General features: G+C 42.1%; 2 protein-coding genes across 2 annotated transcripts; both read right to left on the reverse strand.

Annotated features, from left to right (window-relative positions):
• Nucleotides 1-55762: 55762 nt before the first annotated feature.
• foxq2 (forkhead box Q2) lies at nt 55763-72758 on the reverse strand. Its single transcript, XM_039767728.1, has 2 exons — nt 72453-72758; nt 55763-56116 (listed from the first exon to the last, which is right to left on the reverse strand). Exons 1-2 carry the CDS (start codon nt 72756-72758, stop codon nt 55763-55765), a joined length of 660 nt encoding a protein of 219 aa, XP_039623662.1.
• An 8330-nt stretch (nt 72759-81088) lies between these two features.
• pias4a (protein inhibitor of activated STAT, 4a) lies at nt 81089-121158 on the reverse strand. Its single transcript, XM_039766929.1, has 11 exons — nt 121066-121158; nt 116999-117509; nt 108231-108315; nt 107394-107435; nt 96618-96708; nt 96392-96520; nt 96190-96295; nt 95888-95961; nt 95625-95785; nt 82808-82956; nt 81089-82712 (listed from the first exon to the last, which is right to left on the reverse strand). Exons 1-11 carry the CDS (start codon nt 121141-121143, stop codon nt 82498-82500), a joined length of 1641 nt encoding a protein of 546 aa, XP_039622863.1. The 5' UTR covers nt 121144-121158; the 3' UTR covers nt 81089-82497.
• Nucleotides 121159-127999: the final 6841 nt, after the last annotated feature.

The raw sequence follows: 127999 nt of genomic DNA on the forward strand, positions 1-127999 counted from the left end.
GAAGGCAGTGGGCCGGACAGTAAGAAAGCCAACTGTGTGGGCCCAACAAGTGACCAGTTAGGCTGTTTACCCCACACTCACACTGCCATCACTCTCTGAAATGCCCATACAGCATCAAACCCTGAATGGCACCTCAGACCCAGACACTGTTATATGGAGTGGGTGAGCCAACCCCCATATGCTACAGCTTTTGTGGTCGACAATTGTAATTTCATGCCTCTGGCGATTTACCTGGTTTGGTTTACATGTTGGTATTCTACCCACTGTATGTGCCAGTGGGTCCTGCACCCACCTGCCTTTTCCAGTTGATGTACTGTACTTCTTACTCTCATGCTTTTGATTTAAAGTTAACATTTTTAGAACTGTAAACTCTCGCAAAAAAGAGCAGCAACTCCATAAATCCACAGATGTTCTATGGGATTAAAGTCTGGGCTTTGGATGGGCCACTGAAGGACACCCAGAGACCTGTCCTAAAGCCCACTCCAGCTTTGTCTTGGTAGTATACTTTAGGTCATCATCAGGCTGAAAGAACGTCTACCCCAGTTTGAGGTTGCATGCACCCTGGTGCAGATTTTCTTCAAGGACCTCTGTATATTTGGTTCCTACCCTCAATTCTGACTGGTCTTCCTGTCACTGAGAAACACCACCATAGCATCATACTACCACCAGCATGCTTCACCATAAGGATGGTATTGAACAGCTGATGAGGAGTGCCTGGTCTTCACCAGACATAGTGCTTGGTGTTCTGTCCAAAGAGTTTAAATTTTGCCTGATCACACCAGACAACCTTTTTTGTTTTGCTTTCCTAGTGCTTTAAACTGTCATATATGTTTTACTCAAGAGTGGCCTGCCACACTACCCTAAACACCTGATTGATGGAGTGCCGCTGAGATGGTTGTCCTTCCAAGAGGTTCTTCCAACTCAGCAGAGGACATCTAAAGCTCTTTTAGAGTAACCATTGGGTTCTTGGTCATCTCCCTGATCAGACCCCTTCTTGCCCGGTTACTCAATTTGGCCAGATGGTCAATTCTAGGATGAGCCTTGGAGGTTCCAAACTTCTTCCAGTTCACAATTATTCAGGTCACTTTGCTGTTGTGAAATTTCTAAGCCTTACACATGGTGTTATCCCCTTGTCCTGATCTATGAATCACCACAATTTGATTGTGGAAGCCTACAGAAAGGTACTTGGATTGTCCTGAGATGCAATGTGAATTGTAGGACCTTCTATACCCAGGTACATGTGTGTCTTTCTAAATTATGTCCAATCGATTCAGTTTGCCACAAGGTGACCTCCAATCAAGTTCTAGAAACATCTCAAGGAGAATTAAACTAAATGAATTGTTCTGAGCACAATCTGGAGTGCTGCAGCAAAGGGTCTTAATACTTCTAGGAAACGTGAGGATTTCTGTTTTTGATTTTTAATCCATTTGACAACACCATCTGAAAACACGTCTTCACTTTACCATTATGGGTTATTACTGAGTGCAGATTGAGGGGAAAAATGGAAAATTTATCCATTTAAAATTAAATCTGCAACACAAACTGTGCAGAACGTGAAGGGGTCTCAATACTTGTACTAAAGTATGTGTATGTGTGTAAAAATTTAGAACGTCTACTTTTTTAGCATGCAATTAAACTGATCATGGCACTGGAGAGCAGCATATGTTACATGTGAAGAATTTCACTGTTCTCTGTACTATAAGGACCCCCTAAACTTATTGTATTGGGGTTAAAATAAACATACATTATGCGGTAGTAAGTAATATTTAATTTACGTCCTGCTTTAATAAAGGATTATAGGAATGCGTAGATAAGAAACATATGAGCTCAAATGGATGAGTAAATGCTTTCCAAGAAGAAAGAGGATAAGTAGGTTGATGAGATGTATGTACAGTAGATATGCTGATGGATATTGGGATATATGCAAATACCCAAAAGCATCCTCAAGCATCTACTGTATTATATCTTTTCTATTAGACTGTACAAGCACTAAGCTCAAATAAAATAACCTGTAAGTGCACTTGTAAGAAGAAATGAAATACTAGTAGCTTCACTGACAAGTAACAAGACCATTATCAGCTGTCTGATTTTAGCTGAAGCAACGGTTGGTTTGTTTTTCTAATTCTTGCATTTTTACATCATTTTCAGGCTAGCCACCTGCTATGGCTTTCCAACACTCTCAGTCATCACAACTGACCTACAATAAGAGGGAAAGGTTATGCAATGGCTTGAAGTTTTAAAGAACACCTCAGGTGGATTAAGAAGATAGGGCACTCAGTGCACACGGACATCTCCATTGGCTTATGAAATGACTGCTCAAGGTGATGGAACTGATTCGAAGCTTGCTGCATGGACTTCTATTTAAAAGTGTTCTAATATGGAGGCTCTGAGCAGGGCTCTCAAGAGACTGAGTGAGTAGTCTGAGAAATGGGGCTCGCGTGTGTCCTGATAAAAATGAAGATCTTCTTGGGCACAGCCGTCAGCAGTGTGTCTGTCTGTGGAGAGAGTGTCGACCTCATCGAGAGGTTTACTTAATTCAACAGCGACATTCATGTGTCTGGTGAATTTTGATATGAAGTCAGTAGATGGATTGGGAGAGCATGGGGGGTCATGAGGTCACTGGAAAGGGGTGTGTGGCGCTCCCAATATCTTTGCAAAAGGATGAAGGTCCAAGTCTTGGTGCTTCCTGTTTTCCTATATGACTGAGAGACATGGACACTATCCAGTGCCCTGAGATGAAGACTGGACTCTTTCAGTACTCTGTCTCTTCAGAGAATCCTCGGGACCACTGGTTTGACTTTGTGCCCAATAAGCGGTTGCTCTCAAATGAGGGACATTACCTGCATGGTGAGGGAGCATCAGTTATTGGCGCTAGGATTATATGGCGCGATTCCCCGAGGGTGATCCGACTTACAGGATCCTCAATGCTGAGGACCAGTGTGGCTGGACCAGGCCAAGAGGATGCTCATGTAACACCTGGCTGTGGCAGATAGATGGTCATTTGTGAAAGGTAGAACTGGACCTTGTGTCTGCCGGGAGGCGGTCAACTGGGTTCCCAAGCTGTTTCGTCATGTGGTAGGTGTGGCAACACACTGTAACAGTGCATGCTCCCCAACCTGACCTGACCTGCCCTGATATGTCTGTTTCTTGTTTAGAGGTCAGCAGAGTCGGTTGTTATGTGTTTAATGACATTGGCAATCACTGAGGGGTTCAGGGAGATGAGATGGCTTCCTGACTAACCCAGATAGTATGGGAGAATCTAACCCAGGGCTAGGAAGATAATGGGTACATTTTTACTCAGTCCTTGTAATGGTTATAAACTGGGAGCAGGCACTGATCTATATTTCTGGCAGAGAGACGGTTTCCCATTGTGAAGATATCTGGAGGTCAGTATGCCTCACGCTTTGGATGGTGTGTTTGTGATAATGTGCAGTATTCAAACATGGACTTTAGTCTGATGGCCATAGAATCTTCTTCCAGCCAACTTCAGAGTCTACCACGTGCCTTCTTTCAAGACGTCCTGTGTGTTTTTTCTCTTTGCTGCTGCCCCATGAAGCTGTAACTGGTGAAGCACCCGGACACAGTTGTTCTCTGCACAGTCTCTCCAACCTTAGCCAGCGTAGCCAGTAAATCTTTTAGAGTTCTCAGAGATCTTCTGGTGGCCACCCTCACAGGACTTCTTCTTGCACAATGAGTCACTTTCTGTGGACAGCCTTCTCAAGCAGATATACAGACATGCCATACTCATTCTGTTCTTTTATGAATGACAAGAACACAATACTTAAGAAAACCGAGATGTATTTTGTTTATTTGCCTTATGCGTATTTACATTTACTGTATACTCTCTGTCATCTGCACCTCTGCCCACGTAGTAGTGAAAGAGGACAAACTCAATTTAAAAACTTTAAAAAATGTAATTCTGGCGAATCATAAGGTAGGTACGCTCCAACATCAAATGTTGGCACTGTATCTGATCGTGTTCATGTCTGACGGGAGAGCGTCCCTCGCGTGGGGTGAAAAGCACATGACCGTGATATCTCTGCCAATCAGCACCTACCCTCTAAAACACACGCAGCTCTGATCTCTCTCTCAAAAAGGTGAAACATTACTCCTTATCAATCTGTAGGTCATAATGTCTGCTGAACAAACAGGTATCGTTAGGTAAGCGGAGGCAAGGTATGGTCCTACACGGGTTTAGAGGCAGACCGACCCGAACAGAGGCTGATGCGTCAGTAAACCCGCAGCCGCTCTCTCGGATTCGAGCAAATAAATCACTCCTGCAAGCAAACTATGATACTTGTGAGAGAAGTCGCAAAATCAACCAGAATGTTCCAGCAAATTATAGAAAAAAACCAGATCCAAATCCATTAAGTAGTTCTCTCGTGAAAAGCAGACAGACATACAGACAGACAGACAAACGTTGGATTTTATCTACTCTCTATATATAAAATCCTAAGCCTAAAAGTGCAACAATTTTGTGCAATGATTTTATGTGACATTTTTATGTGATGATTTTTGCCATGCTTTAAATCGGGCATATTTTAAAACCTACATATATATATTTTTGGTATCATTCTTTTCAAAATTTGTCGAACTTTAATGTGATGTTGTTAGATTTTCAGATTCTTATTCTGTTTTTAAATTATAAACTATTAAATATCAAGAACTCACGTCCCCCGAGACGAAGTGTTGTACCAAGACATTTAACCACAACTGGGGCCGGAAATAAAAGACAAAGAGTAGACGACAAAGACAGCTGCAGTACGGGCTTTTAAATGTTCGAAGCGCCGTGTGAGATGCAGATCACGTGGCACGGCAGCAGTAGCAAGCCAGCAGCTGTTCAAGCAAAGAGGAGATAAAAAATAAAACTGTATTTGTTCCCCATTGTATCACTGTTTAAGTGGGGGTTTCGGAGGAGAGGCCGCGTCTCCTTGGGGTGCGTTCAGCCCCCCTCTTTACAACACAAGTGGCAGCCACGCGAAGTGGCTGGTGTGCAGTCCAGGCCAGGGGGGTTGATGAGCGAAGTGAGCAGGGGGTAACCCCCTAATATATATAAATATGTAGATAGATAGATAGATAGATATGAAAGGCATTATATAATAGATAGATTAGATAGGTAGATAGATAGATAGATGCATATTCAGTGGCTTGGATATTTTCTTGTCTGCAGACCCTGACTTATCATGGAGCTGCTTGGAGTGGTCTTCTGTCTTCATTGTATAGGACAGCCCATCATATTGACACCCCACAAGTTGGCCCTTCCACATTCAGGTGCATTTAGAGGGCAATCAAGTGAAACCCCAGACAGGTGACTTCCATTGAACTAATTCTGTGACATCCAAAACCACTGAGTTGCACCAATGAGGATTTAGGGATGTCGTATTAAAGGGGGTGAATACTTATGAGATCATAAATTGGAAGAAACCTCGGGAAAGGCAGTTCAAAGAGAGACCCCTTTCCAGGTAGGTTGGGCGTGCAGTGGGTGTCAAAAAGAAGGGGGTCAATACAATACAAGAAGGGGGTCAAAACGATACCACTTTGGAGAGATCTGTTTCACTTTGACATTAAAGAGTCTGTTCAGCCTTGTATAACAAGAAAATGGGACAACTTCCAAGGGGGTGAATACTTTATATTGGCACTGTATATACAGTACAAGATGAAATACACTAACACCTGTACATCTGTATTATGTCAATTTTAATTGATTGATTGATTGATTATTTTGTTAATTAATTGCCTTGCATTTTCTTTTATTATTCATATTTCATAATTAACTTAGACTCCGTTTTGAAGCCAGTCCCAAGTCGAATAAATAGGGGTAGTTGCAGTGGTGGACTGGCCATTAGGTCATTTGGGCAATGCCCTGTGGGCCACGGACTCTGGTCTGATCATGGGCCGGCCGTTTCATGAAATACATTTTATGTACTGGTTACTGTTTGACATTAAAATTAATTTTCTAAACATTGTCTGTCCAGTACTGTGATTTCTATAGTCCTATATAATATACTGTATTACGTCATCAAGTTCTTTTAGTTGTCAGTACACAACGTTGCAACAAAAAATTTGGTCCAAACTGTCTCTTGTCAATTTGTCTTTTGATACCGCTACATTTCAGGTAGCATATACATTATTGCAATTTGTTTTATCTCATATCCATCCACTTAGTAACTCGCTGAATCCAAACACAGGGTCACAGGGGTCTGCTGGAGCCAATCCAAGCCCGCAAGGCAGGAAACAAACCTCAGGCAGGGCACCAGCCCGCAATTTAGGATCGCCAAGGCACCTAACCTGCATGTCTTTGGACTGTGGGAGGAAACCCACGCAGACACGGGGAGGACATGCAAACTCCACACAGGAAGGACTCGAGAAGCGAACCCGGATCTCCTGACTGTGAGGCAGCAGCGCTACCACTGCGCCACCCTATCTCATATCTAGTATTTAAATTCTTTGGTACTAATAATTAGTTTAGATTATGTATTATGCATTTTATTGTTCTCTGGTCGTCGGCATGAGCAATAATTAGTGGTTTTCAGCTGCGATTATTAGTATGATGAAATAAAGTTATAAAGCACATTATAGGAATTTTTCATATTAGAACAGAACATTTATAGATTATCGTTAAGTTAATGGAGCATTTCAGTCATGTGAGGTTTTCATTCTAACCTCGGCTATCATTTCTTCCATTGTAAATGAGCAGCTACTAGCCTACTAGGGTACTGGCACTTGGACATGGCATTGACAGTTGACATGTACTCTAACAGCGAGTAAGTCGTGTTACTAAATTTTTATTTTTCATTAAATTGAAAATTTTAAGTATGTTGTAAAATTTTAAGTTGTATCTAAACAACAGTGTACCGATTAAGTTTGGCCACAGTTTAGACAGAGTTCATATCATAGGCTCATAGCAAGTAGCGAGCCGTGTACTCATCACAAATTTTAAGAATATTACAATGAACATAATTGACGGTCGAGGGTCGACCTCATCTCCTCATTTGTTGAAGGAGACCCAGGCCAGTTTGGAGACCCTAGGTAGTTGGCATCAAGTCATGCCGAAACCACTAATGGAGAGATCTAGTCAAAAAGAAACAGTGACCCCATATAAAAATGGGAATAGCTTTGGAAGAAGAAGGATAACAAGAACAAGAAGAAGATCTGTATTTCGTTAATTATAATTTTTGTTTCTTAACTTCTTGTTAATAGCTATAGAAATAAATGGTGTTGTTTTAGTTTGTCTAACCTCATCTAATATTAGCACACCTCTACCATTTTCTAAGCCTGCTTAATCCTGAGCAGGGCCATGAGGGGCTGGAGCCTATCCCAGCAGGCACAAGGGCATAAGGCAGGAACAGCACCTGAACAGGATGCCAGTCCAAGGCACACAGACGGGTGCCAATTCACCTAACTTGCATGTCTGTGGAGACACGGGGAGAACATGAAAACTCTACACAGGCAGGACTGAGGATGGGAACCCTACTGTGAGGCAGGCACGCTATCACTGTGCCACCATGCCGCCCTATATTAGTATACTAGTCTATATACGTATATAAATATATAAATATATATCTATGTATATGTGTGTATGAAAGCAGTAAATAGACTAGTATCGATATTTTAGTATGTGTGTAGTGAATGAGCGAATGAATATATGTGATTTCTGTGATTCCTTTCATGTACATATGAGCATTTACATGCACAGTTCTATATGTCTATATTGACATGTGACTTATGTGTGACTTCACAGCGGTTTGTGCTCCTACTTGTACTGTGCATCCACTCAACCTTTCCTTTCCCTGCATATGGCTGTCTGTGTTCTGCCGTGTCCTTTTGTCTCCTGCACTTCAACGCCCACCGTGCCCAATGCCCCCCCCCACCAACCTCCTGCTCTCTAACTTTGCCATCTCCGACTCTCTGATGAAAGGTTACACGGAGGACCAGGCGCTTTATTAATGTCTGCTAACGATGCTCCTCTCACTCTCCTACGCTCTTTACTTGTAATTAAAAGATTACACAAAGCGCCGAGTGCTCGAGTCGGGAGACGGGTCTTCAGCTCTCATCTGCAATTATGCAAGCGGCCCATCATCTCACACAAGTGGTGATCTTCACTTCTCTTCAAATGACCCCACACTCAGCCATCGATCCAAGCAGCTCCCAGTCACATGCTGCGCACCCCCCTAACTCACCCTCGCCTCGGGAAAAAGCAAATGTAAAATGGAGCGGCCGTCAGGAACCACGGAGTCGGAATCCCTGTGTGCCACTCAGGCTGTGACTAGGAAACAAGTGGACAACCTGAGTGGTGGAATAGCACCTTCATGTGTTTGTCAGGGTGAGTCTATCATCCATTCTACTGATCAAGCTGTGATATGAAAGCCCCCAAGGTACCATTCAGTGTGGACTGACTTCAACCAGCTCTGCCATTGAATCAGTTGAGTCAGCGCCCTGGCACACATCAGCCAGTAAGAGACTTGGTGAAGAGCAAATGGCCTTCACCAGTACACCAGTCAGGATGCGACATTAAATGAACTGGAATAGTGGTCAAGACCAAACAGTGCTGGACATACTGAGACAAGATGACCAAAGGCCACCTTCCATAGGTTTTAATTTGAACATGAGCCTGTATTCAAATGCACTGGTCAATCTGAGGTGAAAAACTTGGACAACTGGAGTGGACAATCTCCAGAGTGCTATGCCAGCCTGGTCAGTAAAATGCATAGGGACATCAGGGTCCAACTGCACTGGTCAGACTGAGATAAGTGGACCAGTAAGCCAGTATCATCACAGTATTTTTTATTTCCTTTGACAAAGAGGCAACTGGGGTAACATTGTACTAGTCATCTGAGACAACGGACAAGTGGGTCAGAATCCTACAGCACTGGTCAGTTAGAGACAAATTAATGAGAGGACAAACGTCCCAGATTAGGGGTCAATCTGAAAAAAAGTGACACGGCAGGGCCAGGAGAAAGAGGACCAATGGATCAAAATCCTGGAACACTGGTCAGCCAAAAGCAAGGAACCATTAGGTAAATATTTTAATTCACCGATCAACAACACCAGGTAATGAACTCTTTGGTCAGCATTGCGAACTGATCAGCAAAAAGAAAGCAATTAATGGCCAATATTCTGGTGTATTGGTTAATTCAAAACAGGGGACCACCTGGCCAACATCCTTGTGAACTGGTCAGTTCAACTCAAGGGACAAGTTATTCAGCATGTCCACTAGCCACCCCGAAGTTAAAGTGAAGTGATTCTCTGGATTGGTAAACTGGGATGGTGTACCCAGCAGGGGGCGCCAACTCCCCTATTGGGATAAGTTCTTTTGTAATTGCGGCATGTTGCATAACCCGAAACTATATAGATATATTATAAAAAAACGGTGATACCCCCCCTTAGTGATACAGCGGTAAGAAATCACATAGGTGAATCAACATAGCTTCCTTTAATGACGATTTATGCGGCATAATAGACGAGGAAGCCATGACAAGAACTTCGGGTAGTGTGTATAGAGTCTGCCATTTTTGTCACTGCACTGGAAGGATTTTCCGGATCAGATGACATTATCTTCCATCCGTCTGTTGGCTTCAAAGGTGTGCCGGGCAATGTTCCAAGGTTTTATACTTTTTTTTTCATGTGCAAGCCCCCACTTAGGTGAATCATGCCATTCCAAACAAGGAAAAGAAGATCCAATGTCATGCTGACTCTGACACACAGAAATAGTACAATGCCCATTTCGCAGTTTGTCCCTGTCTTGTTTTCTAATGCTTACCTAGCAGTTCTAAATGACGACCCCCTATGTGCTAAATCTGGCTTTGTGTTAGATGTACATGTGAGTAGCAAGAAAAGTAGACAAAATATTTGCACAGAGCACAGTGACATATTAAACTTATATTCTGATTACAGATGGTAGTCCCGATCTTTAAGAGATGGTGTGTTCCAACTTTAGGGGGAATCACACTCCTCAGCCTCCCTTGGAACGCCTATGCCAGGGTTCTGGAAAGGAGGGTCTGGCTGTTGGTTAAACCTCAGATCCAGGAGGGACAATGCAGATTTCATCCTAGTGGAGGAACACTGGACCAGCTTTTTATCCTCACAAGATTTTTGGAGGGCTCATGGGAGTTTGCCCAACCAGTCTACATGCATTTTGTGAGTTTGGAAAAGGCATATTTCTCGGAGTACTTCAGAAATATGGGGTATTCGGTCCCTCTGCAAATGGAATAAATGCTTGGCTTGCATTGCAGGCAGTAAAACAGACTAATTTCTGGTGGGTGTGGGACTCTGCCAGGGCTGCCCACTGTCACAGGTTCTGAATTTCTAGGCACAGCCAAGGATTGAAGGGTGTCCGGTTTGGTGACCTCAGGATTGAGTATCTGCTTTTCTTTGATCTTGTGGTCATGTTGGCTTCATCAGGGTCTGACCTCCGACGTACACTGGGGAAGTTTGCAGTAAATATGAAGGGGCCAGGATGAGGATTGTCATGTATTTGCGATGCAGTACACTATCGTAACCTTTTCCTTTGATAAGAACGGACAACCAGACAGTGTGCACCTTTTTCTTACGTGTCTTTATTGAACAACAACAACTAACAAAATGTGCAAGGCATTACCAATCATATCACTAGGTGTCAAGCCACAATCAGACATCAATAGCTGAACTGAAATGTACACTTATACTGATATATAACAATGATCAGCACCATCATGACCGCGGTCATAGTTCTCAGCTGGTAAAAAGTGGGGATGAGGTGCTACCTCAAGCGTAGGAGTTTAAGTACAGTATATCAGGGTCTTGTTCACAAATGAGGGAACAAAGAGGTGGTAGATCCACAGGAGGATCAGAGCAGCATCCACAGGGTTTGTGGACATTATACTTGTCAGTTGTGATGAAGAAGGAGCTGAGCCAAAAGGCACAGTTCTCGTTTTACCAGTCAAAATGCGCTCCTGCCCTCACCTGTGGTCACAAGCTTTGGGTAGAGACTGAAAGAACTTGATCATGGATACAACTGACAGAAGTGAGCTTCCTTTCCTCAGCATGGGCTCGATCTCAGAGATAATGTGAGGAGCAGAAACATTTGCTGCTCCTTCACATCGAAAGGTGCCAAATGAGATGGCTTGGGAATCTAATTAGGATGCCTCTCTCAAGAGGTATTTCAGACACGTCCAGCCAGGAGGAGACCTCAAGGCAGATTCTGGACATGCTCTTAGCTGGCCAGGGAATGCTTTAGTATCCCCTTCCTGGAGGAGTTGGAAGAGGTGGCAGGGAAAACGGACATCTGGGTATCTTTTCTCAGACTGCATTCCCTGTGTCCCGAACCCAGATAAGCAGTAGAAAATGGATGGACTGATGGATGATCCTGGCCAGCCTGAAAAAAGGGTCTGGTGGGTCAGCATTGTGGCACATTAGGGTACTAGTAACAATTAAGGTATACCTATAGTGACCTAAAGATTAACCCAAAACGAGGTCTCTAGTAAGCCAGATTCACACTGGGAGACTACAGTAGATGACCAAGACACAGGCATCCTGGTCATCTCAGCAAATGAGACCATTGAGTCTTCATCTTTTTGTATCTTTCAGTCCAAGACCAGTGAACCAGTTGGCAAATATCTCAGAGGAGCAGTCAGTTATAAACTCTACAGTAAGAAAACATTCTGGTCAATCTGAGACAAGGGAACCACTGAGCCAAACCTTCTACTGGACAGCTTGTGATGATAGGAGCAGGAGGCTAAAACTGGTCAGTCTGACAAAAGAGCTAAGGATTCATCATACTGGTGTACTGGTATAGCTGGACATCAAATTTCAGTGTATTAACCAAGCTGAAAAGCCCTGAGTATTTGACTACTGGTGGCCATTTTAAGGGCACTTCACCTCATCTTTCTTTGCTGAAGGTGCCAATCACTCAGTCGGTTGCTTGCACCCTGTGCCTTTGAAGCCAGCTCACTGACTTGGATTAATTAACCAGCGTGAGGTCACTAATGATCATGTGATGCATAGAGTGACCACTGACGGGCAATTCATCCCAGAACCCCCCATCCCCCCCCACCAATCTCCACAGCTACACTGAAAGCTCGTCAATAATTATTTATTTATTTAAAACTCCAGCTGCTGTGATTAAAGGACGCCATGGAGAAAGAGGCTGAGCAAAGGTCAAAGGCCAGCCAAGGAAATGGACAGCTGCCAGCTAGGGAGGCAGCAACTCCTGGCTTCTCCTTGGATTCTGTTTTCGTAATCTGTACGTGAGGAGCAGGCCATACCAGCATTCCTCACAGAGATGTTTTGGGTTTTTACTTCTTAGTGATAGAAAGGCACTGTATAATACCTACTTAGTACAAGAGACGTCAGCACGGCAACTGATGTGGTGTTATCAAAAATGATGACCACCTACATTCTATTCTTACTTGCTTTGTAAAGCGCTTTGTAAAGGGGTTCATGCTAAAAGTCAAGTCAAGTCAAGTTTTAGAGCCTGCACTGGTACACTGCGTTACCGCACCCACCACACGACGAAACAACTTGGGATCCCGGTTGGCAACCCCCCAAGCAGACACGCAGTCCAGTCCCACCCTCCGGAAATGACCCTCTATCTGCCGCAGCCAAGTGTTACGTGGGCAACCCCTTCGCCTGGTCCAGCCACTCGGGTCCCAAACAATGAAGATCTTACGAGTCGGAACACCCTCAGGTAATTGCCGTAGTGCTGTAACTGATGCTCCCTCACAATGCTGGCAATGTGCCTCATTCAGGACTCCATGAGCAACACAAAGTCACACCAGCGGTACCCAAGGATTTTCCAGAGAGACACAGTACCAAAGGAGTCCAGTCTTCATCTCAGGTCACTGGATAGCGTCCATGTCTCACAACCATATAGCAAGACAGGAAGCACCAGGACTCTAAAGACTTGGACCTTCGTCCTTTTTAAGAGATATCAGGAGTGCCACACACCCCTTTCTGGCGACCTCATGACATCCCATGCTCTCCCAATCCGTCTACTGACTTCATAGGAAGAATCACCAGAGACCTGAATGTCACTGCTGAGGTAAGTAAACCTCTCGATGAGGTCAACACTCTCTCCTCAAACAGGCACACTGATGGCCGTGCCCAAGAGGTCATTAAAGGTCCGGCTCTTGGTTTTTATCAGGACACACACAAGCCCAGACACTCAGACCCCTCACTCAGTCTCTCGAGCGCCCCAATCAGAGCCTCCATTGACTCTGCGAAGATCACAGCATCATCAGCAAAGTCAACAACAACAACAACATTTATTTATATAGCACATTTTCATACAAGAAAAAATGTAGCTCAAAGTCAAGATCTTTCTTCACCAATAGATACCCCACAGCCGCTGGACTCCACGACCTTACCCAACACCCTGTCCATACAAGCATTGAACAGAGTAGGAGCAGAACACACCGCTGACGAACCCCAGAATCAACTGGGAAAAAGAACAGAGGTCCTGCCTCCGCTCCATAATATCCAGCAACCTCGAGGGGATCCCGTGAACCGTCAGGATGTCCCACAAGGCAGCTCGATCAAATGAGTGCTAAAAGGCACTATACAAATTCATGATTGATTGGCTGGTCACTTGAATAGTGAGGAAACAGGAGGAGGGAGTGCAGCTGGCACAGCAGAGACTTTCTTCTCTGTTACTCCCATTGCAACATCAATTGTATGCCCTCTTTCACCATCCCTTTCCCTACAAATGGACGGCACAGTCATCCTTCACTATTGCCTTCATTTTAATTGTAAAGTTCTGGTAGTTTTGGAGGGGACGGTGCTGTAAGTTCAGTTTTGTGAAGGACATCAGGGAGGCAGGTTTTTTTTTCCACCCATCCAGGGATTGGCAGAGACCACTACCTGGACGGGATGCCAAGAAGCCATTTCGGTTGTTGACATGGACTGCTGTCTGGATGGGATGCCAAGTGTTCATCTGGGAGTTGGTCAAAACATTGTGCATGTTTGTATTGTATGGGCTTTAGTAGTCCTGATTTCTGATGCCTTGTGTTTGTTTCCTTATAACGATTCATTGATTATCGACTATAAACAGGACTGATCTCTGGTTTCGACTTTGACTCTCGTTAATGTTTCCTCTCCATGTCATCCCCATTTCCCAATCCGCCTTTCGTTGTGCAAGACAAGCTGAAAGCAGAGGATGGAGAACAGGGTGAAGTGGATAGATCAGTGGTTCCCAAACTGTGTTTCAATATTAGACATCTTTTGCAACCATAAAACATCCAAAAATAATTTAAACTATATGGAGATAATAATACCACTGTTATAATAACAATATCCAACCCTTTTTCTAAGTTAAGTGTTTCTCTGGTGGTATGATTTTATTCATTTTTTTATTCATAATAAATGAAGTTCCACTGACGAGACCAAATAGTATCGTTTTGAGAACAGACCCGAATGAACTCATCCAGACATCAGGCAACAATCGTAGATGCGTATGGATCACAAATTTACTTCTGCAGGACAAGACAATCTTATTGAACTGTCTTGCAACAATACACTCAAGGTAAAGTTTGGCAGCATGGATCTTACTGACTTTTGCCGATCAGTAAAAGATGAATATCCACTGCTAAGTAGTAGACACTGCAATGATGGAAGGGCGGCATCAGAGCAAAGGGTAACTCTATCAATGCTGGCCGGCTACTGTTGGGTCCTGAAACGAGAAGAATCAGACGTGGAGTACAAAATGAAGATCAGCAGCAAAAACATTTTTAGCTCAGTTGAATGAAGGCAATATGTCTGCATCATTAGGCAAGTAAACTCACTAAATTCAATGAAAGGTCATTTCATGTTTCTCCATTTTCCTACAGTCGGCCTAACATTATACACTGCTCAAAAAAATGAAGGGAATGCTTAAGCATCCCAGTCTAACACTAAGTCAATGAAGCTTCAGGGATATCAGTCTGTCCAGTTAGGAAGCACAACGGATTGTGAGTCAACTTTACCTGCTTTGGTGCAAATGAAAAGTGACAACAGGTGACCTGGAGGGACAACAGCAAGACAGCCCTCAAACAGGGAATGGTTTTGAAGGCGGTGGCCACAGATGGTTGCTCTCTCCTTATCCTTTCTGACTGATTCTTCTCTAGTTTTGTGTTTTGCTAGTGAGGGGGCGACCACCCTGGTGGCTTTGGGGACCACTGGAGTGTTTCTGGGTGCGCAGCTGGTACTTCCGCCACACTGGGGAGTGCCGGCGGAAGCTAATCGGGTGGCACCTGAAGCACATCTGGGTGTATATAAAGGGGTCCGCCTCCCTCCATTCAGGGGCTGGAGTCGGGTGAGGAGAGGCATTGGAAGGAAGGCCTGGACTTTGGGGGAGTTTTGGGGCTGTGTGCACCTTTGTAAATATTAGGACTTATAAATAAACGTGTGGTGGTGCTTAAACCATGTCTACCTGTCTGTGTCCGGGCCGGCTTCCACAATTTGTAATATAATAAATAAATAATAGATATAGATAATACAGAAATTATCAGTATATGACGATAGTTGTTTAAGACATGTAAACAATGACAGGTCAGAATGTTTCATAAAATGTCAAAGTGCAGTGTGCAAAATCCTTAAAGGTCAGTGTGAGATTTTCAGTTCTTTTCTACACGCACACTCGTCTTTACAGGAAAGTGGCCTGCATGTATAAAAGTTCTGTTTTTAGAGCTGGTTGAGGCCATGTGGAAGTGTCCCAGGGGGCAGCATGGCATTAAGGAGTCAGCTTGAGGGTAAAAACTATCTTGCAGCCTGGCAGATCTGGCTCTGATGCTGCAGTATCTTCTCTTGGATGGCAGAAGTGTGAAGAGTCCGTGTGAGGGGTGTAAGGGGTCCTGCTCAATGCTGCAGGCCTTGCGGACACTGCATTTGTAAAATATGTCCTGTAGTGAAGGGAGAGGCACCCTAATAATGTTCTCTGCTGCCTTCACTATCCTTTGCAGGCGCTTGTGGTCGGATATGTTGCAGTTTCCATACCAGACAGTGATGCAGCTGGTCAGAACACTCTCAGTGGTGCCTCTGTAGAACATGGCGAGGATGGAAGGGGGAAGACTTACTCGCTTCAGCCGCCTCAGGAAGTGTAGTCTCTGCTGGGTTTTCTTGATTAGTGATGAGGTGTTATGAGTCCACGTAAGTTCCTCAGTGCACAACCGAGGAACTTGGTACTCCTAACAGTCTCCACATCTAAACCTTTGATGCTGAGTCGAATGTGGGCAGGATGTGATTTTCTGAAGTCCACAATTATCTCTTTTGTCTTGTCGACACTGAGAGATATTGAGAGATAGATTGTTGTCTTCACACCATGCGGACAGCCGTTCCACCTCATCTCTGAATGTTGTTTCATCATCCCTGCTCGTCATCCCAGTATCGTCGTATCATCTGCAAACTTGATGCTGTGGTTGGTGTTGTGCGCGGCTGTGCAGTCGTGAGTCAGCAGGGTGAAGAGCAGTGGACTAAGCACATAGCCCTGCGGTGATCCAGTGCTCAGTGTGATGATGCTGGAAGTGAAGCAGGCCATCCAAACTGACTGGGGCCTCTCTGTCAAGGAGTCCAGGATCCAATTTGCAGAGGGTGGTGTTCAGGCCCAACCTGCTTAGTTTTGCAACCAGCTTTTGAGGGTGACATGTGGCATTGTTGATTAGCACATGCAAGTAAGAATTTCACTGTACTTTGTCCACGTGAGGGTAGCATGACGCAGTTTTAGACTCCTTCTCTCTTTTACCTGTAGAAAGGAAGAAAACTTACGGGGGACCTCTGGCCCCTTCAACTTTGCCAGGTGTATAAAGCTACATCCACACTACTGTGTTTTCATTTAAGAATGGCACTTTTAAATGATAAAGTTCTCGGTCCACACTAGCGTTTTACACATCTTTACCCAGAGTGTCTGCGCCAAAACGAAAAGAACCGAAAACGCAGATGAAACAGGAAGCGGGAGTGTCCTTCGCACTACATTCATTGGCTGCTTTTGTTTACAAGCAAATAACAGCAAAACAAAAACAAAGCAGATTGTTTTGTTTGGACTGACAATGAGGTGGGGAAGATATTGAGTGTAACACACAGCTGAGAGCATATAATGAGCAGGAGCCAATCAGGGAAGGGCCACAGAATAAGCACAAACCAATCAAATTTGTGGTTTTAATACTCTTGGTTTTCACCCATCCACACTGCAGAATGGAGTCAGTATTTTCAGAAGTATACAGCTTGTTGGAGGAGAATGGGCAATCCCGGCCGGACCAGAGGATGTATCATTACCCAGACCCCAGTATGAGGACACAAGCGAATTGGGTGGCAGAACGAGGGAATAAATTTGTACCTGGCTGGTAGAATTTATTGGACGGACTGAGAAAAGCAGAGGATCGGGAGTCATTCCATTCCCCATACAATAGGTGGCAGTGGTCATCATATGGTAACCCGGTCGGGACACCCACAGGAGTGCTTGGGAGTTGGAGTCCAGAAGTGCAGCACTGTCAGGGTCCCAGGGTATTAGCCCTTCTTTTTCTAGTTGCATTCCCGGGCCCAATTTAAAAGGAGTCTGCTGCCTCACTTCATTCGAGTCAGAGTCAGGAGGCAGCGGGCAACACCCAGCAGAGGTAGAGGGGAGGAAGAATTGTTTGGGTTTTGAATAATTGCTGGATTTATTAAGATTGTGAAGAAGTGGTTTGGGAGAATAAAAAATCCTTTATTTTATTCCAATAACCTATGGTGTGTTACTGTGTCTTGGGTTTGGGGCTCAGTGGCGCCCCCTTGTGCTTACAGGCTTTGGAGAGAGTTTCCAAAAAGTCTCCATTTTCAGGGATTAAAAATTGCAGGGCAATGTGGACAAACGGCAAAACTGGAGGCTAATGTCTTCGTTTTTAGATGTAAGTGTAGAAGTGTGGACCATGGACCACGAGTCAGTCATCATTATCAAACTATCGACAACCCTCCCTCCATCTTGTCCTTTTGTGTTCTGGGATGGAGTAACAATAATGATATGGGGGTGTAACGTTGAGATGGGAAAATGGGGGCACTGCAGGCCAACCGAGTAAAAAATCACTCTTGACGGTGATCTCATCAGACCTTCTTCTGATGCAAGGAATCTGGGTGTCATTTTTGATTCCTCCCTTTCTTATTCTGCCCACATAAACCAAATTAAGAAACTTTCTTACTTTCACCTCCATAACATATCCCATGTTCGCTCCTTCCTCTCCTTTTCTAACACTGAGAAACTTGTCCCTGCTTTTATCACATCCCACATCGATTATTGTAACTCGCTGCTGGCTGGTGCCCCTTCTAATCTTATATCACAGCTCCAGTTGATTCAAAACTCTGCTGCAAGAGTCCTTACTCGAACCAGCAGCAGCGAGCACATCACACCCATCCTACTTCACCTTCACTGACTCCCCGTGTCTTACAGGATGAAATATAAAATTCTATTAATGACCTACAAAGCTTTAAATGGCCTCGCACGGGATTACATCAGTGACCTTCTCCATCACTAGGCTCCTGTTCGCCCACTAAGGTCCTCTGATTCTGGTAATCTTGTTGTGCCCCACACTAACCTGCACTCTATGGGTGACAGCAGGGCCTTCAGCTCCATAGCACCCAGACTTTGGAATGAGATCCCGAAATTAATGAGATCAGCTGACTCCATTCATTCTTTAAAAAACACAACTTAGAACTCATCTGCTCAGGAAGGCTTTCAACTTAACTTAACATTCTGCCCTTTCTTTCAGTTGACCCCTCTGTCCAGGTGCTCAGGGTAATTTGTGTGTCTGTTTATATCACAAATTAGGTTATTTGTTAGGTTTTTCTTATAGTATTGAATTTAGTATTGTCCTTTATTCTATTTAATGCTTTGTTATCTGTTTCATTGTTCTATTCAGGATAATATTTGTATCCAATGTTATATGTACCCTGCTGTTTGTTCTAAGACTCTGTAAAGCGCCTTGAGCATTGGAAAGGCGCTATATAAATAAAATGTATTATTATTATTATTACTATTAATAACAGATAACAACATGAGATTGATTGATGAACGGAGCACAATGTACAGTGAAGGGTAATAGTGCAGGAATAACCAGGCTGGCCAGAGGAGAGAAACATGGAGGTGGGTAAGGCAGAGTGGCAATGGCACAGTGGTGATAGGGGGCACTCTAATCATACTGTACTTTGAGCTGTGACATGTCCTCCTTTTTATGTTACCCCCATGCTATCACAAAAGACACAGACAATGCATTTGTTTTTTCATTATCATTTCCATACCACCAGCACTTCAGAACAGGCCATCCACCTGGGAGACCATCTAGGGAAAGCTTGAGTTTCATTTTTTAATGTTATTGATTTTATTAAAATCAAATAACATTCCATACACATAACTCTAATATTACAAAAGAAAAAATAAAACAAAGGGTTCTAAACAAATTGACCCCACCGAGAAAGAGAGCTAGGCCAGCAGTGTAAAACTTTATGCTAGTAAAGATAAATGAATAGACAAATTAATAAATGAATAAAGATAAATGGAGTAAAAGAGGGGAGAGAAGCTTGGGTTTCTACCAGGAGGAGAAGGAGTTGGTGAGGACATCGGGTTACCCCACCCTGTGGTCTGTGTTAGGATCCCAATGCCCCAGTGCAATGACACTGTGCTGTTAAAATGGCACCATCCTTCAGATGAGATGTAAAACCAACACCCTGACTCTCTGTGGTCATTAAAGATCCCTGGGAATGTTTTGAAAAGAATAGGATGTACTTGATGTCCTGGCTAAACTGCCAACCATTACCTTGTCCATTCTGTCCCTCTAATCATCCCCTGTCCCTTACGTGCTAACCTTCTCTATCACCTGGTCACCACCCATGGGCTAATGTGTGGTGAGTGTCCCAGTGCAAGAATGGCTGCTGTTGCTTCATCTAGGTGGATGTTACATATTGGTGATGGTTAAAGTGGATCTTCAGTGTTTATGTAAAGCACTTTGAGTTGGTTAGAACAGCACTATATAAATGTAATTAATTATTAATTATCCACCTTAATAAAAGGACAAGTGTCTGTGTGTCCGTCCCATTGCTGCATCTATATGGTACATTACAAACATTTTTCTACTAAAATGCATTGCATTTGTCATTCCAACAGATGGCACATCACAAAATTAACACTGCTTTTAGAAATCCCATAGCAAATGGCCCATAACAGAGTTACATGAATTGCTTTTGCCATTCCAACAGATGGCACATCACAAATATTAACACTGCTTTGACAAATCCTATAGCAAATGGCAACATAATAGAGGTGTATGCATTGCATTTGTCTTTCCAACAGATGGCACGTCACTAACATTAACACTGCTTTTAGAAATCCCATAGCAAATGGCTCATAACAGAGTTACATGGATTGCTTTTGTCATTCCAACAGATGGCGCATCACAAACATTAACACAGCATATACAATTCCCATAACAGAGGTGTATGCATTGCATTTGTCACTCCAACAGATGGCACATCACAAACATTAACACAGCTTTTATGAATGCTTTAGAAAATGGGGCATTTGCCATTCCAACAGATGGCACATCACAAATACTAACACTGCTTTGACAAATCCTATAGCAAATGGCAACATAATAGAGGTGTATGCATTGCATTTGTCTTTCCAACAGATGGCACGTCACTAACATTAACACTGCTTTAATGAATCCCATAGCAAATAGCATATAACAGATACACAAGCATTGCATAATGTACTGCAAGTGCTGAGGACTATGTTGATTATTTAGATTTCAACCCAGCTTAGACAGGTAGCACAACTAGTTATAATTATCATTTTTTCGTTAATTAACATTTACATAATGGTGACCCCCATCTAACATTCTTCCTAAAAGGGTGCCTCTAATGTCCTTTGTCTTCTGTATGTATTTACTTGCCCTGCCTGTCCAGCTGAGCCTTCTGTCACTTCTGTCCACAGATGGCCAAGCGCTGGCAGCCTCAGAGTCCCTAACAGGAAGGAAGAGAACACCATTGACCTGCTGACCTCTCCCTGCTTTCTTACTAATCGTGCGGTAATAAAAATTGTGTTAGGGAATGTGTAGCCAACCCCCCCCCAACACCTCCCACCACCATCGGTACAAATCAGGCCGCAGCTAAAGACAGCTTTTATGACAAGTGCTGCCCCCTGACCTCTAGCCTCTGTCACTCAGCTTAAGGGTGGGCAACGACACATTTCATTTCATTTTATTTGGGCTTGCCGGCTATTGTAGGAGCTTTACTATGTGCTGGACAGTTGTCCACTCCAGGCTTGGCTCCAGCTACACATTGGTTCACTTTCTAAATATAGGACCCCCTTATAAAGCACCTCATATTCTGAAAGTGACCAGGCACACAAGCCTGGACTGACAAACAGAGGTTCCCAATGGCCAACAACAGGCAGTGTGACATAGCGATAAAGACTTTGAGGAAGCAAACCCTGAAGATGTGGGTTCAGATACCACTATGGACACTGTGTGATGCCGAGCATGGCACTAAACCTGCTTGTGCCACCATTTGGAAAAACAAAAGAAATGGAAGCAACTGTATCTCAAATATTGTAAGTCACCTTGGATAAAGATGTCAGCCTATTAAGTAAAATGTAAATGTGGTAGATATTGACTCCAAAAGGGTCATTGGCCATCATACTGGACTGGACAGCACCTCTGCGTCCATCCCAAATCCAACATCACTGGTCTGAATCAAACCTAGAAGCACTTGAAAATGGCCTTCCTTCTGGTCTGTAAAAGAAACCAGCATCCTGCACTGGTCAGAAGGCTTTAATCCCAGACTGGTCAGTCTGTTCCCCAGTGCTTTATCCTGGACTGGTCAGCCGCTGAAGCTCCTCTGGACATCTTAGTTTGTCCACTATAACTGTCAGAACTGGCCACTTTCATGACTTTAACTCAGTAGCAGAAAATAAATCAGAGCCTTCACATGGTCAGTGTTAAACTTTACTACCGTGTAATCTATTAAAAAGTCAGAAACCAAGAGGAATGGCTCCAGACCTCGTCCCAAACTCCCCCAAACCAGGGATTAGCACATCTGTGGACCACTCACTTCCATGTCAGATTGAAGAGGTGCAGCAGGTAGTGCATGACTAGCTAGTGTGTGACCAAAGACTTGTGCCCATGCAGTGGTCAGTGGAAAGTGGACCCTTGTATCCTCCTGTACTAGTCAACAAAGTGCCCATCCAAAACTGACTGGAAAAAAGGTCACTATCCGTGAGTGGTCAGTGACAGAGCGTTCACTTTCTTTCTGGCTTTAATCAGATAAAGGGACTCATTTCCGCTGAAAACCCATTAATGGGTCAGTAAAAGCTTCCCAGATAACAATGGGAATGGATGACCTATATAACCCTGACAGTGGCCAAAAGGTCAGTAAGTACAAGGGGGGTCACTCTGGCCTCAGCCAAAAAGGAGTTGCCAAGGCAACTAGGATGCCTCTTGGGACGGGATGTTAGTTAAAGATGAGAAGCGCAGCTGTTTGTTTCCATTCTGATTAAGGCTGGTAAAAGGCGACACCTTGTGGCCTCGTCTGGGAGTGCAGCCTGGGAATAAAGCGGAGCGAGGGGAGGACCCGCTGAAGACAAGAGGGGAGCACCTCGACGTATCCGACTGAGAGTAAGAATGAATTCCAAAATAGATTAAAATTACCGACCGGAGCAAAATAACTTGGCACGGGAAACCCACTTAGCAGTGTGACACTGAACAGCAGCCGAGAGATAAGGACGAAAAGACGAGCAGGCATAGGGGTCAGCCCACTAGAAAAACCGCTGTAACCTGAAGGCCCTGCAATGGAGTCAGCATACTGACTGCAAAGAGAAATCACACTGCGTCTGGAAGGAATTGCATTTCTTTGTGTACTCCGTTATACATGACGGGAGTGTGGATGAAGAGGGAAAGACAGGACGAAGTCTGCTTGTCCATCTGTCTGTCGCTACATCCACCCAGAGTAATCCGTTATATGCACCAAACCGTCATGTCTAGTTATCTAGCTGTTATGTTGCAGACTTCCAATCCATTTACCTCTAATAGTGCGCCTTTCATATCTATTTGTCTATATTTCTATTATGCCTTAAGATATCTAGATATTTATCTGCTTTAATAAAGCTCTCTATCTATCTATCTATCTATCTATCTATCTATCTATCTATCTATCATATAGTGCCTTTAATATCTATCTATTAATTATATAATGCCTTTCACATCTATCTATCTATCTATCTATTATATAGTACCTTTCATATCTATCTATCTATCTATCAATTAATTATATAGTGCCTTTCATATCTATCTATCTATTTATTATATAGTGTATTTAATATCTATCTATCTATCTATCTATCTATCTATCTATTATATAGTGTTTTTAATATCTATCTATCTATCTGTGTATCTATCTATCTAATAATGCCTTTCACATCTATCTATCTATCTATCTATCTATCTATCTATCTATCTATCTATCTATCTATTATATAGTGCCTTTCACATCTATCTATCTTATCTATCTTAGAGGTTTACATGTTCCTCTCTGCTGCAACTTCCGCTTCCTTTCACCAACAAATCCAGTGTTCGCTGTGGTGCTCTGCTTCCCTCTTGTGGTCATACATGGTAGTGCATCACATATCCTAATTTCCTCCTTCTATAGCACTGGTTGATTCTGACTTTTGGTGCCTGGGAATACTGTATGCATTAATCGGTCAGTTCCTATTTTATATAACATCATTCACAGTGAGCCCTATAAGAAGGTGCTTTAAAAAATAAGTAACTAATAAAAATTAGCAAAAGACAATACTATAGATTCAAAAATCAGCAAGAAAGGAAAGTGCCACACCATGAAGGCATTACTGTACAGAACTTCCACCAATGCATACGGCGTCTTTGTTAAGGGTTAATTAAGGGTTCAATGCAATATCCACAGCGGTGGCCAGGTCATGGCATATGTTACAGTGAAGTACTTGCCACTGATTAAATCCTTACTTGAGTCTTACATCACACATCATGTTGTTTCAAATCCCATTCCTAAACATTGGCATTATTATGGAAGTGAGCCCCCTTGTAGTTATAACAGCCTCCTTTTTTCTTCACACCTGGACCACCTGAGGATGGGGAAAGGTGCAAACAGGGAAAATCAACTTGCACAACATTTGGTGTCACTAGAATGGACATTTAGTGTCATTTGTGTAGCTGTCAGTTCCAAGTTTCCCGAATACTGCACTGGCATGTAGGGTGGCAGTGGCAGGACTCATTTCTGTGTTGGGTGACATCAGGTCCACTGAATGCCTGGTGGATGTGATCGTGCATATATGATTATTGAAAGCCACGTGTCACCAACCCCTGACATCGCAGTATGGGGAGATGTAGCGCATGACAACAAATGCCAGTTGGTTATTATTGTGGATGCCATGTCTGATTATTGAACACACTGTCTCTGGCAATAGGACAGCTGTTTGAAAAGTCATAACTGCTGAGTGGACATCATTCGGAGTCCGTAGGGGATATTTATAGAAGATGCACATATGGCTCATTTGACCAAGAATACCAAACAGGCACAGCATGTCATCTGACATGAAATCACCTAGACGCTCATTTTATTGTGCCATTGACTTTAGGATGGACTTGCTGCCTGATCACTTGATGCATCTGGTGGTCCCATACACATAATACATTTAGTATATTGGTGGTAGCATTTGTACCGATTGTGGTGGCAGCAAGCTGTCACTTTCATGTACAAATGTATTGTAGTTTTCATTGTTGTCAATTTAAACAAAAGACAATGATTTTAAAATTGCAGATCTTCCTGACATACTGGGTAGTGCCTGCAGATGCCCTGGCATGACATTAAAAATAAAAAAACAATAAACTGAAGGCAAGTGATGGAGAATGAGTTTGGGTCATCATCAAAGTGATTCTGGCAAACCGTTAGGTGACTCAGGAGGGGACAGCAGAACTTCGCCCAACATGTGCATAGCAGGGATGAAGTGCTCATGAATCAGATGGCACTTCAAGGACCTCCTCAGTCAGGGGCCTCAGAGGGGTACTCACCCATCCCTGGAGCTGAGTTAAAAAAAAACTCCCGTGGTAAATAAACAAGCATTGCCACAACAAAAAAGGTTTGGGGCAGCCTCCCTCCCATATAAGCTGGAAGTTGAGAAAAATGGTCTTTACAGAGAGAAAACAGAACTGAACAGGTTAGGAAACATGGCGGACAATAGCTGAAAAACAGGAAGAGGAGAGATCTTGGGACTGGAACTAGAAATAAGGTCATCAGGCTGTGACTTCTTGGGATGTGGAAATGACGTCATTGAAAGGTGGGCTCTTCTGCTGGTCTGGAAGTGACGTCTTCTGGGGCGGAACCGGAAGTGACGTCATAGGAGTCGTAGGCAGAATTTCCCACATTTGGTCAGTGAGGACATACGAGAAAGGATTAGTGCACTCTGCCACCCCCTGGTCTGACTGGGAATGACCTTCTTTTGAGCTCTTTAGCTGCCACCCATGCACACATGTGTGCCACTCCTTTGTGGCAAAGCTCTGTGGGTGGATGATATTGCCCAGAGTTCCTGAAGTCCATTTTCCAGGGAGGCTGACTGCTATGCTTCATTAAGTTTATAGTGTGTTTTATCTTGGTAGAGTAATATATATATTGCTCTACTTTCCCCTATTGTATTATTAATATGTAGCCTTAGAATACCTAATCTCACAGATTTACCACTGTTTATAAGATATTATTCTATATAACTTATCCCCACCTTCCCTTCTATATCTATAACCTCAGGTAATTAGATGTAGTAAATAGACAAGCAGGAGTTAAGTTACACATAAAATAATGTATCACTGATAATATTCATAAATAATAACAAAATGCAAAGTACATTTGAATATTGGCAACCATACAACCTGAGAAAATGGTGATGTGTAACTCGGGTGGCACACAGACTTGTAGTTACTTAAAATGTCTCTAGTTAAAGCATGGTTGGTGCTCAGCTTTCAGCCACTTGTCCGTTCAATATGGCTGCCAAGCTGTGCTCTCCATTGTGTTGTCGTCTTCATCAGATGTTAGTAACAGAGATACTTCTTCATCATATGTTGGTTAGCAAGGAAGAGAGACAGAGTGAGATAAAGCAAGCAAATTTATGGCTTTTCTGTCCAACCCCTACAGCCAATACGACATCATGGCACTTAAAGGCCTCTGAGACAAGCCAATTCCAAACAGCCATATCTCAGACCAATGGGGGAAATTGAACATCTTAACACCTGCCCCCCAAACCATATGTTAAACTTCCTGGCTTCCTTGCGGGGGGTTTGAAAGACTTTAGCAGAGAAATACTCGCCAAACTGGTTTAAGGCACATCCTCTCCCAGCTCTGTTGTAAAATTCAAAAAGACTCAGTTGTAAATGGAGGGGTGGGGGGGTAAACACTAAATTACATTGCTTTGCCTATATTACAAATAAAGACGTACAAAACACTCATCAAGTTATATGCAAAATCTTACATCACAACATAGTGAAAATTGTACTGAAGATTGCAGGTCAACCCCAAACTGCCTTCAGCCCCTTCCCACAGCGCAGAAAGATGACTTCCATCCATCCATCCATTTTCCAACCCGCCGAATCCGAATACAGGGTCACGGGGGTCTGCTAGAGCCAATCCCAGCCAACACAGGGCACAAGGCAGGAACCAATCCCGGGCAGGGTGCCAACCCACCGCAGGAAAGATGACTTACAATAATAAAAGTGATTTTTACAAAACAACTCAGAGAAAAGATGCAACAAACAAAATGTAATTAATACCTTTTCTATAATCCCCCAAAATCCCCCTCTTCCAATATAAACAGTAAACAAAAGGCATAAAATTATGTACCTAAGAATATCCCCCCAATCCATTCGATTTAGTCCATTGTATCCAATTATCCAAATCTCCCAGAGTTCAGTTTCTTAGACATGCCAATCCCAGGTAAAGTTCACTTCCCTCAGCGTATCCACAATCTTCAAGGTGTCCACCCAAGAAAGCGTTGAACTTGTGGTGCTCTCCGAAAACAATCGTTCTCCTGAACTCAGATGGGTCACGTCTTTTTCCACCACCATAAAATCTCAGGCTGTCTTTTCTTCCTTCTCTTCCTGCCATTTCGAGCTCCTATTTAAATAGTGTGTTCGTTTCCATGGCACTCCCGGAAATCGTAATGACAGCCCCGTACCTCCCAAAAGGTCCTCCCTATCCAACCCGCCCATCTTATGCTACAGAATTCTCAAACAGCCACGGGAATTTACATATAGAGACAAAAAAAAAACAAAACCATATACATATTTATGTGGCAATGCTATAATGCTGCTGGGCTGTCTTGCCTGACACACTTCTTTAGAGCTACATGGAGGTTTGAGGACAGTGCATTCTCACCCTCCTTAGGAAGGTCCATGCCAGAGTGCTAGAAAGAAGGGTCCATCTGTTGGTGGAACCTCAGATTCAGGAGGAACCCTACTGATTTGATCTGAGGTGCAGAACCCTGGACCAGCTTTTTACTCTCATGAGAATTCTTCAAGGTTCATGAGAGTTGATCTATTTTTTACACCTATTTCTAACCTACCTTTTTAAATAAAATTTCAGAAAAAGTATTTTTGAGCAATTAAATGAATATTGAAATAAACATCCTGTTCTATATAAACATCTGTTCTCTGCATTTATTTCTAGTAGGATTGACTACTGCAATGCGGTGTTCACTGGCTGTCCAAACTGTTCTTTATACAGCCTCCAGTTAATCCAAAATGCTGCTGCAAGAAATATTACAAGAACAAGAAAATATGAACACATAACTCCAGTTCTTAAATCTTTACACTCGCCCCCGGTTAAGTTTAGGGCCAATTTCAAAATCCACCTTTTTAACATATAAAGCCTTAAATCGCCAAGGTCCGGCTTACTTACCTACCTTACTTACCTAACTTACTTACGAGAAAGTTATCATGACTTACAAACCTGAGCGCACATTAAGATCTCAAGATGCCAGTGTGCTTATGATTCCAAGGATTAATAAAATAACAGTGGGAGGTTACAGGACCCTGTAAGAAGAGGAGACCAGAGACGTAGAAAGGTTTGGGGCAGCCACCCGTTTAATGCGGTTTCCCGGCTGCAAAAGTCTTTGAGGCATAATTAAACAGTTGTTACACAACAGAGTCCAAAACAGAACTGCCTGCCTAAGCAAAGGCAGTGAGCTTTATAGCACAGAGGGCGGAAATGATGTCGTCCTCTGGGCCGGAACTGGAAGTGACATCATCCTTGGGGCCGGAACCGGAAGTGACCTCATTCTTGGGGCCGGAACCGGAAGTGATGTGTCCTTCCTGGAAATGGCGGCTCCTGGTGGGATTTCCGGTAAGACCTGCAGAGAACTCAGAAAGAGCGTCAGTGCACCCCCCCTGGGCAGATGTATAAACAGTATTTCCTAAGCCCTTCAGCTGCTTCCCATGCACACGTGTGTGACAAGACTCCCCCCTCAGCCCAGACCCGCCGGGTCGGGCGACCTGCACCGAGAGGTCGTGGGCCCGGAGAGGGCATCGGCGTTGGCATGAAGAGACCCCTGTCGATGAACGAGCGTATACTTGTACTGCTGCAGGTCAAGAAACCACCTCGTGACCCGTGGATTCGACTCCCTGTGAAGGGCCATCCACTTCAGAGGTGCATGATCCGTCACCAGAGTGAACACGCGACCCAAGAGGTAGTACCGCAGCTGAGTTACCACCCATTTGATCGCCAGAGCCTCTTTCTCCACCGCGCACCTGGTCTCCCTGTCCAACAGTTTCCGCTCAGGTACATAACGGGTGTTCAACACCGTCGACGCTTTGGCTCAACACGGCACCAAGCCTGTGTCCGGCGTCCGCCTGGAGGATAAAAGGGAGAGAGAAGTTAGGGGAGATCAAGATAGGTGCTGAAGTCAGAGCCCTTTTTAAGTCACTGAATGCAGCCCCCGCTTTATCAGACCATACCACCGTATTAGGAGCTCTTTTCTTTGTCAAATCGGTCAAGGGGCGCTCTCGGAGAAGCGAGGCACAAACCGGCGGTAGTACCCGCCAAACCGAGAAAGGATTGGACTTGCCGCTTGGTTTGGACGGGCCAGGCCATTATGGCTTGCAACTTGGAACACTGTGGCCTCACAGTACCCCGCCCACTAGGTAGCCCAAATATTTGGCTTCCTCAATCCAAAGAAACATTTCTTGGGGTTGATTCGAGCCCGCCTCTCCCATGTCCGTAATACTGCTGTGACCTGCTGTATGTGTTCCTTCCAGGTGCTGGAATAGATGACACGCCATCCAGATAGGCAGCACAGAACGAGTTATGGGGCCGGAGCACTTTGTCCACCAGACGCTGAAAAGTCGCAGGGCGTGTAACCCGAATGGAAGGACACGATACTGCCAGTGTCCGCTAGGAGTGCTAAACGCGTTTTTTTCCTTCGCGGACTCCGTTAAAGGAACCTGCCAGTACCCCTTTGTCATGTCAAGTGTAGTCAAGAATTTGGCTGGTCCCAGTCTCGAGGAGGTCATCCACGCGAGGCATGGGATAAGCATCAAATGGAAACTTGGTTAAGCCGACGGAAGTCATTGCAAAACCTCCAACTGCCGTCAGGCTTAGCAATCAAGACGATGGGACTGGACCAGGGACTACTACTTTCCTCGATTACTCCTAGTGCCAGCATTCGCTTGATTTCCAGTTCCACTTCTACTTTCTTTGCCTCCGGAGTCTGTAGGGTCGCCACGGACGATCACCCCGGTCAGTCAATATGTCATGCGCAATCAGAGAGGTCCGACCGGTTTTCACTTACCACCTCGGGGACAGAGCGGATAGCTGCTTCGAGCTCTTGTTTCTGCCTGGGGATAGCTGCTCGCCGAAATTAAGGGAACTTACTTCAGCGAAGAGAGAGCAGGGCTGTCCGGAGGAGGGATCGGGATCCCTCTCCTTCCACGGTTTCAGCAGGTTTACATGATATATTCGCCAGCTGGTCGGCGATTGGGCTGTTTCACCAAATAGTCAACCAATCCCTTCCTTTCCTTAATTTCGTAGGGGCCTAGCCAATGGGCGAGCAGTTTAGAGTGAAGTTGGTACCAATACCATGACGCGATCCCGGTTGGAACTCCCGGAGAGTCGTGCCACGGTCATAAAGGCGGGCCTGTGCTGATTGCGCCTCCTCTATATGACTTTTTAGAATCGGTCTTATTGCATCAAATCTACCGCGCAATTGGGCGATATATTCCAAAATATTAGTGGAGGGCTGTGCCTCCCCTTCCCAGCCCTCTTTTAAAATATCCAATAAACCCCGGGGTTGTCTTCCGTACAGTAATTCAAATGGAGAGAACCCCGTAGAGGCTTGAGGAACTTCCGATATGCAAAGAGGACAAGGGGAGGAGTTGGTCCCAATCCCTCCCATCCTTGCTGACTACCTTACGTAGCATTTGCTTGAGAGTTTGATTAAATCTCTCCACTAGGCCATCGGTTTGAGGATGATACACGAGGTCTTTAAATGCTTTATTTTCAGTAACTTGGCAGTCTCCTTGAACGTTTCCGAGGTAAAAGGCGTTCCTTGGTCCGTCAGGACTTCTCTAGGAATGCCTACTCGCGAAAAGACTCCTACTAGTTCCCGTGCAATATTTTTTGTGGTAGCCCGCAAGCGGAACGGCTTCAGGGAATCGGGTAGCATAATCCACGAGGACGAGTATATATTTATATCCTCGGGCTGAGGGTTCTAGGGGTCCTACTATGTCAACCCCAATCCTATCAAAGGGAACGCCAATAAGGGGAAGGGGAACCAGAGGAGCACGGTCCTCCTAGGAATTTGCCGCAGTTGACATTCCGGACAGGAAATGCAAAAGCGCGAACCTCCTCATTAATCCCCGGCCAGAAAAACGGAGCTTAATTCGCTCTAATGTTTTATCGGAGCCGAGATGGCCTCCAAGAAGGTGGGAGTGTGCTAACTCGCAAACCTGCCGCCGTAGGTCCGCGGGATTAGCAACAACTTCCGGACCTTCCCCTCATGTTCAGCGACCCGATACAACAAATCATTATCAACGACAAAGTGAGGTCCCTGTGGCATGGGCAAATCGTCGCGTTGGCGTTAACGAGAACCACTGCATTCTTTATGTGTTTCAGAGAGTCGCCATTCCACTGTTCTCTTGAAAGAAGCCGGGTCGCTCTAAACTGAAAGTGCAACTCAGAGAGCGGGTCGGTCTGACCTCAAGGGGCGGAGATTCCTCCCTCGCTGCCGGGGCGCTAGTGGATGACGTAGTAGCCCGCGACGGTCCGGGAGTGTCTTCGTCACTCTCTTGGCCTACCGCCCCACTCCCTGTCGGCTGATTACACGGTGTGGAAGCAACTTGAGATGAATCGTTGTCATCTATAACGAGGCCATAAGTTTTTCGGGGAATGCTTTCTAAACTATCGCCGTTACTATCAGACCAGTCTCGCCCGAGGATTACGGGAAACGGAGGATCCGGATGCACCGCCACGGTAAGCTGTCGAAGGGTTCCTCCGAGACATACGTAACACCGGGCGGTATTGTATGTGCGGATATCTCCGTGTATACATTTTAGACTGGTCTTCTTTTTAATCCACTGTTGCGGTAGAATAAAACGGCGAGCAACGACAGACACGTACTGCCGGAATCGAACAGCGCTGTTATTTATGTCCATTAATAAGAAGCTCCCCCGTATGTCTATCCGCCAGGGGATTGCTAAGGGCACACAAACAACCCCGCCATTGTCCCCTACGGTCCGCCTTGTTCCCCGACAGGTCGCAAGCCAGACGGCCCGGCGACTTCGGAACAGGCTCTGGATTGCGTGGAAGGGACTGCTTTAGTAGGACATAGCTCCCGGGTAGTCCACAGAGCGGCTGTTCTGCCTCCCAGGTTTCACAGCCGGCCTCTGGGTTTGCAAGAGCTGTAGCAGCTCGTCCATAGAATGGAATTCGCCCCAGGCCGGCTGGGCAAAATCCTGGGGTAGCTTTTTTAGCAGCAAAAAACAGGCCACTTGCTGCACTATCTGTAGGGGGGTCAACTCAATGGCCGTAGCCACTCACCCACCTGTTGCCAGAGAGCCATAGCCTGCTCTGACAGCCCTTTGTTTGGGTTAAACTCCCAGTTTATTATTTCCTTCACCTGCCAGCCTGGGGACAACCCATCGTTAACAGGGACCTTGGTCCCGATGGGCAGCTCGGCTTTCCTGCCAAGGAGAGCATACTGAGCCACTCGAGTGTGTTCCCCAGAAGCCAGCCCACGCCTGTGGGTCCCCTCTACCTTCTCCACGAGATGGGTGGTCAACCCCGGGTTATGCTCATGGAGCAGAGCCTGCACGCGCCCTTCCTGACCCTCCGCGCACTCCCGCCCTGAAACTCGGCCCCGTACTCACCCACCTGGTTCCATGAAAGTTCGTGTCCCGGGTTCATCGGGGACACCATCCTGCCGACTACGCCACTGTAAGAAGAGGAGACCAGAGACGAAAGGTTTGGGGCAGCCACCCGCTTAATGCGGTTTACCGCTGCAAAAGTCTTTGAGGCATAATTAAACAGTTGTTACACAACAGAGTCCAAAACAGAACTGCCTGCCTAAGCAAAGGCAGTGAGCTTTATAGCACAGAGGGCGGAAATGATGTCGTCCTCTGGGCCGGAACTGGAAGTGACATCATCCTTGGGGCCGGAACCGGAAGTGACCTCATTCTTGGGGCCGGAACCGGAAGTGATGTGTCCTTCCTGGAAATGGCGGCTCCTGGTGGGATTTCCCGGTAAGACCTGCAGAGAACTCAGAAAGAGCGTCAGTGCACCCCGCCCCCCCCGGGCAGATGTATAAACAGTATTTCCTAAGCCCTTCAGCTGCTTCCCATGCACACGTGTGTGACAACCCCTAAACTGTGGAGTGGTCTGCCTGCTACTATAAGAGATGCCCCTTCAGTCTCAGCTTTCAAATCCCGGCTGAAGACTCACGACTTCAGTTTAGCACACCCTGACTAGAGCTGCTGATTAACTGTACAGGCTGCATTTCTGTTGTCAGTCATTAGCACTAAAACACAAGTAACAAAATTGTTATCATTTGTTACTAACCCTCACCTATTCTGTTTCTCTTCTCGGTACTCAAATGTAGCACTTGGTGCCACTGCCCAAATGCCAGGTTGTTTTGCCTGCCTAAGGTAAAGTCATCCCTGATGGAGGATCGCAGGAATCGTTGAGTAGAGGGGTCCTTTCATCGGATTGGCTGGCCCAGCGCTGATTCCACTGTGGAATGGCCAATAGGGGAGGCAGCTTGATGGCCGAGGATTCCAGGACTCTAAACAAATCCAAATCATATTATGGGATATCATCTACTGTTAAATTCTGGTCCGTACTTGTAACATTTTATTTTTATACTGTATTGAGGATTACTTGTGTTCTGTTCTGTGTATTGTATTGTATTGACCCCCTTCTTTTTGACACCTTGTGCACGCCCAACCTACCTGGTAAGGGGTCTCTCTTTGAACTGACTTTCCTGAGGTTTCTTCCATTTTTTCCCTACTGGGGTTTTTTTGGGATTCTTCTTAGAGGGTCAAGGCTGGGAGGCTGTCACGAGGCAGGGTCTGTTAAAGCCCATTGCAGCACTTGTTGTGTGATTTGGGCTATACAAACATAAATTGTATTGTATTGTATTGTATTGTATTGTATTGTATTGTATTGTATTGTATTCTTGATACGTTTCAGTCAGGTTTTAGAAAAAAAAATCATAGTACAGAAGCTGCACTGCTGAAAGTAGACAATGACTTGCGGGTTATTGCGGACAAAGGCCACATACTGTATCTGTTCTTCTTCTGTTAGACCTGGGAGCAGCATTTGACATCATAGACCACAGTATTTGTGAAAACCGCCTTAGTCAATGGCTGGGACTCTTGGGTAGTTTCTTAAATTGGTTTCTGTCTTATTTAAACCCACATATACTTGGGGGGCTTAATGCACCCCCAGATGCCAAATACTTTTTTTTTTTTGCTGCACTTTTTAAGGAAACATCACAATTCACCAAGAAAAAGTGAAATTTTAATGGAACACATTTTTTTTCATGCCAAGAGCATCACAATTACTGCAACACTTATCATTTTACACATCGCCAATGAACTGCAAAAACTTAAAAAAAAACTACAATCTGCAACAATGCCTAGTTGGGTTAAACCTACACTAAGCAAAAATGGGCTTCTCTCTCAAAGATTAAAAGTATATTCTGTAAAGTCACAAACTACATTCAAACAGAGGATCACAGTTAACCCCTGGCTTTTATACTGCAAGGCCCAATTTTTATAAAAAAGAATTTATTGAAAGTAATGGAAAAATACAGCGCAAGGTTAAAAAATTAAGCAAGTTCCCAATTGAAATCCAAAAAAATAATCCGAGACCGTAACAAAAAATAGAGAATCAGAGCAAATATACAAAGAAGAAGGCAATATTCACAAGAACCATTAAAATGCACCACAGCACGTTCAAAATGAACTGCGCCAGACTTCACTTTATGGGCTAGGGGGGTGGTCCCTTAATGGTGATGGGCGAGTGGCCCCGCCTCTTGGGGATCCACCCACAAAATATAAACAACAAGGGAGAATTGGAGACATTACATAAATAGGGGAATTGGAATAGACGAGTTGTGCTGTCCCAGTGTCTCAAAAGCCATCTACGGCAGACTCCCGGGCCTTTTCGCTCCTTCATTGCCATAATGACCCGCACACTTACATCCCTTCCTGTTCTACCTTCAATCTCAGTCCATTGCTGATGAATGACTGCCATCATGGGCTGAAGAGGCCCTGGTAAAATGTAACACACTTCCTGAGCTTACTGAGCTCATCTGTTTACGTGTTTAATGCCTTTGGCTGGTGGCTGCTGATCACCTAATGTCTTTGTGTATGTTTACTGGCTTCTTACTGCCACACAGGGATGCTCATTAATATGTTTGTCTTGGCAATTTTATTTATTTATTTATTTGTGTTGGAGTGGTCCGGGCTGGGGGGGTAGTACAGTAATCAGCTCAGGAAGAGGCAGGAGGTGGGGGGATTAAAAGCAGTGATCGCACCTGATTAGCTCGGAGAGACCGAGGGTAATCTTCCTTGAAGGAAGCTTAAACTGCGGCTTCATCACTGATGCAGCTCTGCCAAGCCTGAAAATCTGATTGGCACAACACCGATTAGGCCGGTAAAGCTCTGCACTGGCATATGGCACATGAGCATGGGTAGCAGAGCTGAACCTAACTAACTTAACCAGGGCCAAGCCATAGGAATGAGTCCAGGCACCAGAGCACTCAGTACCTCACAGTTAAATAAAAGGGGTGTGGCACCCAAGGGCACACCTGGTCACCAGGCTGTCAGGGCCCAGGAAAGCTAGAGGGATGTTTAACAAAAGGGACTGCTGGAGTAATAATAATAAATATTATGATAAATAATATTTATATATTAATAATATAATATAAATAATATATTATAATAAATAAATAATAAAAAAAGAAGAATACATTTTGTTTATATAGCACCTAGAGTTCATATATCAATCTATCTATGAAATGCTGCTTATCAGCAAGTGTATAGAGTAGGGTGACAACAGGCAACACATCACTAGTCACTGGCATCACAGTCAGCAGGTCTGAAGGAAATGTATGATGCCTCAAGTTGGCATGGCCCAAATTCCTTAAGGAGATTTTCCAGTACTTTGTCCAACCCATTCATCAAAGAGTTCTGACTGGATGTTTACAGATATTTTCATACTTGGAGTCCATGTGGCTTTTGTGACTTAGGGTCAGAGAATGGGCAGTAAGCTAACATAAAAGGTGTAGCCTTGTGATTTGGAGCCCAGCTCTTAATGACACTGTGCCACAATGAATCCAGTAGAAACAATGGCACTGGGCTTCTTCAGGGAACATAAATGAGCAAGGATGTGATGTGTGGGGGGCATCCTTTTATAGTGCCCTTCATATCTATCTATCTATCTATCTATCTATCTATCTATCTATCTATCTATCTATCTATCTATCTATCTATCTATCTATCTATCTATCATATAGTGCCTTCCACACCTATCTGTTATAAAGATCATTCCTATTTATCTATCTACCTACTAATCTATTACATGGTGCCTTATACATCTATCTATTGTACAGTTGTTTCATATCTATGTATCTGTTATATAGTGTCTCTCACACCTATCTATCTATCATACAGTTGTTTCCTATCTGTTATTTACTGCCTTTCATACCTATCTGTTATATACAGTGCATTCAGAAAGTATTCAGACCTCTTCATTTTTTATACATTTGTTTATGTTGCAGTCTTGTGCTAAAAATTATTTAAATTTATTTTTTCCCTCATCAACCAACACTCAATATCTCAGAATGACAGAATGACATTCAGCACTTGATTACACAGCTCCTTTAAAGCTTATAGAGGTTTCATTTAAGCGTTCAGCTCCATGATACAATTCAGAGTTATGGTCTATGAAAGCAGCTGGCCGACGCCTGGAGAATGTCAGGTAAGGCTGGCCTCACTGTACACATCCAGCCGGCCAAGAACGCATGTATTTAATGTATTTAATAAACTACTTCAACCTGCACCTGGCCCAATTACCTCCTCTGCTGAAGTCTGTGAAAAAATCCCTAACTTTTTCTGCAACAAAATTAAAGATCTAAATAATTCAACTAACATAAATCCATTATACATGTATGTCTTTCCCTATCTTCCCACTCTTTCCAGCTCTTTTTCTAAATGTTCACCAGTCACATTGGGATTTGTCAATGACCTGCTTTGTAAGATGAGGCCCACTACCTCTGCACTGGACCCCATCCCCACCACACTTCTTAAATCCTGCCTTCATGTCATAATCCCGACAGTTACAACGATAATAAATACATCCCTTGACACTGACCTTGTGCCAGCCAGTTTTAAAATTGCTTCTGTAACCCCACTGTTAAGTAAGTCAGGTCTTGGTGCTGACAATCTTAACAATTTTCGGCCTTTTTCTGACTGAGCTTTTCTGTCAAAACTTCTTGAGTGTGTTGTATCCTCCCAACTCACCAATTAGTTCACTTCTAATAATTTGATGGAAACCCTTTCAGTCTGGTTTCAGGGCACAGCATAGCTGTAAAAACTGATCTACTTTGGGTAACTAATAATTTCCTTATAGCGGCAGACTCTGGACAAACCAGCATATTAATTCTGTTAGATCTTAGTACAGCATTTGACACTCAGGTCAGACATGACATTCTACTTTCCAGAATGAAGAACATGCTGGGTATCTCCAGTGGTTTAAGTCCTATCTGTCTGACTGATAGGCAAGAGTTTACTAGTCTTGGCAACAGCAGGTCCACGGGGCCCTGTCCTCGGCCCTCTGCTCTTCTGTATTTATATGCATCCCCTTGGCCATACTGTTCATAGCTTTGGACTGGGTTATCATTTTTGGGCAGATGATGCTCAACTGTATGTCAATGTTAAAAGTGAAACTTCATCAGAGCCTTCTCAGCTCACAACCTGCCTCAGTGAAAATGAAAACCTGGATGGAGCAGAACTCTTTAAAATTAAATTGCAACAAAACGGAACTCCTGAAAACTGGCTCTAAAGTGCAACTTAAAAAAATGAGCTCCTTCTCAAGTCACTCGTGATGGAGATCTCATCAGATCTTCTACTAATGCAAGGAATCTTGGTGTCATTTTTGATTCCTCCCTTTCCTATTCCACCCACATAAGCCACATTATTAAACTTTCCTACTTTCGCCTCCATAACATATCCTGTGCGCGCTCATTCGTCTCCTTTTCTAATGCTGAGAAACTTCTCCCAGTTTTTATCACATCCTGCATTGATTATTGTAACTCCCTACTGGCAGGCGCTCACATCTCTAGCTGATTCAAAACTCTGCTGCAAGAGTCCTTACACAAGACAGCAACAGCAATCACATCACACCCATCCTGCTTCGCCTCCACTGGCTCCCTGTGTCTTACAGGATCAAATATAAAATTCTTTAATTAACCTACAAAGTTTTCAATGGCCTCACATCGGACTACATTAGTGACCTTCTCCATTACTCTTCTCCTGTTCACCCACTAAGGAGCCACTGTTGTGCCCCACACTAACCTGAACTGTGTGGGTGATAGCAGGGCCTTCAGCTGTATGGCGCCCAGACTTTGGAATGAACTCCTGAAATTAATGAGATCTGCCAGCTTCGTTCATTCTTTCAAAAAACAACTGAAAACTCATCTGTTCAAGAAGGCTTGTAACTTAACCTGCTTAACATTCTGCCTCCTTTTTCAATCTGCCTCTCTGTCCAGATGAATTAGTGTGTATGTGTGTGTGTGTGTGTCATATCACTGTGGTGTTATGGGTCCACAGCTCGCTGAGCAAAGGCCATTTCTTTTTAAATAAATAATCACCGCATTCGAGGCGGCTTCATGAGGGGGCGTAGTAGCCATAGCAAGCCACGGGGCGATCTGCGGTGTGGGCGTTTCTCACAGAGTGCACAGGTGAGGGACTGCCCACATCCGTGATTGTTCCCGTGGCTAATGTGCTGCAGCTGCTCAGGCCCCTCGCTGTTTAAAAGAAGCGCGAGTCGTTTGGGAGAAAAAACAGATCGGAAAAGAGAGAAAGAAAAGGACGGAGGTTACAGGGAGCGAGAAAGCAAGTCGGTGAGAGAGAGAGACACACAAGGAACGTGAGGTCGAGCGAACGAGCGCTCGTGGGCAGCCACGAGGAAGCTGGGTGTTAGGCCGATGCCCAGGAGTTGTAGTTGACGTCGCTCCCACTGAGCGAACAGCAACAACAATAACAAACATTTATTTCTATAGCACATTTACATACAAACAGTAGCTCAAAGTGCTTTACATAATAAAAGAATAGAAAAATAAAAGACACAATAAGAAAAACAAAATAAATCAACATTAATTAACATCGAATAAGAGTAAGGTCCAATGGCCAGGGTGGACAGAAAAAAAAAATAAAAACTCCAGACGGCTGGAGAACAAAATAAAATCTGTAGGGATTCCAGACCATGAGACTGCCCAGTCCCCTCTGGACAATCTACCTAACATAAATGAAACAGTCCTCTTTGGATTTAGGGTTCTCACAGAAGGACTTGATGATGATGGTCACGTAGACTTCTGGCTTTTAATCCATCCATCATTGTTGAAGCATCATGAAGCTTTGAGTAGGTGGAGGTGGCGCAGGCCGCCACCATAAAGAAACCGGAAAAAGAAACAGAAAAAGAGAGTAGGGGTCAGTACAGATTTTAGAGCCACCATGAGTAATTATTATGAGGAAATTGAACATATAGAGTATCAGGGTTAAGTTAAATTAAGTTAAAGTGAAGTTATGAGAAGGCCATGTTAAAGTAATGTGTTTTCAGCAGTGTTTTAAAGTGCTCTACTGTATCAGCCTGGTGAATTCCTATTGGCAGGCTATTCCAGATTTTAGGTGCATAGCAGCAGAAGGCCGCCCGCCTCACCACTTCTTTTAAGTTTTGTTCTTGGAATTCTAAGGAGACACTCATTTGAGGATCTGAGGTTACAATTTGGAATATAAGGTGTCAGGAATTCCGATATATAAGATGGAGCGAGATTATTTAAGGCTTTATAAACCATAAGCAGTATTTTAAAGTCAATCCTGAATGACACAGGTAACCAGTGTAGTGACATCAAAACTGTAGTAATGTGTTCAGATTTTCTTTTCCCAGTTAGGATTCTAGCAGCTCCATTCTGCACTCGTTGCAAGTGATTTATGTCTTTTTTGGGTAGTCCTGAGAGGAGTGCGTTACAGTAATCTAGTCGACTGAAAACAAACGCGTGAACTAATTTCTCAGCATCTTTCAGTGATATAAGAGGTCTAACTTTACTTATGTGTCTTAAGTGAAAAAATGCTGTCCTAGTGACCTGATGAATATGCGATTTAGGCCTGAGATAATCTGACCTAGGGTAGTGGGAGTGACCAGGGAAAGGCGACTGGCCGCGGAAGGCCGGAAAAAAGGCAGCGGGAGTCGGGAGGCTTGGTGGTGGAGTCCCCAACGTGAGCGACCTGGCTGTTGGTGGGAACCAAGTCTCGGGACTGGGATGAGTGCCAGACCGAAGCCAGAGATCGGGAGGTCTCCAGTCTCGTGTAGACGTGATACGAAAAGGGGCAGCTGCACAGAGCGTCTCACCTGCTGCAAAGCCCAACTGGGAGAAGCAGGTGAGACGCTAGCATAGAAGAAGCACCGGGCTTGTTGTTGCTGTTTTTAAAGACTGCTTCCTGTTGAACATTTTAACCTCTGGTTTTAAAGGATTGTTTTTGTGTATTTTTAACCTCCACGTTTTTTTCTTTTAAGGGATTATTTATTTAATGACTCTTGTTTTTAAAAGAATTTTGAACCACTGCACTTTATTGAACACTGTTGACTCTTTTAATAAAAGCACTTTGCACATTTATACCATCCCCTTGCTCAATTGTTATTGCCTCAACTGTCTAGCTCATCGGTGACATTACCGACGGTGTTGGGTTCAAGGGCTTCCAAACAGTGATGGGAGCGTGGAGCCGAACACAATCGTCACAATCACAAATGATGATATTAGAAAGGCTTTCTTTTAGTGTTGAATTTAACATTTTACTCTGGTTTACTGTCTTTATTCTATTTAATGCTTTTGTATATCATGTATCTATTTGTTTTAATGTTTTATTCAGAAAACAACTGTATCCAATGTTATATATAACTTGCTGTTATTTTATGAGACTCTGTGAAGCACCTTAAGCATGGGAACTGCACTGTATAAATAAAATGTATTATTATTATTATTATCTCTCTATTATAAAAAAAAATCCTGGAAAGGAAAAGCAGGGCGACGAGACGTGATCTTCTCGGAAGACACTTAAAAGACCTGCAAGACGCAAACAATATCAAATAAGAGCACTCAGTCGTGTAAAGGCACGTAGCACACACACGTCCTGTGCTCTCAGCACATATAAAGCGTATAAGGACAATACGTTGTGGATGAAACGTCAACGACTCAGCAAAGAAGAAAGAGCAGCGCGGAGAAAAGAGACCCAAAAGCAGAGGATAGAAAAAAAGGCAGATAAGAGATTATGAGAGCAGTGGAATTCGAAAGGCTCAAACAAACGATGGCGCGATACGCATGCAGAGAAAGGTAAAGAGTATGAAAGCAGTAAAATTCAAAAGTATTGTAGCGTCCCAGCCAGGTTGAAGCCTTTTTTGTTTTAAGTGACTGTTAGGTCCGATTGAGGGAGGGCGGAGTACAGCATGGAAGACTGACAGCGGGGTATTGATTGATGCGGTAAGGGGGACGAGGGGCTGGAGAAGGTGCTAGAAAGTTGTGTTTGGGGTTACGAAGTCGGCGATTGTTCAAGTAAAACTTCTGTGACACTTTATTACATCACTCACTACAATCTCAAAAAAAAAAGATGGTTAAGATCACATTAGCGCAAACAAAAGGAAATTAATCATCAGGACCAGGTGTAACTGAAAAAAGAGCAGGACAAAGCGAGGTCAGAGATAAAAGGCAAAGAGCAGAAAACAATGACTTTTCACCTTAGCATAATTCAATGCACAAAACGTAGATTTACACAATACTGGACCATACACTATGAGAATCTGTGGTCCCGCAACAGTTGAAGCAACGACAAGTTTAATTCCAAAGAAAACACAATTCGGTCAGTTGTATATTTATGATCACAGAGAATCAATCACAACGCAAGCAGCAGAGACACGAAATGGCAAAAAGGACAGCGGCTGTACAGGCTTTAAAATGATCGATGCTGCCCCCCTTCACAACACGAGCAGCATTGTATGCCCTGCGAGAAAGGCATTTAACCACGCCCGGGGCCGGAAATAAAGGACAAGTATTGTTTTTACAACGTCACGCGAGACAAGGCAGTGAGCCATCATTTAAAGCAAGTCCACAGACATCTAACCTAGCAGTTGTTGGATTGCTTTTGACAGACGCGCATCATGTGCTCCCAGCTCTTAAAACAACGACATGCGACAAGCAGAACAGGCAACTCACCAGCAGCAGAAAGACAGCAGATGATCCGACGGCATCTCCTTAGCGCATGCTCAGCCGCCCCTTCACAACGCGAGCAGCGTTATACGTCCTGCGAGAAAGAGATGTTACCACGCGCGGGGCCGGAAATAAAGGACAAGTATTGTTTTTACAAAAGTTTTTAAAGTAAAAGTGAAAATAATGCATACGTAACAATTCCCATGAAAATAACAATCTCTTTAAATTGTGTATCCGGTGGTGGGCGAGCCCCTTAGTTATTATTATTATTAGTAGTACTCAGTACTTAATTAAAGCCCTTTGATAGTGATTTCCAACCTGGAGTTTTCTTGGGGTTTAATGTGACCAGCTTTACACACCTGGATTTGAGGATTCTACCTTTCTTCTCTGCAGGCCTTCTTAAATTTTGGACAGATATTTTCAGGTATCTCCATTGATGTTCAGTTTGGTTCAGGTCTGGGCTCTGGCTGGGCCACTCAAGGACATCCACAGAGTTGTCCCTAAGCCACTCCTAGGTTGTCTTTGCTTTGCCCTGTTGGAATGTGAGCCTTTCAATTACCTGACATCTCTACATTTCAGTTTTTTTCTGACAATTTCAATAGTTTCAAGGACCCCAGGCTTTTTACACTGCGGGCTTACACAGCTAGTTTACATCTAATCACTACAAAGCATTTTAAACACACCAATCAGCATACAGATAAATGGTATAAATGGCACAGTCCAGAAACCTACTACTGTTTAAAGCATCATGTAAACTCCCAAAATAGTTAAACATATTAAGAGTTATGGATGGATACTTTGTTAAAAGAAATAATACTTGTTATACATAAACAGTTATCAGAGAGCAAAATGTTATATACTGTAGCATCTCATTTTCTAATTTGAATGTGCTGGTACAAATGTCAGGATGTCCTACTTAAACAGGCTGGCAGTTTCAAGGACATTATTCTCTTACAGTAGTTTCTTCAGGGTCCCACATCTCTAAAGAAGTGCTGATAGGTGGCGTTCTTATCCGAAATGTGGTCATCAGAACATATACACCAATCAGCCTCCACATTCAGACCACTCACAAGTGACATGAATACCATTGGTTATCTTGTTACAATGGTTCCCTGTCAAGATTTGGGACATATTAAGCGGCAAGTGAACAGTCAGGTCTTGAAGGTGAGGTGAGATCTGAGCGACTTTGACAAAGGCCAAAATGTGATAGCTAGGAGACTGGGTCAGACCTTCTCCAAAATAGCAGGTCTTATGGGGTGTTCTCGGTATGCAGTGGTTGGTACCTACCAAACGTGGTCCAAGGAAAGACAGCAGTTGAACAGGCGACAGGGTCACCTGTGCCCAAGGCTGATTGATGTGTGTTTGGAACGAAGGATAGCCCGTCTGATCTAATTCCACAAAAAACCTACTGCACCTCAAATTGATCGAAAACGTATGCCATGAGGCAAAGATGTCATAACACACAGGGCATCATAGCTTGCTGCATATGGGGGTTGCAAAGCTTCAGACCATTCAGAGTGCTGATGCTGACTTGGGTCCACCACTGGAAGCACCTACAATAGACAATTGAGCATCACAACTGGACCATGAAACAATGGAATAAAGGGGCCTGGTCTGATATATCACATTTTTTTTTTAGATCTTGTGGACAGCCAGGTGCATGTATGTTGTTTACCTGGGGGCGAGATGGCAGCAGGATGGAGGAGACAGCATGATACTATGGGCAGTGTTTTGCTGGGAAATCTTGGATCCTTGCATTCATGTGGATGTTACTTTGACATGTACCACTTACCAAAAATATTGTTGCAGACCACATACACTCTTTATGGCAACAGCACTACGTGATGACAGTGGCCTCTGTCAGCAGGATAATGTGCTCTGCCTCAATGCAAAAAATGTTCAGAAATGGTCTGAGGAACATGGGTAAAAAAGTTGAAAGTATTGACTTGGCCTCCAATTTCCCATTGAGCATCTGTGAGATATGCTGGAAAAATAAGTCTGATCAATGGAGGCCCCACCTCACAGCTTACGGGACTTAAAGCATCTTTCGCTAATGATTTGGTGCCAGATACCACAGGACATCTTCAGGGGTCTTTTGGAGTCCATGCCCCTCGTGGAGTTCATGCCTCAGAGCTGCTTTGGCAGTACAAGAGAGACCTGCACCATATTAGGAAGGAGATTTTAATGTTGTGGCTGATCAGTGTAAGAAAATAACAAGTTTGACAAGCAAGAGGAGATCATTCACTCCATCAAGCCCTTTTGTAATAATAATAACTAAGCGGTCCCAATATCTCATACAGTTCTTTCTTAAAGCTTGTCAAGGTTTCTAATTAATTTCATGTCTCTGTGGTATGTTTCAGATTCCCACAATGCTTTGTGTAAAGAAGTGTATCCTGACTTCAGTCCCCTGATGTCCTCAAGTTTGTGATTCACCATTAAGTTGAATAAATTCTGCTGGATCTACTTTATCAATGCAATTGAGGATTGTAAATACCTGGATTAGGTCCCCAAGCAGTCTCCTCAGCTCGAGACTAAACAGGTTGAATTCTCAGAATTTGTCACAGTAGGACATGTCCCCAAGTCCTGGGATGCACCTGGTTGGTCTCCTCTTCACAGCTCCAAGTGCCGCTCTGCCGTTTTTGTTAAGTGTTGACCGTACCTACACACAGTACAAGGTGTATCATATTTGACCTCTTCTTCTTCTTCTTCATCCTAGCGTTTATCCCGCTTGGCAGGGTCCGCTTTTCTGCAAATCCGTCTCCATTTGGCACGATCGAGGGCATTTTCTGGGGCGGCATTGACGATCTTCATGTCTTCCTTTATTCTGTCCATCCACCTCTTCTTCGGACTGCCACGTGGGCGCTGACCACCAGGATCAAGCCTCATAGCCGTTTTTGCTACCAAGTTGTCGTCTGCGCGCACAACGTGTCCATACCACCGTATCCGTGGCTTGTGCCCTTTCTCCGTGATTGGTGCGATGCCGAGGCGCTTTCTGACGTCTTAATTCATGACTTGGTCCCAGCACGTGAGGCCTAGGCACCACCTCAGCATTCGCATTTCCATCGTGTGTAGGGCCTGCTCGCGCTTGGCGGTGGCTGGGCAACACTCCGATCCATACAGGGCGACTGGGCGGACTACAGTCTTGTAAATCTTGGCCTTGAGGTGGTCAGGCATTTGGCGGTCACACAGCACGCCCAATACTTGACGCCACTTCGCCCACGCGGCGTTGATCCGAGCTCGCACATCGGGAAGGATGTCCCCGTCATTACTGATCGTCGATCCCATATACTTGAATTCATGGGTCTTCTTTAGGTCTTCTCCGTCAATGCTGATAGTGCCATCAGTTTGGAGGCCAGCTTCCATGTATTTAGTCTTCTTGATGCTGAGTCTCATGCCATGGTCGGTCAGGCGTGTCTTCCATTGCTGCGTGTGTTGTTGCAGCTCACTTCTAGATTGGTTCGCCAGGAATACGTCGTCGGCGTGACCATGGTTGGGGAGTTTGAAGATCGGCGGGGTTGTATCATATTTGACCTAATCTGCTGTATTGTTTTTTGAAAAAATATGTTTATTCTAAAATTGATGCCTGTAAAATGTTCCGAAAAACTGCGAACCAAATAATTTAGCTTTAATAATGATTTGACAAGTTGAAATAGTAAAGTGATATTAAACAGATGAGGCAATGTGTTACAGGATATACTGTAAGGAAAGACCTTCAAGATCAAGGAGGGCTCGAGGCTTGCCCATTTTTCCCTCCCAGATACATCAGCAAACAATTCCTCACTTTGAGAACAATGATCCCCAAGGACAAATCAGCAGGATTTTGTGCATTTCACCCTCTACAGTGCACAGAATTATTTAAACATTCATGGAATTCAGTCAAATCTTGGTTTGTAAAGGTCAAGTCCAAAAGCCCCAAATGCTCGAAGAGTGGCGTTTGGGGGTGGTAAGTGGGGCGACCACTCAAAGACCCACACCTAAGGGAGCCCCGCATGCCCCATTTGAACGGATTTGTCAAGTTAAATTCTTCAGTGTATATATATTTGAGATGCTTCTAAGAGGAACCCTTTTAAAATCCCTCTCTAAGGTCAAATTCCGTACAGGTACGACTTTGAAAACAGTCCATAGTCCATCTTCATCGCCCGAAAAGGGTTGCCAGTATAATCCCTTCCTAAAACAGGTAAAGCCCATTAGTCACTGGGTTGGCTTCTCCTATCTATACAGTGCATCCGGAAAGTATTCACAGCGCATCACTTTTTCCACATTTTATGTTACAGCCTTTTTCCAAAATGGATTTTTTTCCTCAGAATTCTACACACAACACCCCATAATGACAATGTGAAAAAAGTTTACTTGAGGTTTTTGCAAATTTATTAAAAATAAAAAAACTGAGAAATCCCATGTTCATAAGTATTCACAGCCTTTGTTCAATACTTTGTCGATGTTTTTGAATATGATGCCACAAGCTTGGCACACCTATCATTGGCCAGTTTCGCCCATTCCTCTTTGCAGCACCTCTCAAGCTCCATCAGGTTGGATGGGAAGCGTCGGTGCACAGCCATTTTAAGATCTCTCCAGAGATGTTCAATCGGATTGAAGTCTGGGCTCTGGCTGGGCCATTAAAGGACATTCACAGAGTTGTCCTAAAGCCACTCCTTTGATATCTTGGCTGTGTGCTTAGGGTCATTGTCCAACTGAAAGATCCATCGCTCCAGTCTGAGGTCAAGAGCGCTCTGGAGCAGGTTTTCATCCAAGATGTCTCTGTACATTGCTGCAGTCATCTTTCCCTTTATCCTGACTAGTCTCCCAGTTCTTGCCGCTGAAAAACATCCCCACAGCATGATGCTGCCACCACCATGCTTCACTGTAGGGATGGTATTGGCCTGGTGGTGCGTGGTTTCCTCCAAACGTGATGCCTGGCATTCACACCAAAGAGTTCAATCTTTGTCTCATCAGACCAGAGAATTTTGTTTCTCATGGTCTGAGAGTCCTTCAGGTGCCTTTTGGTAAACTCCAGGCGGGCTGCCATGTGCCTTTACTAAGGAGTGGCTTCCGTCTGGCCACTCTACCATACAGGCCTGATTGGTGGATTGCTGCAGAGATGGTTGTCCTTCTAGAAGGTTCTCCTCTCTCCACAGAGGACCTCTGGAGCTCTGACAGAGTGACCATCGGGTTCTTGGTCACCTCCCTGACTAAGGCCCTTCTCCCCTGATCGCTCAGTTTAGATGGCTGGTCTGCTCTAGGAAGAGTCCTGGTGGTTTCGAACTTCTTCCACTTATGGATGATGGAGGCCACTGTGCTCATTGGGACCTTCAAATAAAAAAGTTCTGCGGTGGGCTGGCACCCTGCCCAGTGTGGGCTGGGATTGGCTCCAGCAGACCCCGTGACCCTGTAGTTAGGACATAGCGGGTTAGATAATGGAAGGATGGATAAAAAGTTTTCTTTTTATATCATGTTTGCAATATAATGACATTTTACATTAAACAACATATTTGTAGATGGTCCGCCTTCCATCTTACTATAGTCAGTTGTAAGTGCCAAAAGGAATGGATGGGCATCCCTACCAAGAGAAAGTAAGGTTCCTTACCTGGACGGGAAGCCTCAGATGGATGGACAGGTGTCCTGGTCACATGTGTTTTTAGTACCTTTCCTGACCAGGATAAAATGGAAAGACAGGGAAGGACTGTCTCTGGGGTCTGTTTGTTCCCCCAATATGCTAGGTGGCAGTTTCCCTCGGACAGAGCTCCCATTCATACTCCAGCAGAGCACCTTGGGACATGTAGCCTCGGAGACCAACCCTTTCAGGGTGTGTGGTTGCCACCAGAGGAAGGTATAAGACAGGGACACAGCTCGAAGAAGGTCATGCCTGACCCAGAAGTGCTACCAGGCTGTAGTCATTTGACACTGGAAGTCCTCCCAGGTCCTGAGATAAAAGGAGTCACCCAGCCTTGTCCAGATGAGCTGAGTCCGGGGTTGGTGGACAAAGCTTGCCTGGAGAAGAGATGGAGGATTAAAACCTGTATGAGGTACTGGATTTAATAAACCCCTTTAGTTGAAGCCTTTTGACTGTGTGACTGCACTTGTGTTCTGGGTTTGAGAAGCTGCAGTGCTCTCTAGTGACCACACATTATAAATGAACATCCTCTCGAACAGCGGTTCTCAAACTTTCGTATTTCGCGCCCCCCAAACCCACCCCTTTTTCTACCTGGAACAATTCTGAGCACCCTGCATAATATAGGATAGATGAGAATAACCCATGATACAACTAACAAAGGTATGATACTCGTGCGGTGTCGCAGTATCCTATCATTTTTACTTCCATAAGATTTGCATGTGTTCGGCTAACTTCGATGAAATATTTGCAAGTGCTTTAATAACTGTTAAAATGCCTTGTGTGGTTTTTGGTAGTAATTCTAATCCCAAAAACAAAGAATACATAATTTATTCTTATTTTTTTATGTAAAGAAACGATTAAATATTTTCATTTTTAAAAATCTCGTAAACGAGGACAATGATGAAGTCAATCTGCACAAGACGAACGTATTTTCGTCCGACAAATATTATACCGCTGTTAGTTGTATCATGAAAATAACCCAAAACGCTGTAAATTATTTAACTCAATTTGGCAATATTAGCTACGCTGCCAATGTGGTGCAGTCGCGCCGTATTATTACCTGATCTACTGTTACCCGAATGTTCGTGACAGATACCGATACGTCTCTGTTGTGATGTAAGATTTTGCATATAACTTGATAAATGTTTTGTATGTCTTTATTTATAATTTAGGCAAACCAATGTAATTTAGAGGTACTTTGGTGAGAGGCATTCTTGTTTATCCCCCCAATGTTTACGACTTTTCTTTGTAATTTTACGACAGGATTTGGGGGATGTGTCTTAAACCAGTTTGATGAGCATTTCTTTGCTAAAGTCTTTTCCCCCATCCCCCACACAAAGCCAGGTTAGCGTAATATATGGTTTTTGGGGCAGGAGATAAGATGTTCTATTTCACCCATTGGTCTGAGGTATGGCTGTTTGAAAGCTGAGGTATGGCTTGTCTCAGAGGCCTTCAAATACCATGATGTCCTATTCACTGTAGGGAGTTGGACAGAAAACCTATAAATTTGCTTGCTCAACCACATTTTCTCTCTCTGACCCACATATGATGGAAGAAGCATCTCTCTTGCTAACCTGTGATGATGAAGACAACACATTGAAGAGCACAGCTCAGCAGCCATATTGAACAGACATGTGGCTGAAAGCTGAGCACCAACGATGCCTTAACTAGAGACATTTTAAGTAACTGCAAGTCTGTGTGCCACCTGAATTACACTTCACCATTTTATCAGGTTGTATTGTTGCCAATATTCAAATGTACTTTGCATTTTGTTATTATTTATGAATATTATCAGTAATACATTATTTTATGTGTAGCTTAACTCCTGCTTGTCTTTGTACTACATCTAATTACCTGAGGTTATAGATATAGAAGGGAAGGTGGGGATAAGTTATATACAATAATACCTTATAAACAGTGGTAAGTCTGTGAGATTAGGCATTCTAAGGCTACATATTAATAATACAATAGGGGACAGTAGAGCAATACATATATTACTCTACCAAGATAAAACAGTCTCAAACTTCCTGGATTGAAAATACGCGACTATAAAAGCAGCAGCAGCGGCGCTCGTCAGTTAGTCATTAGATCTATGGCTTAGAAATGTTTTATTTTAATTTTAGTTATAATGCATTCATTGTGATTATATGCTTGCAAATTTCAATTTGAAATAAAAATGTAAAAAAATAATTTTGATGTCTTGTTCATTTATTTAACGCCCCCCTTGTACAGCTTCAGCGCCCCCTCAGGGGGACGTGCCCCACAGTTTGAGAACCGCTGCTCTCAAAGATCCTATATCTTTTTCAGGGTGTTTTTGTGCCTATATTAACAAACCCTTCTTCACTAAGTTAGACTCCACTATGACATCACTTATGTGGAGCTGACCACGCTACAGAGATCTAAAGCTGTAGGTGGTGTGGCACAGAGCGGGTAGCACAGCTGCCTCATGGATCAAGTGTCCTAGGTGTTTGGGGATATGAGAGAAAAACAATTGAATAACCAGACAAAAACTATGCAGGCCCTGGGAAAAGGTGCAAACTCCACCCTGACGGAAACTGGGCATGGAATTCAAACCCATGAAATTTGGGCATGGGATTCAAACTTAGGAAGTTGGGTTTGCACCTAAAATTGTCCAACCCTTCTTAAAGAATTACAGGTAAACTTTTGGGAATATTATTCCTTCATATAAGTTTGGAAAGAAAAATGTTGTCACTAAATCAAGCTGGATTGGTACTGTACCCATTGAAAGCCAGGGGTCTCATGCAGTGGCGTAGCTAGCTTGCTGAAGGCCCCTGTGCAGTGCCCTGAGGTGGGCCACTCCTGTCTAGCATAACTGTTAGTAATTTATTTGCAACTAGAGCCTAGGGGCCGGCTGGGCAGTGGAGTCAGTGACCGCGACACTGGTGACAAACAAACCACCTCTCTAAATGGAATTTGTAATCACTTTTTTAATCGCTTTATTACAGCTGCTGTAAGTTAATAAAAATAAAATAAATTGTGGGAATGGAATGTAGGATGGGGCAGCACGGTGGCGCAGTGGTAGCGCTGCTGCCTCGCAGTTAGGAGACCCGGGGTCGCTTCCCGGGTCCTCCCTGCGTGGAGTTTGCATGTTCTCCACGTGTCTGCGTGGGTTTCCTCCCACAATCCAAAGACATGCAGGTTAGGTGGATTGGAGATTCTAAATTGGCCCTCGTGTGTGGTGGGTGTGTTTGTGTGTGTCCTGCGATGGGTTGGCACCCTGCCCTGGATTGGTTCCTGCCTTGTGCCCTGTGTTGGCTGGGATTGGCTCCAGCAGACCCCCGTGACCCTGTATTTGGATTCAGCGGGTTCAAAAATGGAATGTAGGATGTGTGAGTAGTATCAGTAGTACATACGTATATGTAAGATGTGGTCCCGCTTACTTTTCCAAGACAACTTTGTGAAGGGAGATGATTAAAATATAATGTAAGCTAGAAAGCAGAAACTATTCTGTGCTATAAAATGAAGTAGTTTCAATTTGTAACAAATTAAAACAACAACACCGGCGGACAGGATCCTACTCCATAACTCACCTGTTTTACACACGTTCTGAGAAAATGGACATCACAAAGTGAGGTGTCAGTGGTTCTAAGAAATTTGCCTTGTTGGTAGGAAATTGCTTTGTCATCTTATTTAATACGTTACTGTGGCTGTTCGTTTGTCTGTCCAGGATTTTAAATCATCTGTAGCTCGCAAACCGTTTGAACTATTGACCTGAAATTCGGTACACATATACTATGTGACCTCTACTGTACACTTTAAGAGTGATGATTTGTATTCCTCTTTTTATTTTATTGTAGAATCAACTCTCGGCAATGAGCAGCAGGGTGGTTGTGCGACGCATGCAAACAAGCGCCGTTCTCATTCCCTACCACCCTCTACCTCTTCATATCTTAAATTATTCTTGAGGAAGATTGAAGACTTAATTTCCAGCTTAAGTGAAAAATTAAGAAAAGCATACTAAGTGATTGCAACACAAAAACGGACTTAATCATTTTTAACGTATAAAGATGCAGAAGGAAGTAGATAAGAAGCGGGTTGCTAGGGTGGAGAAAAGAAGAGCTGCTCAGGAAACAGAAAGCGCATCAACCTCTAAGAAAATGAATGGTAAACGTACAGAGATAGGGGAGGAAAACTATAAGTTAAGAGTATTCACTCCACGTTGTCATGCAGTACGCTCTTACTGGTCATATATATTGCTTGTTTGTCTTTAGTAGTTTCTCCATTTTGAACGGTTTTTAGCAGATAGCACCTAATCTGAAGCCGCTGTATCGCTACTTCCAGACTCGGTAGTTGTAACCAATTCACTCACTGCACTGCACTGTCTGCATGCGGCCATTGCGACGATTCACCAGCATCAGCATTCTCAACTACTACTGCTGGCCCTTGCTCAGTTTTGAGAAAGGTAGAAATCTTGGTAAGCTTAGCGTTTTTTTAATTCCTGTTGCAGACGCACCTTATGTTTAGCAGCACCACTCAAGGGCTCATTTATACTTCACGCTCAGAACGCGTACGCGTCCGTCCTCTGAGCAGGTCCTCAGAAATTAACGCGATGCGTGCGCGAGTTGCAGTACCAGCAAAAAGTCGGGGAGCACAGTGTGCTAAAAGTCGGAACGTGACGTCAGAGTCTCTGTTTACTATCTACATGTGACAGCAAGCCTCTATGGAAATCCTTCGGGGATCGATGTGCGTGCTTTGCTGTTTGATGAATGGTTCAAATACAGCGCTATACATTATGTAGCCGATGTGAAGTTGCAAAAAAATGGACGGCACAAAAGATGGTATGTGAGACTTTTAAAATCTATCGTGTCATTACGATTGGGAATATGCGACGCTTGAATATAAAAGCACCACGAATGCATCTGTATGTCGGCATTTTGCTTCAGCAGCGGAAAGCAGCAATAGATCGCCACACAGAACAAATTAAATGTATGATATTCCAACTCTCTGCACATTTAGAATCTTTAGATTTATACTTGATATCACTTTCATGACGAAATTCATTAAAATGTGTAGGCCTATGTTACATTTTACATATAATTTCGTTTAAATAATGAATACTGTTAATAAATACACACATGGGGGTGTCACGGTGGCGGAGCGATAGCATTGCTGTCTCGCAGGGAGTTATGTTGCTGGTATTTGCTGCTTGTATTCCACACTGTGCTCCGGTTTCCTTCCAAAGATATGCAGATTTGGGGATTTGGTGCCGCTAAAATGACGCTCCTGTATGTGTGTGCTTGTATTCACCTTGCAATGAGCTGAGGCCTCGTCCAGGGACTGTTTCTCACTCGTGCCCAATGCTTGCTGGAATGGACACATACATCCCTGGATTTATGGATTTAATCAATAAACATCCTTTTCAGAGATATTGCGGTAAGGTGTTATCGGAATTTAATAGGTGTTTTAGGCAATTCACAACACAGAGAAGCCGAACATGTTCTCACCGTGATAATATCTCACACTGCCACCTGGTGGACTCCTCCAGATTTACGTAAAGTACGCGCGCAAGTATAAACACTACAACGCTTGCGTAGCAGGACCGTCCGCTGCAGCATGCGTCGCGTCGCGTGAAGTATAACTCTGGCCGAATGTCTACCGAATCTGCTGCTATTGGCCGACATGGCGTCGTATGGCGAGAGTATAAAAGGCGTCAAATTGTTCACATTTTCGGCGTTTGCCGACTCACGGGGACCATAACTTAAACAACAGAATTGCTGTGATTTACTGTTTACGAGTTTGAATTTCGAAAACTGTTGACATCGAATCAAAGTACAAAAGTAACAACTATACTCAGCAAAAAAAGAACGTCCCTTTTTCAGGACTGTGTATTTCAACAATAATGTTTTAAAAATCCAAATAACTTTACAGATCTTCATTGTAAAGGGTTTAAACAATGTTTTCCATGCATGTTCAATTAACCCTAATCAATTCATTAACATGCACCTGTGGAATGGTCGTTAAGACCTTAACAGCTTACAGAAAGTAGGCATTTAAGGTCACAGTTCTAAAAACGCAGGACACTAAAGAGACTTGTCTACCGACTGTGAAAAACACCCAAAGAAAGATGCCCAGGGTCCCTGCTCATCTGCGTGAACGTGCATTAGGCATGCTGCAGGGAGGCATGAGGACTGCTGATGTGGCCAGGGAAATAAATTGCCATGTCCGCACTGTGAGACGCCTAAGACAGCGCTACAGGGAGACAGGAAGGACAGCTGATCATCCTCGCAGTGGAAGACCACGTGTAACAACACCTGCACAGGATCGGTACATCCGAATAGCACACCTGCGTGACCGGTACAGGATGGCCACAACAACTGCCCGAGTCACACCAGGAACACACAATCCCTCCATCAGTGCTCAGACTGTCCGCAATAGGCTGAGAGAGGCTGGACTGAGGGCTTGTAGGCCTGTTGTAAGGCAGGTCCTTACCAGACATCACCAGCAACAACGCCGCCTATGGGCACAAACCCACCTTCGCTGGACCAGACAGGAGTGGCAAAAAGTGCTCTTCACTGACGAGTCGCGGTTTTGTCTCACCAGGGGTGATGGACGGATTTGTGTTTATCGTCGAAGGAATGAGCACGTCTGGGACCTGTTGGATCGCAGGGTGAGGGCCAGGGCCATTCCCCCCAGAAATGTCCAGGAACTTGCAGGTGCCTTGGTGGAAGAGTGGGGTAACATCTCACAGCAAGAACTGACAAATCTGGTCCAGTCCATGAGGAGGAGATGCACTGCAGTACTTCAAGCAGCTGGTGGCCACACCAGATACTGACTGGTACTTTTGATTTTGAGCCTCCCTTCATTCAGGGACACATTGTGAAACATTTTTAGTTTATGTCTTATGGTGTTGACTCTTTTAGTGTTCATACAAATATTTACACATTTACACAGTTGAAAGTCGTTTCTTTTTTTACTGAGTATATTTACAATAATAATGCACATTTACACTATTCATGTGACGTCCTTCAAAACATCTTCCGTTCATGCCCACTATGACACGCCAAAGGTCACCAAATTTGGGAATGTGCACTTCTCTGTAAGGTGGCCTAGGACATGTTGTGCTTCTGAGCCTCCAAACTCTCTAAGTCTAAATTTGTGTAAACTGTAGGCCTGCCGAATACGTAATATCACCATGAATTGGATTGGACTTGCCTGGTGACGGTGCAAACATGTCACGGTGCAAGTTATTCAATTTTCAAGTCTCTACGGCCCCGAGTAGGACATCCAAGCTCGTAGGCCCTTGTGCTTTGCACAATCTGTACAATCCATTGCTAAGCCAGAGGGTCCCATGGTAGGCAGGTGCCAGTCAACTGTCAAGTCAGCACTTAGCTTTGGAAATTCTGCCAAAGGTGCTGGCAAAAACGAGCACCCAAACTTCAAGTAAACGACTTGCCACAGGTGGCCCCCAGAAACTCACTGACTTCTCAAGGCTGCAGACATTAGAGCGCCAAACCTTCGTCAAACACCCAGAGCTCTGCAGAGGGGCACGGTGCCTACAGCTCCGTTAAGGCAAAGCCCTGCAGACCCCCGCAGAGTGCAACGATTAGTCTGTGTGATAAGCTTCCTATTTTTCGAAACTACTGGTGGATTTGGAGGCTTATCTTGTGGACTTAAGCTGCTAAAAGAGCTTTGTGGAACCCGCTTACCCTCTCAGAAGGGCTCGGCTGAGCCGATGGTCAGCTCTTATTAGCCGTTAAATAGGCCAGAGCCCCTTGATGCCTAGGTGTGCTTTTCTCAGCTTCCGGTGGAATGTAACCTTAACTCCACTCTCATGCCCACTGCAGGCTCTTTGAGGTTCATCTCCCAACCCCTAGTATACCCCAAACCATTTCACTTCATTTTTTCATAAATAAACTCACAAAGCAGTCTGCTCATTGGATGATACTTTATTTCAACGCCTAGGCAGAGTGAGCATTAGGCTGAAGCAAATTCCACAACTCCATTGAATTGCAGACATGGTAGGAAGTTCACTCATCACTCCACCTTATGGTTCTGGCAGGACAAGCCAATACCTCTTGAGAGAAGCCAAGGCGGTAATATAGCAGCTTTCCTGGAAGCTTGGCGTGGCATTAGACAAGAAGATGCCATCCACCCCACTAGATTCTGGTGGCCAGGCTTGGACAGCACACTAAATTCACACTGCCAAACGAGAGACTGGTATGGTGAGCTACATCCTAGAGAAAGGTGTGCACTGGCACTGGCCCAGGTAATGTTGGCCAGCTCCAGGACAGCTTGTTAGGGACATAAGGAAGGCTACTGCCCAGGCAGCTCCAGCAAGATAGGCCATCAGCCCAGAGCCTGGGTCTGGGCAATGGGTTTAGAGGCAGCAGCTGGTAGCCAAAGCCACTAGCGATCCTGCGGATTCTGCGGCGGGTACGTCGCCGGTGATAGTCGCCTTTGGAGAAGTCCTGGTAGTTAGCAGGGTGGATGGCCCAGTAGTGTCCCTTGCCATTCTCACTGCGGCCAGCCTTCACGAAGCACTCGTTCAGGGAGAGGTTATGACGAACACTGTTCCGCCAGTTCTTATCCTGGTGAACAACAAAAAAGAAAAAAAAAAAATTTAAGAAATTTACTAAATCAACTCATCACCTTCAAATACACCTCGACAAAAACTGTGGTTTTGAAAACTTTACAGCCCCTTCCACCTTTAACACATTTTATTACGTGACAACTTTGTGCTAAACTCATTCAGATTCATTTTTTCCCTTATCAAGTAACACTCAGTACCTCAGAATGACAAACAACAGGATTTTAAGAATTTTTGCAAAATGATTAAAATTAAAAAAAAAAAACTTAAGTATTTCATTGACAAAAGTATTGAGACCGTTTATTTAGTACTTCTGAATAAATCCAAATTGTATAATGTGATACCATCTACTGTTGAGTTCTGCTCTGTTAATTTTCTATTGACTGCGGTGGGCTGGCGCCCTGCCCGGGGTTTGTTTCCTGCCTTGTGCCCTGTGTTGGCTGGGATTGGCTCCAGCAGACCCCCCATGACCCTGTAGTTAGGATATAGCGGGTTGGAAAATGGATGGATGAATATTTCTATTGCACTATTGTATTGTACTGAGGATTACTTGTGTTCTGATCTGCTACTATAAGAGATGCCCCTTCGGTCTCGGCTTTCAAATCCCGGCTGAAGACTCACAACTTCAGTTTAGTACACCCTGACTAGAGCTGCTGATTATCAGTCATTAGCACTAAAACATAAGTAATATAATAGTTCTAATTTGTTACTAACCCTCACCTGTTCTGTTTCTCTTCTCGGTACTCAAATGTGGCACTTGGTGCCACTGCACACCTGCCAGGTCGTTTTGCCTGCTTAAGGTAAAGTCATCTCTGATAGAGGATCTAAGGAATCGTCGGGTAGAGGGGTCCTTTCATCGGATTGGCTGGCCCAGCGCTGTCTCAGTTGTGGAATGGCCAATTGGGGGAGGCAGCTAAATGGCCGAGGTCTCCAGGACTCTAAACAAATCCAAATCATATTATGGGATATCATCTACTGTTAAATTCTGCTCCATACTTGTAATATTTTTATTTTACTATTACTTGTGTTCTCTTCTGTGTATTGTATTGTATTGTATCGACCCCCTTCTTTTTGACATCCACTGCACGCTCAACCTACTTGGAGAGGGGTCTCTCTTTGAGCTGCCTTTCCTAAAGTTTCTTCCATTTTTTTTTCCCTACAAGGGTTTTCTTGGGAGTTTTTCCTTCTCTTCTTAGAGCTTCAAGGCTGGGCAGCTGTCAAAAGGCAGGGCCTGGTAAAGCCCATTGTGGCACTTCTTGTGTGATTTTGGGCTATATAAAAATAAATTGTATTGTATTGTACATCGTTGAGACCCCTTTTTCAGCAATTCCAGCCTGGAGTCTTCTTGATTTTGACACAACACATTTCACACACCTGGATTTGGGGTATTTTCTCCCATTCTTCTTTGCAGCTCCTCTCAATTTCTGTCAGGTAGGATGGGGGCCGTCGATGGACAGCTACAGTATTGTCTGATCTCTCCAGAGATGTTGAGCTGGGTTCAAATCCAGGCTCTGGCTGGGCCACTCAGGGACGTGTGCAGGTTTGTCCCTATGCCACTCCTATGTTGTCTTTGCTTTGTGCTTTGGGTCATTGTCCTGTTGGGAGGCGAACCTTTGGCCCAGTCTGAGGTCCAGAACACTCTGTTACAGGTTCCAATTAAGCTTCCTTTTGACCATGGCTAGTCTCCCAGTCATGAATGCTGCCACCATCATGCTTCATGTATTGCGCCGATAATCTGTCTAGTTTCCACCAGACTTGATGCTAATCTTAGTTTTATCTGACCAGAGAATTTTGTTTCTCACAGTCTGGGAGTCCTTTAAATACATTTTTTGCAAACTACAAACTGGCTCCCATGTGTCTTTTATTGAGAAGAAACTTCTGTCTGGCCACTCTGCTATAAAGCTCAGATTAGTGGAGTACTGCAGTAATTGATATCCTTCTGGAACTTTTCACCATCTTCACATAAATTCTCCGGAGCTCAACTAGGGTGACCACTGTGTTTTTGGTAACCTCTTTTATTAAAGTCCCTCTCCCCAAATTTTTCAGTTTTGTCAAGTAGTAAGCTCTAGGAAGAGTCGCTGATGTTCCAAACATCTTCCATTTAACAATTATGGGGGCGACTGTGCTCTTGGGAACCGTCAATGCTGCAGATATTTTTCTGTAGCCTTCTCCAGATTTGTGTCTCAACACACTCCTGACTCTAAGCTCTGCAGTTTCTTCAATGTCATGGCTTGGTTTTTGTTCAGCTGTGGGACCTTCTGTAGACAGTCCATTTAATTGAGGTGACCATAAAGTATAATCATTTTAACCAGTTAACCATGTGCAATCAATTGAAATGACCACAGGTGGACTCCTAATAAGCTGTAGTAACATCTCAATGTTGACCAACAGAATGGGATGCACCTGGGCCAAATTTCAATTATCACTGCATGGGTCTGAATACTGTGTCAGTGGGATATTTCAGGTTTTTTTTATTTCAAATAAATGGGCATAAAAGTAAAAATCCTGGTTTTGGTTTGTCATTCTGGGTTATCCAGTGTTGTTTGACGAGTGGCGGACTCTGCATAATTTCTGAATGTACAGTAACTCGCATGGATCACCTCAACACAAAAACGTCCACTGTGTAACGATTTAAGGTGACGTGTTCTGTCAACTCCTAAACAGAACAACCACTTGGCCACAGTGAAGCCAGTATTCGTTTTTGCACCACAATACATTATGCAACCTAATTCATGTTACAAACTGTCACACACGTGCGCATGGGAGGAAGCAGCTAAAGGGCTCAAATGAGGGTAATTCCACACCAGACGAGAGGGTGGCGGAGTGCACTAACCCTTTCTCTTTTTGCTCTGCAGACCAGTTACAGGAAGTGCTGTCTGGCCCAGATGATGTCACTTCCGGTTCCGGCCCTGATGACCTCATTTCCAGTTCTAACTCTGCTGACTTCACTTCCTCTGCCGACTTCACTTCCTCTGCCTTTCCATAAAACTGCCATTTTATCTCACCCAAGTCAGTTCTGTTTTGGACTCGAATCTGTACACAACTGTCCAACCTATTTACTATATTACACTCTGATTTCAAACATACGGGTGGCTGCCCCAAACCTTACTGTGGCTCTTTGTCTATTCATTCAATCAAAGGTGGCTGAGTGGCAAAATAGTTGGCACTACTGCGTCACAGATTCAGCATCCTGGCTTCAAATCCTGTAGCTGGTTACTGTCTCTGGTGGTCCATTTTTCCTCCTTCATGTCCTGTTAGTTCATTACATTGGTGTCTGCATAAGCGGACTCTGCGATGAACTGGCAGACCCTGATGCCCAAAGCTGTCTCTAGTGGTCTGGTCTTCTTCCTTCATGCCATGTTAGGTAATCGTGTGAGGTCTGCCTAAGTGTGTTCAGAGGTGAACTGGCACCCCATCTAGGTTTAGCTCGTAATGGCCAACTCACTCTCCAAAACCAGCAGTTACACCACCAAGACCTGTGGCCTGGCAAGTTAAGGACTTTAGACCCGACAAGCCATACTTCTTCCAAATAAAATTCCCCCGACCATCAAAAATAAGCCAAAAAACAAACCCTACCGCAGCGTTTGTCAACCTTTAAGTATTTTCGACCCGAGTTTTCATAACAGTTGTAATCGCGCCCCCCTAACATTTTTTTTGAAAGGAGCCCACTAATACCAATTTGTTCTTTTTTTAATTAATGATATCTCAGATGCATATTTTATTATACCTACTTAATTTTTATCGACATTTATCTAACTCTTTATTTATTTTTCTAGTATCAGAATGTAGTTTAAGTTAATTTGTTTTGGTTTCAATAGAAGTATTTTTCATATTTTTAATTCTTGTTTTCTTTTTTTTTTTCACATCTTCGCCCCGCCTCACAGTTTGAGATCCACTGCCCTACCCTTTGTAAATTAATAAAGTGAGTACATATTGACAAAAAAGAAATGAACAAACTCCAAACAATATATATATCATACCCCAACCAATCCCGACATACCATTCAACCCTAAAAGTGTCCAGCAGAAAGTAATAATAAAAAGAAAAAGTGCAGCACAAAAAGTTAATATACAATACAAACCCTCCCTTGACCCTAACACTGAACACTAACTTAATAAGACACACAGAAAGCACGAAGCACACATAAACGTCCAGAAGATTTAACAGAAAATGGATAATGTTTGTGAACCTGGTTCAGCTGGAAAAATAGTCCTAGGGATACCAGCTTGTGCTAAATGACTATTAATAGAGATCAGAAGGCCCTGCCTTGCTTTAGGTGTTTGCTTAATCAGACCCCTAAAGAGTGTGAGGCTCCCGTTTTTTTGTCACATGGGATAAGTCACTCAATTCTGACTAAAATAATCCACAATGGCAGTGATCTATGTTGTTTTAATGAAGACACCATTCTGGGATGTTGCATCGAGACTGTAATGGAGAGTTCCCACTACTAAAATAAGACACAGTGGAAGATAGATGTCCACTTGGTCACATGGGAGAGTTCTGCTTTAGCTCAACTGGCTACTCAGCCATCTGAATCTAGCAGCTTGTGACAGTTCCCAGGACAGTCTGTGCAAAAAATGAATTTGTTTGTGTAAAGACACAGAAGGTAGAAATGTATAATGACTTGAACCTAGTGAGCCATTACAGAAATCAAGCATGGTGCCTAGCACAGGGTAAGAGTGCCCAGTCAAAACTACATTTAATTTATTCCAAAGTGGCTGACTGGGTTTTCCTTTTAAAGGTCAAGGTCTGAAATCCATGAGTGATGACTTACTGATGCACAACGATGGACCAAGAAGTGCCGAGCAGTCCTGCAGTCTGGTTCAAATGGGAGCTTGAAATGTTATAAAATACACGTTGATAATATTCTGAGGTGTTAAAATGGCCAATACATTGTGAGGCTGCATTAGTACAGTTGTGCACTGGACCCTGACGTGTACCACGGAGCCCCTGATTTTCGCTATGCTACATGACGAGATTAGCCATGTCAAGCATGCATGTGTCACACTATGAGGGGTTTCCTGTGGTCCATAACTGCACCAAAATTGCAACACCACTCTTGAAAGTTTAGCCTTTCAAGCAGCAATGCCACCTGCACTTCAGAACAGGTCATCCACCTAAAGCCAAGCAATGTCTGGGCCCGGCCAGTGCATAGATGGGAGACCATCTAGTAAAAGTTTGGATTACTACAAGAAGGGCTTTGGTCAGAGAGATGACCAAGAAGCTAATGGTCACTCTAACAGAGCTAAAGATGTACAGAAGAATTACACATTTATGGAGTCATTTATTCCAAATGAGCCTTCTATTGCAAAATAAATGACGGTCTCTTAACGTCATAATCCATAGCAACTTCCATGGATGGATTACTGCAACGCTGCCACACCACCTGCATTTCAGAAGAGGTCATCTAATTGTGTTCAGGCCTGGCCATTACTTGGATGACAGACCATCTAGGAAAAGCTTGGGTTGCTACTGGAAGAGGTGTTGGTAAGGTCAACAGGGGGGCACTTACCCTGTGGTCTGTAGGTGTATCCCAATGCCCCAGTGAAGTGATGAGAACAATGTGCTGTACAAATGGTGAAGTCCTTCAAATGAGACATAAAACCAACATCCTGACTCAGTCCTGGGCATCCGTAAAGAGTAGGATGTCTCCAAGCTTCCCAGCTAAATTGTCCACCACACCCTTGTCATTCTGGACCCCTGATCATCCCCTGTCCCTAACTATCTAACCATCTCTCTTAGCCCTTCACCACCTACTGTTCAAACAGGCTCACACGGTAGGGGCGCCCTCAGCCCCAAAGAAGGCATTTAGAGACTTCAGAGCAGACAGCAGAATTGAGCTTAATTGTATGGCCCGCATACAGACTCATCTCAGATGGAACGATGAGCAAACAACTAAAAGCAACTCTTAACATTTATTACAATTCTTATCACACAAGTCATTATTCATCCTCATGTGACTCCTAGCATTCCATTGCCCTAGTCCTGCCTCTAATTCATTCCACCAATACTTCTTAGTTAGACTCTCTTATCTATTTGAGAAGGACTATTCTTGCTTGCTACTATAATTTACAGCTAAAGAGTTCACATTCTTTCTTTAAGCAAGCGGCTCATCTTTCTCCAGCGCTCCTGCACGTCCAACCTTTGGCTTAATAAACTATTGGTGGTTTCCAGCTCATACAGAGTAATAAATATACGTAGGCATAAGTCTTTATAATTCTCTTACATCTTAAAATATATATATATATATATATATATATATATATATATATATATATATATATATATAAAATTAAACAAAATATAGTGTCTACTTTTCTCATGTGCTTATAATACTTTTCTAATTCATAGATAATTCATAAATACCAATTTTAAGAATACAATTTTCTGTACTATTAGCTCATGTGTGGTGAGCGTGTCTACTGGCGCAAAATGGCTACCATCACATCATCCAGGCATTGTCGGGAGAATTATATATATATATATATATATATATATATATACACTCAGCAAAAAAAAAAACGTCCCTTTTTCAGGACTGTGTATTTCAACAATAATGTTTTAAAAATCCAAATAACTTTACAGATCTTCATTGTAAAGGGTTTAAACAATGTTTTCCATGCATGTTCAATTAACCATAATCAATTAATTAACATGCACCTGTGGAATGGTCGTTAAGACCTTAACAGCTTACAGAAAGTAGGCATTTAAGGTCACAGTTCTAAAAACGCAGGACACTAAAGAGACTTGTCTACTGACTGTGAAAAACACCCAAAGAAAGATGCCCAGGGTCCCTGCTCATCTGCGTGAACGTGCATTAGGCATGTTGCAGGGAGGCATGAGGACTGCTGATGCGGCTAGGGCAATAAATTGCCATGTCCGCACTGTGAGACGCCTAAGACAGCGCTACAGGGAGACAGGAAGGACAGCTGATCATCCTCGCAGTGGAAGACCACGTGTAACAACACCTGCACAGGATCGGTACATCCAAATATCACACCTGCGTGACAGGTACAGGATGGCCACAACAACTGCCCGAGTCACACCAGGAACACACAATCCCTCCATCAGTGCTCAGACTGTCCGCAATAGGCTGAGAGAGGCTGGACTGAGGGCTTGTAGGCCTGTTGTAAGGCAGGTCCTTACCAGACGTCACCAGCAACAACGCCGCCTACGGGCACAAACCCACCTTCGCTGGACCAGACAGGAGTGGCAAAAAGTGCTCTTCACTGATGAGTCACGGTTTTGTCTCACCAGGTGTGATGGACGGATTCGTGTTTATCGTTGAAGGAATTGAGCACGTCTGGGACCTGTTGGATCGCAGGGTGAGGGCCAGGGCCATTCCCCCCAGAAATGTAGGTGCCTTGGTGGAAGAGTGGGGTAACATCTCACAGCAAGAACTGACAAATCTGGTCCAGTCCATGAGGAGGAGATGCACTGCAGTACTTCAAGCAGCTGGTGGCCACACCAGATACTGACTGGTACTTTTGATTTTGAGCCTCCCTTCATTCAGGGACACATTGTGAAACATTTTTAGTTTATGTCTTATGGTGTTGACTCTTTTAGTGTTCATACAAATATTTACACATTAAGTTTACTGAAAGTAAAAACAGTTGAAAGTCGGAGGACGTTTCTTTTTTTGCTGAGTATATATATATATATATATATATATATATATATATATATATATATATATATATATATATATATATATATATATATATACATACAACACACACACACACACAGTTATATGAAAAAGTTTGGGAACCCCTCTCAGCCTGCATAATAATTTACTCGACTTTCAACAAAAAAAGATAACAGTGGTATGTCTTTCATTTCCTAGTACTGGGGTGATCTCCAAACAAAGATTTTTAGTGAAGCAGTATTTAGTTGTATGAAATTAAACCAAATGTGAAAAACTGGTTGTGCAAAAATTTGGGTCCCCTTGTCATTGTGCTGATTTGAATGCCTGTCACTGGTCAATACTGATTACTTATAACACCAAATTGGTTGGATTAGCGTGTTAAGCCTTGAACTTCATAGACCGGTGTGTCCAATCATGAGAAAAGGTATTTAAGGTGGTCAATTGTAAGTTGTGCTTCCTTCCCTTTGACTCTCCTCTGAAGAGTGACAGACAGCATGGGGTCCTCAAAGCAACTCTCAAAAGATCTGAAAACAAAGATTGTTGAGTCTCGTGGTTTAGGTGAAGGCTACAAACAGCCATCTCAGAGGTTTAAACTGTCAGCTTCAACTGGAAGGAATCTAATCAGGAAATGGAAGGCCATAGGCACAGTTGCTGTTAAACCAAACCCAGCAGGTCTGGCAGGCCAAGAAAAATATAGGAGCGGCATATGCGCGGGATTGTGAGAATGGTTACAGACAAGCCACAGATCGCCTCCAAAGACCTGCAAGAACATCTCGCTGCAGATGGTGTATCTGTACATTGCTTTACGATTCATTTCAATTTGCACAAAGAACATCTGTGTGACAGGTTGATGAGAAAGAAGCCCTTTCTGCACTCACGCCACAAACAGAGTCGCTTGTTGTATGCAAATGCTCATTTAGACAAGCCAGATTCATTTTGGAAAAAAGTGCTTTGGACTAATGAGACAAAAATATTGGTTATTTGGTCACAACAAAAAGCGCTTTGCATGGCAAAAGAACAACACCGCATTCCAAGAAAAACACCTGCTACCTACTGTCAAATTTGGTGGAGGTTCCATCATGCTGTGGGGCCATACGGCCAGTTCAAGGACTGGGGCCCTTGTTAAAGTCGAGGGTCGGATGAATTCAAACCAATATCAAAAAATTCTTCAGGATAATGTTCAGGTATCAGTCACAAAGTTGAAGTTACGTAGGGGTTGGACATTCCAACAAGACAATGACCCCAAAACACAGTTCAAAATCTACAAAAGCATTCATTCAGAGGGAGAAGTACAATGTTCTGGAATGGCCGTCACAGTCCCCTGACTTGAATATCATCAAAAATCTATGGGATTATTTAAAGCAGGCTGTCCATGCTCGCCAGCCATCAAATTTAACTGAATAGGAGAGATTTTGTCAAAAATACCTCCATCCAGAATCCATCTACTCATCAAAGGCTATAGGAGGACAGCGTCTGGAGGCTGTTAGAATAGGAAAAGGAGGCTCAGCTAAGTACTGATGTCATATCTCTGTTGGGGTGCCCACATTTATGCACCTGTCTAATTTTGTTATGATGCATGTTATATATTTTCTGTTAATCCAATAAACTTAATGTCACTGCTGAAATACTACTGTTTCCACAAGGCATGTCAGATATTAAAAGGAAGTTGCTACTTTGAAAGCTCAGCCAACGATAAACAAAAATCCAAAAAGTTAAGAATTATGACTGTATGGAGTGGAAGGATGGGGGAAGGCAGGTACTTGCCAACACTGCCTCCCCCAAAACACTAGATGGCAGCTCCCCTGAAGTGTAGCAGAACCCTGGATCCCTGCAGGGCATCCTGGGACTTGGAGATTGGTTTCTCAGCCCTGTTGGGTGCCGCCAGGGGGAGCGGAAATGCTAGCCAGTCACGTGATCGGAATGACAGAAGCACTTCCGGGTCAAAGACTATTTAAAGGACGGGAACCCAGCAAGCGAGCCGGAGTCGGGATGGAGTGTGACAGACCTTGCTGGGAGGTGTGGAGGAACGATTTGAGTGTATTATTTATTATTGTGATTAAGTGTTGATTTGTCTGTTTATTGGTGGTGGTGGTGCTTAAAGGGCACTATTTACAAAGAAGATATTAAAACACAGTTAGGAGACCTGGGTTCACTTCCCAGGCTCTCCCTGTGTCTGTGTGGGTTTCTTCCAGGTGCTTTAGTTTCCTCCCACAGTCCAAAGACATGCAGGTTAGGTGCATTGGCGATCCTAAATTGTCCCTAGTGTGTGCTTTGTGTGTGCCCTGCGGTGGGCTGGCGCCCTGCCCAGGGTTTGTTTCCTGCCCTGCGCCCTGTGTTGGCTCCAGCAGACCCCCATGACCCTGTAGTTAGGATATAGCGGGTTGGATAATGGAGGGATGGATGGATGGATATTAAAACAACTTCTTACTGCTTTTAACCTGTGTCCAGCATATCTGTATGTTGGGGTTAAAGGGGCCTTCTTATAAAATAAAGGTGACAATGCTGTTCTTCCATAAGGCAGGGGTGCCCACCTCTGATCCTGGAGGGCCTCAGTGGCTATAGGTTTTTACTGAGCACCATTTTCATGATTAGTGACCAGTTTTTTGCTGCTAATTAACTTCATTTAATTGATTTGCTATTTAAGACTCAGACCCTTTAAATGAGGGATCAGCAGCATCGGTCCTTGGAAGGCTGCAGTGGCTGGAGGTTCTTGATACGACCCAAGTGCTTCATGAGAAGTCACTTATTGCTGATGAAGCACTTCTTACTCAAATGACATTTTTCTGTTTTACTTTGTCTTTCTTGTTAAGATTTAGAACCCTTAATTACTTATTTTAGTCTTACACAGCTGCATTCACGGTTTTTAATGGTTTCTTATTAGCAATAAGATGCAAATGACAAAGGAACCAGAAGTTCCCCATCTAGCTTGTTTCCATTTACACCTGCCGGTGCTCATGGTGCAGTGTTTCGCTTCTTCTTTCGGCTGCTCCCATTAGGGTTTGCCACAGCAGGTCATCTTGAGCCATCTCTTCCTGTCCTCTACATCTTCCTCTATCACACCCATCACCTTCATGTCTTCTCTCAACACATCCATAAACCTTCGCTTAGTCCTTCCTCTTTTCCCCTTACCTGGCAGCTCTACATTTAGCATCCTTCTCCCAATATACCCAGCATCTCTCCTCTGCACATGTCCAAACTAACGCAATCTCACCTCTCTGTTTCATTTAATAAATATTTCAAAAAGAAACTAAAGAGAAAGTGAAGAACTGAAAATCACTCATCCATTTTAGGCTTCCATTAGGTTAGGTTAGGAACACGCACGGATACAGTGCATTGCTGCAACCACCACACGACAAACCAACTCAGGACCCGACTGCAGCCATGCAACGGGTGATACCCCAGCACCACACTAGTTCAGATGGAGTAGAACAGTGTGAGGTTTTTTTATGGTGACTGGAGTGCCAAATTCTGCCACCAACCCCCAAGTTTTTCCCTGCAGAAAGGACAAAAAATGTATGATTTAAGAATAACCTGATATTGCAGAGTTTAACAAGTCGCGATATTAAATTTGACCTGTTATTGGCAAGGATTGGCTTCGAATTAAGCAGCTGGGTTGGAACAAAAAGCTTCAGCCACTGCGAGCCTCCAAGATCACCACTGATCACTCAGAATCTTACACCTCCTATAAAGGAATCAATGCAGCAGCCGCTGATGTCTACCTCATTTTCGCTCCTCCTGAACCAGACTAAAGTATGGAGCCCATTACATTTTTATTGGCCTTCATTTTCCATCAGATCTTCTTCAGATTCTGCATTGTACTGCAGTTGCCATAGGGGAATCACTTTTGGTTCCCTCAAGAGCTAACAACATGAAGGCTCCAGAAACAAAATTTATTTACTTCCGTCACAGGCTCCCTAACAGAGGATAGCAGATTTGTGAAGTACAACTGGGTCCCTAATTTTTTGAGGACACTACACTAAAATCCAGAAAAGTATATTCTTAAATGCCCATTTCTCAATCATTCAACCAGACAGACCTTAAAAAATTACAAAAATAAACTAACAATTGCTCAAATTACTGCGATTATATAGCTCCTGGAATCGTGCTCACTATGGAAAGGTGCCATACAAAATAAAGACTGCTCACTTGTTAATTATAGAGCATATCCGGCAGATACATTTACACACCTAAACAAGTTTATAAAAGCAGTACATGTGCAATACGATGGAGAGACTGGCTGCACGGTGGAAAATTACCAGTGAGTTGAGAATAAAGAGATGAGGCAAACTGGGAAGCTCAACCAGGATGCTAAATTCATGCTGGGCCGGATCATCCGGACTGGGATTCATAATTTCTTTTCAGAAAGCTCTACCTTTCTTCAATGAGATTCAAAAAGTTTATTGTCCATATGCACAGTGGTTCAACCCATGCAATGAAATTCTCACTTTGCCATTCTCCCTTACACCAAACAATAAATTAAACAGAAGTTAACCTAAAAGTAATAATTAGGCAGTAATCAAAAAATAAATAAATAAATAAAAGAAATAAAGTACTCCATGCCTTGTGTTACAGACAGGGTAACAATCAATGGAACTGATGGAAAATGGAGGAAGCAGTGATGCATGAATTATTTATGAGTCAGATGGCCTGTGGGTAGAAGCTATTTATCAATCTTGTTGTCTTTGATTTCACACTCCTGTAGTGTCTGACGGCAGAAGTGTGACAATACTATGTTGTGGGTGTGTACTGTCCTTAATAATATGGTGGACCCTCCTGATAACCCTGGTAGTATAAATGTGATGAGAACACTGTTCTTGAGATGAACTGTACAGTTTTTAACCACACACTGGAGATTTTTCTTGTCCTGAGTGTGGACAGCAGCTTCCATACCACACTTTGATAACACTCTCCACTGTACATCTGTAAAAGTTGAGATGCAGAACTTCCTAATAAATCCTTGTATTGGGTCAGGAAATCCAAACTGATAGTAATCGTTTCCTGAAAAGGAGAAACGGGGTAATCGCCCTCGGAGGCAGGCCAGGTGTGAAATATGGATATGGGGTTATGGGGCTCATTGGTGAGTGCATGGTGGTGGGGCCTTTACCTAAATGAGCAACATAGGACTGCCCTAAAGTGGGTCCACCACCTGCAGGGGGAGACATAGGAGTCTCGTCGTTTGGGCAGCAATCAAAGGCAAGCTCCTTGGTGACTCTAAGGACATAGAATGTGACCTCGCTGCAGGGGTAGGAGAGTGGTTTGGGTATCTCATTAGAATGCCTCCCTGTGGAGGTGTTTCAGTCATGGCCAACCAGTAGGAGACCTCAGGGTAGGCCAAGGACATGCTGGAGACGTTATATATCACAGCTGGCCTGGGAACAAACTTGAAATCCCAAGAGAAGTTGGAGGAGATTGGAAGGAGGAGGGGCATTTAGGCATCTTTGCTTAGACTGTGGGCCCTATGACCCAAACACAGATAGGTGATAGAAAATGGATTGATGGATGGAATGAAATACTTTCCGGGATACTGCATGTTCTGTTAACATTCAAGTGGGTGTTCCCTGTGGCCCAAAGTCATTTACAGAAAGTTGGCTACTCTAAATTCACTATGGGCCAGTTGCTGTGCCCTGCCATGAACTGGTATTCCATCCCGGGTTTGTTCCCAGCTTGAATCAGAGACTACTGAGAATGCCCTGGTATCCTCTCACCACCGAATTTGACGAAGCGACTTTAGTAATTAATGAATTTTCAATTAAACTAGGTGTGATGTTACAGATAGGAATTGCTTCCTGATTAATAAATCGACAGGACTAAAACCCAGAAGGCATAGTGACACTCTCAAGGCAGAGGTTGGAAACCCTGCATTATTATTCATGGTAAGATGATCATTCAGCTCTAGTCCACTGAGAAGGTGGACTTCACTCTTCTAGAGAAGTGACTTCAGGATGAGAGTCGCCAAGCTTCCCGCTCTAATGCAGCGGTTATGCCACTAAATTGCTCTTCCTTGCCCACCAGGAGCAGAACATTTATACCGAAATGTTCTATTGAGCCTTAAAATTGGAACCAAGAGATTTTGCCTTACTGATCTGGAGGGTCTACTCCATCAACTTCATCCTTCTTCAAGTTCAAGTTCCCAAATTAGAGAGTGCAGTGAAACTCTTCCTTACATGTCTGGGTCAACATGTATACCTGCTCCATCCAAATCAGGATCTGGGGAGCCCAGAATCTATCCTGACAGCAAGGACCACCCTTAGATGAGGTAGGGGTCAGGCACTGGAGTGCAGAGAGCCACTAGAGTGACCAATTAACCAAACCATCTCCTCTTTGAAATGTTGGTGAGGGTGTACAGCACAGGCAGTGACCGGGTTGGGATTTGAACCAAAGACTGTGCATCTGAAAAGCAGGAGCATAAGGCAAGAACAAAGATCTACCTTATTTTGCAGGTTCTGCTGGATTCCAGAGTAGCATAAATCCTACTAGCCAGGAGGTCCTATTGCCTGAACTGTATGGCCGGGGTCCTCAAATTCAGCTCTGGAATGCCACAGTAAGATGAGATTTTTGTTCCAGTCCAATCTTTAAATTACAAGCCAATTATTGTTGGTGAAGCACTTACTGATCAAACATCAATTTTGCGCTTCAATTCAGTTCAGTCGCTCATTGAGATTCCAAATCTGTGCCGTTTTTAATCTTAAACAGCTGCATTTACACTTTTTAATTGCTTCTTGGTATTTTAATGAGGTGCCAATTAACAAAATACAAATGATAAAGGGGCCAGCAAACCATCACCTCAACAGGTCCCTCTTAGACCCTGTATATGTTCATAATAGAGATTCCAATTTAGGAAAACATATGGAACAAAATGGAAGATGCCTTGTTCTGGCCCACAAATCATTTGAATGATACAATGGTATGTAAAAGTTTTGACCCCCTTGTTTAAAATGTCAGTTACTGTGAATAGTTAAGTGGGCAGAAGATGAACTGATCACCGAAAGACAGAAGGTTTAAAGGTGGCACATTTCTTCTCAGCATTTTACGCAAGATTGGTGTATTGTTTATGTTTTGTTCATTTGTACAAAAAAAAAAAAAAAAAGCACTTTGCAAAAAGTTTGGGCACTCCAAGATGTTTGAGGTCTCAGACCTTCATTAGCTTGTCAGGCCTATGGCTTGTTCACAGTCATCATCACGAAACCACAGGTGATGAAGATTACAAAGCTGTATACATTCTCGGACTCCTCAAACAGTCCCAACAATCAGCAGCCATGGGCTCCTCTAAGCAGCTGCCGAGCACTCGGAAACACTAAAATAACTGGTGCTCACAAAGCAGGAGAAGGTTACAAGAAGACAGGAAAGCATTTTCAAGTAGCTGTTTCCACAGTTTGGATTGTTATCAGGAAATGGCAGTTTACAGGAATGGTGGAGGTCAAGTTGAGGTCTGGAGGACCATGAAAACTTTCTGAAAGAACAGCTAGCTGGATTGCTAGAAGGGCAAATAAAAACCCCTGTATGACTACAAAAGACCTTCATGAAGATTTAGCAGACTCTGGAGTGGTGGTGCACTGTTCTACTGGGCAGCGACACCTGAACAAATATGACCTTCATGGTAGAGTCAGCAGAAAAAAACCTTTCCTGCGTCCTGTCATAGAACTCAGCACCTGAAGTTTGTAAATGAACATCTAAAGAAGTCTGACACCTTTTGGAAACAAGTCTTTTGGACTAATGAAGTCAAAATAGAACTTTTTTGCCACAATGTGCAAAGGTAGGTTTAGAGATAAAAAGGGGGCAGCATTCCAGGAAAAGACCATGTCTCCCACTAATAAGCATGGCAGTGGATCGATTAGGCTTTCCCCTTGTGTTGCAGCCAGTGGGCATAGGGAACAGGTCATTGGTAGAGGGTAGAATGGATTCAAACAAATACCAGCAAATTCGGAGTGCAAACATCACACTATCTGTAAAAAAGTTGAAGTTGAAGAGACGAGGGTCCTACAACAAGATAATGATCTGAAACACACCTCAAGAGGTGCAAGCTGGCGGTTTTGCCAAGTCCCTCACAGTCCCCCAGCCTAAATATCAATGGAAATCTGTGGATAGATCTCAAAAGAGGACTGCATGCAGGACGGCCCAAGAATCTTGCAGAATTAGAAGCCTATTGCTTGGACGAATGGGCAAAAATACCCCAAGTAAGAATTGAGACTCTTTAGCTGGCTACAATAAGCATTTACAAGCTCTGATGCTTGCCAAAGGAGGGTCTTACTAAGCACCGATTATGTCGGGTGCCCAAACGTTTGCTTTAGGCACTTTTCATTTTATTCGGTATTTTGTACCCATGAATGATGAACATAAAAATGCAAGCTTACATAAAATATTAAAGAAATGTGTCATCTTTAACTTTATGCCCTTTGGTGATCAGTTCATCTTCTGCTCACTTAATTTTAAGCAAGGGTGCCCAAACCTTTGCATGCCACTGTGTATCCTCAAAAGGGGAAAATCTACAACACAAGAATGAAAACACTAACAAGCCACTGAATTAAAGAAGTCCCCTTGCTGGCTAGGATTCAGCCATTGGCTTATAATAAAAACCCAGAACCACTGCAGCACCGCCAGGACTGAACTTGAGGACTTTTGTTCTGCTGGAATCTACAGCATTGCTCTGTTGGAGTCGGTACTTTGATAAGTTAAAAGTGAGGTGTCATACCTTGCTTTTGAAGTAAGGATAATGGTCCATGATCCACTGGTAGATGTCACTAAGCAGCAGCTTCTTTTCTGGACATGAAAGGATCGCGCTGGAGATGAGGGCGATGTAGGACTGTGCTGGTTTGCTCGCGACTCCAGTGTTTTCATCCTTTACAGATCCCTCTTCTACTTTTGCTTCTGAATGATGTAGCTGGTTCTCATTTTGGGTGCTGGGCACCTCCTGAATATCAACATGCGAGGGTAGTTTCTTAAATGTTCTCTCCCGCTTGCCCTTGTCATATAGAAGGTAATCAATTGTGAAAGCCATGCCCGGCTTCGCTGTCCCAGTATCACTCATGCATTGCATTGTTTACAATTCCGACTTCACAGGCGACCAGATTCCTAGTGAGAGGTTTTTACAATGTGGGCACGCCACACCTTGAACAACTATGTACAAATTGAATTGGGCCGTACTGGTCAATTACTCCAGAAGTAATTTAAACAAATGCCAACTCCGTGTTCCTGTAGCTTCAACAACTTAAACTCAGCCAACCAGAAACTCTTCAGATTTGGATCTTCCCAGTTCCTCAGCCGGTCAGAAAATACCCAACTCACTGAACACACAACCTCTAAAACACCCCTATATATTGGCAAGAAAGTGACGAGGGGGGCACACGGGTGGGACTGTTAGGTGAGAATATTCCCATTAATTCCCTCACAGCAGAATTAGCTTGAACAGAGATTATGGAGGAGTGCGGCTTGAGACGGGATAGTAATTAGTCCGGATTGCAAGTGCGGCACCACAGAGGGAGGTTGTGGCTCTGCCTGCCGAAGCAGCTTTGTTGAAGGATTGGGGTGTTAATCTCCACAAAACACTTGGTGGAAGCCTAATGCTGAGGGAAGTCAATTTAAAGAAAGTCAAGGGCTGCTTCTGAGTCAAGTATGACACTTCCAACATGAAAGCATGACAATCACATTTATACATGAATTTTATGAATTGACTTCTGAGAAAGCAAAAACAATGCAATCAAGAAACTGTACCAAAATGTAATCGGACCAGCAGAAAGCCAAATTTAACACTTACTTTACACCTGAGACAATTAACGGTTTCTGAGAAGAGAATCACAAGAGCCAACATTAACGCAGCCAACCTTCTTCGTAGGGTCCAGGGAAATCTAGTGGACATAATGGCATACAAGTGAAGGAGCGCAAGTAACCTCTGGAGAGGCAACTAAAGTCCCAAAGATGGCAATGACAGGAACTTCCACTGGAATTCAGGATCACACCAGAGGGCACAAATCACTGCCATAACAGAATCTCAAACTGTGGGAAAGACATGTCAATTCAAGATCATGAAACCCTGTAGACCAAAAAGGGTTTGAGGAGAAAAGCAAAGAGGAAATTCCAGGGAAGTCAGGTGTAGTTAATAAATTAAGAAATAGATGTATCATGTTTGACAATCCACAGAAGGAGAAGGTAAAAGGCAGGAGCATCACTGGTACAAAACCATTCTAACCTTTCTAATTTAATTTGTAAACTCAAGAGGAGCACCCCCTCACTTTCTCTCTCTCTCTCTCACACACACACACACACACAGGAACTCAGCATGGGGGAAAAACCAAGGCAGACTAGATGTCAGCAAATCAATACCACCATCACAGTGTAGGTAGTAGAAATCTAACTAGCTAAGAACCTACACATTTTGACCACATTAATTGAAAGATCAGAAATTATAAGTTATGTGCCTTTTTATAGGAGAGAAAAACACCAGACTAAGCTAGTGTAAATTTATGTTTTGTGTTGTTTATTATCATCCTTTGTTTGCACATTGCAAGGTTTCTAAACTCTTCTGGGGCTCCCCCCAACTGGACAACATGGCGGACAGCATCCCAAAATGCAATTGTCACATCTATGGAAGACAGCCTATCGGTTGCCGGGGCAATCGTCGGCTCCCAGAGCTGGAGCAGCTCTCCGTGAAAACAAATCCAGAAAGACTGCAGCTGAACACCTGCTGTCAATGGGTGATGCAAGGAAAATGGTAAATGCAGGGAACAGTATTACATGGCCACTAACAAGACCCTGCCTGAATGCTGTGTCTGCATGTAGGAGAGTGGTAGATCCCATTACAATAAATAACTATGTTGTTCCTGTTTCAAGTGGAATAAAATTTGGTATTGCTAAAGTACTGAGACTCAGTCTCATGTTTTGGGGTGCAAGAGAGCATTTTATGTTATAAATAAATTGCATTATTTGGCCTATTGAATAAAACCATTTTTGGGTCATTTGCTGTAAAATCACCACACAGAACCACAAAGTGAGAAAATGTTTTTTTTTTTTTTTGGTGGACTTTCACCAAATCATGAACAAGTTCATAAATTATATTGTCACATGCATGCGTATAGGGAACAGCTGATGGGCTCTAGTCACTAATTCTACCACTGTACCTGGTGCTGTGTCCTAATGCCTCTCCCGGAGGAAGATTTGACGGCTATAAAACCACTAAAGTCGCTTCCAGTGTCTATCCGCTTGGACCTATCTCTTCCTGCCGGGCGGACTGAAAACCAGAAACTCAACCGTCTTTGCCGGCTCTGTCCTGATCTCAAGTTTGAAAAGGCCTCTCTGCAATTATTGTCTGTTATTTTGCAATTTGCTTGTTATTCAATTATACGCCGTTACCAGGCTGGTACACCAACTCTTTATTGTTGTCCTTTGATTCTTTTATAGTATACACAATATAAATGTACTTATAGATCTGGTGTCCTGGCTGGAAGGTGAAACAGATCCTAAAAACACACAAAATAAAAAAAATAAAAAATAAAAAAAAAACAAAAAACAGTGAGATGTGGAAAGGTAGGTGCAAAACAGTAGTTTGGTAATTCCACAATGCTGAAGAAGGACATTGGAATATCTAAATCAGCCCCTGACTGCCAGATTCTCTTATAAAAATATTAAAATATACTACAGTGTCCAGACACTGGTCAAGTTGCATGTGTTTGTATCAAACTTAGCAGAACAATGAAAGGTATCGCCTGACTGGGGAGGAGAGAGAGGAGAGGTTAGGAGTAGGCACTGATGCAGTGTGTTGCTATATCAACCACATGACAAACCTTCAGGATCCCTGATTAAGACCCAAGATCAGCCATGCAACAGGTGACACCTCAGCACCAAAAAAACATAAGTAAATAAACAAATAAAATAAAAATGAGCAGCAATGTGAGAATAACCTTAATCCAGTGCATGATCTTCAACAGGCTGGAGCCTAACACAGCAACCTCAAGCACATGGCCTAAGCCAGCCACTCCAGTGCAGGCCTGTTCATGATCACACTTTGGAATTACCAATCAACATGACCCACCAAACCAAAGCACCTGGAATAAAACTCACAATGTCATAAGGAGAATCGGCAAGGTCATAAGATATAGAGAAGTATTTCAGATAAAATTAAATAGGCAAATAAATATGTAATGTGAAATAAAACAAATATAAACAATATGCAAACATAAATACCATGAAATGTTTTTGTTGCTTTGTTTTATATAGAAAATTATTTCTTCATTTCTTCAGAGGGGACTGGGCAGTCTAATGGTCTGGAATCCCTACAGATTTTATTTTTTTCTCCAGCCGTCTAGAGTTTTTTTTTTGTTTTTTCTGTCCACCCTGGCCATTGGACCTTACTCTTATTCTATGTTAATTAATGTTGACTTATTTTATTTTCTTATTGTGTCTTTTATTTTTCTATTCTTTATTATGTAAAGCACTTTAAGCTACTGTTTGTATGAAAATGTGCTATAGAAATAAATGTTGTTGTTGTTCATTTACTTCAGTGACACCCACAGACAATGTGAAATACACCTTGAAATGAAAAACTGTCATTTTCAGTCATTAGAGGTGAGAGGGGTGTACTCAAGCTCTAGCAAGAACTGTGTTTTGATCGATGAACTCTCTCTCAGTAGGGGGTCACACATGTTCTCAACTTTTGACATTTCTAGGAGCCACGATTCCAAAGGCAAGCAAAGTTGTGACTGTGTGTGTCAACTGTGGCCACGAGTGCAAGAACAAGTTGGTCCGAGTTACCGCACAAAGTGACTACTTTAATTCAGGAAGCTCTGAATTCATCATCCTCTCAGGATTCAGCACTTGAAGAGTTTGCCTACAAGTGAAGCACTTGATGGCCAAAGATTTACGTGCTCTTTGCTGATTAACTCATCAATCAAAATACAGTACGTACTACAGCCTACCTTGTCACCTTTGACGGGAGAAAAGCAAGAATTTTCATTTCAAGGCATATTTCATGCTGTGTGTAAAGGAAATGAATAAAGAAATAATACATAAAGGAATAAGCAACAGAAACATTTAATTACGCATTCAATTATTTATGTTAATGTTAGTCACGTTTTACAGTACGTTTATTTCATTTTGTCCAAAACATGGGCAACAAGATTCAAACTCAGGAACTTACAGTAGATCTGCAAGGCAGTTTCACTAAACAATACATCACTGCTGAATCCCGAGATTTGGTCTGCTGCAAAGTCTGCACAAAGTACAATCTTCTATATAAATAAAACACTATGTGACTACGTGTGTACGGTCACTCCGATCAATCAGACTGGTTAGTTTAGCTTTGGTGATACAACTGACAGGAATTTCTGGGCAAGACAGGCAAAGGTGCACGAGGAGGAGTCGAGATGTAATGGGAACGCCGAGAGTCGCCTTTAAAAAGGTAAATCTGGGTGTCATCCTTGACAGTACTTTATCCTTTCAGTCCTACATCAATAACATCTCCCGGTCTTCATATTTCCACTTGTGTAACATTAATCGTATTCACTGCTCCCTCACTCCCCACACCACTGCTATCCTTGTTCATAGCCTTGTCACCTCTTGTCTGGATTATTGCAATTCCCTTTTCTTTGATCTTTCTCGCAAATCTCTTAATTAGCTTCAACTAGTCCAGAATTCAGCTGCCCGCATCATTACTAGAGCCCCCTCAATTCACCATATCACTCCTGTCTTGCAGCAGCCTTCCAGTTCAGTTCCGAATTCAATTCAAAACTCTCCTACTAACTATTAAGACTATCCACAACCTCGCCCCCCCATATCTGTCTGACCTCCTCCATGTTGCCATTCCCTCCCATACCCTTAGATCCTCTTCCTCCATCCACTAGACTGTCCCCTTCGTCCGTCTTACCACCATGGGAAGTGGGGCGTTCAGTTGCTCTGCTCCCCAACTTTGGACCTCACAACCATCTGAGCTTAGAAAAATATTGAATGATTTTCACTTTTCAAATCTAAACTTAAAACACATTTGTTTAAGACTGCTTTTTCTCTTTGATTACAATTGCTCTGTCTGATTTTAACTTTTGCATTTTATTTCTGTTTATAATCTGTGTTTTGTTTATTGTTCAGCGTCATTGAGTGTTTAGAAATGCGCCTACAAAAAAATAAAATGCATTATTATTATTATTTGCAAGAAAACAATGTCGTAGCAGAAGGTAATGGGGTCTTGTCTGTCATGGGTGATAGTCAAAAAGTGGACAAGAGGCAAGCAAGGAGCCTTGAAGGCTACACGGGAATGCACGTGACAAAGGTAGCACAGGGCAAGAGAGGTTCAGACACAAACATATATTGAAGAAAGGCCTAAGAGAAACACTTAAGGCAGGAGATATCAAATATTTTTTATATAGTCTATTACCTGTGATCAAAATTACATGGCTAGTAAGACGAATCAGAAAAAAGTAATTTGAAGTCACTCCCAAATCTGAAGAAACTATTGTAAACAGGAGTCAGTTCCACAGGTAGGTCCAGACCTCCTCCAACCTGCCCAAAAATAAAGCCTTAACCCAGGCTGCTAGTTCATAAACTACTACCTGAAGGCTTCAGCGTGTCCAGGCCCAAAATGAGAAACTAGCTTTAAAGTAAAAAAAAAAAAATAATAATAATTTATAGTTAGGTAACCGTAAACTCTGGCTTGCTGAAACCCAAACCAAAGTATCTTTATAAACTGAGAATTTAATAAATAAATCAAAAAGGGGGAAAAAGGATTTGCCTAAAAGTCAATGCAAGGCAAATTAGGTCGAAAATCCAATCAAAAAAAGTAGTATACAATAACACAAAGTATAATCAATAAAAAACAGAAACATCAAAAGAAAACAATACTCACAGTAACCCATAAACACCACCCCATGATCCACTTCTGATACCCTGTGTCTGATATAAAAGATGATGATGGACCCAACAGCAGTGATGGCAGGGTGGCCTCACCTCCTAGGGTTCCATCCGCAAAGCATAAGGAATGTCAGACCCAATTAAAGACATAGGTTTGCTTTTTGTTATTTGTGTACTAGCAGAAATTACATAAAGACTTGAAAACATCCATCCATTATCCAACCTGCTATATCCTAATTACAGGGTCACGGGGGTCTGCTGGAGTCAATCCCAGCCAACACAGGGTGTAAAGCAGGAAACAAACCAAGGGCAGGGCACCAGCCCACCACAGGGCACGCGCATACACACACACAAAGCACACACTAGGAACAATTTAGAATTCTCCAATGCACCTAACCTGCATGTCTTTGGACTATGGGAGGAAACCCACACAGACACGGGCAATCAAACACCATAAAACAGAAAATATACATATGCCAGTGAGGGCAGACATCAGAAAAGTAATCATCTGGAAGAGGAGACATTACTTGGAACTATTCCAGCTAGGACATTACACCATCTGAGAAGGAAGCAAGCAAGAAACCACAGACCTTGAGCAATCTCAACTGTCAAGCTATAGTCTACAGAAACTAAACAAAAATATCAAGACTAGAGAACTGAAGGTACAACTTAGAGCTACCCAGACTGGAACACCATTGAGGCTCATGGTCAATAAACAGAAAGCAAGAATGATCTACATGTTTAATCATACAAGTGTCCATGGAATGCAATCTAGCCTCCAAAGGTTATTTTTTAACAGTGGATTGTTACTCATGGAAATGCCTAAGAAATATTATTCACCTCATTTTACGCGTATACTCGGCAATACTTACCTCTGGAAGGATTTAGCACTTAACATTTGATTATCTCAGCCATGGAGCAGACGAAATTTGCTCTCAATTTCTCCCGCTGCAGTTACTGAAACCCTGAAAAGATTTCAACACAGAAATAAACTTCCAGACAAAAGTTTAGTGACACAGAGAAATGTTCATGTTTTTAATAGAAATGAACACTTTCTTTATCCAGATACCATTAAATTGATTTTAAAATATAGCCAAGACATTACTAGTGGTATTACTGCTTGAAATGACAGTAATAGCCATTAAAACCGGGAGTAACATCTTGGCTATTTTTTAAAAATCAATTTAATGGTATCTTGACCAAAAAATGTATACATTTCTAATAAAAACATGAACATTTCTAGGTGTGTCTAAACTTTTGTCTTGTAGTACACTTAACAGGGACTGGCTACACTCAAAAGTTTTGCACTAAATACCCTTACAAAGGCCAGGATCACAGACCACAATCTACTCTCAGCTCACTGAATACAAAGTCAGTCCATCCATCCATCATCCAACCCGCTATATCCTAACTAGAGGGTCACAGGGGTCTGCTGGAGCTAAACCTAGCCAACACAGGGCGCAAGGCAGGAAACAAACCTCGGGCAGGGCACCAGCCCACCGCAGTGAATACTAAGTCTAAAGCACTTATTTTATATCTTCTTACAAGTACACTCACAAACACATTGGTTAGTTTACACTTAGCATTTGCTTTTAATGCACTGCTATCCTAAAAGTCACCATAATGTGCTCAGTAACCTATCCCTCTGTCCAAAAAGGCACTAGCTTGTTAAACTGCTGTTTAGATGCGCAGAAACTATGCTAACTTTCCTTTATGAGAGTTACAACTTGTTTACACAGTTTTTATTCACTTAAAAGCTGAATCTAAATAATTATATAAATTTAATATTCACAGAAATTAAATATTACAAATCTTATTTAACAAACTGTAAAAATAACAGTATTTTTCACCCCAATGAGGCACTGTCTGAATAAACCAACACCCAAGCACCAAAGTAAAGAAGAAGCAAACAAAAGGATCGACAAGTAGGATGCCAGAGAACACGGCGGCCAGAAAGGAGAACCAGACTCATACTAAGTGAGAGATAATGCAGTATGAAAACATAAGCAAAAACCCAACTGGTTGGGCTGCATAAAGAACCATCACAAGACAATGTCAGAATTTGATAAAATATTATTTATTTTTTTATATGAACATATAAAAAAAAAAAAGAAAGAAAAAACACTAGACACTGAAACATTTACACCGGGGTGTTGGCTGTGTTATTGTTAAGGAAATGAACACTGCAATCCCCACACCATCATCCCAAAGTTCCTGCCAAATACGCTCTAATAACCACCCCACCCTTCCCACCCCACCCCAAGCAAACAAGCTCGTAGTGTTCAGTACCTGGAACCAACATTTCTCTAGCATTTATTTAAAATGCTTCTAAGAATTAAAAGCTTCTAGGCATAGAAAGACAATTCTTTCACAACAGAAGAACAGAGATCACGTCCTTTGGGGAACGTCGACTCCACACAAAACTGCTGAATAGCCATTCAAACAACTGTTCAAAAAACAGCGCAATCAGAGTTGCTACTAGTCAGGGAAGGGAGATTTAAAAAAAAAAAATCATCTGAAAAGTAAAAACCAAAAACAGGCTAATGGTTCACTAACTGTCTTTGAAATAAAGAGGGATGAAAAAATATGTATGTTACAGTCTGGGTGGCACCTGGCTTCTCAAATGCATACCCACCCTGTCCCCTGCATGCTTGCAGTCCACTTCTTGTCACTTAGCAGAACTCTGCATTCTCTTCTAAGGTATAATTAGATACACTCCAACTACTACAGCATCCTCCAAAGGCTCCTTCACAGTCCACAGCCAAGGAGACTTTGCACCCTTGTCCAACACAAGTTAAACATCGCTCACTCAATCAACAGGATAAATTAAAAGTAAAGAGAAAAAAATGAGAAAATGGAGGAGGGGTGGAGGAACTGCCCCATACTAAATTGATGGAAATTAAATAAACAGAAATCCAAATCAGACAGACCAGCAAGGAATGCTAAATGCAAAAATCATGCTACGATTAAAAAAAAAAAAATAATAAATAAAAATCCATCCCCTTCCCTGATACATTGAAACTTTTTTTCCAACTTCTTCTCTTTTTTCTTTTCTTTTTTTTTTAAATAAAAGCAAAGATTTTAAATGCTCAGCACACATTTCACCACCTTCCATGTTCTTCCTGAGGTAGATATCAGTTTCTCATAAAAGCAAAACGAGTAGCTTTCACGTTGCAACTGTTTTTCAGAGCTCACGTTTGCTTGGCTTCATTTTCCAATGGTGGAGTTTGTTACGTGGGGGGGTTAGGGGGTGGACAGGGCAGGGGGATTAAGATACCAGAGGTCAAGGGTTTTAAAAGGCGCTGCGCAATCCATTTACTTGGATAGGTGTGTGGACATAGGCAGGTCAAAGGAAAATTAGAAAATGCATTGTTGCTCCAACACAGCCTTCCTCAAAATCAGAAGCCCACCAGCCTCATATCCAGGGCCATGCTTTACACCACCTTATTTCTCCAAAACCTGACCCCACTTACACCCCTCAGAAAGGCTGGGACCAGTCTGCATTAATTTACTTACTTATTTACACGTCTCAGACCAGTGTTTCCAGAGAGGCCTCTCAAATCTAAGTTGAACATGCTGTTGAAAATAATTTGTTCAAGTTAAGTAAAATTAAAAACCATTAATAATAAAGCCCTGAAAACTGAACGTCAAGCAAAGGGTGGGCATTTTTGAGGATGACAGACAGGTGGAGACAAAGCCTATTGGGCGCTAAGACACCCTGTGAGTGGGCAAAAAGGGTCCAGATGGGAGTACAGGGTTGGGAATTTAGGCTAGGTGTGGTGGGGTGACTTGGGATTCTGTTTGCAGTGGTGTATTTGTCTCCAGTGCCCAATTCACACACTTCTGCGCGTCCAGTGGACTGAGGTTCGCATTCACAGATTCCAGGCTGGTGGACGCTTCGGTAGTCAGTAAGCAGTGACCAAGTCCTTGTCATAGTCATAACGTCCCCTCTTTTGAGGTGGCCTCTCTTCGCTTTCCTCACTTTCCCCCTCACTGTCCCCATTTGCTTCTTCCTCAGATGAAGAGTCCAGCGTTAGATCCACCACTACACCGACTGCAGTCTTCCCGTTCTGGCTTGTGCTGCTATGTGCTGGAGAGTGTCCATTTTCTTCAGGGGACCCTGATTGGAAAAAAGCAAGTTAAGTTTTAATCAGGAATCACAAACACCCGGACACTAAATTCAGAAATGCTGCCAGCCGCCCTCTAACTGCTTACCAATCTCCAGCACAGGATACTCTGGTGTGTTGCTCTGCTCCCTCTCTTTTTCCTTCTCCTTCTCTGCTTTAATTGGGCACCAAGAGCCATCAGATAAATACTCTATTTCCTCAACGTCCTGTGTGTCTTTCAAAATTTCCCACAGCAGTCTGGTGAAACAAAAAGCAAACAGCATTATGAACACAGTATTCGAAGAGGCCCGTTAACTTGAGATGGGCACATATAAGGACACAGCCATTCGTTTAGAAGAAAAAATCTGGAGCGTTCACCACTCGACTTTTTTGTATATGTAGAGATAGCAAAATACCTGCGCTTCGCAGCGGAGTAGTGTGTTAAAGAAGTTATAAAAAAGAAAAGGAAACGTTTTAAAAATAACATAACATGATTGTCAGTGTAATAGTTTTGTCACTGTTATGAGTGTTGCTATCATCAAGGATTTGATTATAATTGTTTCTTTTAATCAGGTTCGTATTTAGAGGATGTGTTGTGTTCAAGTTATATTCCGTGTTTGTCAACCGTTGTAAACATAACAGGTTTCATTCATCGAAGTGTTCACTACCCAAATCGGTACTCGTGAATTTAAGATATTTAACAGGCATTCCCGGTATTAAGTTGTGGATCTGCCCTCGAATATTTAGTGGCAGCGTGTCTATGAACGTAATTTAAACTTAAGCTTTACACCTTGCTTTTCTATTGATATGTGTACAAAGTCTCTTTCAGCGTCACAGGGTTGTTCCGTTTCCTACTGCATCAATAAGCAGCTCATCTTCCTCTTTATCTGAGACATCACACACTGCATAAACGGGTTTACCTTTCTCAGTCCTGCAAAGTCAGCTCACGTGAGCCGCTCGGAGTACATGCATCGAAGGTTCTCAGCTGTGCTTCTGCTATCTCGTGCGATCTTGCGATGTCCACGACTTTATTTAATGTTAGCTCAGACCCGGCAATACGTCTTCTCATTAAACTTGTATCTCGCGAACATCGTATTCGTCGTAGGCATTACAAAAGCCAGCAGCAGCGAGTCTATTAAATTAATTTAAAATTGAGGCTTACACCGTGCTTTGTTTCCGCAGTAGCTGCACTTATGAATATGCTTGTATGCGTCACTCGCTTCATATTCTTTTGCTGCCTTCTCAATTGTGTAATGCGTTTTTTGTTCAGCGCTCTTTGGAGCTCTTGCTTGTTCTCTGCATACTGCGTTCACAGTCAGTTCGTAGAATTCTACGCGTAGAATTTCGAAATGAAACCTGCCTAACTTTTGTAAGTAAGCTGTAAGGAATGAGCCTGCCAAACCTACCTACACGGGAAGTTGGAGAATTAGTGATGAGTGAGTCAATCAGTCAGTCAGTGAGGGCTTTGTCTTATTAGTATACAGTAAATAATATAATTGTATGAATATGTCAACTTGTGAAACCAAACATGTACCGATTCAAATTTCAAGTTTATTTGATAGTTCTTTTACCTGCTTAGATACATTTTCAATTAATGTTGTTTTGTGTTTGTACCATGTAATTGCTTTGCATTGTTGAGAAGTTAAATAAAAATATAAAAATACGTGCAACGTAGTTAATAAACTGTTACTAAAGAAGATGAATAATTAGAAATTCCCCAAATTATATACATTACTAGCAAAATACTCTCAGCTTCGCAGTGGAGAAGTAGTGTGTTAAAGAAGTTATGAAAAAAAGGTAACATTTTAAAAATAACGGAACGTGATTGTCAATGTAATTGTCGTATGCTTATTTTAGTATTGAGAATGAATCTGATGATTGTAAAGTGTTTAATTTATGATTGTAAATGTTGTGTATGAGAAATACACATTTTTAGGATGTAAGGATCTCTTTGTAAACGACGCTTGCAATTCTGCCCTCAGGCAAAATGTCTGCTAAGCTTACTCTTGAGCATGCAATGTACAGTTGGCCATGTGAGAAGCAATCTTGTGTCAAATCAATGCCGACCTTTTTTAGAGTCTGGCCCTGTGACTTATTTATTGTCATAACGAAGCAGACCCTTACTGGAAAATGGAGGCGTTTGAATTGGAATGGGAGGTCAGAAGGTATGAGAGGGATGCGAAGAATACAGTCTTCTCTGAGCCTGTTTCAGTGAAGACAGTTGCCTCAATGAGGTTCTTGTGCAGAGATCTGATCTGATGTAAAGCCTGGTGCCATTACAAAGTTTTGGTGGTTGTAAGTTTCGTAGTAAAGCGGTGGAGTAAACAAGAAAGCAGGAGTCACCAGCAGGCAGACGTGAAGCAAGGCGAACAATAACAGGCTTGAAGCGGTGGAGTAAAGAAGAAGGGAGCAGTGAGCACGAACAGCTGAGGACAGTAAGGAAGCGAGTGAGGAGGCACATGAGCACGGGATGTCGTTAATGTATATAGGCAGGGAGCCAACCACGTGGTAGGTGTGTGGACAGCGGCCACGTGAAAAAGGGAAGGGGGACCTGGGGCGGCCCTTGTGTGTGAAATAAATCCTCTTTTAATGGATAGATAGATAGATACTTTATTAATCCCAAGGGGAAATTCACAAATGCAAATAAGGAATGAAACCGCCAAAAAGGAGAGGTCAGTTCCTACACTTCCTTATGGCGTAATGGTGAGAACCGCCAAAAAGAAGACGTTATTTTCAAAAGTTCATTACGGGGCACAACACGAAATGAAACATACTAACATTTGTTAAGTACAGTGTAAAGGATGAGCATGGGAAAATTGGAAGTAGCAGAAATAGTAAGGAGGGGTTTCCCCTATCTATATATACAGTTTAGGGGGTACACCCGTTTCCCCCCCTTGGGTGTTGTAATAGGACATGAAACATACCTAACTTTTATAAGTACACTGCAAGGAATGAGCACGCAAAATTTCAGCTTCCCACATATATGGAAAGTGGGAGAATTAGTGATGAGTCAGTGAGGGCTTTGCCTTTTATATGTGTAGATAGCAAAATACCCGCGCTTCGCAGCGGAGAAGTAATGTGTTAAAGAAAATATGAAAAAGAAAAGGAAACATTTTAAAAATAACCAGCGGTAAAGCAAGGAAGCCTCCGTAATAAGGACGGTTGGGTGCACGTAGAAGTGGTGCCTGCTAACCTAAAAGGGATATTCTGAAATGATGGCTTTACTTGTCTGTTGTGGAGCGGGCGTCGGCCATGGATGGACGCTAACGCCAAGTCACCCGGGTGAGACGGACTTCATCTAAATGTAAATTAAGTAAACGTGTCCGTGGCGCACATCAGGATTGGTCGCTGGATTCACTGCAGACTTCGCAGGCCGTGTGATTATAAACTTTTAAAAGAAAGTTCTGATACAGGACTAGGGAACGTGTGGGGATTGTGTGTGTCTGGGCGTCTAATTTATATGTGTATATAGTTATAATATAGGTTAAGTACATGTGAATATATTTGCGCCATTGATAAATATATTCTTTCCGTTTCTTTACCTTGCTTTCTTTCCTGCTTTCTTGCATTCTTTTGTTTTCGGCAGCAGCATCTCTATGAAGTTGTGGATTTGCCTGCAAGTATTTTGTGACAGGGTGTCTATTAACTTGTGGATTTATCTGCAAGTATTTAGCAACAGCGTGACGAAGTTGATTCCGTCTAGCTGCATCAGACAATGTACCACGACGTCTGACACGCCTCCTTTTTACTGTTTCCTCACAGCTTGGATTGCTGCTGATGGATGGCCTTATATGGGCAGGCAGGCAATTACGTGGGAGGCGTGGGGATGGAGGATGCAATATAGGCAGGCAGCCAACTACGTGGGAGGCGTGGTGATGAAGGACGCAATTCTGCCTCACACGGCGACAGAGCTGCAGGCTATGGCCGTATATATGTACGTAAGTAGGATTCAGTTATGACCATTACGCGTAGAATTTCGAAATGAAACCTGCTAAACTTTTGTAAGTAACCTGTAAGGAATGAGCCTGCCAAATTTCAGCCTTCTACCTACACGGGAAGTTGGAGAATTAGTGATGAGTGAGTGAGTAAGTATCCATTATTCATAAAGCTTCAATTGGTGATCTGTCTTTCTGCATTAACCGCATATTTTCAGCAAAGTGCGTATTTGGGAACATCGTTGTGCCGACTTGGTTCAACATTACTTGGCAACAGGGAAAGTGGGGCAAGTTGCACTGGTGCATTTGTGTCTCCCATAAAAGTAGCTTCACTTGAAATCACTTTGTGATTTTGCACGGGTAAAAACGTCTGCTGAAGTGTCAGATTCTTCTTTAACTCTTCTGCTTTCTGTATCTTCTGCATTGCAGTCAGGTCTTTCAGGTTATCTTGATGTTTTGTCTCATAGTGCCATCAATTCTGTAATTACAGCCACATTAGCTCCACAAATGAGACACACGGGTTTACCGGCAATGTCAGTAAACATATACTCAGCCTCCCATCGGTTTTTAAAGGCTCTATGTTCAGAATCACCTTTTCTCTTCGGCATCGTGGGCTAGCTTCGCAATAACTTGCAGCATCATAAGCTAGACTTGATTAACGCGGTAAGTGTTCGGCAAGGCAGCTGAAGCGCTGCATTATGGGATCTTTAGTCTATTGTGTTACCAGCGCTTCATATCCCCAGGCCATTAACAATAATAATATATAAAATGATCTCGCAGGCCGGATATAATTACACGCAGGGCCGGGTTTGTCTATTTGAGCGTAGCAGTGTAATTCGGTTTTTGTTCAGCACTCTTTGGAACTGTTGCTTTTTGTCTGCGCACTGCGTCAGTTCACGTGAGACGCTGAATATGGTTTTATATGTCACTCGCTTCTAAGTGTTTCGCTGCCTTCTTAATTATATAATGTATGTTTTCTTCAGCAGTTTTTGGAGCTCTTCCTGGTTTTCTACGTACTGCGTGATTACGTGGCAGGCGTGATTATGTCACACGAAACTCCGCCCCCCTGTGGCTTTCGAGCTGAACTCCATTACAGTATATGCAGAAAAATAGCTTCCAGTTATGACCATTACGCGTAGAATTTCGAAATGAAACCTGCCCAACTTTTGTAAGGAATGAGCCTGCCAAATTTCAGCCTTCTACCTATATGGGAAGTTGGAGAATTAGTGATGAGTCAGTCAGGGCTTTGCCTTTTATTAATATATATATATATATATATATATATATATATATATATATATATATATATATATATATATATATATATATATATATATATATATATATATATAGAGTGGAGGAAATAATTATTTGACCCCTCACTGATTTTGTAAGTTTGTCCAATGACAAAGAAATGAAAAGTCTCAGAACAGTATCATTTCAATGGTAGGTTTATTTCAACAGTGGCAGATTGCACATCAAAAGGAAAATCGAAAAATAACTTTAAATAAAAGATAGAAATTGATTTGCATTTCATTGAGAGAAATAAGTTTTTGAACCCCTACCAACCATTAAGAGTTCTGGCTCCCACAGAGTGGTTAGACACTTCTACTCAGTCACCCTCATTAAGGACACCTGTCTTAACTAGTCACCTGTATAAAAGACACCTGTCCACAGAATCAATCAATCAAGCAGACTCCACACTCTACAACATGGGAAAGACCAAAGAGCTGTCCAAGGATGTCAGAGACAAAATTGTAGACCTGCACAAGGCTGGAATGGGCTACAAAACCATTAGCAAGAAGCTGGGAGAGAAGGTGACAACTGTTGGTGCGATTGTTCAAAATGGAAGGAGCACAAAATGACCATCAATCGACCTCGCTCTGGGGCTCCACGCAAGATCTCACCTCGTAGGGTGTCAATGGTTCTGAGAAAGGTGAAAAAGAATCCTAGAACTACACGGGAGGAGTTAGTTAATGACCTCAAATTAGCAGGGACCACAGTCACCAAGAAAACCATTGGAAACACATTAAACCGCAATGGATTAAAATCCTGCAGGGCTCGCAAGGTCCCCCTGCTCAAGAAGGCACATGTGCAGGCCCGTCTGAAGTTTGCCAATGAACACCTGAATGATTCAGAGAGTGACTGGGAGAAGGTGCTGTGGTCTGATGAGACCAAAATAGAGCTCTTTGGCATTAACTCAACTCGCTGTGTTTGGAGGAAGAAAAATGCTGCCTATGACCCCAAAACACCGTCCCCACCGTCAAGCATGGGGGTGGAAACATTTTGCTTTGGGGGTGTTTTTCTGCTAAGGGCACAGGACAACTTAATCGCATTAACGGAAAATGGACGGAGCCATGTATCGTGAAATCCTGAGCGACAATCTCCTTCCCTCTGCCAGGAAACTGAAAATGGGTCGTGGATGGGTGTTCCAGCACGACAATGACCCAAAACATACAGCAAAGGCAACAAAGGAGTGGCTCAAGAAGAAGCACATTAAGGTCATGGAGTGGCCTAGTCAGTCTCGGACCTTAATCCAATAGAAAACCTATGGAGGGAGCTCAAGCTCAGAGTAGCACAGAGACAGCCTCAAACCTTAGGGATTTAGAGATGATCTGCAAAGAGGAGTGGACCAACATTCCTCCTAAAATGTGCAAACTTGGTCAGCAAGTACAAGAAACGTTTGACCTCTGTGCTTGCAAACAAGGGTTTTTCCACTAAGTATTAAGTCTTTTTGTTAGAGGGTTCAAAACTTATTTCCCTCAATGAAATGCAAATCAATTTCTATCTTTTATTTAAAGTTATTTTTCGATTTTCCTTTTGATGTGCAATCTGCCACTGTTGAAATAAACCTACCATTGAAATGATACTGTTCTGAGACTTTTCATTTCTTTGTCATTGGACAAACTTACAAAATCAGTGAGGGGTCAAATAATTATTTCCTCCACTGTATATATATATATATATATATATATATATATATATATATATAGTGGGTATAGAAAAGAATCACCCCTTCGAAATATTCCAATTTTTTTTTTTTTTTTTTTACAACCTTAAATGAAAACACACAAACCAACATTTTTCCCCGTTTTACTTACTCAATGCAATTCATAACATCCAAGTGAAAGATATCACAGCTACAGTTCAGAAGAATTTTAAAAAATAAAAAACAGTTTAAATAAAGGATCAGCCCCCTTCCTAAACTCAATCAGGTGTAAGTGCCCACCATTTCCACTGATGACCATTGTTACTGGCTTCCTTCTGTGATTAATTGTAATCAGTGTGATTAGTGAAACATAAAAACAGCTGTTCCTAAAGCATTCATTCCCTTGCCTCGCAGACTTTTCGTTTTTGTGTCTGTATTTTTGTTATTGTCGATGTTTGTACTGCCTGTTCGCCGTTTTATTAAGTATGACCATACAACACTGGTAAACATTGGAGCAACAAAGGCACAAGTCGCTACTTTTGAAGTTATCGACCAGGGGCTGCTCGCCAATATAACTCGATGCCAAGGTGGAGGACGCGACCCACCCGACCACGCCCGGAGGACGCATCCCGGAGTGCTGGGATCCAAGCGAGAACGAAACACAGAGGACTGCAACTTCCACTGCCTAGCATTTTTCTGGCCAATGCCCAATTTCTGGACAACAAAGTAGACGATCTCCGTGGTAGACTTCGTTTTCAGCGAGATCAGCATGACTGTTGTGTTTTCTGCCTCACAGATTAATGGCTCACCGCCTGCACGCTGGATTCTGCTGTCTAGCCAGGCAGCTTCTCTATCCACCACCCTGATCGGTCGGTCTCCTCCAGGAAAAAGAGAGGTGGCGGGGTATGCTTCCTCATCATCAAGAACAACACATGGTGTATGGATCTGGAAGTCATTTCACAAAGCTGCTCACCGGACCTAGAGTGTCTGATCATGTGCCGGTCGCTTTACTTGCCTAGGGAGTTTACAGCTGTACACATGGCGGCTGTGTACATTCCCCCGCAAGCAAACACCAGCACCGCACTTAAGGAACTGTACGGCCTGATTACGGACTGTGAAAACAAACACCACGAAGGTCTGGTTATCATCGCTGGGGACTTCAACAAAGCAATGTTCAGGTCTGTTTACCCCAAATACTACCAACACGTCTCCTGTCCCACCAGGGGTGCTAATACACTGGACCACTGCTACACCGCACACAAAAACGCGTATCGCTTACTCCTGCGGCCGAACCTCGGGCAGTCAGATCACCGTTCTGTGCTGCTGCTCCTCACTGTTTACAAGCCGGTCTTGTGAGAGGTGCACTGTTGGACCCTGGAAGCGGAGGAGAAACTTAGGGACTGCTTTGAATCTGTGGATAGGGATGTTTTCAAAGAGTCATCTCTCTGAACATTTAGAATGCTAAGAAAAATACTTTATCATTTTCATGATGAAATGCATTAAAGCAGGTGTTAAACATGCACGGTAGTGTGGTGAAAATGTTGCTCCCTCGCAGTAAGGGGTCTCCAGGTGTACGTTCAGTGTAAACTTTATGGCAGGTGTGATGAGGCTCCAAAAAACTGGATGTATGAATGGATATTGCACAGGTTTAACTTAAATATTGTGTAAATGTTGGGTTTGTGATCTGATGGTCGGAGACACGAACACAGAATTTAAGGGGTGTTCTTCTGAGTGTGCTGTCTCTGTCTGACCTACCAAAACCTCAGTTCCTATCCTTCCTTTTTCTTTCTCCACATAACCAATAACCACACGATAAACGTCTTTGTGAAATTAAAACTAGTTATTAACTTAGACTATGGAGTGTTCAGAACTTTAAAAAAAAAATGTGTTATACATGTTTAATTACGCCATCCATTCAGGGTTGCACCCATCCCAGCAAGCATTGTGTGCGAGGCAGGAGCAAATCCTGAACAGGGCACCAGCACATCGCAGGGTGAATATGAGCAACACATACACTAGCAGGGTCAACATAGCATAACAAAACCCCACATCCTACAGGACTTTGAAAGGAAACTGAAGCACGGCAAGTAAACCCACCAGAAAAACATGCAAATTCAAGGCTGGGAACACCTGGGACCCCCTTGCTGCGAGGCAGCAGTGCAACCTCCACATCACCATGCCCCCAAATGATTACTAAATGCCGTAATGTATTTCATCATGAAAATGATATCAAGTATTTATCTTAGCATTGTAAATGTTCAGAGAGCAGGAATATCATGAAATTAATGCATTCTGTGTGGTGATCGCTGCCTGCGCCTCCTTTTACTGCAAGAGAAGGTCAGTTTAAGAAGCACGTAGCGGTTAACATGGCTCGGGAAACACTTAATACAAAGTATTTAATGTACTACATTAACTTATGGTGGGGTTTGAGAAAATCTAGTAAATTAAATATTCATTTTAAGATGAAGTTTAGTTTACGATGTTCTACGTTAATGACAAATTACAAGAATAAAATCAACATGTCGACTTTAATCTCGACATAAACGGTGAGAATAAAGTAGAAATGTTGAGAATAAATTCAACATGTCGTCACACTATTACACAGTACCCAGGTACATTATACAGTATTGAAAAAAATAAAACAAGTACAACTTGGCTTGCAGTATTATCCAGTAGTATAGAAACAGTATTCATACATTTGAACATATTGGTCCACATCTGACCTTTTAAAACTATAGTCTCTCTAGACAACAGACACGACTCCTTTTTTTCTTTATCATCTGCTACAGCTTTAGTTTTGGAATGTTCTCTGTCCATTTTCACCGTTCAATACCTCCACTAATGCATGTACTCTGTTGCATGCATGTTTAGCAGTGCAGCAGTGAAAAAGGTCCCCCATTTAAACTGTTTCCCACTGCACCACGTTCTGAACGTTGAATAATCCATATAACAAAACTAAAAAACGGTTTTTGGTATGAACCGGTATACCGCCCAGCACTACCAGAAATTATTTGAATTCTAGTCTCCCCTTAGGATACCTCTCTCACTTCTATACATACAAGTCTCTTCATGGAGGAAAAGATATAAAAATAAAATCCTAACTGATGTCAGGCTGCATGTAGATTCCCACAAGTCCAGACACAGACAATGAAATGGAGACTAAATAATACCATACCATACTTATTTGTTGAGCGCTTAAAAACACAGCATTACAACTGACCAAAGCGCTGTACAGTTACAACAAGCAGGACTAAAAGCAAAATATTAAAAATAAACATTAAGAGAGAATTAAAACAGAGATACTAAAAACAGGTCAAGGGACCAAATAAAATAGAGAAAATAGCAAAAGACAAGTGGAAAATGAAACAGGTTAAGAGTTAAAAGCCAATGTGAAGAAGTGCGTTTTTAGGCGAGATTTGAATGTGGCGACTGAAGCGGCTTGCCTTAACCACTAAGGGCAGGGAGTTCCAGAGCCTGGGTGCACAGACGGAGAAAGCCCTTTCACCACGAGCTTTAAAACGTGCCTTGGGAACGGTTAGGAGCAGCTGATCTGTGGATCTAAGAACACGAGGGGGATTGTGACAATGGAGCAAGACACTCAAATAGGCGGGGGCTAGACCGTTTAATGCCTTATAGGTTAGGAGGAGAATCTTAAAATCGATTCTGAATCTAACCGGCAGCCAGTGAAGGGTTTTCAAAATTGGTGAAATGTATTGGATTCTGCTACTTCCAGTTAGAAGCCTTGCAGCCGCATTTTGAGCCAGTTGGAGTCTAGAAAGTGTGGCTTTACTGATACCAAAAAGGCAGGAATTAGAGTAGTCAAGCCGGGACGTAATGAATGCATGAATTACTGATTCCAGGAGGTGGTTAGAAAGAATAGGCTTGAGTTTGGCGATTCGCCTTAGATGGAAAAAGCAGGATTTTACTGTGCTGTTGACTTGAGCATCCATTTTCAGGAACGTATCCATTTTGATTCCAAGATTGGAGACAGACGAAGTTACTGGAATGGGAAGAGAAACGAGGCCAAGGGGTGGAGCCTGTTTGCAGTCGGGACTAAAACAATGACCTCGGTTTTGAATCGTTCAGGTGAAGGAAGTTTACAGCCAGCCAGTCCTTAATGTCAGATAGGCAGTCGAGGAGAGGTTTGGTGGAGTCAGTTGGCTTGAGGGAGAAATAAATTTGGCAGTCGTCAGCATATAGGTGATATGAAATTGCATGCTTTCTAAAAATTGCACCTAAAGGCAGGATGTAGATTGAAAAAAGTAGTGGCCCTAAAATGGAACCCTGGGGAACCCCACATGGGAGTGGGACTGATTCAGATGAAAAATCGTCTAGCATGACTCTGAGAGTCCTGTTGCAGAAATATGACCTGAACCAGTCGAGGGCTAAGCCAGATACACCAGCCCAGGATTGAGTCGGAGATCATGATGTCGTGGTCGATTGTGTCGAAAGCAGCAGATAAGTCGAGAAGAACCATAACCACGTGGAATCCTGAGTCCAATGCCAAAAGGACGTCATTTAGGACACGTAAATGCGCGGTTTCTGTGCTGTGTTGGGGCCTAAAGCCTGACTGAAAAGATCCATTACCTGATGGTCCTGTAGGTGATGAGTTAATTGCTCATAAACTACTTTTCTAGTATTTTTGACAAGAAAGGTAGCTTGGAGATTGGACGAAGATTGGAAAGAATGGCAGGGTCAAGATCAGGTTTTTTCACAATTGGATGTACAACTGCGTGTTTGAAAGCATGAGGAACTATAGCCGAGGATAGACTACTAGTTATGATCTTTAGGACATCATATCGAATCACAGGAAACACATCTTTCAGCAGTCTGGACGGCACCACATCGTCCGGAGAGCCCGAAGGCTTCATTGAGGCAACGATTTTTCCAGATGGGGAGCGAAATAGGTTCAAATCTGGTGAGGGAACCGTGCAGGAGCGGCTAAATCAACAGAGCCAGAAGAAGAAATGGAGATCTGGGATCTAATGTTCGTGACCTTATCCAGAAAAAACGTGAGGATCTGATTACAAAGAGCAGTGGAGGCAGCAGAGAAAACAGTTACGGCTGGAGAGAGGACAGCATTTAGTGTTTTGTATAAGACACGTTGATCGCCAGAGTTTTTTGAGATGATGTCAGCGAAAAAACGGTTCCTTGCACCTCTGACCGCTCTCTGGTATTGGGACCACGCGTCACTCATGCAGTCGAAGGTAACAGTGAGACCATCTTTCCTCCATTTACGTTCTAGCCGCCTACAGTTTTGCCTGATGGAGCGAGTTTGTTCATTTAGCCATGGGTCATGCTTGACTTTGGATTGTCTCCGTTTGAGTGGGGCTACGACATCCATCACAGAACAGCAGGAAGTGTGGAAAGTTTGCAATAAAACATCAGCATCCGTGGATTCACATGATGTGGAGATTGGTGAAAAAGCAGCTGTAAAATCTTCAGCAGCAGAGGGGGGAATGACACGGGAGGGACGAGTGGTGGTGGATTTACCATGCTCAACAGAGATAATGTTAAGACTACTGCATAACAAAATCCAATGTCAAGTGTGTCAAAATATATCTTAAAAGGTGTGTTCCCTACAGTTTCATTTGAGAAAAGAAAAAAAAAAAAAAAATATATATATATATGTATATATATATATATATATATATATATATATATATATATATATATATATATATATATATATATATATATATATATATATATATATATATATATATATATATATATATATATATATATATATATATATATATATATATATATATATATATATATATATATATATATATATATATATATATATATATATATGTGTGTGTGATTTTTGGGGGAAGAGGATTAAGTGAATTTCTGGAGTAGCCCCCAGCAAAAGTGATTTATGTTATACGGTTGATGTTTTCAACAAATCATACTACATGTAATTATTAATATTATGAAGGTAAAGCAAGCATGGATAATAATAAACCTTCATTTCTTCAAAGGTTACACTCTACAACTCTCAGCCTATCAGAGTAAATGAACACCACAATGGAACGGGAGGGATAAACACTTACCCGTCAATAATGAGAAGTTCAAAAGGTGCAGGCTTGTCACACACAGGGCATGTCCATGTAGGTTTCTTTTCATTCATCTGTAAGAAAAAGACTGCATCGAAGCACTGCAGGTGGGCACAAGTGAGAGCACGGCACGGCACATTCAGTCTCATTTTTACCAGCTGTAGACATGGAGAGAGAAGCAAAAAGATGACAGCTATAAAAAAGAAAAATAAAATAAGTCTGGGATGCTCTAACTCACTCCAAAGTAATGAACCACCTACCGGGCAAATAAGAGACACTCGAAGACCTGTTGTTGCTATTTCACTATCAGGGTCATATCGCAGTTTGTCTTGGACTGAGGAGGGAAAAAAGAACTCCTTAGGCATGATCTCAATTTACTCTGCTGCTCACTCAAACTTATCCTGAGCATCACCCGTCCTCACCATCTACCATTTTCTTATATAACTTTCTCCCTGCTCACCTTCTCGGTAGGCTAAGTAAATAATCATGGAAGCAAGCAGGTGTATTACTTCAAGAAAAATGCAACCCAGTTCAGTTTTAGGAAATCTATCCTCATACTTACTTAGTTCCCGGCATCGTTCAGAACTCTCCACGGAGAAGCGTTTCAGTTTGCTGAATAGCTCTGCTGAAGTAAATACCTGGACAAGGTAGAGGGCAACACAGTATCTCTGCAAGCAAGAAACATGTAGCAGATAATGGTCAGTCAGACAAGAAATAAAAATGATAGGTTAATCATAGAGCTGGGCAGCTAATCTGGAAATTACCTTGCCAAAATTACCCCAGGTAACAGTGATGCGATTTGTGCTCGTTGAAAGATACAAGTAAGGTGTGATATTGATGGGACGGCAAGGGCGCCGTGGTTCCACTCCTGGCTTGTTGGAAGGGTAGTATCCCTAAAAAAATAAATAAATAAATAAAGAAATCAGAAAACCAGCTTCTTGTCAATAAAAAATTAGTTAGCAAGTAGACAGGCATTGAAAACATGCTCACCGGGACATGGCAATAACTGTGATTCACTTTCACAGCAATGTTAGGGGGGTACTGGTCTTCCTGAGGACAACTGGAGTCAGTGTAACAAATTCTAAAAAGGAAAAACATAAGTCTAATTAGCCAGTTCCTACTTTCAGAGGGTCTTCCCCCACACCCACAAAACTAAAAGTGCAACTTCTTGTAGTTGAAATTCATTCTCCGTATTCTATTGTCACAGTAATGTCAATTATTTCATTGTAGGTTACTTTTAAGTTTTCATTTTTCGATTAATTGGAAACATCTGGAATAAAAAGGGCAAATTTCTTGCCTAAAACTTGCATTTGCAGTGTATCAATTTTTCTTAAAATGAAAACAACCACAACAATTATAAAAATGCTCCATCTGAAGTATCAATAGAGAGGCCTGACAAAGCAAAATATAACTAAATGATCGACATGACTGTAAAACTAGGTTTTGAATTAATTGCTAAAAGACTAATTTAATTCAAAGTCAAAAAATAGAAGTATCCCAAATGGGCTTACATTAAAATGTGCGCTTAAAATTGGCAAAAATTCTTTGTTGTTCATTACCATCTATGATTTGATTGATGATACTTTTCACTTTCATATCGGTTTCTTAGCTTCTCTTTTCAAAAAACTCTGACACCTTAATTGAGTAGATGATGATTTGCATTTTTTGTGTGTGATGGCATGGGCACAAACAGAAATTACAGTATGTATAAATTTAAATATGAATTGATTTTGATTGCATCAAATTTTGTTATTGTATTGGGGCATTCAGCTTATTTAAGTTACAGTTATATCTTCAAGGAGCTATTTTGATAAGTTTATTGATTTTATTGTCAACATCACCGTGGCTACCGGATCAAGTACAGGTCTACCTTTACAAGTAGGCTGAAATGAAGTTGGTATGGACTTAAAACACATTTACAAGCACATTTAAAACAAAATTTTATGATTTGGTGGGGCAATTGACTCCCACATTAATCTGTATTTTTTAAAGCAGAAAAAAAAACAGCTAAATAAACAACGGCAGTGACAAACTACAGGTAAAATAAGGTAAAACTTGACTGACAATTATGAATGTGCTCTGGTTGATATATTTGCATATTTTCAGAAAACAGAAATGTACAGTTTTAGAATGAGCGGACATGGAACAATAAAAGTACTAACAAGCCACAAAATTAAATAAGTTCCATTATCAGCAAGAATAGCTTTGTTATTACACAACTACCTAATGAACACTGGTCACAGGCTGCAACTATTTTCAACTTCAGCAAATTTGTCCTCGGTCTGTAACAATTTAAGTACAACTTACTGTGGTTTTTTTTTTGTTTTTTTTTTGATTGGATCAATATATTGCTTATTTCTTATGTTTTAACTACTGTTTTAAACATAAGATTAACTGAATCTATATACTACTAATTTTTAATTATCTCTGTTATTGACAGTTATTTCACTGATCTGATTGTTATTATTTTGGATAATTAGCAAATCCTGTATGCGATTATACAATGCCCTTGGATTTACATCACTGGGGGCAATATTTCCTACCCTGCTGTCATCTCATCAGGGATGAACAAACATCATCTTAAAACTAACATCTTTTAAGTCCAGTACCTTGTACTGGTCATCTGCTTTTATATCTACAGTAGTAGACAAAGTATTAGTTTTTAAGGCAAGGTTGTATTGATTTTTCACATACAACTTTAGGCTCAGGATGGGCTTGTTTTCTAAGACGTGAACTGAAGGGCAACCAATAATCTACGTTCAACCTGGTTGTACTGTGGCTTGACAAACTGCAACTTTACTGCAAAGCTCATAAGTCTACTATTCATGAGAGAAATTAAACACATTAATTAAATGATCAAATGAGGAGTAAACACTGAGCCAGTGCACAAACTCCTGATATTTTAACAGCCTAAATTCTGTCAGCTCTGCCTGCTACTCCACAATGACAGGGCAGATGTCTAGCAAGAGGCTAGGCAGAAGATCGTCTGTTGCACAGCAGATAGTGAGTGAAGCAGAGTCTAAGGAGTGGATGAACATAACCCTAAATAAAACTGGAGGTGAAGTTCAACATTAATCAGTCATGCCATGAAAGATAAGAGGAATGTGTCGGTATGGTGGAAAAGTCAAAGTGCACATTTCTGCTTTCTTTCCCAGACTTGTCCATATGGTGTTCACCAATCCTGCAAGTAGCTGCAGCAGAAAAATGACCTTCAGTGCAACAGGACAAACAACTGCCCAGAAGTGGACAGCACTGAAATTATCAACAATGAATGTGATCCTCTTCCTCCATTTCTCCCTTGGTTGGAGAGTGTCATAATATAAATTGCTCTGGATTGCAAGACAAGTTTAACATATTTGTACTGTCAAGTTTAGGTAATTTGACTCATTTGACTGTTCAGCCCAATTCATTTGGCAAGTATACAGTTCCCTCCATAATTTTTGCAACAAAGACTAATTTTTCTTAGATTTATTCCTCTGCCACACAGCTTAAAATTACAAATCAAATAATTCAGACGTGACTCAACTTCACAATCTAGACTTTAGTAGACTTTAATCTAAGGATATTTGCATACATTTCGATCACAACATGTACAAATTACAATATTTTTTCTACATGGTCCCCGCCATTTCAAGGCACAATAATGTTTAGGACAATTGGCGTCACAGGGGTTTGTGATTCCTCACTGCTTCATTACTACAGCCATAAGATACTCTGGCTTGCTTCCCACCTTTGTTCAACATGTGGACAAGAGTTGTGCCAATGAAAGTCAAAGAAGCCACTATGAGGCTGAAAAGCAAGAATAAAACAATTTGAGGCATCTGTAAAACATTATGATGACCTTAATCAACTGTCTGGAATATCATTAAGAAGAAAGAACACACCGGTTAGCTCAGTAATCACAAAAGGACCAGTAGGCCAAGGAAGACCTCCACTGCTAATGACAGTAGAATTCTCACTATAGTAAAGAAAAAGCCCCAAACTCCAGTTTGACAGATCTGAAATAGTGTTCAGGAGGCACATATGGATATGTCAGAGATGACATCTATAGAAGACTTACGGGACAGAGGCCACACTGCAAGATGCAAGCTACAAAATCAGGATAACCAGATTAGTTTGCAAAAAGGGACAAAAAAAAGAGACTGGAGAATTCTTGAAAAAGGTCTTGTGGACAGAAAAGACAAAGAGGAACCTATAACAGAATGATGGCAGAGCAAGCTGTAGAGGTGAAAAGGAACTGCCCAAGATCCAAAGGATACCACCTAATCTTTTAAACATGGTGGTGGGGGTGTTACGGCTTGGGCATGTGTCACTGCCACAGGTCCTGGCACACTTCTCTTCAATGAAGATGGCACTGCCGATGGCAGTGGCACAAGGAATCCTTATGTGCATAAAAAGATCTTATCTGCTCAAGTTCTAGTAAATGCCTCCAAACTCATTGGACAGTGCGTCATCCGACAGGATAATGACCCCAAAAATACTGCTAAGGCAACACTGGAGTTTTTCAAAACTACAAAATGGAAACTTTTTGAATGATCAAGCCAGTGTCTCAATTTTAATCCAATTGAGCAGGCCTTCCATATGCCGAGGTAAAAGCTTAAGGGGTCAAGTCCACAAAAGAATCTGGAGCTGAAGATGGCTGCATTAGAGACTTGGCAGAGCATCACCAGAAATGATACTCTGTGCCTGTTGATGTCTATGAACCTATGATGTCTTCCAGCACTCACTGCACGCAAAGTATATGCAATAAAGTACACAATATGACTGCTTAATATACCTGCCATTGCCATGTCCTTAACATTATAGTGCTCTGAAATACTGTAATTTGTACTTGGTGATATCGAAATGTACACAAAAAGTCTTAAAGTCTGCAATATGCAGATTAATCACATCTGAATTAATTTGTAACTGTGGATCAGGGGGGGAGATCAATGAAAAATGTGTCTTTGCCCCAAACATTATGGAGGGCACTGCAACTGGAAAAATCACTTTCTTATATCAAGTTCTTCACTTTGTGAAGTTTCAGCACCTGATTGCAACAAACTGGCAAAGGAAATGGTTCATTAAATAAACACTACTGTGCTATGCTCATTGTTTGCTGGGCCTAGCTGTGAAAGAAGGCAACCATTGCAGCAGTCATACCTGATGAATTTCAGAAGAGCTCATTCACCTAACACTACACATGCTCTTGCCTGGCCTGGCCTTTACTTGAATGGAAGACCATCTATGAAAAGCTTGGATTGTTGCAGGAAGGGGTGTTGGTGGGGCCAGCTGGGGGCACTAACCCTGTGGTATGAATATGGATTCCAATGTCCCAGTGCAGTGACAGGGACACTGCGTTGTAAACATGATACCGTCCTTACGGATGAGACTTAAAACAAAGTTGTTCACTCTCTTGGTCATAAAAGATCCCTGGGTATTCTTTTGTAAACAGAAGAGTGTATCCCAATGTACAGGCTAAACTTTCCCCCATGGCCTTGTCATTCTGGCCCCTAATTCTCCTCCGTCTCTAATTGGCTCTCTCTCACCACTTCACCACCTAATAGCCAATGGCACAAAAATGGCTGCTATCACATCATCCAGGTGGATGCTACACGAGTGGTGGTTGAAGTGGATCCCCACTCACTAAAGTGCTTTGAGTAGTGAAAAAAAGAGCTATATAAGTGTAAGGAATTATTATCCCACAGAGAAATAAACTACACCTGTTACATTGTTTTTATTGTCAGGAAGGATTACCAGTTTCACAAAAATGAGTAAATATTTGGGTGCTGGCTTAAGTTATGTCATAGATGGCAGCTAAAATTTGTAATGCTCATTTTGCTTGGTGTACTAGTTTTTCTTATTGCCTGATACAGTTACCAGTCCTTTCCAAAAAAAAAAATTAGTTTTTCTCAGGACATACAACTTTGTATCAACCCAAGCACACAGCGGCTGATTAAAACCAGTGATGGGGTACTAAGTAATTGCAACAGAAACACTGACTTAATCACTTTTAACGCGAACAGAAGATGACGAAAGAAGAGAAGAAGCAGGCCGCTAGGGTGGAGAAAAGAAGAGCTGCTCAGGAAGCAGCAAGCATATCAACCTCTGAGCAAACTAATGGTAAACGTACAGAAAAAGAGGAGGAAATCTAGGAATGCTCAAGTAAAGTGTATTCACTGCACGTTATCATGCAGTATGTCGTTACTGGTTTATAGAGAATTACTATCAGTAAGTAACCAGTTGGGAACTCTATAGAGCAGAAGTACTCAAAGTTTCTGAAACAGAGGGTCAATGTGCACTTCATAATTGTGACCAAGCTTAAAATTGGAGTGCTGCTTATAATAATGGTTCTGTCTATTCACAAAATTTTTGGAAGTAAATTGTCAAATGTTATTCAGGGGTGTGGAAATCCAACGCCCGACTCGGGTAAATTGACCGTCGGACAAGCTTGTTTTCTGGTTTCAGTTGTCCGCGGACATGTGCAATTTTTCTGGAGAAAAAAAAATTAAATGTGCAGTGCAGGGTACATTTTTACCACCATTTTCAAATTTTAAACATTTGGGTACGTACTTTGTGCAGAAACAGTTTACTTAGGCATGTTCTTCAGGTCTCAAATTGGTATTCAATATTGTTTACAAAATGATGGCTAATTTTTCAAAGGGGAAGCACTCTTGTGGTCTTACATAAGTATTTTACCCTACTGATTACACGCTTGGAGATGCGGTCATTTTTTTCATGCCGACATTACGATGTAATTTGATGATTTTTCATTATAATCGATAACTTTTATATATTAATAAAATACATTTTTTCTACATAAAAATGCGGTTATTTCATCTACAATGCAATTGTTTTTGCCACATAAAGCTTGTTAGGCATTTGATCTTTTCTGAAATTTGCGATTTCGCATAGGTTGTGATATATTGAGGAGTTAAGAAATGTATTGTGTGACATCAATTTTGATGAGCTGTCTACAGATCGTTTTTGATTGGAGAATTTTTCATATAAAACAAGTTGGTTTCGTGCTGTCAGTTTTTAAAAAATAAACATTCTAACGGTTTCCAAATGTTATGAAATATCAATAAAAATCTTCACTTAGACGCGATTATTTTTTTCCCCCCCGACAACATTGGTAATATTTACTTCTTTGGAAATGTAACCTCTTGCTGAATTTCGAATACGTCATTAGGAATTACCTGCATAACCCATAATGCACCACGGTAAGCACGTTCTCGCGATATGCGTGTTGTTGAAACTGAAGCAAGTAGTATCGCGGATGAGAAATGGATCATTTCTTGATTAAAACTGGCACAACAGGCCTTGAAAAACATAAGGAAGCGTAGTAAGGCCACTGTGAAAAAAATACGGACACAGTGAAGACAAAAAAAATGTAAATGTCGAGATTAAAGTCGACATGTTGACTTTATTCTCGTAGTTTATTTTGTCAGTAGAATGTCGCAAACTAAATTTCATCTTAAAATGAATGTTTCATTTACTAGATTTTCTCAAACCCCGTCAAAATTAATGTAGCACATTAAATGCTTTATATTAAGTGTTCCCCGACCCAGTTGTTAATCTCTGCGTGCTTCTTAAACTGACTTTCTCTTGCAGTGAGAGGCACCGGCAGCAATCGCCGCACATTGACTTCATGATATTCCTGCTCAATGAACATTCAGAATACTAAGATAAACACTTGATATCTTTTTCACGATGAAATGCATTAAAGCATGTATTAGACATGGGGTCACGGTGGCATGACTGTAGTGCTGCTCCCTTGCATTATGGGGTTCTTAGGTCTATGTTCAGTGTAGAGAAGTTTATGGCAGGTGTGACAAGGCTCCAAAAAACTGGATACTGTATTTGAATGGGTATCGCACAGGTTTAACTGAAATATTGTGTAAATGTTGGGTTCGTGATCTGGAGGTCGGAGATACGAACGAAGAATTCAATGGATGTTTTTCTGAGCAGGCTTTCTTTATTGCATGTTTGCTGGGTCTATCGTACGTACTAAACCCCCAGTTCCTAGCCTTTGTCTATCTCCATATAACCAATCACCACACGATAAACGTCTTCGTGAATTTAAAACTAGTTATAAACCTAGACCTCAGTTTTCAGAACTTTAAAAACAATTTTCGTTATACATATTTAATTATGCCATCCATTCAGAGGTCTAAGCTTATAACTAGTTTTAATTTCACAAATATGTTTATCGTGTGGTGATTGGTTATGTGCAGAAAGAAAAAGGATAAGAACTGGGGGTTTAGTACGTCAGAGACATGAGTCTAAAAGTAAAAAAAAAGTTGGTTCAATTGAAAAAGCGTTTTCTAAAGCTGAACGCTCGAAGGATTGAGCATTATGCTAGTCTGTTCAATACTGCTTCTTTAGACCAGCTGTGGAATTCTGGCTGTCATCTAGCAACAGGCACTTCACTCATAAAAAACCTGAAAAGTCATCAGCATCCACTTCTGCAGGACCATCAGTCCAGGAACCATGCAGTTCAGCTCAAGCAGAAATGAACAGCATTCAGCCCATGCTATCTGAGATGGTAAAGATTCTTGGGGGAGAAGATGTTGCAAGACAAAAGCTGAAGAACATGGCAGAAAATGAATCAGGACAGTGTTCTGTTATGTAACTGTAATATATGAAAAAAAAACTAGTATAGCTATAATAAAGGCATTGTTTATTAGCCAGTAAAAATAAAGAAATCTTTCATATAATGTTCTAGAGCAAGGTGGCAAAATACTACTCCCTGAAAGAACTTTTTTTAGTTTTAAAATGGAAGGCAGTTTTGGTATCAATAAAAGATCAGAAAAAATAAAATTATTTTTTACTTTTGTTATTTGTTTATGGGCAAGTGAATTTAACTGGCGGACAAGTGGATTTTCTAAGTTTACTTGTCCGTGGAGAAGTAGAAACCAATTAGATTTCCACACCCCTGTTATTAGTACACTGCATCTGTCTTGTTTAAACAAAAAGCATTGAGCAAGCTGGATAACCACAGATTTGTTTAACTGAAAAAAATATCATAAAGCCTAGGCATCTCTCACTTTTACCATCAATCTTACAAAATGTTCTGTTTTATTCTGCCCTACAATGTCTAGTGGCAGATCTTCAATGCAGCAAACTATCATGTTTTACAACCGGCACATCTTTATCAATATGTTTTTCACTTTTTGCTGTCACTGTCGTTTTATTCTTCCTCACTGCTCTAGCACTTTCCTACACAAGTGAAAAAGCATTTTTTTGGATTCATAACTTTAATTTTAAAGGGGGTTGTACCTAAGATTAGAATTTTTTTCTATGTATTACAATACTCTGCTACCAATTTCATAACTCCAGTAATAGAAGGCACAAACCTATCTTAAATTTACCTATATTATTATTGCACTACAGGCAATGTGCCAAACACATTAAATCAAGTATGACACGGACATTGACAAAAGAATGTAGACCACTACAAGCAAAGGGTAAAATGTTTTATCACCAGTCAGCAATATTACCCTTGCCATCACTGACAACTGGACTATAGCTTCCAAAAACAGAACAGCTTCTTAGATGGTTTTCAGCTGTTCTCTCTCTATCTGAGGAAGATGTTTTTCACCTTTATTAGGGTTCATACTTGTAATTCACTTAAGCATAAGCATATTAGTTACGTGATATTCAACTGATCGGAGGTGGGCTGGCGCCCTGCCCGGGGTTTGTTTCCTGCCTTGCGCCCTGTGTTGGCTGGGTGGCTCCGGCAGACCCCTGTGACCCTGTAGTTAGGATATAGCTAGTTGGACAATGGATGGAAGGATGGATATTCAACTGACCACATCTTAGTTGTTTTAAGTGGAACTGATATGACTGATTATTAAAAAAAAAAATTAAGAGAACACTTCATCATCCCGGTCTAACACCAAGTCAATTACGCTTCAAGGATATCAATCTGTCCAGTTAGGAAGCATAACGGATTGTGAATCAACTTCATCTGCTTTGGTGCAAATGAAAAGTGACAACAGGAGCGCTGGAGAGGCAACATCAAGACAGCCCTCCAAAAGGGAATGGTTTTGCAGGTAGTGGCCCACAGACAATTGCTCTTTCCTTATTACTCCCGACTGAGTTTTCTCTATTTTGTTTTTTGCTAGTGTCCTTGTCACTACTGGTGGCATAAGTTCATGGTTCCTGCAGCCAATTCAGGTTGCACAGGTAATCCAGCTCCTCCAGGATGGCACATCCATATGTGTGGAGGCAAGATGGTTTGCTATGTCTCTCAGCAGAGTCTCAAGAGCATGGAGGAGATACCAAGGGGTAGAGAGTTGGACAGGGCCATAGATAGGCATCAACCCAGCAGCAGTACTGGTATTTGTTTCTTTATGCGAGAGGTAACAGGAGGAGCACAGCCAGAACCTTAAAAATTGACCACTAGCAGGCTAGTAGTGTGCATTTTTCTGACAAAATTGTCAGAAACAAGACTCCACGAGGGTGGAATGAGGTCCCGACATCCTCTTGTAGTACCTGTGCTCACAGCACATCACCATGCAGCTTGATTGGCATTTGCCAGAGAATACATAATTACTAGCTCTGTCACTGGTGCCCAATTCTCTTCAGACAGGAGAGCAGGGTCACACTGAGCACAAGTGACAGACATGAAAGAGTCTGGAGATGCCGTGGTGAGCATTATGCAGCCTGCAACATCATCCAGCAAGACCGGTTTGGCGGGGAGCCAGACAGTGCTAGGCACTGGTACCCCAACTGCTGTTAGATATGCGAGATCCATTGTCAGACCTTACGCTGGTGCAGTGGGCCCTGGGTTCATCCTGGTGTAGGATAATGCCTGCCTCATGTTGCCAGAGTGTGTAGGCAGTTCTAAGATGAAGAACGCATTGATGCCATTCACTGGCTTCACGTTCCCCAGACCTGAATCCAACTGAGAGGAAGGAGATCTAAAACAACACAATCTACTGTCTCATCAGGATCATGCCCAGGCATTGTTGCGAGTGCATACAGGGGGCCATGCACACTACTGAGCCACATTATGAGTTGCCGTGGTTAAATTCATGGAAGTTGGATCAGCCTGTGATCAATTTTTCCTGATTTTCGTTGTGATGTTAAATTCAGCCTTCAATGGGTTGTAGATTTTGTCATTCATTGACCGGGCTATATAATTTTATTCTCAACAAATTACACAGTATTACTCAGTAAAAACTGTCCACTTGAGTATTTTGTTCACTGAGATCGATGCATGATTTAAGTGTTCCCTTAATTTTTTGGGCAGTTTAAGTCAAATGTCTGTTTAAACTACTGAACTGAGAAATTAGTCGAGTGTAAAATATGGAGAAATAAAGAATTTTTAAGAATAAAAAGTGACACCCAAATTGTATTTATGACATTTGTCAGTTGAATGTCTCCACATAGGAAAAGACTATAAATCTTGACTGCTAGTGACTTTTAAGAATAAAGTAGAAAAGATGACCTACATATATGCTATATAAAAATAATCTTATTTTCAGAAGTTGTCTTGTGGGACAAAAGAAAGTTCCCAACAGGCTAACTGCGGCACACATGGTTTGGGCAATTACTGAGTACTCAATGCTGAAGACATAGTATACATCCTCAATTTTACCTTATGTATTTTGATGAAATTATTCCAACAAAATGCTGGAAGAATTCAAGATACATGTAAATGCAGTAGATAGCAGGCTGACAAGATTGCAGTCATTGGTATCATGAATTAATTATAGTTGGCACTGATCTCTCCTCGTTAGGCACAAAGGATCAAAAACACACAAAAAACATACTTACCTAAGCACCACCTGAACAGACTTAACTCCAGGCCGCAGATCTCTGAAAGAGAAAACCAGATATTTGGTTAACTGAAAGGAAAAAAAAAAAAATAATAAGAAAATCAAGACATCTTAAACTCCTTTTAGTAAAGTGTCTCTGGAAGTAGACAAGATACTAAAAAGATTCAGGGCTCTCCTATTATGAAATCAGCAGATGCAACAGTGCAGTAAAATTGGACATATGAACTAATTATGAAACAGTGACCTCCAGTGTTCTGTCTTATGCAGCTGCAGCGAACAAAGGAAAAAATCAGGCAAAAATGATTAGATAGAAACAATACATATTTTCTAAGCACAAAGCCTCAAAGTATATCTGAATACCAGGAGACCCCCAAATGCTTAGGTAGAACTTTATTATCTGTTTGGAGTGTCAGAGCAAGAAGAGGACAGATACCAAGTTAAGAGAAATACTTGTCATGGTGGTTACAGGTGTTATGCGGAGGATAAACAGACTAAAGTGTTTTGAATATGTTGGGTGAATGGCAGACAAAGAATGATAGAAAGGTGCACAAAGATTGAGGATACAAGGCCTACAGGAAGGCCAACCAAAAATGTTTGGAGGTCAAGCGAAATGAAAAGAATAGTTCTCAGCCGAAAATATGCGTAGGATCATGACGAGTGGAGAAGAATTATCTGGTAGGGGGACAATTAACCTGGAAAATCCAAAAAATAGCCTTTAAATCGATGACATTGATATCTTAATTTTGACGTTTGAGTGAGTATAATGAGTTGGATTTAAAACACAGTTGCTTGTTCACATCCCTGACCTCTTATTTTTGACTAAGACCCCACTTACCTAGAGTTCCTGATTTGGTCCACTTGACTCTGGGTCAATTCAAATGTGCAAGGGCTGTCCTGCAGCTTCTCATTATTCTGTGGTACTGGACAGTGAGAAAGAGAGAAAGTGCTGAAATACTGCAAATTAAATTACCCAACAGAAGTGTAGGCATTTAATGACAAACTTCAGCAATCCTTCTCTAAATCTACGAAAATGCTCAGCCATTATCAGTATCTATAAGCAACCTTAACTCTTAGGCATGCCTCACTATTTCACATTTTAAGTGACTTACATGTGAAGAAAACAAATTTGTTAATTTGTGAAGAAAAATTTAATTTAAAAATATGAGTGCTCCAGTATTCAACATAAAGTAATATACAATCATCTGTCTATTTTTAAAGAAACACTCCTGCTGAATCTCACCTATATTTTGTGTTTACTGTATATAGCATGATTTCCATTAAGTATTTCAACTGAACACCACCAAACAGCTAATAATTTTGTAGTACTTTGTTTTCTTTTTCGATTTAAATTCCAACACAAAGTTCTCAAATTGCTCTGTTTCCATATCAAATCAGTAAATGAACATATTGTAAAGTACTTATTGGTAAGATCACATTGAGAATTCCACCTACTGTAATAGACACCTCACAGGTTTCAAATATTTCTAACACAAACTTATTTTCTTGAATTACTGTAACAAGCAGCAGACTCCCAAAAGGTTGTTGAACAACAAACTGCTTACCCATCACCAAGAAAGCCCATTTTTCTCCATGACTTTATTAAAGTGTGCACAATAAAATCAGCCCTCTCACCAACTACTGCACACTTACTTTAATTACCTAAAATCCAGTTAAAACTCCACAATTGCAAAATGAAAAATAATGTATTATTTCTTCAATGCTTTTATTTTTTCCTTCTTTATTGCTCTTTGTCATGGATGCTTTTCACATCATTTGCTGTTGTACAGCTTTGGTCAGTATTGGCATCTATTGAGTCAAACTTCTTTCTCTCTATTCAGCGTGAAAACAGGAGATTAAAAATTTTCAACCATCACTAAACTACATGGGGTAAGTAAGATATATAAAAAAAATTTAAAAAATCAAAATTAGGGGGAGTATTCCTTTAACTAACTGGTATGAATAACAGAAAAAACAATTGACTTCAACCCTCTCAACTAGTCAAGCTTGATATCAACTAAAAGAGGTTTGACAATTGAGGTCATTCATGTCACTTCTTTGGTTAGTGAGCCTATTTTTCCAGCACTTCATTGAGATATATATTTTTTTTAATTGTTAAGGTTTCTAGTTCAACTATGTGACTCTAAACTTTGTTTAAATTTTCCACATCCTTGTTGTTTAACAAAGAACTTCCCATTTTCCGCCTTACAGTAAATATAATCCCCTTTAACTTTAACTGCTGTCTAAGCATGTGGTTCACTTAACAAGTAAAAGAATTCTGGTATGGCCTAATATTACTTAAACAATAAATAAGAATATTAAAAAATGACAGTGAACTTCTGTACAACTGTATTGCAAACAATGCTAAATGTAAAAATGGATCTGTAAGTAAACACAGTAAACAGAAGCTAAACAGTGAATTCATTTTTCTTTGCCTTTTTAAATAACTGTTGTTTCATGCCAACCAATTATATAAGGTTTCTTGCAATACATGTGTGAATTTTTATTCTGTTTTTGGCAATTTAGAAAGTGTGAAACGGCACAGACATCCCAGTTATATACACTACAGGCAGTCACCAGGTTACTAATGAGATAGGGACTGTAGGTTTGTACTTAAGTTGAATCAATAAAGAGTTTCACCTCTCTGACCTGTTTATTTTTTCTACTTTATTTTCAATGGTGAATTTGTTTCGCTTCTTTACTGTATCACCAGCACTTGCATCAGATTTCTGTTTCAAAGACATTCTTGAAGGGTGAAGACAAAAGGTTAAGATGAGCTCTTCTGCACAGCATGAAGGCACCCGTCGGCAACACGCCCGATGTACTAAAAAGAGACAACTTTCTGCTATGTGCGTAACCGTACAAGCAGGCTTGCTATTGAGAATGAATGGGGGTGGCGAGGGGCGGTTCACCATCCACCCACCACACAGTCACCTCCACTACAGTAGGCTGCCTGTAGCATCCGCCCACCGAGAACGAACACAGTGCAGCCAAAGGCGGGTAGTGAATCGCCCACCACTGCCCCCATTCAACAGGCAGCCTCCCGAGGTACACTACAATGCTACCCCCCGCCGCCCCGTTCACACTCAATGGGCTCTGTTCAGCCAGAACTGGGTCACCGCTTGCAGCATCACCAGCCGCCCAACGAATGGGGCAGCCATGTGTGGTGGGCGTGCAGTGAAATGCCCCCCCCTCCAGTCCATCCAGCCTGCGTCCAATCAGGAGCAGCAGCTGCGGTGGCGTGGTGGGCAGATAGCGAACCGCCCCAACAAGATTCTGTCCTGCACATGAGTGATAGCTGTGGCCCCAGTGACTATGGACCATGGGTCACCGCTTGCCGCTGGGAGCCGCCTGAGGGACACTACACTGCGCGAGCAGCAAAATCGCCCCCCTCCAGCCTCATACATTTATACATTCCTTTAAAATGCATGGCTCAGCTTCATACTGTTTACAGTCTAATTAGCAAAATTGTTAATGAAACCAAAGCAGCACCAAGTAACAATTGTTAGGTTTTCCTGGACAACTCACAAAGTGCCCTACCAGTAAAATCGAGTTTACAATTTCATGCGAGGTATTAAGCAGGAAAAAATGTCATTTTTTTTTTTCAAAAATAAAAATACATTTTAATCTATACTGTTGAATGTTTTATTTAGAAAACTGGAATCATGAAATATATCCAACTACTAAAAATTTTGTAGAACTAGGGGGCTTCGCTCGCCAACCCCCAGGTTTGGTTAATCGGATATACAATTTAAAGAGATTATTTTCATTTCATTCAATTTTTTATTTCAAGATATTTGCCAGTAATAAAGCTGTAGTGAATGAGTTATTCCCCCCTCCACCAACTGCGCCAGCCACTTCACATCTCTACCTCTCGTGTTGTGAAAAGGGGGGCTGAACGCACGCTAAGGAGATGCGATTGCTCCTCGGAAACCCCCTCTTAAACGGTGATACAATGGGAAACAAATACATTTTTTTTTTTTTTTACCTCCTCTATGCTTGATCAGCTGGCTCAGCCATCCAACAATTTTCAACTCTTAATTTTGAAAAACTCCTGTGCTGCCTTAGCAATATATTTGGTTATTATATTATTATAGGATGAAGTACCATCCAATCTGTTTGGAGACATTTACTGGAACATGAACAGATAAGACATTTCTATGCACCTAAGAATTCATTGTGCTACTGCGGTCAGCAGTTCCATCATCAATGAAGACACATGTGCCAGTACCTGTGGCAGCTGGACATGCCCAAGCCAGAATACCCCCACTGCCATATTTACCAGATTAGGTGGTCTGCTTTTGATCTTGCGCAATTCTTTTTTGTCTCCATACATTGCTCTTGCCATCACTCTGATCAGGTTAATCGTTGTTACGTCGGTCCACAAGACCTTTTACCAGATTTCTTCAGGCTCTTAAGTATATTTTCATAAATTGCAATCTGGTCTTCAAGTTTTTGCGGTTATCTAGTGGTCTGCATCTTGTGGTGCGGCATCTGTACTTCTGTTCATGAAGTCTTCTGCTATAGTCGTCTATGACACACCCACATATGATTCCTGAGGACTGTGTATGATCTGCAGGAAAGGCTTTTGGGGCTTTTTCTTTACCATAGTGAGAATTCTTCTTTCATCAGCAGTGGGGTTCTTCCTTGGACTAGTAGTCCTTTTGTGATTACTGAGCTCAACAGTGCATTCTTTTTTCTTAAGGATATTCCAGACAGTTGATTTCGGTCATCCTAAGGTTTTACTGACGTCTCAAATGGTTTTATTTGTCTTTATCAGCCTCACAATGGCTTCTTTGACTTTCACTAGAACAACTCCTATTCTCATATATAAAAAAAGGCAACTGCAGACTCCAAAGGGAAGAAGCAAACTGAGGTATCTTATGAAGCAATGAAATACCACTGAGGAATCACAAACACTATTCAGTCCTGAAATTGGGGAACCATGTAGGAAAAAGTGTTACAATTCCCATATGTTGTGACTGAAATGTATGCAAATACCCTTTAAGAAACTTAAGTCAGCAATGTGCTCTTTAATCATTTCAAGAATGTTTGATTTGTAATTTTAAACTGTGAAGTAGAGTGGTAAATCAAGAAAAAAAAAAACAGTGCTGTTCTTCCAAACATTTTGGGGGGCACTGTATTTACTTATTGTTACAAAAGATGTAATTAAATGGCTGGTTGTCAGACAGGCTTCTTCTAAAAAACACTTGTGACACTACGCCCTAGGCCCTTAATTATCAACTGTCACTTGCATGCAAAACTATTGTTAAGTGAGCAAAAAAGGTACTTGAGAATAACATTATGTATCTTATCCTGGAGTCTACAACACATAGAAATGACGCTTAATTTAAAATCAAAATTAAATTATTGATTGACTGCCACAAATACTTTTACCCAAAGACATAAAAGTATTGTTACCCTTGAGCACCAGTAAATGATGTTTATGTATTTTACAAAACTCTTGTGAGTGTGTAAGCTTACAATTATTTCATTCCAACCTGCAGAGGCCTCTTTTTTCTCCTATTTTAAAGGCCAATTTGGCAGATACCAACATACTAAACTCACGCACTGAGGATAAGAAGGTCCCATTAACATTTTTTAATATATATTCATCATTAGGTCTAACCCAATAAATAGCCAAATTCCCAGCATCACCAGAGGAACTGAATCACTTTAGGACAATTTTTAAAACTAACATCACTAATCTTGCACTCAATACTTGGGATTACATCACATCTTGTGGTCTAGTTTTTGGGGAAACTAAAGACTTAGCAATAACAAAACAAAAAAGAAACAGGACACCATAAAGGAAAAACAGGACAAAATCGATTGATTAAAGAGATGAAAAGGACAGCATTGCTAAATTAAACACCACTCTAAGCTCCTTTTAGGTGTTGTGAAAGTTCAACGTGTGCCTTCCACGAGAAGTTTACATATTCTCATTACTCGAGTTGTTTTTTTTTTTTTTAAAGTGACTTTAGTTTGAACCATTCTACGCCCAAAGACATGCTGTTAGATAACAGGTGTTTCAAACATCTATGCTGTGAGCGTAACTTTTTTTAAAAAAGGTGGTCAACACACAGGACTGGGACAGAGTTTTGACTCTGATGCTAGGGATCTGCACTGGCAATCGGAAGGTTGCTGGTTCGAATCCTGCAAATGCCAAACGTTGTCTCTACTCCGTTGGGCCCTTGAACAAGGCCCTTAATCTGCAATTGCACCGTCCTGGGTATGACGTTAATCTGCGTCCAGCCCTGCATGTAGGCCCTCCAACCTGCAGGGAAAAACCTGGAGGTTGGTGGCAGAATTGGTACTTCAGCCACCATAAAAAACCTCCCACGGTTCCATTCCATCTGAACTAGTGTGGTGCTGAGGTGTCACCTGTTGCATGGCTGCACTTGGGTCCTAATCTTGGATTCTGAGTATACAGTAAGTGTCATGTGGAGGGTGCAGCAATGCGCTGTATCAGAGCATGCTCCTAACCTCTCTCAACACTCAGGACTATTTCTTGCCTTGCATATTGTCATAATCGATGAGACATGTTTGGTAAGAGTACAGAAAAATACATGGATGCCAAATGTATAATTTATTTTAATTTTCTTTCTGGTTAAAGCTACACACATTAAATTAACAGGTATCCAATTCTCTTTTATTTTCAAATTCAGTAGGTTAACATCATCAGTCAAAGGGACACTTTAAAAATACATTTGTAAGACCGTGACTCAGATTTCAGATCAGGCAATAGTGTTCTGTATAGTGCTGCTAGAGCCAAGCTGGAGAGAAGAACTAAAAAAGCAAAAGCAATCTATAAGACACAGAAAAATACCTTCAGCATGCATGGCAAGAAATACAAGCCATCACAAACTATAGGGGCTAAAATACAAATTCTGCATACCTGGTGGACCTCACCAGCACATGAACTGAACGGCTTCTTTGTGCGTTTTGAGACGGTACATCAACACCCAGTCTCATTCTCACTGCTCCTCATTGACTCTAGGGCCCAGACAATGACTTTACAGGAGCATCAAGTGAGGCGGGTGCAAAAGTCAGTGAATGCAAGGAAGGCTGCCCGTCTCAATGGAAACACCTTAGAAACTGCTAAAAGCATGTGCGGACCAGCTCTCAACCATTTTAACCAGCACCCTCAATCACTCCCTGAAACAAGCCTTCATTCCATCCTGTCTGAAGTCAGTCAACATTATTCCTGCAGGAATCAGCCACTGACCGTCTCAATGACTATCAACCAACAGCATTTACATCTCACATCAAGAAGTGCTTCTAGAGGTTGGCTTCACAATACAGCAAAGCTTGTCTCTCTCCTACTTTCAACACACACCAACTTGTCCACTGAGAATGCCACAACCATAGCTCATCACACTGCACTGAGGCATTTGGAGCACAAGGGGAGCTATGTGAAGATGATTTTATTGACTATAGCTCAGCTTTTAATTTTCTTCCAGATAGTCTAGTCAATAAACTGTCTAACCTAGTACTCCACCACCCAATTCCTCTAAGCCTAGGTAAAGGACCTTCTTATAAATCACCCTTCACAGTGAAACTCCACCTCCACTTTTTATCAATTCGCTCACTCAGCACTGGTTCTCCACAAGTCTGCAAGCAGAGTCCATTGCTGCTTGCCCTCTACACCCATGACTGGAGTCCAGTCCACTCTAATAACACCATCATCACCAGTCTGCCTACAGACAGAAGAGATTTCAGCTTGGAGCTGAGCAAATAACTTGACACTGAACACCATGAAAACAAAGGAAATCATCGTTGACTTCTGGAAAAACTCCACAGGCCTGGCCCCTCTCTACATCAATGGTGATTTTGTGGACAGGGTTCCGGCCTTCAAATTCTTGGGTACCTTCATCGTTGTTGACCTGTCTTGGACTGCAAACACCAAAGCAGTCATTAAATCGCCGCAACAATGACTTCAATTCCTGAGACATTTCAGGAAGAATAATGTGGATCAAAAAGCTCTTGGTGAACTTTTAGTGGTCCTCCATAGAAAGCCTGCTGACATACCGCATCATAATGTGGTACGGAAACTGCACTGCAGTAGACAGGAGGGAGATTCAGCACATCATTAATGTAGCTCAGAAGACTGTCGGCTGCTCTCTGCCCTCCCTACAAGACTTGTATACTTCCTGCTGCCTTAGCAGGGCAAAAATCATTTTGAAGGCCCCGCCAAATCCAGGTATTAACTTATTTGACCTGTTGCCCTCTGGTAGATAGTACAGGTCTATCAAATCAAGGACAAACACACTGAGCCATAACTACATTGAATTTCAAGATACACGGAGCATCTCTCTCTGTGCCTCTGTCTCTCTTTTTTCTCTCTCCCACATTCACCTATTATTATTTTGGACCAGTAACGGTGCACTGCAAGTTATGCAGTGAATACGCTTGACTTGAGTATTCATAGTTTTCATATTCTTTCTCTGTACATTTAGCATTCGATTGCTCAGAGGTTGATGTGCTTGCTGCTTCCTGGGCAGTTCTTCTATTCTCCACCCTAGCGGTCCACTTCTCTTCTTCCATCAGCATCTTTTCAGGTTAAAACTGATCAAGTCAGTGTTTGTGTTGCAATTACTTAGTACATTTCATTTTTCACTTAAGCTGGCATGTAAATCATTCTTGAGGCAGGTTGAAGACTTAATATATGAAGAGGCAGGGGAAGTGACAGCGAAGGTGGTAGGGTGAGAACAGCTCCCGTACACATGCGCTGCACGGCCGACTTGCTGGCTTCTGCCAAGAGTTAATTCCATAATAAAAATAAGAGGAATAACCTTGGAGGTCAATCATCTCCCTGAAAGCGCATAGTAGACATCACATAATATATGAATACCAAATTTTAGGTCAATAGGGCAAACGGTTTGCGAGCTACAGGTGATTTAAAATCCTGGACAGACAAACAAACAGCCACAGTAGCGTATTATATAGAAAGATGTGCAATAATCCTCTGTGTAATAATCATAGTCGAGTGCAATATTACTCCATTTATTCCATGTGCAACATTTATTTTATTAGTATTCTTTGTGTAATATTCATATCATGGGTAATTAATTGTGTAATACTTGCACGATCAGTAATATTTCTTGTTTAGTAATACGAAATGTTTTGCTTAGCAAATCCACATTATTACCTCTTAGCTTTTTTTGTTTTTTTAATATTCTTTTTATTTTGCAGTTTTATATGTAGTACTTTATTATTACTGTAAAAATGATTGTTTCCTTTCTTTCCCATTGCATCTGAAAGATTAGCTGCTCTGTAATTTCAATATACAGGTACATGATATAATGACAATAAACACTTCCAATTCTAATCTAATCAAAAATCTCAAAGTAAACTCTTAAGTTCAACGGGACCATTCCAGTCCACTATGCAACACACTTATTATTGCAGCCATAAAAAAGGGTATTATTGATCAAAAATAAGTGAAAAGTGTGATCTGAATTCTTAGCAGGAAAACATCATGGTTCCTACAGAACCAAGTCTGAGAAAACACTACAATAACTAAACAATAAAAATAACAGTGTCAAATCCAACCCATAAAGTGTGTGTCATATGCTCTTGACAGACATCACTGCTACTACTCACCTAACTCTGTGGGAGACAGCAACACCTCTAATGTATGGTAGAAAGGTAAATTGACGAAACGAACCACAGGCGTAGGCTGTCTGTTCTGGGTAGTCTTGTCCAAACCGTTGATGTAGGGGGTAGCTGGAGTGCGTGCCCCACTGCGCTGCACAGCAGGCGCTGAAGTAGTGGAGGAAGGGTAGGACAAAATAAAATCTGGACCTCCAGGCACTGGTGGTAGGGAAACTCCAAGAGTAGGGACCCCCCTACCAGTTGCCTGCAGTTCAGTCACCCGCCTTGGGGCCAGCCCACCTTGCCCACCAACCACAACTGCCGCTGGCACTGTGGGCACCTTCTTAGGAAATCGTGATTCATACAATTGACGTATTTTCTTTAGCAGGTCTGGGCTGCACTCACTCTGCACCAGACGCAGCGCACGGCTTACAAGGTCCTGCTTTAGGCCACTCTTGCTGCGGCCAACTGAAGACAGTAACATCTGGAGGTCCGAGACACGGAAACTTTTCACCATGTTCTAAAGAAAAGAAAAGAACATTTTTCCAAGTCTTACTGTAATGTTTCAGGTATACACAATGGAAAAAAGACTCACCAAAAAAAAAAAGCACACCTTATGCTTGTTCCAGAACTTACAGATTCCCTATCATGATTCAAAATTCTACTTGTTAAAGAAAGGTTAAAAGCCAGGACCATCCAAAGTTAACTGCTGGCAGCTTGTGCATATTAGTCGTGCACTGAAGTGGCCTTGACCTGATTAACTGATCACCAACCAAAAGCCTGAACCACAGAACATACTTGACTGTATTAAATAAATACACATTAGGAGGCTTACAATATACAATTTAGTCACTGGTGCCCCAAGGTAGTGGTTCTCAAGTCCAGTCTTGGGGGGAAAACATCTAAATAGCTGCCCTTTAGCAGGGGGTGTCACTTACCTTGCTAAGACTCCTATGCTTGCCATTAATTGTCACTATTCCGATATAATTAAAACAGCAAATTCCACAGAAAACATTCATGCTCTAAAGCCATTTTATCCTGAGCTGGGTTATAAGGATATAAGGAAGCTGAAGAATATCCCAGCAAGCTCTGGGCACAAGATGGGAACAAACCTGGACAGGGTGCCAGTCCACTCCATGGTGAACACACAAGAGCCAATTTAGCATCAACAACCCACCTAGCCTGCATGATTTTAAAATGTTAGAGGAAACAGGTGCACCTGCAGGAAATTCATGCAGACACAGGGAGCACATACAGACTCCACGCAAGGACGACTCGGGATATGAACCCTGTGATCATATTTATCAACAGTCTCAGAGTAGGAAAATGGTCAAAAACTGACTCCAAATTTGCTTCTGTTCTTAGCAGTAAAAGAATTTTGCCAGTTTTCCTAATTTGGAAAACTACTCCTAACGTCACCAGGAATTCGTTAGGAGCTGTTAGAATATGACATTCTGGCAGAGGTTTGCACAGACATCCCGGGAAAGGATTAATGTTTTGGAAATGCTCAACAACAATGAACCTGCAACAAGATATCGATATGACAAAGACGGATTAATATTCGTTACAAATCTCGTACATTACATGATAAATCCATCTACTTGGAGAAGCCATGCCAGTCGAAATAAATGCTGTGATGTAATGCTTTTTGGCCAAAGGGAAAAAGCTGCAATAAATATGATTTGGATAAGTCACAATCAAGAACTTCTTGAACTTTGCATCAAACTTAGACATGCAAGGTAATACATAATTTATATATTTGTCCGCAACTCAACATGCGATACTCTTACAGCAAGCTGAAGTCAATGCAAATCAGTACACACATGAAGATCACTGCCACAAGTGTGGATGAGCACACATAGACAGACATATGTGAATCGCAAGTGATATCAAAGTATTAAAACACGGTGGTCAAGGATGAAAACTGTAATGTAGTGGCCAGCATTACCCTGAAGATAGACAGGGTTGGACTGGGGATTGACAGAGAAATGTCTCGCAGGTATGGATCATTCATTGTTAAATAAATGTGCCCATTAAAGGTCTTAACTCTTATTCGGTGTGTGTGTCTTGGTTTATTCTATCTTAGAGTTCATCACAATATTACTCATGATGATGCGCAGAGGCAGCAATTACAGGCAGCTTAATGCACTACCCTACCTTATTATGTTTTCCTTCTTTGATTAACAATATTATTGTTGCTACAACAATTATCTTTGTGGTAAAACCTCAGCGTTAGTATCAGAAAACGTCATAATGTGTACCAATTTGCGGTAGCAGGTGCCATAAGGTGATGTATTCTAAGTCATGGCGAACATTTCATAATAACTTCTCATCTTATGCGCTGGGGGTAGGACAAATTTCCCTGCACTAACTGTCTGTTAAATATGAGAAGTCTTACAAGATTCTTCTGCTGATATACAAGGTTCCTCATGGGAATGGCCCTATCTATATTTCAAACATGTTAATATACTATAGACACCAGTTGCATTTTGACATCTGATGTTGAATTTCTTCTTGTTCTAAACACTAAATTCAAACCTCTGGGTGATTGAGCTTTTATCACTGAAAGGCCCAGATGATCCTTGTCTGATATTTAGTGCAATTCCTAGGAATAATTCTGAGATGCTTCATAAATACAGACCATGATCTCCTTTCTGCTACCACTGTGCCACATGCTGCCTACAAAATAAGAGTGAATTAAAAAAAAATGTAAACGTTGAAACACATGGCAAAATTAGAAATATTTCTTAATTTCATATGAATGCAAATCTAACACTAATACATTTTCTGAATGTAAAATAAGATAAATAAAATGGATGGTGAATTAAAGAATGAGATCAATTAACAGTAAACACAACTTCCTCAGTGTGAGACTGGTTGGAACAAAAAAACTACAGCAATAGGGGGGTGCCCAGGATTGAACTTGAAAACCAACCATCCAACCAACACTAAAGGCCACACACTTTTTAAAGATGCAAAATCCCAACATCAAGCATAATTAACTGCTATTCCAAAAATGGCATCACTTTATTTTCAGCATCTATAGTGAGCTTTGAAAATGGTATGGTAGGATTTTAAACCAACGACTAAAGCTGCACTCCACAAAGTCTAAATAATACATGTGCCTACCTCTACATTCATCAACATCAGTATATTACTCTACCTTCGCACAAGCTGCTTTTCCATGCATTTAAATAAACAAACATTGAATCTCCAAGTTTACCGTCCACTTTGCCAAGTTTAAGTATGGCTTTCACGAAGACCTTTGAAATGGCTTGCATAGTTTTTCAGCAGGCTTTACAATCAGATCCTTGCACCCTTTGCATACCAGACACTTCTAGCTGTAGAAATGCACACTTAGTTTTGTTATCGTGTACACTTCACTCCTGGCGAATCCGCTAATCCAGCTGTTGGCACACATAAATACATCTGTCACCTGCATAACCAGCCAGGCAGCGCAACTTTGCTGCGCTTTGCAGCCGTTATCCAGACGACCGGTCCGCACGCTCGAACTAATCCGACTGTTGACACACCGTAGAGAGCGGCAGCCGGACCAAGTCAAGTATTTCTCTTTTAGTACTCTTTTATCCACTTCCATCTATCAAGGTGCAGAATACCCAAATGGCATTTCTCTTCCATGTCACTATCTCAGATTCACTGCGTCTAATGGCCTATTGTTTCCCCGGTCCTCCAAACACAAACCGAAGCTTCTCGGGGGCGGCCTGCGGTAAAGTCACCAGAACCGTGGTCTCCCGCAGGCCTCTGCCCGGCATTTTTCTTTTTGTATCGAGGCCGTTAATGCCCCCCTCCCGTCTCAAGGGAAGCTGGCCTCCAGCGAGAGCACGGAGGAGGGGAAGAAGGGGGGCAGCTTCACTCGCTCGATTTTGCTCAATGTTTTGATTCGTGTCCCTATGCAAGATGCAGCGTGTACATCTCCGGTAGAAGACACTTTCTGATAACCCGCATCTGACAAGTCTCTCTCCGCTACCATTGTATGTCGTGGTCCAGCTTCTCCCCCAACCCCCCGAACCCGTTGTCCCCGGCTCGGTCCCCCCATTCCCTCCGGCCCCACTTGCCATCGCCTCCACCAGCTCCCCCGCCATCTTCCCGCTGCAACCGCGCGAGAGCCACAACCGGGAGGATGGAACCAACATCCAATGACAGACGACAAGATCACGTGATGCTATCCACATTCAACCAATCAAGAAGAGGTATTCTTAAAAGGGCGTGGACAAGATGGGTCTTGAAGTCTTAAAGGTACAGAGCGCTTTCAAAAAATTGACGCTACTAGCTGAGGCACCCCGCGATGGAACAGGCCTGGGGGTTCAGAACTCCCCAGAAACAAGCACACCGTCGTGGGATCTGTACCGACTTCTCACGATAACCTCGAGCAGAGGCAGAAACTGCATGGTATTTTAGATACTATTGATATTCCTGAAGAGCTACACTGCAAACTTTAAGAGAGGCAGGACGAGGTCAATCCTTACAGGCCGGAGCACAATCCGGGTTTTACTAGCAACCACTGCGTAAAACAAGACGGAGTATGTTAAACAAGACCTTCAAACTTAAAGATTTGGCAAACAATGAACTTGCTTTGTCTAGAACCTTCTAAAACCTAACGTGCTGATATGATTACAGGATACTGCTTAAAAAAAGGGAGGGTGGGCATAAGTCACACTGGAAGGATTGTATATGGTAAGAGTGAATGACTGGAGACGGACAGTAGCTGGAGCGGATCTCTATTGTTTGTAAATGACTGTTAAGATGATTTAGTTTCAATAAGGAAGTGCGTAGCACACCAGACATGAAAAATTTGTGTTGGAGTAGTCTTTTACCTACAGACACTCAAAATACACTGTGTTGTTTGTGAAATGGGAAAAAGTAAAATTTATTTTTTCAGTTCCAGTAACAGACTGCCCACCTAGTTATTTTACATATAACATCTAAAATGGGACCTAATTAAGACATCTGTTTTCATACCTGTTTAGTGTAATCAAGGATTATGGAGAGGTCACATTATACCATTGTACAGCACATGCATGCACACACCCACATCCACTTACACTGTGCCAGTGTGGAGTAGTTAATTACCCTAAAAGAAATGTTTTTGTAATGTTATAGGAAAACCCATGCAGAATGTGCAAAATCTATTTAAACAATAATGACAGCATTTAATTCTATGAAACATATTCCAGTTACACTTTTTTGCCATGTGTACATTGCACAATGACATTCTTATGGGCATGTCATATATATATATATGTCTGTTGCTGAAGCTGCTCCTCTGTCTGGAGATGATACTGTTCAGTGGATGCTGTGGATTCTCCATGATTGACAAGAGCCTGCTCAGTGCCTGTCGCTCTGCCACGAATGTCAAACTGTCCAGCTCCATGCCTACAACAGAGCCTGCCTTCCTCACCAGTTTGTCCAGTCATGAGGCGTCCTTCTTCTTTATGCTTGTTTCCTGAAGAGGCATTAGCTCTCTTGGAAAATGTGTTCTTTTGAAATTGTGGCATATTAAATAACTAAACAATATCGTAATATACCAGAAAAGGCGATATCCCTCCCATTGTGATTACGGCGGTACAAGAATCACATGAGAAAAAATATCTTTTAGCTTACATTTACTGACGGTTAACGCAGTTACAGACGGGGAGGCATATGAACAGACTTTATCCAGGTGGGAAATCTGGATCAATACAGTCAACCATTTTCTCGTCCCCACGCTGGGAAGTTTTTCGAACTTTGTCGACACCGACTCCAAGGGTCTGGCTGTTGTCCAAGCCTTTATAATGTCTTGCTTCACTTGCTGGTCTTCTCTGTCTCCAAACAAGGGCTGAATTCCTCCTTCACAAAATACAGAAATATCATAGTGCTTACATGCTGGTTCTCATTCTCCCAATGAGGAAAGAAGATTTTGTGCTGACAGAGGACAGAAATACCCTATTCTGTGTTTAAGCTGACTATACAAGCCTCCAGTTGTCTTTGGCTATCTAATCCAATGCTTGGCTAGCAATTCTAACTGTTGCGCCCCTGTGTGCCAAATTTAACATGCACATGTGAATAAAACTCATAACAGTATTGTCCAGATATAGTGACATAAAGAAAAATGTAATATAACAATGCTGGCTCCCCAGCACACCACCGCATAGAAGAGGGCACTCGCCACAACCGCCTGATAGAACATCTGCAGCATCTTATTGCAGATGTTGAAGGACGCTAGTCTTCTAAGGAAATATAGTCGGCTCTGTCCTTTCTTGCACAAAGCATCAGTACTGGCAGTCCAGTCCAATTTATCATCCAGCTGCACTCCCGGGTATTTATAGGCCTGCACCCTCTGCACACAGTCACCTCTGATGGTCACGGAGTCCATAAGGGGCATGGGCCTCCTTAAATCCACCACCAGCTCCTTGGTTTTGCTGGTATTCAGGTGTAAGTGGTTTGAGTCGCACCATTTAACAAAGTCCTTGATTAGGTTCCTATACTTCTCTTCCTGCCCACTCCTGATGCAGCCCATGATAGCAGTGTCGTCAGCGAACTTTTGCACGTGGCAGGACTCCGACTTGTATTGGAAGTCCGATGTATATAGGCTGAACAGGACCGGAGAAATTACAGTCCCCTGCGGTGCTGTGTTCTGCCACTTCTGCTCCAGCTTTCTGCTGTACTGCTCCTTTGACGCCTTGAGCTGGACCCGGAGTTCCTTCTGCATGCGCTTCAGCTCATGCTGATCACCGCCTTTAAAAGCCCTTTTCTTCTGGTTTAAAAGGCCCTTAATGTCACTTGTAATCCATCGCTTGTTGTTAGCATAGCAGCGTACTGTTCTTACTGGAACTACAATGTCCATACAGAAGTTGATGTAGTCAGTAGTGCAATCAACAACCTCCTCAATGTTCTCATTATTTGATTCCTGCAGGATATCCCAGTCCGTAGTTCCAAAGCAGTCTCTCAGAGCCTGCTCTGCCTCAGGCGACCACTTCCTGAATGAGCGTGTGGTTGTAGGTTGGTCCCTCACTCTTGGTTTGTAGTGAGACTGAAGCAGAACCAGGTTATGATCTGCTTTCCCAAGTGCAGGCATCGGGATGACGCTTGTATGTGTCTTTAACGTTTGCATACAGTAGGTCAATAGTCCTATTTCCCCAGGTTTTACAATCCACATACTGGGAGAAGGCAGGTAATGTTTTGTCCAGGGTCACATGGTTAAAATATACAGACTTTAATAATTTTAGTACAAAGTGTAGCTCAAAATGAATTAATAACAGTAAAAGAAAAATAACAATTAAAAAAATAAAAAGGAAAAGGAAAACAGCATTTTCAGCCAACATGAGTGCTGAAGAAGATGAACATCAAACGGCTCCAATGCCAAATGACCCCCAGACCCAACTAGGCATTATATTTACATATGGTTAACATTTCTAGAAAATTAATTTCTGCAAATCTTATCTTTTCAAGATCTTCATAGTTTCAGATTATTACAGGTCGAGTATCTCTAATCTGAATTTACAAAATTACAGAAATTAAAATAAACTTTTTGAGCACCAACATGATGCCACCTATATTGCCTCAATTTTTTTTTTACAGCTGAGTGGATATGAATAATATATGTGCAGATTCCAAACTGATTTATTCATTCTGTGTTGGCAGTCTGATCCCCCTGAAGCATTGAGTGCCATGAAGCTAAGACACACAGTTGACATTCCAGGGGTTGAGGTGGGGTTTTTTTTTGGTTTGTGGGCAGATGATGGCCCTCGGTGAAGTGGTACAAAGCTAGGACTCATGATCGGTGATCAGGATTGGGGTCCCCCATGAAGCACCATCACTTGATTTCCCGGTGTTCGTCTGTGAAACACATTGACATGGGTCTGATGCTGCACTGCAGTTTCAATATGCTGCACTGCGGGGAGATGATTATACTTGCACAGCAGTTAAATAGGACACAAGTGGAAAATTCCACACTAGATGTATCATGTATAAAACTTTGCTTGGATTCAAGTGTGAAAATATGTGCATGGCAAAAAAAAAAATACAGGATAATGCCCACATTAAAAAAAATGAGTTATAAAACCTGGTGTGTGCACATTTGTACAAAGTTTACTTTTATATATTACAATCATCTTTTAAATTTGCATATGTGAATGTGCCTCAAAATTCATATTGACATCAAGGATTACTTGCGACTTAATTAAATATCACTGCTTACAGTTAACAAAAGCAGCTTTGTACTCACTAGGTACCCTTATTACAATATGAGTGCACTTCTATTACACTAGGAAAACTTTTTATGTTACCAGTTTTTTTATATTGGCAGAAACATATGTTTTTTGTATGTACCCACAACATATGAAAACTGAATGTAGTGCCTTCTTGGTCAGTTAATGATTTTAAGCACAATGGATATGTTGGTGTGGAAGCTGGTCTAGTTATTCATTACCTGTTGGCCGGTTCCCTGAGCAGTGACAATAGGTAGCCGATATAAACTGTTCAGAAAGCTGAAAAGTTCTTCAGTGCAACGCATTATAAGGGAACTAAAGTAGAATCTCTACATCATATTCATCACATTTGGAAGTTTAATGTGTTTGTTGTGTCACCATACATTATCATAACGGCCTGGTGATATGAATTATTATACACGTGAATTGTCATTTAGTTCATTTAGCTTAATTTCCCTACTTGATGTTGTGTGTCACCAAGATATCTCATTATGTATATGAAATATTCCAAAATCCGAAAATATCTGAAATCCAAAATTCTTCTGGTCCCAGGCATTTTGAATTATACTTATTTATTAAGTGGATGCCTTCATCCAAGGTGACTTACAAAGCAACTTAGGATTTATTCTTAATAATAGGATATTCTTATACTTTTAATAGGATCTATTCTTTTTAGAACTGCTCACATTTGTAAAGAATAGCAGTATTACTTTTTATTTTTCTAGGGCTTAGTTTACATTTACATTTTTCATTTGGACTTGTTGGAACCTAAGTTAAGGGCTGTTTCCAACACTGAAAAGGAAAGACTGTTAAAGGCACAACATTTCAGCTGTATAGTCTTCATCAGATGTGCAAAGAAAAATAAGGTAACATATACAGTACAGAAGGGGAAAAAAGGAAGCAAAACCAAGGCAGATGAAAGCAGAAAACATTAAAGAAGGTGTGAAAAAGCTTTGATTAGAGAAGATGAAGTGATAAATTACAAAGTGTCTTGGAAGTCCAGTCAAAGTACATAAACAGAGTGATTAGCATGGCCATGATCCAGACAGGTGAAGAGTTCTTCAATAGTCTTTGTGAATTTCTTCAATCAGTGTTCTTTGAAATGGTCTGCTGACTGTGTCCCCTTTTCTTTACTGTAGAAGATTGAACACTTCCTAAAAGAAATGCAGTAAATAAGATTTTCAGTCTTGCAGGGGGCCAATTGTTTAATATTGAAATTACCAGAGGTACCAGATACAAATGTATTGTTGCTGACATATCTGCAAGTAACACAGTGGTTATTGTTACAGCAAAAAAGGTGCCAAGTGAGAAATGTGGCTGTCTACAGAGTGAACTGAGAACAAGAAGTCTGTGTAGGTGGTTCAACAAAAGGAGATCAATGGAGTGTTTGGAAAAAAGATTCAATTGGAAGGATCAGTCTGTAAAATTGGGAAATGTTGTTTGATAACCTGAGAGAAAGAGAGATAGAGTGTTAGGGTGGAATGAGAGGACCAGTGGGGTGCAGGTTTCATTATTGGGAGGGAACACTAATTACAAAGTCTTCTGCTGGCTTGATTGATTGCTGTGTCCACAACATGAGAAGGGTGTCCTCATTCATTGAAGTAACTCCTCATTCTGACTGCTTCATTAGTTTTCGTTTTCATTTTTTACTTTCATTTTGTTTGGGTTTTACATGATGGCATCTTGTTTTTCAGTGGGAGCTACAACTTTCAGAATGTGTTACCATGATGCAATGGCTCATGGTCCAGGGGCTTGGCGTAAGACATTGCATCATGTAACATCATTAGTACAACAATATTTAACCCAGCATTGCGTGGGTGTCTGTGGATGCTCAAATACTTTGGGGAGAAATTATGTCATTCTATGCTTTTTCACAATTCTAGCTACTTTCTTGATAATTTGGTTTTGCATTATGTATCAGATTTTAATGTATAATAATTCTGCCCTTCTGGTTTTGACCTCCACTTGTGTTTTCATTAGCAATTTCACCTCCTGGTCCTACTCTGCTGTTCAACTCCCTGCTAAACTCCTTTCTGCTGCAGATGAATGCTGTGGAGTAGGGCTGCACAATATTGGAAAAAAAAAAAACTGACATTGCAATATTTTCCTTTCTGTGATATTTATTGTGACATTAAAAATTCCAGAAACTTTCACCATTTGATCTGAATAGCTTAATTTTCAAAGAATACTTGTTTGGCATTCTAATATGAGTGAATTTAATGATATATCGAGTTCCTTCTGGGCTTTAGAATTTCGAAAGAACTTCTAGCCTTCCAGCTGTGACAGAAGTGCCCCACCAGCTTCTTCCAGACCCCTGTTACACAGTTGGTGTATTCATCTTTTTTCAATGCATTTTCTAAGGGAACAAAATACAGAGTAAATAGTAGAAACATTTATATTTATTATTTTAAAACTAAAGTGCTTATACATACAAATAACTATGTTTTTGCAATAGAATAAACTATGGATTATTTAAAGATGAAATATATAGTTTTTGCCTGATTTCTTTACATGTTTTAAGAATCTATGAGAACCTACATTACACTCAAAGAATTTTACTGTCTTGTTAGTTTTACATTAGTGGTGTGTCATACAGTTTCAGTTTAATTTGTCTCTAAAAATTGTTTTATGAAACTAACATTTTAAAATTCAATTCAAGATTCAACAGTTTTCACATACAGACTTACAGGTGGGGCATGCAGTGAAATGCAAGTCTGCCTAGCTCCAGATCGTACTAATTAAAAGAGAGGACTAGTAAAAAACTGTTATATTAAAATAATGCAGCTATTAAAACAATAATCTA

Source organism: Polypterus senegalus, chromosome 10, assembly GCF_016835505.1.
Source record: "Polypterus senegalus isolate Bchr_013 chromosome 10, ASM1683550v1, whole genome shotgun sequence".
NCBI classification, from domain to species: domain Eukaryota; kingdom Metazoa; phylum Chordata; class Cladistia; order Polypteriformes; family Polypteridae; genus Polypterus; species Polypterus senegalus.

Coding starts and splice junctions, on each gene's coding strand:
- foxq2 (XM_039767728.1), bottom strand. CDS start 72,758: ATGGCTTTCACAATTGATTACCTTCTATATGACAAGGGCAAGCGGGAG. Junction 56,117..72,452: donor ATCCTTACTTCAAAAGCAAG/GTATGACACCTC, acceptor GTTGTTCACCAG/GATAAGAACTGGCGGAACAG.
- pias4a (XM_039766929.1), bottom strand. CDS start 121,143: ATGTTGGTTCCATCCTCCCGGTTGTGGCTCTCGCGCGGTTGCAGCGGG. Junction 96,296..96,391: donor CCTGGGGTAATTTTGGCAAG/GTAATTTCCAGA, acceptor TCTTGCTTGCAG/AGATACTGTGTTGCCCTCTA. Junction 95,962..96,189: donor TGAACGATGCCGGGAACTAA/GTAAGTATGAGG, acceptor TTCCCTCCTCAG/TCCAAGACAAACTGCGATAT.